At 52.8% G+C, this 140,861-nt stretch overlaps 3 protein-coding genes and 1 non-coding gene across 9 annotated transcripts in view; 2 read left to right on the top strand and 2 right to left on the bottom strand.

Annotated features, from left to right (window-relative positions):
* The first annotated feature begins 10,820 nt into the window (after positions 1-10,820).
* PACSIN1 (protein kinase C and casein kinase substrate in neurons 1) lies at positions 10,821-64,539 on the top strand. 4 transcript variants are annotated; one of them, XM_029944101.1, is made up of 11 exons: positions 47,055-47,270; positions 49,695-49,856; positions 56,355-56,480; positions 57,375-57,531; positions 58,649-58,884; positions 59,204-59,359; positions 59,456-59,631; positions 60,009-60,129; positions 60,228-60,355; positions 60,974-61,161; positions 61,669-64,539. In XM_029944101.1, exons 3-11 carry the CDS (start codon positions 56,418-56,420, stop codon positions 61,776-61,778), a joined length of 1,335 nt encoding a protein of 444 aa, XP_029799961.1. In that variant the 5' UTR covers positions 47,055-47,270; positions 49,695-49,856; positions 56,355-56,417; the 3' UTR covers positions 61,779-64,539. The 4 variants fall into 4 exon arrangements, with proteins under 4 accessions (XP_029799959.1, XP_029799961.1, XP_029799958.1 ...); XM_029944099.1 differs by lacking the exons at positions 47,055-47,270; positions 49,695-49,856 and adding an exon at positions 10,821-11,009; XM_029944098.1 differs by lacking the exon at positions 49,695-49,856.
* Positions 64,540-67,488: 2,949 nt separating this feature from the next.
* Positions 67,489-85,221, bottom strand: SPDEF (SAM pointed domain containing ETS transcription factor). Of its 2 annotated transcripts, XM_029944616.1 has the most exons (7): positions 85,140-85,221; positions 84,845-84,982; positions 73,906-74,364; positions 71,602-71,799; positions 70,662-70,709; positions 70,429-70,575; positions 67,489-68,139 (listed from the first exon to the last, which is right to left on the bottom strand). In XM_029944616.1, the coding sequence occupies exons 3-7, from the start codon at positions 74,339-74,341 to the stop codon at positions 67,961-67,963; spliced, it is 1,008 nt and encodes a 335-aa protein (XP_029800476.1). In that variant the 5' UTR covers positions 74,342-74,364; positions 84,845-84,982; positions 85,140-85,221; the 3' UTR covers positions 67,489-67,960. The 2 variants fall into 2 exon arrangements, with proteins under 2 accessions (XP_029800476.1, XP_029800475.1); XM_029944615.1 differs by lacking the exons at positions 84,845-84,982; positions 85,140-85,221 and adding an exon at positions 82,858-82,946.
* Positions 85,222-111,614: 26,393 nt separating this feature from the next.
* ILRUN (inflammation and lipid regulator with UBA-like and NBR1-like domains) overlaps positions 111,615-140,861 on the bottom strand; it is a 90,700-nt gene continuing 61,453 nt past the window's right edge. For both annotated transcript variants that reach the window (XM_029943362.1, XM_029943361.1), the window contains 2 exons: positions 131,958-132,286; positions 111,615-114,868 (listed from right to left, as the gene is read on the bottom strand). In XM_029943362.1, the coding sequence (XP_029799222.1) occupies positions 114,833-114,868; positions 131,958-132,286 (365 nt within the window). In that variant the 3' untranslated portion in view covers positions 111,615-114,832. The remainder of the gene's footprint in view (positions 114,869-131,957; positions 132,287-140,861) is intronic.
* Positions 137,017-137,123, top strand: LOC115297257. The gene has a single exon (XR_003911360.1). It is a non-coding gene; the product is annotated as a U6 spliceosomal RNA (small nuclear RNA).

Raw genomic sequence — 140,861 nt, forward strand, 5'->3', positions numbered from 1 at the left:
ACGTAACACTAGTGAACTGTACACTTAAAAATAGTTAAGATAGGGGCACCTGGGTGGCTCAGTCGGTTAAGCCTCCGACTTCAGCTCAGGTCAGATCTCACGTTCGTGGGTTCGAGCCCTGCGTCGGGCTCTGTGCTGACAGCTAGCTCAGAGCCTGGAGCCTGCTTCCGGTTCTGTGTCTCCTTCTTTCTCTGCCCCTCCCCCTCTCATGCTCTGTCTCTCTCTGTATCAAACATAAATAAAACATTAAAAAAAAAAGAACACAATTTATAAAAAAAAAAAAATAGTTACGATAAAGGGACATCTGGGGGGCTCAGTTGGTTGAGCGTCCGGCTCTTGATTTTGGCTCAGGTCATGATTTCACAGTTCGTGGGTTTTAAGCCCAGAATCAAGCTCCACACTGACAGAGCAGAGCCTGCTTAGAATTCTCTGTCTCTTCCCCTCCCCTGCTCACGCACTCTCTCTCAAAATAAATAAATAAACTTTATTTTTTTTAATGTTTTTTTAAAATTTATTTTTGAGAGACAGAGACAGCCAGCACAAGCAGGGGAGGGTCAGAGAGAGAGGAAGACACAGAATCCGAAGCAGGCTCCAGGCTCTGAGCTAGCTGTCAGCACAGAGCCTGACATGGGGCTCGAACCCACGAACCATGAGATCATGACCTGAACCGAAGCCAGAAGCCGGATACCTAACCGACTGAGCCACCCAGGTGCCCCAAAATAAATAAATAAACTTTAAAAAAATGTTTAAAAAATAGTTAATGTAGAAAAATATTTTTTTCTGGAAAAATAGTTTTAAGTTTTATTTTTTAAAATTTATTTATTTTGAAAGAGAGAGAAAGCTCAAGTTGGGGAAGGGCAGAGAGAGAGGGAGACAGAATCCCAAGCAGGCTCTGTACTTGTCAGCACAGAGCCTGATGTGGGGCTTGATCCCACGAACTGTGAAATCATGACCCAGCGGAAGCAGAATGCTTAACCAATGAGCCACTCAGGAGCCCCTTGGGAAAAAAAATTAATATTTTATTTTATTTTATGCCTTTATAAAAATATTTATTTTGAGAGAGAGTACATGCAAGTAAATGAGGAAGGGGCAGAGAAAGAGACAGAGAGAGAGAAAGAGAGAGAGAGAGAGAGAGAGAGAGAGAGAGAGAGAGAATCCCAAGCAGGCTCCAGGTTTAGTGCAGAGCCCAATGCAAGGCTTCATCTCAAAACCATAAGATCACGACCTGAGCCGAGATCAAGAGTTGGATGCTTGACTGACTGAGCCACCTAGGCGCCCCAGGACTAATTATTTTTGAGTAAGTTTAAAAAATCCATGTGATTAATTTTTTTAATGTTTATGTATTTATTTTTGAGAGAGAGAGAGAGCTCATGCATGTATGAGCAGGGGAGGGGTAGAAAGAGAGGGAGAGAGAGAATCCCAAGCAGGTTCCATGCTGTCAGCACAGAGCCTGAAGTGGGGCTTGATCTCACGAACCGTGTGATCATGAACTGAGCCAAAATCAGGAATTGGACGCTTACAGACTGAGCCAAGAGGTACCCCTTCCATGTGATTGATTTATTGACTTTTCTGTGGAAGGAAGGTACATTTCAGGCTTTACTGTCTAGAACTCCTTTGATTGTGAATTTTCTTGTGAATTTTCTTTGTGCTCATATTTTTACCAAGTATAATTTCCCTGATCAGATTTTGCAGATGTGAATTTTGTCAAGAAGTCTTGATTCTGGGGCACCTGGGTGGCTGAGTCAGCTAAGCATCTGCCTCTTGATTTCAGCTCAGGTCGTGATCTCACAGTTGAGTTTGAGTCCAAGTCAGGCCCTGCACTGACTGTGCAGAGCCTGCTTAGGATTCTCTCTGTCTCTCTCTCTGTCTCTTTCTCCCTTTCAAAAATAAGTAAATAAAAAGAAAAAAGTTTTTATTCTTTCTCTGAGTCATTTTTATATTGTTTTGGTGATTTCTTGGGAACGTTCATTGATCTTCCTTACAAAGATTATCCCCAGTTACTCTAACCCTCGGCTTCCATCATTCTATATAGCACCATCACTCACCTGACGCGACTGTGTATTTGTTTATCTGCTCATTGTCTCACTTCCCACTGGGCTGTGAGCCCCAGGAGGGTAGGGATTTTGCCGGACTTGTTCATGGCTGTATTCCCAGTGCCCAGAGCAGTGTCCTGGGACACAATAGGCCCTCAATACTTGGAATGAATGAAGAGATGAAACATGGCTTGGCTAGAATACTGCTGGCCTGTATTTGTTCCTTAGTGAGCCCATGAGTAAGAACACGCAGAACCTTATCACAGAGAGAGGCAGAGAGTAAGAGGGAGACAACGCAGGACCGAGAAGGGCCCGGGGCCCAGATGATGGGGCCAAGCCATCCCAGTCCACACTGAGGATGAGCCAAGTTCCAAGGAGCTCCCAGTTTTGCCAGGGAGACAGATAAGCAACAGAGCAGCCTGTGCCCCACTGTGTGATTGAGCAGTGCTAGGAAGTGGTGACACGTGGCTTCAGGGCCGCGGGCACATTGTCAGCACGGTGGGAAGCGGTGCTGCTGGCGCCTCCCAGACCATCTGGGCAAAAGGAGAGACCAAGAGAGACAAGGAGGTGGACCTTGACCACACTCGAGCCGCGATGGCTGTTGTCACTGGGGGCTGTCGCCGAGGAGCCCTCCACGGTCTCCACCTCTGTTCCTCCATTCTGTCGACTGAACACCATGGAGTGACAGCATCCCAGCCCAGAACAGGCTCACCTTAGGGCCTCCATCCTGGTTCTCCATTGCTGGATAACAAGCCATGCCAGGGGGGTTGCCTGGGTGGCTCAGTCGGTTAAGCCTCTGACTTCAGCTCAGGTCATGATCTCACATTTGTGGGTTCAAGCCCTGCATCCAGCTCTGTGCTGACAGCTCAGAGCCTGGAGCCTGCTTCCGGTTCTGTGTTTCCCTCTCTCTGCCCCTCCCTGCTCATGCTCTGTCTCTCTCTGTCTCAAAAATAAATAAAACATTAAAACAAAACAAAACAAACAAACAAGCCATGCCAAGGCTCAGTGGCTTCGATCAAAACCGTGTTATTTTGTCTCCTGATGCTGTGGGTCGACTCAGCTCAGCTGTGTGGTTTTCTCGCTCGCGATCTCTTGTGTGTCTGCAGTCAGCCTGCTGCTGGGGCCGGAGTCTGCTGAAGGCCTGACTGGTCTGGAAGCCGGAGCAGCAACAGGTAGCAAGGGGGCCGAAGATGCAGGTTGGTTCAGGGCTACCCTGGGAACTAACGTAGCCTCACTCCTGCCACATCGTGTTGGTCCAAGCAGTCACTGGGCATCCGGATGGAAGGCTGGTGGGGAAACAGACCCCACTTCCTGAGGAGACGTGCAGAAGCGCATGTGGGTGGGAGTTGCTGTGGGGCCATCTTGGGGAAACGCTCTGTCACAGCTTCGGGATGCATTGCGGACAAGCAGAGGTTTCCCACTTTTCAGGGTGCTGTCAACTCTTAGCTTGCATGCCCACGTCCATCACAGTTCCTGTGGGGGTGTGGACTGGCAGTGTACAGGAGGTCATACCGCAGGGGGCAGCCAGGCCACCTGGGTCTGCATACAAGTGCCACTGCTTCCTTCCTTTCTTCGCCTCTAGAAGCCTCAGTTTCCTCATCTGCAAAATGGGATAATAAGAATGCCTCCCTTGTAGCTTCATTGTGAGAGGAGAGGTATCGGCTGTGTGGCACTTGTGAGCCGTGATTATGATTATTACACCTCCCCCGCTCTATTTATTCCTATCTTTACGGTGTCTGGGTGGCTCACTCCATTAAGCGTCTGACTCTTGGTTTCAGCTCAGGTCATGATTGCACCATTCATGGGTTCGAGCCCTGTGTCAGGCTCAGCCCTGCTGGTTCAGAGCCTATTTGGGATTCCCTCTCTCTCTATCCCTCTTATTTATTCATTTCTCTCTACTTCTCTTATTTATTCATTTCTCTCTACTCCTCTTATTCATTTTGATAGAGCACGAGGGAATCTTGGGATTCTCTATCAAAATGAATAAATAAGCTTTGAAATATGTGATTAAATTTTTTGTATTAAATTAAATGCTTACATAGTTCCCATATCAAAGGGGAATATGAGGGTCCGAGAGCAGCGTCTTCCTGCCCGTCCCTTGCTTTTCTTCCCAGGAGGCAACCCATCTTTCCAGGTCCTGTGTCCTGCTGGAAATACCCTCTGCGTTTACAAGCAAACGCAGGTATATATTTTTCCACCACCACTTAAAAAAAAATATATATATATATACACACACATGATAGTGACTATAGTCACAGCTTTGCACATTTCCCCCTTAAAGTAGATATTTGGTGATCCTTTCGTAACAGAACATCAAGAGCTGCCTTGTTTGATTTTTTTAAGTAATTTGCTTACCCAGCGGGGGGCTCAGACCCACAAGCCTGAGATCAACAGTCACATGAAACATGGACTGACCCAGCCAGGCGCCCCAGCCCCATTCATTTTTTTTTTAATTTGTTATGGTTTTTATTTATTTCTGAGAGATAGAGACAGTGCGATCAAGGGAGGGTCAGAGAGAGAGGGAGACACAGAACCTGAAGCAGACTCCAGGCTCTGAGCTAGCTGTCAGCACAGAGCTGGACGCGGGGCTCAAACCCACAAACCGCGAGACCATGGCCTGAGCCGAAGCTGGACGCTTAACCAACTGAGCCACCCAGGCGCCCCCAGCCCCATTCATTTTTATCAGCTGCTTCATCATGACTCCATTGCTTGAGGGGCGCCGGGCTGGCTCTGTTGGTGGAGCATGCGACTCCCGATCTTGGGGTTGTGACTTCAAGCCCCACATTAGATGTGGAGCTTACCTTAAAAAGGTAAAAAAGGGGGGCGACTAGGTGGCGACTAGGGGTGACTCGGTTAAGCATCCAACTTTGATCTCAGCCCAGGCTGATCTCAGGGTTGTGAGTTCAAGTCACACATTGGGCTCTGCGCTGGCATGAAGCCTGCTTAAAACAAAATAAAATAGCTTTCCTTTAAGAAGGAAAAATACTCCATTGGTTGGCTGTGCCGCTGGGTGTTTCTAGCACATCCCCTGCGGAGGGGCCCTTGGGTTGTGTGCAGTCTACAGCTCTAACACACTATGCTGTGCTCCATACCCATTGTGTTGGTGAGGAAACTGAGGTTTGAGAGGCCACGTGGAGAGTTGGTGGCAGAACCAGGATCAGATTCCAGTCCCCTGGATCTACATCCCATGAGCATATTTTGGCTTGGGCTTCCTGGCTCTGGGCTAGGGGGGACCAGCATGAAAGGGGACAGGTGGCAGGAGGGTGGGGGCTGGCGAGCAGGCTATTCTACCAGTGTCATTTTTTTCTCTTCCTTAGCCTCACACTCGCTGCAGGAAGAAGGAGAACCAGTTGGAAGGAAGACCCCAGACCTCAGAGTGGAAAGCAGCGAAGCAGAGGCCATGGGCTGAAGGGGTGTTTTGCAGTAGTGACGAAGCCTTTGCATAAACCTCGGTTTTCCTTCTGGTTTGCTTTGGAAGCTAGAACACAGTCCAGGCTTGGAAAGGGACTCAGGAGACCCAGGCCTGCCACTGACTCGTGAGACCCTTGGGCAGGTCATCTAACCTCTCCGGGCCTGGAAGGTGGGAGTTGACCCACTGGGGCCTCTCCAATCACAAGACACAGGCTCTGGAGCTACTAGGATTAGGTTGCAATGACAACTTAATCGAGGTTCCCTTGACAAAACTCATTTCCTCATTAAAGATAGTAGAAGTCAAGGGGTGCCTGGGTGGATCAGTCACTATAGCCTCTGACTTCTCTCAGTCATGCATGATCTCACGGTTCATGAGTTCAAGCCCTGCATTGGGCGCTCTGCTGTCAGCACAGAGCCCGCTTCAAAAATTGTCCCCCTCTCTCTCCGCCTCTCCTCCACTCCCTCTCTCCCAAAAATAAATAAACGGTTTAAAAAACAGTAGGAGTCAAAGTAGTACCAGATGTGGTAAGAGTCAAAGGAGATAATGTATACCAAAGCCCTTGGAAAACTGAAAAATCAACACACCATGTAAATTCTTCTCCCCTAGGTATTAATTTAGAGGGTGATATTACACAAGGTGAACCCTTCCCTTTACCACGTCTTCAACGTAAAAGATTATTAGCGAACCACATCTATCTGTTGTTCAGGACACAAATCAAAAACAAAGCCAAAACACAAAATCTTTGTTGAGTGTTGAACTTGATACCCAGCATCCTCTTAGGTAGTCTGCCTGCATTTAAGGTATAATGCCACTAGGTGGCGATGGTGTCCAGGCCACTGTCATGCGTTCCAGAGCAGAAACCCTAAGGACTACGTCAAAGATCTCCTTTTTTATACTTTGAGAGGCCTCTTCAAAGGACCTGGCGAACCCTCAGTTTCCTCATCTGTAAAATGGGGATAATAGTACTAAATGAGATGTGTAAAATCCTCCAGTGCACAGTAAGACCCTCAGTAAGTGTTTGCTCCCTTCTTAGCTAAGTGATTAAGAGCCTGGCTTTTGGAACCAGACTGCATGGGTTTGAATCTCAGCTCTGTTGCTCACGAGCTGTGTGACCTTGGGCAAGTGACCTAACCTCTCTGGGCCTTTATTTCCATGGCTGTAGTAATCGTACCTATCCTCATAGTTAATATGTGTAAAGTGCTTAGAAGGTGCCTGGTCTAAGAAAAGTGCTCTGACTTTGCCATTGTTTGTATATATCCTAAGGCGAGCCCTCTCTCATGCATAGTCTGGGCCCTAACTCTGGGCGCGTCCCAAGAATGAGTGCCTTGTCGAGACAGTAGGTCTTCAGAACATTTTTTACCCCCCTGGCATGAGTCATGGACAGAAAATGCTACAATTCCAAGACTCCTGACACTTTGGTCTCCAGATTCAGGGCACAGCTGGTAACAGCCTCTGTCCACCCGGCAGGTGTTGGAAACCAATTTGCAAGTGTGAAGCCAGCTGGAGGAAAGGTAAGGAGAGGGCAGAAGGAGCTGCGAGGCTGTTTTTAAAGTACTTTTGTCCCTTGGGGGTGTCTTGCTCACCTCTGTGCCTGCCTTTGGAGGCAGCTCAGAAAATAAAACACCATGGGCTCCAGGGCCAATGGCTTTCCCCCTCTGTCTGCCCCACCTCCGTACAGGTTTGTGGGGGAGGTTGAGGAATCTGGTGACGACAGCACCTGACCAAAAGTCAGGAGATCTGTTTTTAGCCCAGCTCTGTCACCAATGCGCTGTGTGACCTTGACGAGTCACTTTTCCTCTCTGGGCTTCAGAGTCCTGCTCTGCCAAAATTGGGACACACTTTCTGCCCTTCCCTTCCAACCAGAGATGTGGTGATTATAGAGAAGCTCTTCAAAACGTCTCTTCCTTGAAGCCTTCCATATCGGATGGAACAAAAGGGAGTCCAAATTTTTCCCTACTCCCCTCCACAGCTCCCAGGCTAACCGTGTGATATTGATCTCTAATCCATTATTCACTCATTGGTTGATGCCACAGGCTTGTTCAGTGCTGGTCTGGACAAATCCTTTTCGTCTCATCTGCATTGGAAACTTATCTGGGGAGGGCTGTGCCTGCCCCCTTGCTCAGGAGGGCACACAGACTGACTGTAGTAGAATAGCCTGACCGATGCATGGCTTGGGGTGCTCAGCGGGGAGAAGGGTCCCATTATTGAATCACAGAAGTATCTGGAACTTAATGGGACTGAGAGAAGTGAATTGTTGGAAGAAACAAGAGTTATGAAAAAATGCCTTGAAGAGTGAAACAGATAAATTCTCTGGATTTGGCACAGAACAATAAGAGGGGGAGATCGAGATGGGGGTGCTCAGCTCTGATGAGCATAAAATCGAGAAGCTACTTCAATTTGAAGAAGCATGGAAATTCTGTGTCAACTTCCAAAATAAAATGTTATTTTATTTACATATGGACAGGGTGTGTGTCTGTGTGTTTTCCACTCTCATTTTCTTTTTCATGGCTTGGGCTGCTAAGGTCTTAATTATAGGCTGGGCACACCGCAACTTCAAAGGGAGTAAGCCCAGCCTGTCCTCATCCTTGCTTCCCTACCTTCTCTCCATCATCTGCCTAATCAGGTCTGCTCCTCTCTTGTCCTTCCCACAACTGCCCTAACTGGTTCCAGCATCTGTCAACCTCCAGCCTCCCAGCCCTTCTTACCCTCTGCATCATGATCCCATCCCCTGGGAATGCCCGTACTCTTCCCACTTGTGCCATCTTCCACCAAATGCCTGGCTGCCAACAGACACCGAGCCTCTTTTATCTGTCAGTGTCTCCTGCTCTGGACTTTACTACCTTTTTAAAAGATACCAGTCTCATGGGGCGCCTGGGTGGCTCAGTTGGTTAAGCGGCTGGCTTCAGCTCAGGTGATGATCTCACAGTTCATGGGTTCCAGCCCCGCATTGGGCTCTGTGCTGACAGCCTGCTTCAGATTCTGTGTCTTCCTCTCTCTGACCCTCCCCTGCTCGCACTGTCTCTCTCTGTCTCTCAAAAATAAAAGACATAAAAAAATTTTTTTTAAAGATACCAGTCTTGGGGTCCATTCCGTCTACTTCCAAGCCCCCTGAGGATGTACTGGTCAGGCTACCTGGGTAGTGGAGAGGCAGGTCTTGCAGTCTATCTATCCCAGATTGCACTTTAAGAGCTCTGGGGGCATTAGCCTCTTCACATTAAGAAAATTCTGTCTAACGGGAACTTCGCAGCACCATGGTAGCCCAAAAGGGGAGAGCTTGGGGGGTATGCGAAGTTAATGATAATAATAGCCACGATTTATTGCACACCTGCTACGTTCCAGGCACTAAGCTAGGTGCCTTACTTCCTTTGTCTAATTCCAACAACCCTGTGAAGCGAATGTAATTATCATGATAATCAAAACAGCAAACTTCTCTGAGTACTTATGGGCTAAGCAATTCATCTTTATTGTCTTGTGTAACGTTCACAGGACCTGTGCGGCAGGTGCTGTTGCCGCGTCCGTTTTCCAAACAAGGGCACCAAGGCATGGGTCAATTAGGTAAGTTGTCACGCAGCTTATTAAGATAAGGAAGTTGAACCTCAGAGGGGTTAAGTAATATGTCCTTTTTTACCCAGGAAACAAGCAACTGAGTGAAGCCCACGATTTCCCCTCTACACGCTCAACACATCCCCTTTCCAGGTTGACGAGAGGACAACTGGGACCAGGAACTGCTAGGGTGTGGGAGATGGTGGGACTTCGTCAGCTCCCGACATGGACATATTCCTTACATGGATGGTGTCCAGGATGCTCTGGGACCCCAGCCCAGCCACCTGCCGATGTCTCCTGGCTTTGCTGGTCTGTCTCAATAATCCTTTGCTGCCTCTTGCTCCATCCAGCTCATCAGAATCCCAGCATGCTCATTGGAATGGACACCTCCTACAAGAAGCCTTTCTGGATGGCCCTAAACCAGAGCCTTTTTGACCTTCTCTGGGACACCATCCACTCATTTGGCTCTTCTCTTCATCCTTGGGGTAGGTACTGTCATCTGGCCTTCCTAACGAACACCTCCAGGCTCACACCTAACAGGAAGTCAGTACGCAGAGAATTCTCATTGAGTGAATACACACTGCACCAGGTCACTGGGGTCACGAACCTCAGGGCCTCTGGTGAGGGAGGATGGGAGAGGGATGGCAGGACAGGTGTGATCAGCCCAGGTAAACACTAGGGAGTGGTGAGGCCTGTGGCAAAGCAGAGTTTGCAGGACCACCTTGAGGGGCTTACAATCAAATTCAGTCACCCCCATTCCCGATAAGTGGCTAGGACCTAATCGCCCTGTGAATCCTCCCATTATCTTCCCCTTTCCCTAGCTTTATTTTCTTACTTTGTACACACAATCTTAAAATATCTCCTTTATACTATATATTTATTATATTCAGCATTTGTTTTCCCTCACAAATACTCTGCCTGAGGGCACAGCCTTGGTCTGTTTTGCACTCTGGGGAGGGGGGGGTCCAGCCCTGGGGGTGCCTGGCACATGATAGGCTCTCCATAGATTGGTGTTGAATAAATCATCAGCCCCTTGCCTCTATCTACAGTGAAGAGAGCTGCCCCAGGCTCCCTGCAGTGTCCATGCTCCCGGACACATTCCTGGTTCAGGGCAAGGGAAGTGAGGGGTCAAGGCAAAGCCGGTGGGGGTTACAACAATCCCCACCCCCCACCCCAGCCCCAATGCGATGGCCTAGGGTCTATCTTGGTGACTGCAGGTCCAACAGGAACTAGGGCACGAGGTTTAATGGCTGCCTCATGGGGTCAATGGGGCACTTCAGGGCGAAGGTGATGTGGGGGCGGGGGAGGAGGGGATGAGGGAGGGGCTGTTCTTCCAGAGCGCGCGCGCGCGCGCGCACACACACACACACACACACACACACACACACACACACACTCACCATACACGCACCCGCTTGTACCAGAAACACGTAGGACTAGGAGAGGCCAGAAACCGACAGACGGACGGACGGTCATGGCCGGAAGAATGTCGCAGAAGGTGTGGAAAGGGCAATGAGGGGGAGCGGCGCGACGCCCCCCCCCCCCCGGCTCCAGAGAGCCCTTGCAGGGGGGCCGGGGGGACGAGGGTCGAGGGGTGCTCTCGGCGCCTGCCCGTCCTCCGAAAAGACCCAGTGCATCAGCCGGGAGCAGCCCCTGGAGGCGGCCGCCCCCCCGCCGCCCGGCGCCAGCTAAGCCGGGAGCTGCCTCCTCAGCAGCCGCGGCGCTTCCACCTGCGCAGGCACCGCGCCGCCCTGCGCCGAGCTGCCATTGGCTCGCTAAAAATGCCTCTCTAATCTGCGCCCATCTGTGCACGCCTCCTCCTTCCTCCCCTCGCCTCCTCGGCTCTGACCTTCCCCTTCCCGCAGCCTCGGCGCGGTCTGGACAGACGCGGCGGCGGCGGCGGCGGCGGCGGCGGCGCAGCCTCCTCTTCCCCCGGGAAGTCGTCCGGGCTTGAGGCCGGCCCCAGACGCCCTGCTCTGCCCGGTGGCGCCGCCGACGGTGCCGGGCGCTCCCGTCCCCAGGTAGGGGGTCTGGCCCTGGGACAGAGGGTGCGGAGGGAGGGAGCCAGTTAGGGATGCGGGTCTGCGGTGGGCGCAGAGGCCAATACCTTGGGGATTGGGCCGTTTCCCTGGAGGGAGGTGGGCGCGCGCCGGGGCTGCTTGGCAGGCACCGGGGCTGGCGGGCATCATCCCGGCAATGCCAGGATGCCCCTGCGCCCGGCCCGTTGGGAAAGGAAGCTGGCAGGAAGGCCTTTACCCTGGGGAAATGGCAGGGGTTAGGTTCCTTGGGAAGCTGGCTCCCGGTCCCGGGGGTTCCGAGTCTCTGGCCTGCGGCGATCTGGTTCCACAGGGCGGGTGGGCTCATGCTGGCTTGGTGCGTAAGCTATTTATGGATCAGAGTGGGCTGGGAGAAACACAGCAGTTGATGCGCCCTATGCTGTGTCTGGTTTACAATGAGAGATATTTTCTTCTCTCTACCCCTTCCCCCATAGCTGGGATGGGGGCGGGGGAGGGGTGGAGAGAAGGAGGTGATGCTAAGTAGCCTGCAAATACAGCTGGAGCCTTGGTCTTTCTGGAACTGCTGCCCTCCCCACGCCCCAGGCCACTTGCTGCCTGTTGGAACCCTCCCCCTCTTATTTTTGCCCTAGGAGGGCATGAAGGATTAAAAGGTCATCAGCGTTTGAGGGACACAGTGGCAAACCCCAGAGCTTGGCCAGACCCAGCTTCAAGCCCTAGCTGCCCCCCTACCCCCCCAGCTCTGCACCCCACGTGCAGTGACACATGTGGCCGCTTTTCTCTGGGCACAACCATAAATAACCCATATTGGCCTGGCTCTGGCACAGGCAGGGTGCAAACAGAACTGTCCGTCAGTGATTTTGAAAGTTCTGTACCTCACCCACCTGACCTTCCCATCACACACAAATCCCCACTCACAACCCACCCCCTCCAGGAAGCTTCCTGATACCCCAGGTGAGCTCCTTGCCTCCCGTCTTGCATTCTTCCACCTAGTCTGCCTTGTGCTTTAGTTATTTATGTCTTGTCTGTGGCCCTCTAGACCAGAAGTGCCTTCAGGGTAGGAATCTGGTTCACTTCTGTCACTGACCCTGAACCTGACCACGGTCTGGCACAAAGTAAGTGCTTGTAGAAGGAGTGAATGAATGAATTTGGACTGTGGGAAATAGCTGGCAACCTGAAGCTGGGGAGTGAGCCTCCTGTCGGGCTTTCTTCCCATCCCCGCAGGACCAAGAGCCACCCAAATCACCAAATCAGACAGTCCCTTTCAGGCCCTTCCTGGTCCAGCAATAGCTGGGTGGCAATGACCTTTGGAGATGAATGTCACAGTCCTAATGGCTTCAGAGGGTCTTTTTGGGCCCCTGGTGTGAGTGCCCTGGCCTAATCTAGGCCTGGTGGAAGGCCTGGTGAAGGTGTGACTTTCCTCAGGCCCCTAGGTTGACATTTTCGCCCTGGGGTGCTCAGCTCAGACCACTCTCAGCCCTTGGGAAAGTCCTGGTCAGCATCAGGGAGTTTGGGAAGTCCCGATCCAGGCCATCTTCAGCTTCTGTGATCTTCCTAGTGAGCTCGGAGCAAATCTCATGACTCCACTGTGTGGAGGAGGAAACCCAGGCCAGAAGAAGAGGCCAAGGGTTTTCGGGTCTATGAGAGATGCAGACATTTGCGGAGGTTTTTTCCTGGCCCTTGTTGCTCCTTTGACAACCAAGCCGTCTGCAAGATGTTCTTGTCCTGGCCTTGCAGAGGGAGAGACTGAGGCCCACAGAAGGTCAGCAGCAGAGCCGGGATGGCACTCAGTTCCTGGCTCCAAGTCCAGTGCTCTCTCCATTGGGCTCCAGGGAACTGGGGTGAGGCCCCAGATGCAGGCCAGAGAGTGATTGTTCTAGAACCCAAAGGTGCCCCCTCCCTGGCTGTCTTGGCCCCTACTAATGGAGAGAGTAAGGGAGCATGGAGGGGTGCTGCAGGAATACGGGGAGGCGAGTGGGGGACGTGTTGGTGTCTGGAAGGGGTTGGCTCCAGTGGGGGGTGTCTCGAGAAGAGGGGTGCAATAATAACAGTAGAAACTGACACCACACAGCCTCCGTCATGTGCCAGGTCCTGTCCCAACTCTTAACTCCTTCAGTCCTCCCCATAGTCCCATGAAATAGGTACGTTATTATCCCCGTTTTACAAAAGGGGAGACTGAGGCACAGAGAAGTGATCTGCCCAAGAGCACCCAGTTTGGAAGTGGAGGAGCTCGGATTTGAATGCTGGCTCCAGGGTCCATGTTCTTAACCCGTATTCCCTACTGCAAGGGCAGGAGGGCTGTGGAGCTGGCTGCTGGGGGCTTGCTGTCTCCATGGAGATGTCGGTTTCAGGTACTTGGTGGCTAAAGTTCACGCCTGGTGGGTGGGAGGCGCATGATCATGATTAAGTGTGACTGTGGGTTGCGGCTGTTGAGAATGCTAAGGAATCTCAAGGAGCAGGAGCAAGAGCAGGAGCGCGCCTTTGTAGGATGCACCGCTGACCCTGCTCCTCATCCTTCAATGGCTCTCCATTGCCCTGAGGACAAAGGGCAGTCTCCTAAAAGTGGCACTGTTCCCCTCCCCAAGCCTGTGTTTCCTCTTTCTCTTCACCCTCCCTCTGCCCTCCAGCTGCTCTGAACTGCTTGCAGTTCCTCAAATAAGTCATGTTTCTCTCACCTGCAGGCCTGTGCTCAGGCTGCTTCCCCCACCAGAACACTCTCCCTCCTCCTCCCTACACATTCCTTCTCACCCTGGGGTGCCTGAGACTTCTGTTCCTCCCAGAAGCTTCTCTCCCTGGGCCTGTTGCTCAGCACCCCCCTCCCCCACAGCACCCTCGGAGCTCTAGGTTGTTGTCCCTCCTTCTCCCACCCCCAAAGGCTATGGGGGGCAGGGTCTGTGTTCTGCTTCCAGTGTCCCCAGTGCCTGCCACCGGGTGGCCCTAGCTCCCTTGTAGAATGAGTGAATGTGGCCCCTCAGGTCACCAACCTCGGGACACATATACAGCATTTTTCCCCCCTCCCCCTCAGGAGTTGAGGAAACCACTTGTAAATTCGTATATAGCCCCCCTCTCCCGCAGCAAGGATAAGCTGGTGGTAGAAGCCTTCATGGGAAAAGTGAAAAGGCCTGTGGGCCTGGGGGGAAAGCGGAGAGAGCATTTGGGGTGGGGGAGTTCACTGATTTGGGGGGAGGCCTCCCGGGGAAACAGGTGGGGAACATGGGGGAGGAGTGGGTGTGCCAGGTGGAGGAGGGGGGGGCTTGGTTTGGTTTCCCATTTTTCTTAAAAAAAAAAAAAAGCTTATTCCCAAGATAATATGTGTTTTGTTGTGGACAGTGTAGAATGTACTGGAAAGCCAAGTAAACTCCATTAGCCAGCACCAGAGCCACCTGATGTAGGCACTTTGGGACTGGTTTCCTGCCAGGGGGCAACGGACTGGGGCAGGGGTGGGAGGAGGTGGGGACTGAGGATGGGTAGGGTAGAAAGTGAGGGGGGTTATGTGGGTGGGGGGAGTCCCTGAGCCCTGGCCATGGACAGCAGGGAAGGAAGCAGGCAGAATGGGGTGAAGGGGGAAGGGGAGCTCCCATGCAGGCCCGACGGATGGACAACCTCAGGGACCACCGTGAGCACAGACAACCTCAGGGACCCTCTGTGAGCTCTGGGGCTGGAGTGTCCCTTTCAAGCAGAACTGGATGGTCAGGCAGCTAGACCTCAGGTGCTGGGGTGTGGGGGGACCCGGAGCTTGCCCTTAGGCAGGGGGCTTTGGCAGCCTCCCCCTCCCCCAAAGCTGGGGCCGGAGTTTACCACCAGAAAGGATGGGTGGGAAGGAACCTGTGTGATGGGCTAGGGGAGACCAGCAGGAACCTGGCTTTGAGGGGACAGAACTCCAATGCCAGGGAGGTTGGTGGGGCTGTCTCCAGGTGGGGGGAGCATGCCTGTGGGCATGGGGAGGGTTGCTTCAGGAGAACTCTTAGCTGTGAGGCCAGCAAGCTACCTGATGGCTGGGAGGCCAGAGGAGGCCTCGGGTCCTATTTAAAAATCACTTGATATTGGGGCGACTAGGGGGCTCCGTTGGTTTGCCACAACTCTTGGGAGATCCAGCCCCCCCCTCCCCTGGTCAGGTCTGTGCTGACAGTGAGGGTCCTACTTGGGATTCCCTCTCTCTCTTCCTCTCCCCTGCTCTCTTGCTCACACACACTCTCTCTCCAAATAAATACATACACATTAAAAAAAATAAATAAAATTAAAAAATCATTTCATAGTAAAATGCTGGGTGGGGGTTGCAGTAGGCTTCCCAGATAAGACCCAGGATGCCCCATTACATTTGACCCTCAGATGAACCCCAACTTAGTTCAGTACCAGCATGTCCTAAATATTGCGGGCAACACACTTGAACTGAGTTTTATTTGTTGTTTATCTGAAAGTCAAATTTAGGTAGGTGTCCTGTATTTTTAGTTGCTACATCTGGCTACCCTACACAGGGAATGGAGAGAGGGAAAGAGAAAGAGAGAAGGAGTGTGGGAGGGTCCTAGTTTTCTCTTCTTTTGTACTGTGGGAGAGGTCAATGGCTACTTGTTTGAAGTTGACAGTTAAAAAAAAAAATGAAAGTGTCTGTTGTTAGAAATCAACGAGATGTTTCAAATTTTGCGTCTGTAAACTGCTTCCTGTCTAGAGAATAACTTCTCATTTGTGGGTTTTGGTTCTCTGGGTTGGCTCAGAAATACTAAAGGATAGGCACTCTCATTGATGCGGGTGGGACAAAAGGAGACTGGATGATCAGGGGCGGAGTCACCTAGTTATGTTAATCCATTCAAGAAATAGACACGTCCTCCTCATAATCAAGCCCCTCTGTGGCAGAGGGTGTGGGAAGCCAGAACTCTCACATCAGCCTGGGAGAATAGGTGGGCAGGGCCTTTCTGGCGATGGTGATCAAAGCTTTGATCTGGCAGTTTCTCCCACAGGTGCCCTCTTGGTGGGGTGCAAAGACAGCTGGGTGGAGATGGCCAGTGGGGCAGAGCCAAATATCCATCAGGAGGGCCGGTGGTGTAATTAGGACCTCTCCAGCCCGGGTGATTTTAGGCAGCTGCTGGGTTCTGTGATTTGGTCAGCGACTCTCCACTGAATGTCTCCTGGGTGCCGGGCACTGTTGTAGGTGCCAGGGGTGCTGACCGGGCAGAACAGATGGTCAGAAGGTAGAGCAAGTGAAGGCAAGTGACTTCGTAGAATAGCCTATTTTGCATGAGCCCATAAAAAAACACGCATACGTATCTCGGTGTTTCTACTGCACAGAAATGTCTGGAAGGCTGCGTACCCGATTAGTAGAGCTTACCTGTGGGGGCAGGTGACAGGAGGCTCCGTGCCAGCAAGATGGGGAACGTTTCCTTTGTATTTCCATGCTGTGCTGTTTGGACTTTCTGACAGCAAATGTCATTACTCATAACAACATAATTAAAATTATGCTTCATAATAGCTGGGATTTTTCTTAGACATCTTAAAAAATGAGCATTTAAATTGCTTTCCTCTCAGTTTGACGGCATTTGAGTCAGATGCTGCCACTTGGGTTTACATTTTTCTTTGTGGCTGGTTTTGAACTGGTCTTCTCATGGGCCCCTCTCTCGTTTCCTTCCTCACGTTCCCGGGTGCGTGAGACCTGGTGGGGTGGGCAAGGGGCTGAGGTAAGTCTGGCTGTCAGGAAGGCAGAAGGGGCATTGCAGAAGCCAAGTCTACATGAAAGTGGTGTTGGGCACCCGCCGTGTGCGTGGTATTGGGATGTCCTGGGGGGAGACGAAGGAGGGAGGCAGACCCTGGACAGCAGTGCCAGGGGCCCAAGGGGGCCTGAGGTCCACTGACATGTGCCAGGCACTGTTTTATTAACCTTATTTATTAACTCATTTAGCTTCCCTTGGTAACCTTATGAGGTTATACCCATTTTACAGATGTGGAAACTGAGGTTAAGTGACTTGCCTGAGGTCACATTGCCAGTAAGCAGCTGAGGCGGGATTTGGCTGAGGCTGGATTTGCACCCACGTGGTCTGGATCCAGAGGCGCTGCCCTTAACCCATATGCCATGGCACCTGTCATTAGGGGGTAAGAAGAGGCATGCTCCCGAAAGCCATGGAAGGTCTTCTGCAGGAGGTAGATCTGGAAGGAAAAGATGGTAGCTTCATAGAGGTGGAGGGTGCCTTCCAGGCAAAGTGATAGCAGGGACAAAGATGCAGAGGCTGGAGAGGTGGGCTGTAGGGGTCTGGGGAGGAGATCAGTGTAGGAACCTGGGGAGGCACTGGGAGATGAGGCTGGTGGGGAATATGCCAAATATTTTATGTTATTTGCCTCATTGGACTTTCAGGGACAAGTGGCCCAGAACCCCTCAGCCCCCTTCTGTCCCACCTGGCCCCTTCCCAGGGCTCATACACCCTGTCCCTGGCCTGCCTGGGACCAGCCTTGACCAACCACTGGAGAAGAAGAGAGACAGTTGAGGCCCAGCAGGAGCATGGGCTGGGGAAGGGGTGGGGCAGGGTGAGGTTCTGGCCCTTATACTGACATATGCAGGGGCCATGGGCCATTCAGCACCTTGCCTGGGACTCAGTTTCTTCTTCTGTTCTTTACTTTTAAACTTTTTATTATGGAGAAATTTAAGCATTTACAAAATTAGAATAGTATCACGAACCACCATGTACCCATTGCTCAGCTACAACTGTTATCAGTTCATGGCCAGTCTTGTTTCATTTCTGCCCCCCATTCCCCCTTTTCCTTAATAATTCAAACACGGTGGGATCACTCCGAGGTATCATTTCATTACAAATACATCAAGATGTATCTCTAAATAGTAAGGACTTTTCCTAACGTAATCACGACACCATTATTGTACCTAAGAGGAAACTTTCCTTTCCTTTGTATCGTGTCACATATCCATTGAGTATTCATGTTCCCAGTTATTGCAGACATGCCTTCCTTTCTTCCTTAGTTTCTTTCTTTCTCTTTCTCTCTCTCTCTTCCTTCCTTCCCTCCTTCTTTCCTTTCATTCTTAAGTTCATTTGACTCAAGATCCACATAATTATTGGTCAATACATGTGTTATTCTTTTTTCCCTTTTTAAAAAATGTTTATTTATTTATTTTTGAGAGAGAGAGCATCAGGGAGGGGCAGAGAAAGAGAATCTCAAGTAGGTTCTGCACTATGAGCACAGAGCCCAATGTGGGGCTTGAACTCACGAACTATGAGATCATGGCATGAGCCAAAATCCAGAGTCATACACTTAGCCGACTGAGCCACCCAGGCACCTCCGTCTCAGTTTCTTTTAATCCACAGTTTCCCATTTCCCTGTCCATCTTTTCCTTCATCTATGGGAACTTATCTATGGGAGAAACCAGGTTATTTGTCCTCTGGAATTTCCCGCTCTCTGGATTATGTTGGTTGCATCCCCATGGTGTAGTTTAACACGTTCCTCTGCCCCCTCTGTAAATTGGGTAGTTGGATTCATCTGCCTTCTGACTCCCCTTCATGCTTTCTTCAGTAAACACTCCTGACTTTCAAGATGCCCAGAATCTGACCATTTCTCACCACGTCGTCTGTTGCTGCCCTCCCTTCTGAACCTCCACTATAACGTTCCTGGATTATTGCAGCAGCCGCTGCCTGGTCTACCTTACCTCCCTCCTTGCCCTAGCTGCTTAAAAGACCCTTTTAAAACCTAAATCCAATCACGTCCCTCCTCTGCTCAAAACTTCAGTGACTCACTCTTATTTGGAATAAAACCCAAAGTCCTAGAAAAAGTCCTGTTAACAGCCAACAAGGCTGATCTGACTGCTCGCTACTGCTGACCTCATCTCATGCTACTCCTTCCTCACTGGGCTCCTGGTCATTTTTTGGATGTATCAGATATCCTTCTGCCTCAGGGCCTTTGCACTGCTGTTGCCTGTGCCTGGCTGCAGAGGTCAGCATGGCTTACGATGCTCACATCTCTGCCCACGTCACCTCCTCAGAGAGATCTTCCCTGAGCATCTCCTTTAAGTAGCTGCCATGGTTCTCTACCCCCTGCCCCTGCTTTAATTTCCCTCATACACCTACCCATCTCTGATGTTTTGATGTTGGTTTCCTGTCTGTCTCCCCTGCCTGCCTGGGAGCTCGTGAGGACATGGCAGCATGGCCCACAGAGCAGACCTCCGCTTCCCCTTACGTGGTTCTTGGTCAGCTCCTCTCTTTACAGCATTTCCTGGAGAATAAAACAGTACTTCAGAGTTTTACAAAATACTTCCTGTCCTAGGTCAGATGGGGAAGCTTAACAGGGATTCCTGGGTGGGTGAGTGATTTTTGCCGGCTCTCACAGAAGGGAGGGAGGGAGCCTGTGGAGCGCTCGAGAGGGGCTCAGCAAGAGCCAGGGATGGGGTCGTCCTGCCTCGAGGCAAGCGAGGGGCCAGGCCTCTGTGTACCTCCTTACCACACAGTCATTGGCTGCTCCCGGGGAGGGCATGACCCCTTGGGCATCTCGGGCGAGGTGGCTCACCCAGAAGCCCCGGGCCACTCCCCAAAGAGAGGCAGCGGTCTAGGGCATCGTGCATACCTCTTCCACTTCCATACACATTTGCCGCTCTGAGCCCAGCCATCAGCTCTGACGGGGGGCGGTATCTATTAGTGACCGTTATTCCTGTTTGATAGGTGAGGAAGTAGAGGTCCTGGGGGCGGGAGGTGGATGACACAGGAAGGGACAGACCTAGGACTGGAGCTCTGATTCTTTCTTGGGACTGATCTGGCTGATCAGTCCTCTTAGTGGCTGCTGGTTCCTGGTCTTCCTCTCACACATTCACTCAGCAAGCGGATGTCCAGGGCCGTGTGCCCTGCTTAACTGGGTGCCAGCCACTCAGTGGTGAGCGATCCCCTCTCGTCCGCACCCTGCTTACCCCCGAGGAACCCCCACCCCCAGCCCCAGCTTCTGCAGTGACCACACGGACAACCCGCGGGGCTCGTTGAGCACTTAGTGTGTGCTGGACACTGAGCTGGGCTCCCCCAGCACCCCACTTCACATGGGCAAGCTGGGGCTGCAGAGGGGCCTAAGGCCTCGGGCCAGGGCCCTAGTGAACGGGTGATAGAGCTAGGATTCCAACGGGGTCTAAACCCGACTCGCTCACTCCCACCTCCCCTCCCTCAGCTCCGCCCACAGCGGGCATCTGGTGTCACCTCTATCAGCAGCTCCATCTGACACCAGGCTGCTACCCTTGCCTGCTACCCAAGTGTTGGGTGACCAGCTGCCGTCTCACCTGCCCCACTTGGCCAGGCCTCAGATGGGGCACGGCTGATGGGAGGTCTCTCGGACCCTACAGGGCCTAGGATTCCTGCATCTGCCTCGCACCGCCTCCCAGCCCCTTTGTCACCCGGCCTGACTTGCTGGGTGGGCCCTTGGGCCAGTTCCCACTGGCCTGGGGGCCCCTCCCCCTCGCACCAGCTGGCCTGGTAAGCTGCAAAGCTGGCTTGGCCTAGGTAGCCCTGGACAGGGCTGGGGGCGGGGCAGCAAATCACAGCCTCACCACCCCCCAAACAGGGTCAAGGGGAGCCCAAGAGGGAGAAACTGAGTCAATGGCTAAGGGATGTAAGGGCGGGGAGAGCCCCCCACGCTGACTTGGTGATGGGGGTCTGTGAGGCAGGAGGATGGGGGTGGGGTGCCCCAACCTGCATCAGCACCAGATCCTTGAGACCCCTGCTCCCCTAAGGACCCTCCTGTACCCTATCCCCAAGATGATTGCTCAGCTGAGCTGGGCACCGGAGGCCAGGCTCTGTCCCAGACCTCAAGCCTTAGGGGCTCCCTCGGGGCCCCTGTGCCCCACCCCCTCCTTGGCAGAGCTCTAGGCATATTTGTGCAAATTCTGAACATGAAATAGCATGGCGAGCACATGCAAATTAGCCTGCCTCCCCAGTTGGTGCAGCCAGCGGCCTGCATGGCTGGGGTGCTACAGTCTGCAGGCAGGTGAGGTCCCCCCACAGCAGCTGGAGGGGCGCAGGGGAGGTGAGTGCCCCAGAGCCGTGGCCGCCCGGTCTTCCCTGCAAGTTAACGTCTGATTTCTATCACATTTTCCTCCTCACCAGATGGTGATTTTCTAATTTGATCATTTTGTTTGCGTTAGCTAGACTTCTGTAAAGAACCTTGTCTCTTCCTTTATTTAGTTCTTCTGAAATATGATATGTACAGTAGGATAAAGGCTTGAGTCTTCCTCTTTATTTATCAGTTATAAAGTCAATGTGTTGGTATTCTAGCAACCTCCTAAGGAGGGAGACCACTGAGTATTTTCCCCATTTTAAAATGTAAAAGTAAATAAAATAGGTTATACATTTTAACAGATCAATACAAAGCCAACATCCAAGTCAGTACCATGCAAGTTAAAAAAAAATTGCTATAGTTCCAAGAGACCCACCCGCTTCTCCCTTCTCCATGGGAGCCCTCTCCCCCACAGTGCCCCTCTCACACACTGGGCCCCTCCCCTGCACTGGGCCCTCTCCCCCACACCACCCCTCTCCCCCACCGGGCCCCTCCCCTGCACACTGGGCCCCTCCCCCAATGGGTCCCTCTCCCAGAGGGAACCACCATTCTAAATGGTGTTATTAGCTGCTTGGTTTTCGGTTTTACTGTGTAAGTATGCATCCAAAACCAAACAGTTGTGTCACTCTTTGAATTTTAATTAATGGAGGCATGCCTGGATGGTTCAGTTTGTTAAGGGTCCAACCCTTGATTTTAGCTCAGGTCATGATCTCATGGATCGTGAGTTCAAGCCCCGCCACGGGCTCTGCTGGGGAGCCCACTTTGAATCTTCTGTCTTCCTTCCTCTCTGCCCCTCCTCCACTTGTATTCTCTCTTATAAATAAATGTTAAAAAAACTAAGAATAAAAAGGAATTTTAATTAATGGAGTTATTATTCTTTCATGGCTGTTTTTTTTTTCAGTTAGCATTTTCTTTTTACCATGCATCTAGAATGTTCTTTGTAGTAGTGATTCTTTCATTTTCATTGTTGTATACTATTCCACTATGTGAACAGACCTAGATTTACTTATCCAGGCTAGCGTTTCCCTGCATCAGGGTTGTTTCTGATTTGTGGCTATGGTGAAAAATGCCACTCGGAACATTCTTTTTTCTTTTTTTAATGTTTATCCACTTTTGAAAGAGAGACGGAGGGCAAGCAGGGAGGGGCAGAGAGAGAGGGAGACACAGAATCCAAAGCAGGTTCCAGGCTCCAAGCTGTCAGCACAGAACCCAACGCAGGGCTTAAACCCACGAACAGTGAGATCATGACCTAAGGAAGTGGAATGCTCAACCGACAGAGCCACCGGGTCCTGCCTCTCCGAACATTCTTGCATAAACACACTCCTGAGCGATACTGCAGGGCTCATACCGAGGAGCAAGGAGAGGAACGGACGGCTTTTCACACTGGGTGATGCTCAGCCATATGCAAAGCGGTGCCAGTGGTCTGCGCGCCCACAGGCAGTGTGTGCGGGGTCCCAGGGCTCGGGGTCCCAGGGCTCTGCGTCCTCGCAGGCATTGGCCATTGGCAGAATTGGAAAGTTTTTTAGATATTGGTTTTCATTATCATTGTGGGTGTTTGCCGATGTGACGAGTGTGAGTCCTTGTGTTTCAGCCTAATGCCTAAGCCGTCCCATCTTTGGACAGTGGGAGCCCCTTCAGGTTGACTCTGGCATCCCTTTCATACAGATACTGGTGTTTGGAAGCCTCCTTGCTTTCTGGAATTAAGCTGTTCTGGGTAACACAGAGCTGCAATCAGCCATTTCTTTGAAGAGTTGTGGGATGTATATATGTGTGTTTGTGTATGTATATATATATTTAATTAAGATATAATTCTGTTAAAAATTTTTTTTAATGTTTATTTTTGAGAGACAGAATGCATGTGGGGGAGAGGCAGAGAGAGAGGGAGACACAGAATCTGAAGCAGGCTCCAGGTTCTGAGCTGTCAGCACAGAGCCCGATGTGGGGCTTGAACCCACCGACTGAGATCACGACCTGAGCCAAAGTTGGACACTTAACTGACTGAGCCACCCAGGCACTTCTGGGATATCATTCTATACCATAATTTTGTTCCTTTTAAAACCTAGAATCCAGTGGCTTTTAGCACACTCACAGGGTTGTGCAGCATCCCCACTATCTAATTCCAGAACGTTTCTGTCATTCCAGAAAGAACCCCACACCCTCGGGCAGTTACTCCCCAGGCTCCTCCCTCAAGCTCCTGGCAACCACCAGTCTCCTCTGTCTCTATAAACTCAGCTTTTCTGGATAATTCTTGTACAGTAAGGGGATTCCTACCGGTCTTTTCTGACTGGCCCCTTTCACGTGGCGGGATGTGGTTAAGGGTCATCCGTGTCGTGCCAGGAGCTGCCTCATTCCGTCTTGTGTCTGAACAGTATTCCATCGTGTGGATGCACACATTTGGTTGATAAATTCTTCCATTAATGGACATTTGAATTGTTTGTACTTTTGGTTGTAATGAGTAATGCTTCTCTGAGCATGTATTGTAAGCTTTTGTGGGGACATATGCTTTCATTTTTCTTGGGTATATACCCAGAGTCACACGGTAAATTGAACTTTTACGTTTTTGAGGAAACCGCCAGGCCGTTTCCCAGACTTACGTGTTCCCACCAGCACGTGTGGGAGTTCCAGTCCCGCCTCGTCCTCACCAGCGCTTGTCCTCAGCGTCTGTTTGGTCGTAGCCATCCTATTGGGGGTGAATCATCTCACTGTGGTTTCGAGGGGCATTTTCCTCGGGATTAAAGATGTTGAGCATCTTTTCATGTGCTTATTGGCCTTTTGTATATCTTCTTTGGAGAGGTGTCTTCATATCCTTTCCCATTTTGAAACTGGTACTTTGTTTTTTTACTGATGAGTTTTTAGTTATTTATATATTCTAGATACTAGATGCTTAGCTGATATATGATTTGCCAACATGGTTTTCCCCCTTTCTGGGAGTAGTCTTTTCTTTGTGGGTCCATTGAATGAGGAGTGGCCATTAGAGACTCAGTTTGGGTGTTAGAGGCTGTATGCTTTTTGAATTCTAGAAATGACCTAAGAACCCATCCAAAGCCTCAGAAACTTTGGGCAGTAGGGCCTTGGCCATAAGGACCAGCCTTGCCCGATCCCTTCATTTCTCAGGGGTGCTGGGAGGCAGAGAGGGGAGGGGCTTGCCCAGGGGCACCAGCTGCTGTGCGGCTGCGGGGGAGGGGGGCACCGGAGTCAGGTCCCTAGTTTAGTTCCCATTACTGCTCTTGGGGTCCTCACCGCTGCCCGGCCCACATCCTCCACCACTACCCCCGACTCATCCATTCCCTTTGTTTCCGTGTGCCCTAGCTCTGCATTATTGCTCTCTGCCTGTCTTCCTTCCAGGAAAAGCTTCTTTGGCTGTCCCAGCCCAGAGGGCTTGTCCTTCTGGGATGAGCTCCTGTGGCCCCAGGAGGTAGGAGGTTGCATTGCCCAATGCATCTGGACACATTGTCAATGGTCAAATTGGGAAAAACCAGGTACACCCAAGGTAAAGAGTCTCCTTTATGCAGGACTCATCAGTGTGTTTAACCTTTAGCCTTAACCTCATCAGTGCCTTTTTAAATGTTTGTTTGTTTATTTATTTATGTCTTTATTTTGAGAGAGAAAGACAGAGAGTGAGCATGGGAGGGACAGAGAGAGAGGGAGACACAGAATCTGAAGTAGGCTCCAGCCTCCAAGCTGTCAGCCACAGACCTGGCACAGGGCTTGAACTCATGAACTGTGAGATCATGACCTGAGCTGAAGCCGGACACTTAACTAACAGCCACCCAGGTGCCCTAACCTACTTTTGTTTATTTTGAATGTCAGTTGTCAAAACTTAGAAGTAACCAGATGTCCTATCATAGGTGAATGTATCAATTAGCTGGTATGCCCAGACAGTGGAATATTAATCAGGACTCAAAAGAAATGAGCCATCAAGCCGTGAGAGACTCGGAGAAACCTTAAAGACATTAATCAGTGAGAGAAGCCAGTCAGAAAAGGCTACATACTTTATGACTCCAACTATATGACCTTCTGGAAAAGGCACAGCTCACAGAGATGATAAAAGGATCTGGTGGCCAAGGCTTTGGGGAAAGAGGGGGAGGGTTAGGGGGTGGAGGGGTGAATGGATAGGTGACTTTCAGGGCAACGAAACGATTCTGTTTGTTGCCATAGTGGTGGACACAGTCATTATACGTTTGTCAAAATCTCTAGAATGTACAACACCAAGAGTGAACGCTCATGGAATCTATGGACTGTGGTTGGTAATGATGTGTCCATGTTGGGCCATTGATTGTAACAAATGTGGCACACCAATGGGATGTTGCTGGTAGGGAAAACGGGAGGGGGGGTAAGTGGGGTATGTGGGAAGCCTCTGTATTTTCTACTCAGTTTTGCTGTGAACCTAAAACTGCTCTAAAAATAAAGCCTGTTAATAAAAAAATAACAACAGGGAGTGATGAATGTTGCAGAGGAAAAAAAATGGAAGTAAGGGGCTGGGGGTGGGGGGCTGGCTGTTTTAGATGGGTTGGGGGTCAGAGACATGATTTAGAGACCTAACAAGGCAGGGAAATGAGCCTCGTGGACACACCAGGGGAGCAGAGCAGGGAGTGGCACACTCAAAGGCCCTGGGGCAGGCAAGAGCCCTGCGTGTGGAGGGATGTGGAAAGGACAAAGTGCCTGGAAGGGAGAAGGGCATGGGGGAGTGCTTGGAGGTGAGGGTAAGCAAACAGCTTGGGGCCGTGCACGTCCCACCTGTAGGCCAGGGAGCCCTTGGGGTCTTTCTCAGCAGGACGGTGAGTTGCTGGAAGGCTTCAGGAAGGGTGTGACGTGTCAAAACTATATTTGTGATTTACAAAGAGGAGCGTCTGGCAAACAGATGGTAGGGAGCAAGGGTGGATGGGAGACTTGTGAGGAGGCCACACGGCCCTCCAGGCATGGAGCCTGCTTGGGATTCTCTCTCTCTTCCCCTCTGCTGCCTCCCCTATTTGTGCATGCTCTCTCTCTCTCTCAAAAAAAAAAAGAGTTCCGTTGGGACAGGTCAACCTGTTAGACATCCAAACAGGATGGATGTTAAGGAGGTGGTTGGATTTATGAGACTGGAGTTCAGTGCCAGAGTTGGGGCTCGAAATATAAGAAGGGGGGGCATTTACAGCCACGGGCCTGGAGGAGATCACTTGGAGAGCAGGTGCACCCGAGGGAGAGAAGACGCCTCAGGGCTGAGCCCTAGGTGTGGGGCACATAGAGGTCGGGGAGCCAAGGAGAGATCGAAGTGGGAGTGTGACGTCAGAAGCAGCACGGCCACAGATGTGAGGACTCATGGGGTGATGGCCCCGTGGCTGTGGGAGGGGCCTGAGGGAGGGGCTAGGGCTTCGGCCTGTGGGAGCCGGTGGTGGCTGTTGAGGGCCGGGGCCGAGTGGAGGGGCTTTGGGAAGGAGTAGGGAAGGGACGTCCGGTCAGCCTTCCCAGGAGCCTCCTCTGTGACCCAAGGGAGCAGGCTCATAGGGTAGGAACTGAGGGTGGTGTGCAGTTCTGGGGGGTCTTTTTTTGGTTTTTTGTTTTATTTTCTATAAATTTCAAAAAATGTTTTATTTATTTTTGAGAGAGAGAGAGCACAAGTGGGGGAGGGACAGAGAGAGGGAGACACAGAATCTGAAGCAGGCTCCAGCCTCTGAGCTGTCAGCACAGAGCCTGATGCAGGGCTTGAGCCCACAAACTATGAGATCATGACCTGAGCCAAAGTCGGATGCTTAACCGACTGAGCCACCCAGGTGCCCCCCTCCTTTTTTTTTAAATGAGAGGAACAGCATCTGTCCCTCCCTTTATGGGAAGGATTGTGTATGGAGGGAAACCCCTGCGACCCCTGCCGAGCCCACGGTAGAGGGGCATCCGTGCAGCTGGGAGCCAGCAGGGCAGGGGCTGGTGGCGGGTGTGAGGGAGGCAGAGCTGGGGTGGGCGGGCACCGAGCACGTGCGGGGGTGCTGCCTGCAGACTGCTCGCTCCCATTTTCTCAGCTGGGGCTGAGGAAGCGGGAGGTGTTAGGAGACATCAGTGTCCGCGGCAGCTCTCAGGGCCGCCGTGCGAAGTAAGTACGGCCCCGCTTTTGCAGAAAATGAGAACTGAGACAATGGGCCCGAGGGTGACTTGCCAGGAAGGGGCAGGACTAAGATTGGAGCAGGGCGGGGTGGATCCCCAGGGCACCCCTCTGGGTGTGGACATCATGATATGTCTGCACCCTGCTCCTCCAGCCTCCCCTTCACCTGCAACGTGGACAGTGGTGCCCACGTGGAGGAGGTGACTACCCCAAGGTCAGACAGGGTGACACAGCAGGAATTCGTTTGTCATCTGGCCCCCAAAGCTCCCCCACCCCCAAACAGGGGGCCATGATAACCGTTTGGGTCCCTGGGACTGATATCAGCTGGACCCTGTATCTGATGGTCCTCGAAATGTCTCGAATAAATGGCTGTGTAAGTCCCTCTGGGAGAGGTTGGTAAAATTAGTACCACATACATTTGTTCTGGGGTTACCCGGGGCCTGGTCTCAACTTCAGTCCCTTGGATCTGAAACCTTGCTCAGGCCTGGAAATTGGGCAGAGGATCACAACTTCTGTTGACCCTAAGGCCTTGGTTTCTTTCTTTCTTTCTTTTTTTTTTTTTTTTGATGTTTTATTTATTTTTGAGAGAGAGAGAGAGAGAGAGAGAGAGAGAGAGACAGCATGGGCAGGGGAGGGGCAGAGAGAGAGGGAGATACAGAATCAGAAGCAGGCTCCAGGCTCTGAGTTGTCAGCACTGGGCCTGACGCGGGGCTCAAACCCATGAACCATGAGATCATGACCAGAGCCGAAGCTGGATGCTCAACCGATTGAGCCACCCAGGCCCCCCTTTGGTTTCTTTTGATTGTACAGAATGGACAGTGTCCTTGTTGGCTGCCGAGTGGCCTGCCCCTGTGGCCACCAGGTTCTACGCACCATTTCCGTGGCTCTGCAGGTCCGGTGGTCCTGGTTGTGGCCACTGCACCCACCTCATTTGTGACGACAGTGCGCTACTCCCCAGCCTCTTATTTGGGGATCCTATCCTCTCATCGCTGTCAGGGCACCTGTTCTGTAACCGCAGCTCCTGGGGTCAGGTCTCCAGGGGACACTCACCCCTGAGCTAGTCAGGCTGCTGGGACCCCTCCCAGCACTGCTTTCCTATGGCTTCTGAGTCCCACTCTTCCTCAAGCCTGACCTTGGTGCCACAGACACGTCGTGGGCTGTGAAGCCAACCTTCTCTGACATTCTGTTCCCTTATAATTAAACTGCATGTCTAGTCCTCAGCTATTCCCTCCCCTCCAGCTGCATAGGAGGATTTATATACAGCTAAGGAGGCCCTTGGCTTTCACACTTGGCCTTGAATTCATGATTACTGGCTCTCAGCCCTTCTTTCTCCGGCGCACGCGAGTGCCCCATTCCGTGGCGCTCCCCCAACCTCTCAGGCTCCAGAGGCACGGCCCCGGCAGCGTGCGCCCTTCCACTGCAGCCCAGGGAGGTGTTAGCGGTTCTCTGCCTGCCCAGCCCTGGTCCTCACTGCTGGCCCCAGGGGGGACGCGGCTCCCTGACCCAGCCTTCAGGGGCTGCTTCCTAGAACCACTCTTGACACCCCCTGGCCAGGTTGGGTTTCTGGGGAAACAGACTCTGAAATGATCTTTGGGTGGTCACTGGGAAATGTTCTCAAGAACACTGCTTGTAAGAAGTGAGGGGAGTGGGACTGGGCAGAGAGGGAGAGGCTGAACTCAGGTCTTCCTTGATCCCGGGGCCGAGGGGCTCTGAGGCTGTGGTGTCACGTCACAGGGGTCCTGCATTAAGGCAAAGGATCCAGGCCTGGTGGGAACCAGTTAGTTATTGGGTGTAAGCTCCCGCTGGGAGGGGTCTGTAAGGTAGAGGGCAGTTCTAGTCTTCCCACTGTGAATGGACATTGGGTGGCTTGGAGGTAATATGAGCACCACTGCTGTGAGCATTCATGTCTGTGTCCGTGGTGGCTGTGGGCTCCGTTACTGTTGGGTATGTACCTAAGAGCAGAAGTGTTGGTCTAGGGCAAGCGTGTGGTGAACTTTGGCAGACACTGCCCATGGTTTCCCAGAGAGGCCCTTTCCCCCGCACTGCCAGCAGCGTTTGCCGGTTCTGGTTGCATCCTCGCCCATACTTGGTATTGTGTGTCTTTTTATTTTAGCCATGGTGGTGGTCCGGACAGCACCGATTCTTTTTTCTTTTCTAAAAATATTTTTTTTAATGTTTGTTTATTTTTTGAGAGAGAGAGAGAGACAGAGCGCAAGCAGGGGAGGGGCAGGGAGAAAGGGAGACACGGAATCCATAGCAGGCTCCAGGCTCTGAGCTGTCAGCACAGAGCCTGACGAGGGGCTCTAACTTGTGAACTGTGAGGCCATGAGCTGAGCCGAAGCCAGACGCTTAACTGACTGAACCCCCAGGTGCCCCGGGACAGCAGTGATTCTTATGTGCAGTCAGGGTGGGAGGCCACTTCTCCCTGGCAGGTGGGCAGGTGTGAGATTTGGGGAACCCGGGACCACCCCTACCTGACTGTCCATGGTATCTATTCCGAAGCATCTTCTTCAAATCCTGGCAGATGCATTAATACGTTGTCAGAAAGTAAATAACACCGTCACGAGACTCTGGTTGGTCTGATCCCTGGTGGCCTGAGATTCCAGCTGCCCCATTTTAGGGCGATGGGAAGGAAAGAGGTGAGCCAGGCTTGTGTGGGGTCCCCCGAGGACGCCAGGACGCAGTGGTGGCGACACACTCTGTTTAGGGTTTCACCATTTCCAAAATGCTTTTTCCTCTGAGCTCCTTTGGGCCTCACCCTGCCCTCCATCTTAGTGGCAAAGTGAGCCTCGCACCCAGCGATGAATCCCAAGTCAAGGGCCCCAACTTAACTTCTTCATCTTATTGGCCTGTGGCCCTCCCCCTTCCTTTAAAAAGCAGCTCAGAGCCAGCTCGTTAGTGGGGTTAAACCCCTTCTGCCTAGTTCCGCATTACCCCTGCTTGTTTTATGAGGTACCCCTGCCCATTGCCCATTACTGTTCTCTTAGAAGCAGGTCATTCCCAAGAGTCTCTGGGGCTAAGTGCTAATAGGATCAGAGCTTCTCTAACCTTGATGGGCTCAGGAGTCTCCTGGGAACTTTGCTAGAAGATTCAGAGTCAGGAAGTCTGGTGGGCCCGTGATTCTGCATTTCTTACAAACTCTCAGGTGATGCCAGTGCTATGGGCCCACAGACCACACTCTGAGCTGAAGTTAGACCCCGCCCCAGCTGTGGGCTGTGTAAGCCTTCATCATGTGTCTGGCGTCCCCCAGGGAGCTCAGGCAGACCCTGGTTACTTCCCTCCTGGACTCCGGCCTAAGTGTCAGTTACTACAAAGCCTGTCTCTGGTTTTCCTATTATGAGACATACCCATCAAGCCATTGGCTCAGTTCAAAGCCTGTTACTCTTGATATCTTTCTTGGGAGCCTCTCTATCCTCCCTCTTCCTACTCTCTTCTCTTTCCTCAACACTCCTAATTCCCATCCTCCTCCTGCCCCAAACGGGCGGAATCTCAGCTAGACATTAGGCAGAAAGCTGGCTGAGTAAACTTATTTATGCTAAAGTGTGGATGACTCACTTCTCTTCCCTTAACTCTTCTAGGGGTTAGTTAGATGTGAAAGAGAGGGAGCTTTTGGTTGTTAGAAAAGTTGACAGTGACAGAAAGAAGAGAAAATCTTCAGGAATTCTTTCCTGCACCCCCTAACATTTCCCAAGCTTGGGATTATTATTGAAATCATATGAGGGAACTTTAAAAAAAAAAGTAAAACCAGACAGGGACACTTGGGTCTTACCCCAAATCCACAGACTCCAGAGTCTCCAGGGTGGGGACCAGTAATGTGCATTTTCTTTGAAAGAGATTTTGTTATCCATCCAAATTTAGAAACGACTTCCCTAAATCATAACCTGGGTGCAACTCGTGATTCTATTTCCCCTCTGTTTCTAGAGGAGAACTACTCAGGGTCCTTCTATCTCACCCAGGAAACTGTTGAGTTGGGGGGGGGGGCGGGGGAATGGGGCCTGGATGATGTGTTCAGGGCTAGTTCCCGCCAGAACTCGGCTGCCTACAGTCCATTCGTCTTCAGGACCAGCCTCTGTCTCCTCATCTCTGCAATGGGGACGAAGCCACTGCCTGCAGCCCACCCCTGTGGCTGGAGCAGGGGAGTGGAGATGCCGTGGGTGATGCCACAGGACAAAAGGCAGCCTGGGAGGCGGGGAGGCGGGTGCCGGAGCGTGCTGGGGGCCCAGCACCCACGCTGAGCCATCGCAGTGTCTCACTGGGAGTGACTGCTGTGGTAATTATGGAGATTGTACAGGCAAATGGGTCCTCCGCTGCGTTCTGCTCCCTCACAAAGGTCATCTGTGATTGCCTGACTTCCTCCCTGGGGCGGCAGGCGGCTGCGGTGGGGGGCCTGTCAGGGGGTCTCTGGGATGCAGGCCCAAGATGAGGGGGAGGGGGCCTGGGAGCCTCCCAGGCAACCTCTGCCAGCCTGGGGTGGGAGGCAGGCCTGTGAGCTCCCAGTGCAGAGCTGCTCTGCCCCCTCCTCCAGGAAGACACCATGGCTCCCTACTGCACTCTTAGCTCTTAGTTGAACTGGCTGCAGTTTGGTCCACTCGGTGCTTACTGACCCATGGGGAGACTGAGGCCAACATGGTGATCTGTCCTGCCCTTCAGTCCATCTGGAAGGCTCAGCCCCAGCACCCCTCAGCCTGACACCAGCCTTCTCTGGCTGTGTATCTCTACAAAGTGAAGGAGACACAATGGCTTTAGGAGGCCCTTTCCAGGTCTGGGTGCTAGGACTCCAGCATTTGTCCCCAGGTTCTATGGAAGATTCATGCACGGCTTTGGAGTCGGACAGAACGGAGTTTCAACCCAGGCTCATTCCTGCTGTGTGCTGTTGGGCCACTGACTTTACCTCTCTGATCTGCAAATCTGAAAATCTCCCCAGTTTAGAGATGTGGAAACAGTGGACAGCACGGGCAGACGGGGCTCCCAGCAGGGGAGCCGCTCCTACAACTATTCTGGCCTCCTCTGGAAGCTTCTCCCGAAAGCCCTCCCCATTTGCGCCAGGTGTGCTCACCCATATGCCTCTCTGGAGCTCCCTCTCCTCTGAACTCCCCTGCTTCTCTGGCCCTCCAAGGCTGTGCCCCAGCCCTGCCCCAGGCAGCCCTCCCTAGCAGCCAGACCTCCCCGACTCTGTGGTGTGGCCAGCTGGGCCCACGCTGTCTGGTGCCCTGGTGCCGTCCGACTCAGTGGTCTCTCCTGAGTCTCCTACCCATGTCTCCCTGGAGCTGACCCAATGGCCAGTTCTCATTTATCTCCTTAGATGCTCCTGGCATGGCGTGGAAGGTGCTGGAGAGCCGCATGCTTGGAAAGTTTCAGGGCTAGAAGCCCCACACCGGACCCCCAAGGCGTGGCATGAACCCCACTGAACACCTCTGTGGGCGACACTGGTGCTCGAAACTGAGCTGAGACCAATACAAGATGACTTGGGACTGAGATTTCAGGACAGTAAGACAGTGGTTCTCGGCCCAGGATGTGTTTGGGGAGCACCTGAGAGTCTTTGTTCTCACTGATGCTTGGGCCTCCCCCATAGAGAGGGGTGCACAGAGAGGGGCGCAGCCTGGCCTGTAGGAATTTTAAAAGTGTCCTAGGAGGGGCACTTGGGTGGCTTAGTAGGTTGAGTGCCGACTGAAGCTCAGGTCACGATCTGATCGTGGATCGTGGGTTCAAGACCCATGTCAGGCTCTGTGCTGACAGCTTGGAGCCTAGAGACTGCTTTGGATTCTGTGTCTCCCTCTCTTTCTGCCCCTCCCCCACTCATGCTCTGTCTCTCTGTCTCTCTCTCTTTCTCAAAAACAAACATTTAAAAAAATTTTTAAAAAGTCCTGGGTAAGAATATTGGATATCCACATGCAAAAGAATGAGGTTCAACCCTTACCTCATATCATATAGGAAAACTCACTCAATCAGGCAATTACCTAAGCCTTAAGAACTAAAACTCCTAGAAGCAAGTGTGAGGTGGGGGGAGTCTTCACTGCAGTGAATTCGGCAAAGATTTCTTGGAAATATACCAAAAGCGCAGGCAACAACAAAAAAATTAAATAAATTGTACTTCATCAAAATTTAAGACTTTTGTGCATCAAAGACACTATCAAGAAGGTGAAAAGAAAACATACAGAATGGGAGAAAACCATTTGCAAATTATATATCTGATATGGGGTTAATATTCAAAATATATAAAGACCTACAACTCGGGTGCCTGGGTGGCTCAGTCAGTTAAGCATCGACTCTTGATTTCAGCTCAGGTCATGATCTCATGATTCATGAGATCCAGCCCCGAATTGGGTTCTGTACTGACAGTGTGGAGCCTGCTTGGGATTCTCAGTCTCGCTCTCTGCCCCTCCCTCATTCGTGCTCTCTTTTTCTCTCAAAATAAGTATTTTTTTTAAGTTAAAAAAAAAGAGAACTCCCATCTCAAAACAAAGAACGAAGAACCTGGTCAAAAAATAAGCAAAGTGAGGGTACGTGGGTGGCTCAGTTAAGCTTCTGACTCTTGCTCTCAGCTCAGGTTTTGATCTCAGGGTTGTGAGTTCAATCCCTGAGTTGAACTCCACTGTGGGCATGGAGCCTACTTAAAAAAATTTAAAAAATTAAAAAATAAATAAGCAAGCAAGCACTTAATATTTCTTCAAAGATAAGATGCAGGTGGCTAATAGGCACTTGACAAGGTGTTCAGTCTCCTTAATCATTAGGGAAATGCAAATCAGAACTACACTGAGATACCCACTTCACACCCATTAGGATGGCTATTATAAAAAAGGCAACCCAGAAAGTAATGAGGGAGGATGTGGAGAGACTGAAACCCCTCTGCGTTGCTGACGGGAACGTGAAATGGTACAGCTGCTGTTGAAACTTGTCACTTCTTCAGAAAAGTTAAACATAGACTATGATAAAGAATTCTACTTCAGGCATCTACCCAAAAGAGGCGAGAGCAGGAAGTCGCCCAGATACTGAAGCATAGCGTTCATAGCAGCATTGTTCTCATGGGCCAAAAGGTGAAAACAATGCCAATGTCCCTTGGTGGGTGAATGGATAAATAAAATGTGGCGTATACATTACAGTGAAATATTATTCAGCTGTGAAAAGGAAGAAAAGTCTGACACGTGCTTCAACGTGGATGAGCCTTGGAAACATGCTGGGTGAAAGAAACCAGACATCGGAAAACATAGATTGGGGCGCCCTGGGTGGCTCTGTAGGTTAAGTGTCTGACTTAAGCTCAGGTCATGATCTCACAGTTCGTGGGTTCGAGCCCCCCTTGGATTCTCTACTGTCAGTGCCGAGTCTGCTTCAGATTGTCTGTCCTCCCGCTTTCTGTCCCTCTCCTGCTCTCTTTGTCTCAAAAATAAGCATTAAAAAAAAGGAACATATATTGTGTGACCCCACTTAAAATGAGGTCCCTAGATTAGGCAAATTCATAGGTCCAGAAAGTAGAATGGTAATCACTGGGGGCTGGTCAAAGAGGGGGCATGGAGAGTTTATTGATGGGGACAGAGTTTCAGTTTGGGATGATGAAAAGGTTCTAGAGATGGAGAGGCGCCTGGGTGGCTCAGTCGATTAAGCATCCGACTCTTGAATTTGGCTCAGGTCATGATCTTGCGGTTCGTGAGTTTGAACCCCACATTGGGCTCTGCACTCACAGTGCAGAGCCTGCTTGGGATTCTTTATCTCCCTATCTCTCCCCCTCCCCCACTTGTGCTTGCCTTCTCTCTCTCTCAAAATAAGTAAGTTAACTTAGAAAAAGAAAGGGGCGTCTGGGTGGCTCAGTCGGTTAAGCGTCCAACTTCAGCTCAGGTCATGATCTCATGGTTCGTGGGTTCGAGCCCTGCATCAGGCTCTGTGCTGACAGCTCAGAGCCTGGAGCCTCCTTCAGATTCTGTGTCTCCCTCTCTCTCTGTCTTTTCCCTGCTCACGCCCTGTCTCTCTTTGTCTCTCAAAATAAATAAACATAAAATTAAAAAAAAGAAAAACCAACTCAAAATGGCTTAAACAATTGCTCCTGAAGTTTTATTGTGTATATAGATCACATACGACCTGTTAAAAGAGACTCTGAATCAGTAGGTCCCAGAGTGGGCCGTGGGGCCCGAGAGTCTCCAATTCTGACAGGCTCTCAGGTAATACTGATGGTTCGTAAGCCACACTTGCAATAGCAAAAGTTTGAAAACGGCTACACATTGAAACACCTGGGGAAACTTTTAAAAAATACCAATTCTTGGGGCACTTGGGTGGCTCAGTCGGTTGAGCATCGGGCTTCAGCTCAGGTCATGATCTTGCGGTTCGTGGGTTTGAGCCCTGCATCATGCTCTGTGCTACAGCTAGCTCAGAGCCTGGAGCCTGTCTTTGGATTCTGTGTCTCCCTCCCTCTCTCTGCCCCTCCCCTGCTTGCGCTGTCTCTCTCTCACTCAAAAATAAATAAAACATTAAAAAATTATGTTTAAATACCGAGTCTTGTACATTCAGGGTTCTGACTTAATTGATGTGGGGTGAATTTTAAGGCTTCTCATGTATGCTATTTTTTAATATATTTTATTTATTTATTATTATTTTAACATTTATTTATTTTTGAGAGACAGAATGTGAGCGGGGGGGGGGGGGGCAGAGAGAAAGGGAGACACAGAATCTGAAGCAGGCCCCAAGCTCCGAGCTGTCAGCCCAGAGCCTGACGCTGGGCTCCAACTCACAAACCGCAAGATCAGTGATCTGAGCTGAAGTCAGACGCGTAACCAACTGAGCCACCCAGGCGCCCCAAGCTTCCCATGTATTCTCATGGGCAGCAAAGTTTGGGAACTACTGGGGCACCTGGCTGGCTCAGTCGATTAGGCGCCTGACTTGGGCTTGGGTGATGATCTCACAGTTCAAGCCCTGCATCGGGCTCTCTGCTGTCAGCACAGAGCCCACTTGGGACCCTCTGTCTCCCTCTCTCTGCCCTTCCTCCTGTGCGTGGGGATGTGTGTACACTTTCTCATTCTCTCTCAAAAATAAAATAAACATTAAATAAAGTTCGGGAACTCCTTTCGTAAACTAAAAGGGAAACTTGCTATATCACCAGGCTCTCCTGAAGACAGCTTCAGCATTAGTTCTGTGACACAACCACCTCCAGGACAGCTTTCCATCCTTAGTGGGCAGGTTTGGCCCTCCAGCTAGCTTCCTCCGGGAGCACAAAATGGCTGCCACAGCTCCGGACTTTCCATGCAGACTCCACACTGTCCAAGAAGACAGGCGACTCTTTCTTTCCAAGTGCTTCATATCGTCCCAACAAGGAATACTTTCCTGAAAGCTCTTTCTCTCTGGGCTGATTAGCCAGGGGAACAAGAGTGCCACAAATGACTTAGACCAGTGGTTCTCAAAGTGGGGTCCCTGGACTAGGAGCATAAGCATCACCTGGACACTCGATAGAAATGCAAGAGGCCTGGCAACCTGTGTTTTAAGTCCTTGAGGTGATCCCGATGAATATTCAAGTTTGAGAACCACTGGCATAGAGTTTATGCCTTCGTCTTGTAGTTCTCGACCTGGGTTGACTTTTGTGCCCCAGGGGACATTTGGCAATGTCCGCAGAGTTTGGGGTTATAACTTGAGTGGGGGTGCTCCTGGCATCTGATGGGTGAAGCCAGGGATGCTGCCGAACTGAATGTTGTGTGATGCCCAGCACAGCCTCCCAGAGAATTACGGGCCCCACAGGTCAGTAGTGCTGAGGTTGAGGAACCCCGCGCGAGCCCATTCAGCCTATCTGCTGAGTCCTTTGTAATGCAGCTGGGACCCCTGTCAGCAAGGGCAACGACGACCAGATGTTGGCTATCAGTCAGACAACCAACAGCGTCTGCTCCTAAGAATTACTTGTACATAAATCAGACGGCCGGCCACCTTTCCCACACCGTCCCTTTGCAAGCAGTCCTTTAGAAACAGACAGCCCCGTGGGGCTTACAGGGTCAAAGAGGTTTCTGTTTGTCAGGATGAGCAAAGGCCCCTGGCTCTGGCCTCTTTGAGGGTGGGGGAGTCCTGGGGGCGGGCCTGGGCGGGGCTCACACTTGCTGGCTTATTCCAGATAGTACCGGTCTTGCAGTTTTACCAGGATGTTAGTTATATTTCTTTAAACATAGTATGTGATTAAAAAACACTGTAAATATGTTTACTTATTTTTGAGAGAGAGAGAGAGAGAGTGACAGTGTGTGAGCGGGGCAGGGGCAGAGAGAGGGAGACACAGAATCGGAAGCAGGCTCCAGGCTCCGAGCTGTTCGTAGGGAGCCCGAAGCCGGACTCGGACCCCTGAACTGTGAGATCACAACCTGAGCTAAAGTTGGATGCTTCACCAGCTGAGCCACGACGCCCCTAAAACAGTACACGATTTTCAAGTTTGGCTACATCCTGGGGCGCCTGGCTGGCCCAGTTGATAGAGCATGGGACTCTTGATCTCAGGGTTGTGAGTTCAAGCCCCACATTGGGTGTAGAGATTTCTTAAAAATAAAATATTTTTCCTCCGTTAAGTGTGATTTTTGCACTGTTTTTTTTGGGGGGGCCCAAGAAATGCAACCCCATCATTTATATGAACAGTGGAGCGTCCAGAATTTGATGTGCAGGAGCTCTCCTTTGGGGCCCCATCAAATGTGTGATGTTGGACATGCTTTTGTATTTTTTTTTTAAGATTTTATTTTCAAGTAATCTCTCCACCCAGTGTGGGGCTCGAACTCACCACCCTGAGGTCGAGAGTGTCATGCTGCACCGACTGAGCCAGCAAGGCGCCCCTGCACCTGAATCATTGTTGATGCCCAACACTGTCGGCTTTGAATTGTCTGCAGTGATGGGAATGTTCAGTATCTACACTGTCTAGTGGCAGCCACTGGTGGCTGTGGAACACACGACATGGGACTGAGGAATTGGGTTTTTTAGTTTTTCAGGAATTGCATTTTCAATTTTATTTAATTCCATTGAACTTAAATTTCTATTTAAAAAACTTTTTAATGTTTATTTTTGAGACAGAGACAGAGCACGAGCGGGGGAGGGGCAGAGAGTTGGAGACACAGAATCCTAAGCAGGCTCCAGGCTCTGAGCTGTCAACACAGAGCCCCATGCAGGGCTCAAACTCATGAGCCACGAGATCATGACCTGAGCTGAAGTCAGATGCTCAATTGACTGAGCCACCCAGGCGCCCCATATTGACCTTACATTTAAATAGTCAAATGGCACTAATGACTTCTGTAATGGGCGGTGCATCCTTAGACACCCTGCATTCTTCCCAGGGTGCTTGGCAGGGTGCTGGCTCACGGTGGGCCTCCAGAGCCACTCAGCACCCGGAGTACTTAAGACTAGATGTGTTCTTACTTGGAGGGTGCCCTGTGCAGTCCGTGTCAGCTAGAGGCCTCCAAGATTCCAGAGGGGAGCTCAGCTCTTTTTGAATATTACCAAAACTGTACCCAAAGTGAGCATTTCCCAAACTGAAGTGGTCCAGTCCATCCAGGACCTCCGAGTGCTTTGCTTCTGGTAGGGATTTGATCAGTTCAGTGTAGAAATGTTGGTAATGCCGTGCTGATCAGAAACTACCTGGTAATTAATTGAGTGAAAAATAATTTGTTGCCTAGTTACAAGAATAAAAAACTTCTGGTGGCATAGTCAGTTGAGTTTAGTTGGCTGACTCTTGATTTCCGCTCAGGTAATGATCACGGGGTTATGGGATCGACCCCTGCATCAGGATCCACGCTGAGTGTGAAGCCTGCTTAAGATTCTCTCTCCCCCTCTGTCTCTCCCCCGCTTGTGCTCTCTCTCAAAACTGAAATGATAACACAAAATAAAATATTTCTTAGCACATACAGTTTGTTTGGTAGACAAAAATCTTTCCAAACGTGGAGTTGAGTGAAGAAATGTGTAAATGGTCCCCAGTGCTGCATAGGGTTAGAGAGAGTTAATCTGGTCCACCCGCCTCACTTTAGGGAAGGCAAACCAACACCTAGAGAGGGAGTGACCTGTGTGGGGCCACCTGGCCGGAATGGGGCTGAGTCAGGACTCAAGGCCAGGGTCTCATGCTTTTTTGGGGAAGCTAATATCTGAACAGTGTTCTTGTGACCCAGTGTGTGTGTGCGTCTGCCCCGGGCTGTCTGCACCCCAGAGACAATGATTGTGTCTGTGACGTTCCCTTTGATCAGTGATGGGAATATGTGCAGGTTTAAAAGCCTCTTTGATGTTGGAGTTCTAGAATCGGTGTAGGAATAGGATTGGACCAGTTCTTGCAAAACAATCGCTGGTCCCCTCACAGTGGGAGCTACCTGGAAAGGTCATGAAAAATGCATGTTTTGGGGCCCCACCGCTGACCTCACTGGGGTGGTCTGGTACACTGGTGCTCCCTGTCATCACTGTGGACCCCACCTCCTGCTATGCACACCCTGGTGCAACGTGCCCGCCCCCACCGTTGACCATTGACTCTGGACTTGGCTATGTGACCTGCTCTGGGCAATGAGACATTGGCCAGCACGGGAGAAGCAGAGATAAGATAACTTGAAAGACAAGCTACACATCGGAATTTGTCCTTTTGGAATGTTTGCTCTTGGAGCCCTGAGTTGCCATGTAAGTAGGTCTAAGGTACCTTGCTGGAGAGACCACAACCTCGGGGGAAAGACAGGGAGAGGGACCAGGAGCGGCAGGCCAGCTCGCCCAGCCACGTCAGCTGAGGGCCAGTCATGTGAGTGGAGACGCTGTCTTAGACGCTATAGTCCCAGCTGAGGCCAGTGTAGAAGAGATGAATCACCCAGGTGACCGCAGCCAACCCCTAGAATTGCCAAATCTAATACATCATTGTTGTTCTAAGTCACTAAAGTCTGGGGAGCTTTGCTATGCAGCAACAGATGACCGAAACCCCCTGCTGCATCAGACTGTCTGTGGGCCGTGGCCAGATGCTCCACTGTATCCGAACCTCCAGATGGTTCTAAAGCCTAAAGCCTGAGAACCCCTGGAAGGGGAGAGGATCTGATTCAGAGCACCACGAACTGTGTGACTTCCTACAAATCCCTTAGCTCCTCTCCTTCTCCTTTTCCTTGTGGGGAAAGTATCGACTCCAGGGATTCGGGGCGGCGGGGTGGGGAGGGATTTCTTTAGCCATTGCTCCGAACACTTTTTCAGCCCCACATCCTTTTTCCCTCTCCTCCTGGGACTCGAACAACATGAAGGTTGGCTCTTCCATTGGGGACCCAAGGGCCCTGCAGCTGTGTTCTTTTTTTTGAGTTTATTTATTTTGGGGGAGAGAGAGTGTGTGCGCGAGTAGGGGAGGTGTAGAGAGAGAGGGAGAGAGAGAATCCCACACGGGTTCCAATCCCAGCATGAAGCCCAATGCAGGGCTTGAGTACACAAACTGTGAGATCATGACCTGAGCTGAAACCAGGAGTCAGATGCTTAACCAACTGAGCCACCCAGGTGTCCTCATTTATTTTTTTTTAAGTTCATTTATTTATTTTGAGAGAGAGAGAGCACACAAGTGGGATAGGGGCAGAGAGAGAAGGAGAGAGAATTCCAAACAGGCTCTGTGCTAATGCCAGGCTTGAGCCCACAAACTGTGAGATCATGACCTGAGCTGACATCAAGAGCCTGATGCTCAGCTGACTGAGCCACCCAGACTCCCCGCCCATTTTTGTCTGCCTATTAAAAAACACCCGAGCCTTTCTCTGTTATGCAGACTGGGTAATTTCTATTGTTTTATCTTCAGGTTCACAAACTCTTTCCTCTGTGTCTTCACTCTGCTGTTGAGCCCATCCAATGACCTTTCTGTCCTAAATTTTCAGTTTGACTCTTTTTTGTATCTTCTATTTCTTTGCCAAGGCTTTCCTTTTTTTTTTTTTTCCGTTTGTTTCCAGGATGTTCCTAATTGCTTGTTGAAGCATTTGTGAGACTGTTGCTTTAACTTCCTTGTCAGATAATTCCAGTATCTGTGCCTATGTTGGTTACCTTTTCTCCTGCAGAGTGAGATTTTTCTGGCTCTCGGTATGACAGATGATTTTTCTGTTGTATCCTGGACATTGGCGTATTGTTACGAGACACTGGCTCTTATTCAAATCTTCTGCCTTAGCAGGTCTCCTCTAAGACTGCTTCTGCTGATGCCAGGTCAGGGTAGAAGTCCAGCGTCTGACTTCAGCTCACATCACAAGCTCATGGTTCGAGTTCAAGCCCTGCGTCAGGCTCTGTGCTGACAGCTCAGGGAGAAGGCTGCTTCCTCACTGCTGGGCTGGGGTGGGAGTTCTGGCTTCCCACCAGACAGACCGCCGCTGATACCTCCCTGCCTGGGAAGGGAGGGGAAGCTCATTACTGCTCTCCATGTGGTCTCCACTGACCTGTTACTGCTAGGAATGGTGACAGTCCTAACTAGGCCTCCTAGGTCCCCACCTGGCATGGAGGGGAGGATACCTTGATACCACTGGGTGGGGATGCAAGTCCCAGCTCCCCACCTGTTCTCAGAACCACCTGGTGGAGGGCATTCACTCCTGGTTACACCCAGGCACAGCTCCCCACTTGGTTTCTGCTCACGCAGAGGGGACGGGGCTGCGGTTTTTTCCATGGTGTTCGGCTAGGGAAGGGCATTTATTGTTTTAAAGATTTTGCCTTGCTAGACTGTACCTTTCCTGGTCCTTCTGATAGGGAGAAGAGGCTTTTCTTGGGGCTCTGTTTCACCATACTCATTGGTGTTTCTAGGTTGCTGACTTCCCAGCTCCAAATCTGAGATATTTTGAGCAAAAAGAAAGCCCAGAGAACTCACTGTTGTGTTGTTCCTTGAGCTCTGAGATCCCCAGTCAGTCCGCCTTCTTCTCTCCCTTTTTAGAGTCTTTGTAGGTTTGTTTTATATATAACTTCCAGAACATTAGCTGTACTTTTCGAGATGAACAGGGAGACGTATATCTATATCTACTCCATCTTGCCCAGGAACCAGCAGTCAAGATTTACCTGTTTTTTCCTTCCTTCCTCCCTCCCTTCCTTCCTCTCTCCCTCCCTCCCTCCCTTCCTTCCTTCTTTCCTAGCAAGCACAAGCAAGGGAGGGGCAGGGAGAGAGAGAAGGTGGGAATATTGAGCAGGGTCCACGCTCAGCATGGAGCCTGACGCAGGGCTTGATCTCACAATGGTGGGATCATGACCTGAGCTGAAATCAAGAGTTGGACGCTTAACCGACTGAGCCACCAGGTGCCCCAACATTTACCTGTTCTTCCACTTAATATAAATAGAACCCACTATGTATGTCCTTTCAAACTTGGCTTTTCTCACCCAACATGATGTCTTGAGGTTATCCATGTGGTTGTGTATAGTCAGTGATTTTTAAAATGTATTTATTATTTATTATTTTTTAAATGTTTATTTATTTTTAAAGAGACTTTATTTTTAAAGAGACGGAGTGTGAGTGGGGGAGGAGCAGAGTGAGAGAGGGAGACACAGAATCTGAAGACAGGCTGACAGCTCAGAGCCTGATGTGGGGCTCGAACCCACAAACTGTGAGATCATGACTTGGGCTGAAGTCGGATGCTTAACCAACTGAGCCACCCAGGTGCCCCGATTTTTCATTGTTATATAAGGCCCGGCTGTGTGAACAAGCCCCAGTGTGGAATTTGCCCAGTGGAATCCTATATAGTCACGGAAAAGCAAACCTACCTCTCCTGTATGCAGTAAACCACATAGGTTTACCGCTACCGCTGCTCACCAGTCTTTCCAGAGATGCCATTTGCTTTGCTTCCAGTTTGGAGCTATTCTGAACAAAGGTAAGCATTTGGAAGGGAATGTGCTGTTAGGAACAAATATTCTCAAACATGTGCTTCAGCGACCATAGCACTCACTTCCGTTGGGAGTAAATATTTCAAAAGCCTCTTAACTGGGCTGCGTCTTCAGCCCTTGCCTCTTTCTACTCATTTTTCCATAGAAAAGTTACAGCGATCTTTTGACAACATAAATTGGATCCCTTCTCCCCCTTGCTCAAAAATACCCATGGCTTTGGGGCATCTGACTGGCACAGTTGGTGGAGCTTGGGACTCTTGACCTTGGGATTGTGGGTTTGAGCCTCATGTTGGGTGTAGAGATTACTTAAAAATAAAATCTTTAAAAAAATACCAAATGGTTTCTATTCATCTTTAGAATAAGGTAGTAGAATCCTTCCCATGCCCTGCAAGGCCCCTGTAGGGTCTAGCTTGCTTCTCCTTTGTTCCCACCTAATTTACTACCTCTTGCTACCTGCCATTCGTCTGTCTACCCACCTGTTCATCCATCCAAACATCCATTCTGTTTTGGGGTGCCTTCGGCCTGCCTCACTTACTCCTGCCTCAGGTAATTTGCCCTTGCTGTTCCCTCTGCCCCAAAACACTGTTCCTGCAAATCATCACCTCCCCTTCCCCCTTTATTTGTCTGTTCAAAAGTCATCTCTTCAAAGAGGGATCCTAAAGTGTCTCCCCACTCATCTGTCTTTACCCCACATTACTCTTCTTGATAGCACTGATCACCCCTCGAACTAGCTGCTATTGTTTCTTTCTTGCGTGTCTCCCGCTTTGGCGTGAAATGTCGACATTGAGGCGTGACATGCCTCAGCTCAGGCACCAGCGTCATCTTCTGGCCGTGTATGGGAGGGCGAGTCCTTCAACCAGTACCTCTCTGACTCTAGTTTCCTGGAATCTGTGACAAGGCAGATTCAGATTCAGGAGGTCTGGGGTGGGACCTGAGATTCTGCATTTTCCTCCTAGCTCCCAAGTGGTCCAGGCTGCTGGTTCTGGGATTCAGGTGTTGAATAGCAAGGCCTTCATAGCTCTGAGCCTCAGTTTCCACATCTATAAAATGGCTCCTTGTGAAAAACAAGTGGGTACGGTGTATAAAGCACCGTGCATCGTGCCTGCACTTAGGAGATGCTTGGAACATACCTACTGCTTTTCCTCTCGCTGCTCTTCTGCGTCTGAGGCTCGAAGTCGTCTCTGTTTTCTCTTTCCCCATCCCTGTATGTTTAGCCCCCTGCATAGACCCTCAGTGGAATTTGGGCAAGGGTTTGGGGAGGCTTCTGGCATTTTGACAGTCATGGGAACATTATGCAAATGAGATGCAAAGCAGCAGCTAATGAACGCTGATTGCATTGGCCCTGGCTCTGGGGAACTGTACTATAAGTGTGCTGGGCTGGGAAGGAGGTAGTGAATGTTTTCTGGGTTGGACGAGGAGGTAGTGACAGAAGGGGTCAGTTTCTCCTGGGTTGCACAAGGGCCCCTCGTCCTATGTTGACTGGTCCTGCCTGCGGGACTGGAATCTGGTTAAGGTCCCGGAGTAGGCTGACGTCAGGCATGGTGTGTGTGTGGTGCAGGGGTGTCCCTGAGCCTATTTGAGACCTGCAGGTGGGAGGTTACAGGGCTGCACACCAGTGGCCAGGGGGCCCTCTCAGTAGCAGAGGAGACTGGATCAGGCTGACAGTGGAGGGTGGGTGCTCTGCAGGCAGGAGGGGGTGACAGAGGGGTCACCTCTTCCCATAGAGTCTGTATGAGCACGGGAAGGAAGAACTCGGGGGTCTGCCAGGCAGGAGGTGGGGCTGGATCAGGCTCATGGAGGGGTGGAGGTGGGGGGCAGCTATGTTTGAAACTCGGCATGGAGCTGGCTCTTTAGGAGAAAGATGATCTGGGGTGGGGGCCTGGCAGGTGGGCAGGGGGCTCTGCTTACAGTGCCTGGGAATTCAATCCCTCCTCGCCCTCAGCTGAGGTCTCCCTACTCTCCATGGGGCCCAGGCTCTCAGGTGCCAGCCGTCCCCACCCTCTGGCCTGGGCCTTGGCTTGACTCTCTGCTGAGGACCTCCAGGCCTGGGGGCAACTGTCAGGCTTCTGGCTTAAGGACAGTCAAGCTGCAAGTCCCCTCTGAGGTCATTTGGGGGCTGTCTTCACGCATGCCCACTTCTTGACTGGCCCTTCAAATGCATATGACCCTGGCCTGCCTTTGATCTAAGGACAAGAAACACACTTGGCTGTGAAACTTCTAGAAAATGGGTCTCTGTTGCCATGTGTCCTAATCAGATCTTAATGGAATTGATGGGGAGCATTGAAAAAGCTTGGCAAAGCAGTGGGTTCGAATCCCAGCCCAGGGATTTACTGGCTCTGTAACCCTGGACAAATTGCTCCGCCTCTAGAGCCTGTTTCTCGTCCCTTCTGCGCCCTCACCTGCAGGGCTGTCGTGACGCCAGAGGCGCTGCAGGAGAACAGGAGTCAGTACATCCACAGGCTCACCACCCTTGGGGGCAGGGACTCTGTTTTGCCCAGGGCTGTGTCCCAGCACCTAGAACAATCCCTGGTGCACAGTGCGTGCCTACTGAGTATCTGCCGGATGAAGGAGGTTCCCTGTTTCATCTATTCCCAGACGGTTTCCCCCTCGCAGTGGACGGCTCTGATACTCCAATGTGCCGCCCAGCTTAGAGCCTTGGTTTAACTGGCATCGGTCTCATCACTGAAGGGATCTTACGTGGGCTGAAGTGTGGAAGAGGCTATTATTTATTATTATTACTATTATTAATAACAGTTTGTTGGTTGATTTTGGGTTGGCTTCTGGGTCTTTCTGATTGCCTCTGCCTTCCCTGGGCTGCGTGAGGTCCCTGAGAAAGGCCCTGGGGCGCTGGGGCTGCATTGACCCTTGTTAGGGTCCTTCTGAGGTGGTGCTGGGCTGGGGACAGTGCATCCTGTGGGCACACTTCGCGTCCTGGGCCCCAGTCCCCACTTGACGTCCTTACTTCCCCTCCTCCAGATGCTGTCCCTCCTGGGGGGGTGGGCAGTGACAGGGTTCTCTGAGCCTGGAATTCCCTCCGAGGAGGAAGAGCCCATTTCCCTGGATCTGTCATAAGTCCCAAGTCCCAGGACCTGGCTGGGGGGATGAGTGAGCATACCTATGAGCCCCCTAGGCAGAGAGGCTTCTAGGTAGGGGACTTCCGGAATGAGGGAGGGGGTTGCGGGAGGGTGGGCCCTATCTCCACCCCCACCCCAGGGCCCTCCTGTAGCAGGCCTGAGACAAGGTGGCAGATTAGTGTCCGATCTCTAGAGGTCAAGTGTAGAGCAGAAAGGTCCTCTCCTAGAAGTGGATTCTGGTTCAGTCTCCCGGTTGGGACACTTGACACTGATCCCTTCCCATGAAGCTAGGGGCTTGTGCAAACACCTGTTGCTTTCGTGTAGAAAGGGTTTGTGTGTCACATATTCTGGGCCCATGCAGATGCGTGTACACGTGTCCCAAAGCTGTGTAAGTGCTGATATTACTGCTACAGTGTCTGTCCTCTGTGCACATTGTAGGCAGATAACCAGACTTGTAGAAATGCACGTGTGCAAATACGCGTAACGGGCGTTCCTATTTATAAGTGTGTTGCTGGGGTGTGTGATAGCCGTGGCATGTGGGGGTTGAAATCACAAGGCCTCACAGCCGGTAACCAGCCCAGGAGCCTTGGATGCTCAGATGAGTTGTTTTACTACTGTGGGCCTCAGTTTCCAGTCTGTAAAATGGGTATGGATCCTCAGGGGATGAGATTGTAGCCCAGCATTCTCATACTCGGCCTGACCCAGAAAAGGCTCAAAATAAAATTGCGAGGAATAACTGAGTGAGAATAAACGATAAGCACACATGTTTATAGAGCAGCAGGCAGTGAAGTTTAAGGGCCTGAGGCAAGTGCAAGGGTGGGGTGCCGCTTACAAGAAGAGATGCTGGGAGGGAGGGTGTTGGGGAGAAAGGACAGAGGCTGGGGCAGGGTCCCCCACAGTCAAGGGTGGCCTTGCGAGCCCCTCGGCTCCCCAGCATCTCCTCGAAGGTGAAGTGTGTGCGCCCCGCTCGAGCTGACGTAGAAGGCGGGCGTCCCCTGGTGTACGGGAGGGAGGGAGGCGGTGCAGCATTGCCTGGTTGCCATAGAAACGAGCAGAAGGAGGTGGGTGGCTGGAGAAGGAGGCGGGTGGGGAGGAGGGAGGGGAGGAGGCAGCTGTGGGGGGCGGGGAGCTGGCTTCCGCAGTTCTGGCGCTGCTGCCTTCCTGAACCCGCGGCGGGAACCCGAGAGGACAGAGCCCCCAGCCCGGGCGCCAGGCCCCCTCCCTGCCCACCACCACGGAGGAGGAGGAGGACAGCCAGCCTCTCCGGCCCTGGCCCGGCCCAGCGGGGGCAGTGAGCTCCTACCTGCCCCTGGCTTGGTGCCCAGACAGGCCCAGGTAGGCATCCCAGTGGGGACAGCTGGAAGAGGCCGTGTGGAGAGTGGCCCCCTCCCTCCCCGAGCTGCCCCTGCCTTCCGACCAGCGCACCTAGCAGGAGGCATACGGGCAGGACCAGTGGACCAAGGGGTGGGGGGAGCAGCCTGGATCATGGGTGGCCCTCTTCAGAATCAGCATCCCCCTGACTAGGAGGACCGTCCCTGCTGCTGCCATCCTCCTCTGCCCCGCTGTCCCTCTCTCCACCACTGCCACAGGTCCTGACTGTAGAAATGCTCCCCCGTCTGGGGGAAGTGGGCTGAAGGGGGCTGGGGCTTCCAGGGACCCACAGTGCTATCCCTACCCAGAGGGGTTGAGCAGGGAGAAGTGAGCATGCTCCCTGCTCCCCACTCTAGGCCCTGGCCGTTGGGGAGCAGCAGACCCACGTCCTGCCCTCCACACCAGCCGCCTCTGTGCTGGCCCAGATAATCTCAGGCATTGGGCTTAGAGCCCCCTGCTCAGGCGGGAGGCATCTTTCTCCTCCCCCAAGCTCAGGCCCTGTCCCTTCCTCGTTCTCCCTGCAGACCTGGAGACCTAGATCTCCCAAGGAACCCTCGTCCTATCCTCGGCAAGCCCAGGGTCTCCATGTTGGGGGATCAAGTGAGGGTGCTTGTGGCTGCCCTTCCCCCCCCTCTGTCCCTCTGCTGCATTGCTCCCGGGGACAGACTCCGTGCTGCCGGGGAGCTCGGGCACTGCGGAGAAGCCGGCTGCTTAGGAGGGGGCGGGGCTGGGCCCTGGGAGGACCTGGGCCGCTGGAGGGCCTACGCTGGTGCAGTGGGTGAGTGGCCCCCGTACAGGTTTGCCCTGGGACAGAGCCAAAGGGCCTTGGCTACCACGGGGAGGAGATCCTAGCCTGAGGAGGGCAGGGGACGCATGCGTGCGACCCTGGGAATTCTTCAGGTGCTCTGGCAGCGAAGGGCCCGCCTCCTTTCCCAGCACACCGCGAGAGCTTGGCTGGGCCCTTTGCTGGGGCCACATTATGGGGCTTCCCGTTTCCCTGGACCCCTGGGGATCAGAGTAGCTGCTGTGGGGGCTGAGAAGGGATCTTTGGGCACGCGACGGGTTGGGGAATGAATACTCACCAAGAAGCTGACGTGGCTCATTCATTTCTGCAAACGTTAGTTGCAGCTGCTGAATGCTAGGCAGAGGGGGCTTCTGCTTTTGGGTGAAGGGCCGGGGAGGAAGAAGGCCAGACAAGGTCTCTCCAGGAGCCGGCAGCCAAGGAACCCGGATGCACTGTCTCAGTCTGCCCCCACCTCCTCTGAACCCCATCACCCTTTCTGCTCATCTCCCTCCTTTGGGGGGAGCTAGAGACACCCCCATCCCCACCAGGGCCTGGGACAGGCATCTGTCCTGCCTCTCCTTCTATAGTCGGGCCTGCCTCCTGGTGAGCACAGGCAGCTGGTGAGCCTGGAAGGTGGAAGGAGCTGGAAGGAGCTGTTCCTTCCCCAGGCTGTCCACACCTGGCCCTGCCCTCCGGGAGGCCACAGGTGCAGAGGGCTTAGGACAGGCCCTCTCAGAGCCGCCAAGTGTGGGGTGACTCCACCCAGAACAGAGTGGACAGGGGCCTGTTTCTCAGCAGCTGCAGCTCCTGCCCCCTCGCCTGTGGGGTTTCAGCTCCGGCTCCCCAAGAAGCTGACCCTGTGATGAGAGATGAGAGAGGCTCATTTGAGAGGTTGTCTTGGGAAATACTGAGAACATGTAGGTGAGCCAGGGGGCCGGTTCCCACTGTGGGTGACTAGGGCTCAATCTGCTTGGCACCTCTGGAGCCACTGGAGGACCCACCCCAGGCTTAGCCCACCGGGAGGCGGGGCTGGTGCGTGTGTACACCATCCCCTCCCCACTTCCAGCCTCACCATCCCTTGAGGCTGCTCCTGCCCGCCCCCCATAACCTGCCTAACTTTTCCCTTAGCTGTTGTTACCACCTAGTGAACAAGGTGATATCTCCGCTCCCTGTGGAGCCTGCAGCATGGCACGGGCACTGAAACAGTCCCAGAGGCTCCCTGGAGACCAATGGACAGGCCCAGGCCAAATGAGATGCTTCCTCCTCTCCGCCTGGAGCGGGGACGGGGTGTTGTGCAGGGTGGGGACTGCCTTTAGGAATGATTTTCCAGAGGAGGGGGTCTGGGGCTGGAGGAAGAAGGAGAGGGTAGGGAGGGTAAAGGCCAAAGGTTGGGGTCTTGGGATGAGGGGAGGAGAGGCCAGCCAGGGTGGCCAAGGTGCAGTTGCTTTAACTATTGGCTTTAAGCATTTTCTGGCTAGAACGAGACCCTTGTCCCCTCTGCCCTGGGTCTCTCTGGGGCCCTCCAGCATCAAGTGAGATGCAGACTCTGTCTCCTCTGGTTTCCCGATGTGTGTTTCCATCCTCTTCTTTCCTCCCTACCTTAGGACTCATTTCTGAAGGAGGGCCCCCTGGGGACTGCCCCACGGGCCTTACCACAGAGGAGATGGAAGTTGGGAGGCCTGGATTTTATACGCAAAGAGAAGGCAAGAGGAAGCCAGGCCTGGGGTCTTCTTTTCACAGGTCACCTGGAGACCCGGGGGTCCCGGGTGAGTCAGGGAAGGGTCACAGAAGGGTGTCTTTGCTCAGGTGGCCATAATAATATCCCATGGACTGGGGGGCTTAAACAATGGGTATCTATTTCTCACAGTTCCAGAGGCTAAAAGTCCAAGGTCAAGGTCCCAACCTATTGGGTTTCTGGTGAGGCCTTTCTTCCTGGTTTGCAGTTGGCTGCCTTCCACTGTGTCCTCCCATGGACCCTCCTCAGTGCGAGCACATGGGGAGAAAGCAGATCTCTCTCTCCTTCTTATAAGGACACCGATCTTATTAGATTGGGACCTCACCCTTATGATATTATTTAACCTTAATTACCTCCTAAAGGCCCTGTCTCCAAATACAGTCATATTGGGGAGAGGGGTAAAATATTAACGTATGGATTTGGTGGGGACACAAGTCAGTCTTCAGCAAAGCTTTATGGGGGTGTTAGCCCAAAGAGAGGAGAAGGGGGCGTGAAGTCATTCAGAGAGCCGAGGGCCCCCTGCTTTGACAGACCCGCTGCTGTGGGGGCGTGGGCAGTAATACCCCTGACAGCAATGCCGGCGGCTTGGAGCCTCCTGCACTCATTTCACAATAGCCCCATGGGGTACTTGGTATCATCACGTCCATTTTGCCTATGGGGAAACTGAGGCACAGAGCGTGTAAACAACTTCTCGAGGTCACACAGCCAGCCAGTGGCAAAGCTGGGACTTGAACTCAGTCGTCCTGTCTGGCCCCACGCGCAGGGCTCTCAACTACTGTGCTAATGCAGCAGGGTTCCCTCTGCTTGTTGGGAGAGAACCAGCAAGCTGTGGTTCATGGCACGGTGCGGCTAAGAGCTGCGCCACAGTGTAGGGGTGAGATAAGTGAGGGCTGGGGTGTTCAGGGAAGGCTTCTTGGGGCGGGAGTACTGAGTGGGCCCTTGAGGGAAGCAGGGTTATTTTGGTTTGGACAGGGATGAGTGATAGGACAGCTGCACCCCAGGGCAGGAGGAAAGGTGTGAGCAAAGCTGCAGAAACGAATGAGGAAGGAAGGGGTGCCCATCACAGGGAGGAGGAAGAGGAGGGCAGCCCGTCACAGCTGACCCTGAGCCTTCCTGCTGCAGCCGAAGCCCCAGGGGAGGCTGGCAGGAGCCACGGCGTGGCCCCAAGTCGGATGCGGTTAGCCCGCCCATCTCGGGCTAACTTGCGGAGCAGGGCTACTGCTGGGAATGTTTGCGGGGCCTGAAACCCCCACTGGGTGAGGGGGAGGCGGCTCTGGCTTCCCATGGCCCTGTGCAGGTTTGAGCTGAGCCGCTCCCTCGGAAGAATGTCTTAGGCCAGGGAGGTCGGGGGAGCACTGGGCAGCTGGGGGGACAAGGGAAGGACTCACCCCAGGTCTGGATCTGACTCTGTGTCCTCCCTGCTGTGAGACCTTGGACAAGTCATTTCACCTCTCTGAGTCTCAGAGACAGCAGGGGAGTCACCCAATTAGTGGGCTGTTGGGAGGACGAGAGACACGGTGTATGAGGAGGCTGGCACATAGCTGGTACTCAATGATGGCATCATAGTTGGTATACAGGGAGAGTGAAGAGAGGGATAAGGGAAGAGCCTCTTCAGTCTGTGTACTGTGGGTCCCTGAGGAGAGACTGCACCACCCTGAGGGCAGAATCGTCCTGGAAGGTCAGGGAGGAAGAGACCCTGGAACTGGACCCTGAAGGTTGGCCCAGAAGACAGGAAGGGGATACCAGGAGAAGCACAGGGCCTGGGAACAGAGGACAAGTGGGATCTGGGAGCCCTCTGGTTGTGAGATTCTGGCTTTTGGTTGTGTCACCACCATTACCAACATATATTAAGCACCTACTGCATGCAGGGAACTATGTTTGGCTCTGAGGCACAGAATTCAGTGTTTCTGCCCATATAATGAATGAATAGAAGGTGCTTGGCATTTATTCATTCATTCAACAGAAAACAAACCGTGCACTTAACTGTGTGTCAGGCACCACTCTGGATGCTGGAAACATGGCAGAGAACCAGACAAAAACCACCGATCTTAGCAAGCTGATGTTACAGTGAGAGAGGAAGACACAAATATGATGAATACTGTAATGTTGGGAGCCTGGCACATGGTAACATGCGCTGTGGAGAAAGAACAATAAAGAGAGAAAAGGGAGACAGGAGAATGCTGGGGGTGGGAAAAGAGTGTCAAGAGGCCATTTGAGCAGACTTGGACATCTATGGGGGGGAGTGTCATTCCTAGCAAGTGCAAAGGCCCTGGGGTTGATGGAGCAGGAGTTGCAGGGCCTCCTGGGAAGGAATTAGACCTTTACTTAGATGCAATGGGGAGTTACAAGAGGATTCCGAGCAGGGCAGTGGTGGGATCTGACCTAGGTGTTGCCAGGGTTCCTCTGGCTGCTGTGGTGGGGACAGACTGGAGTGGGAGCAGAGGTGAGGCACACAAAGTCAGAGATGGAAAGGCCGGCGAAGAGGTCACTGGGGAGAGTGATGGGGCTGGGACCAGGGTGGCTGAGAGCAGAGCCCAGGATCTGCTCATGGGTTGGGTGGCGGTGGGAAGTGAAAAGGGCTGGGGTGACTTCAAGCCCTGTGGCTGTTAGTGGCTCACAGGGTAGGGAACCTCATGCCTCCTTTGTCCACAGCAGGCCTGCCCTCTCTGGGCTTAGGTCTTAATTCCTCTGTCCCTTCTTCAAGCCGGGGGCGACAGAACATGACCAAGGCCCCTGTCCTCCAGGGTCTTGTAGTGGCAGCTGGGGCCTGATGAGGGATGCCTTTCACCCTGGGGCTCCCCCCGCCAAAGGAAAGGTCAAGGCCACCATGAAGACTTCACACTTCCATAACACTCTGTATTTTTCAGTAAGAGTTTACTACCTTTTGATTCCTTGCGTGTCACACGAGACTCGAGTATTGTTTTCCCATCATGTGAGTTAGAAAAACAGACCCTGTGACAAGACTCGCCTGAGATCCCACTGGTAAGTGGTACAGCTGGAGCAGAGCCCACGCTCCCTGTCCAGCATGGCGAGGGCGACACCGTCTTCGTGGGCGAGAAAGACCTGGCCCCTTCCCTGGCTCTACCTCAGCAGCCCCCGTCCCTCGCCAGGGACTGCCGCCCCCACTCCAGCAATGGTGACGAATCAGTAATGAGAGGCGACAGGCTCTTTCAGACACGTCCCAGCCTCTGGGCTCTCTCTGCAATGTGGGGGTGATAGTTGCACCTGCCGAATAGGGTTGCTGGCAGGATCTGATGCGTTAAGACACATGAACGGTCCTTGGCACTGAGTACGTGCTCCGTAAATGGCAGTTATTATTATCAATGATAAAGGGCAGGCAGGGCTGCGATGGCTTTACTGCCGCTGGGGAGGAAAGTCAGATGGGCATTGTGCCCATTTGAGGGGTTCTTCTAAGAGCGTGTCGGGCTTGCTCATGGGTGCCACAGATGCCGGCCACACTGGCTTCTGGACTCTGGGAGATGCAGCGTTTTCAGCTACTGAGCACCATTCAGGAAGGACATGGCATTTGACCAGAACTAGGCCTCCCACTTGCCCCCAGGCCGACTTGCAGGAGGCAGGCGCAGGGTGGAGTGGTGTGTCTGACCAAGCACTGCTGGGGGGCTCACATGCCTCCCCTCGCATCCTCTCCCAGATCCTGCCTACCTGTCTTCCTGAGCCCGCCTCTCTGGACCCTCACCATTTCTTTTTTTTTTTTTTTTTAATTTTAATGTTTTTTCTTTATTTTTGAGAGAGAGAGAGAGAGACAGAGAGAGACAGAGAGAGACATAGATGAGCAGGGGAGGGCCAGCGAGAGAAGGAAACACAGAATCCAAAGACAGCCTCCAGGCTCTGAGCTAGCTGTCAGCACAGAGCCTGACGCGTGGCTCAAACCCATGAACCATGAGAACATGACTTGAGCTGAAGTCGGATGCTCAGCTGACGGAGCCCCCCAGGCGCCCCCGACCCTCACCATTTCGCCACCCTTTGATTTGGGTTGCACCATCCTCATTTCCTAGCAGGGCCCAACGAAGTCACGTGAATTGCCTAAGGACACATAGCAGTTGGGTGACAGAGCAGGGACCCCCAAAGCTAGAGCTATGTCAGCTGGGAGCCAGAGACCCAGGGCTTGCCTGCACTGAGGGAGGGACCCCAGCAAGTCCTCCCCTCCCCTGTGCAGAGATTGGTCTCTGTCATTGTGCATTCCCGTGGAGCCTGACACACCAGGTCTTAGCTGTACTGTCCCCTTGCTCCGTATTTCCAGTGCCCTCTGGGTCCTAGCTCCCAGCTCCCTCAGCTCTCCTTCGACAGGGGCCAGGTTTGAAAAAATGTGCATGTATGCACATAAGGCAAAATTTAAAAGGCATAAAGGACTGACAGCGAAAAATCTCCTTCCCATCATGCCCCCTAGCCACCCCGTTCCCCGAAGGCAGCCACCCTTACCAGCTTTCCGGAAGCATTCCTTGCTTATGTATTTCCTCCTATACAAAGGGAAGCGTCCATGGGTCCACTGTTTGCACCCTGCTCGGTTTGTTGTAGTGCCACAGCATGGGGAGGGTGCCCTGGCACGTCTGCACCATCATATACTTACACAGTCCCCTGGATAAGCATCTGGGATGTGTCCCACCTCTGGCTTTTACAAGTAGGGCCACAGCACATGGAATTAGGCATCATCAGTTTGCCCCTCTGGCTGGAAGGTGAATTCCTGGGAGCGCCATTGCAGGGGTGAAGGAAGTGTGCCTCTGGAGTGGGGAGAGGAAACGCCGTCCCATCCCCTACCCCCAGTCAAGGCTCATCAAGTCACTTCCCCACTACCTGGGGTGGGCTCCACCTTCACTCTCATGCGGCTCTACCGCCCCCTCCGCCCCCTCCTGCCCCCACCGCCAGCCTGCTGACAGCCTTGCGTTATTTGGATCCTGAAGAACACAGTTCTGTAGGACCTCACCGGTTCTAGAAGGGGCTCTGGCCCCAGAGATACTTCCCTAACCAGGCCGAGCATCCTTTGTTAAATATACCTGCCTTTGGCTTTCCCATGTCTCTTCATGAAGGGAGTCCTGCCGTGTAAGTGAGCAGCACCCAGTGCAGAAGGAAAAAAAAACGCAGACAGGTTTCTTGGTCCCTTGGTGAATTCTAGCCACCTTTCTTCCTACCCACCCCCACCGTGCACTAGTTTAGGGGGAAGTTTGAGGTTTTGCTAAGGAACCAAATCTCTTTAGTGCCTAAGGGGAGCAAGGAGGAGGCAGTGCTGGGTTATTCCTGGGAGCAGGGCCCTGGACAGCTAGGGAGACTGAGGCCAGAGAGGGGAGGCCACCTTGACCAATGATCTGCACGTGTTGGTGCCTCCTGCGCTGGGCCTGAAGGTCAGCTGCTATAAGGGTCGGGCATCCCCTGAACGCCAAGGTTGGACTGAATTTTCCAGAGGCTGGGTCCACAGTCCTGAGACCACAGTGCTGAGGCAGGGAGGCATCACCCGGATGTCCCCTGCCTAAGGCTGGCACCTTCTCATGGGGTCAGTCCTGCCCTGCTCTCACTGCCCCTTTGAAGACCAGATGCCTGGCCCTCTGGGTCCTGTCTTGTGACTGCTGAGTTCTTCTTGTGTGGGGTGGCAGCGAGGCCTCGGTGGGGGATGGGAATCGGGCAGCGTCCCCAGCCCTGGGGCAGCACATGGCCTAGATTGGACAGCTGTGATGCCTGCCGACAGATCCAGGCCACACGTAGCCGCTCCGCTATGCACACAGATCACAGTGGTCCGACCTTTAGGGCAGGAAGCCACATGTCTGGGACTCTTAAGGAGACAATGTAAGTGGCTGATGGAGGCTTTAGAGGCTGGGCATCAGGGCAGCCAAAAGGGCAATTTACAAGGGCCCAATCCTACGCCAGAGATGGGAGGGGGCTGTGTTGCCAGCTTCCCAGGGTAGTTAGGCCCAGTCTCTGGGTGGTGGATTTGGGGAGGTTCTAGGGGGCTGAGACTAGGGACTCTGCTGGGTGGGGGGGCCTATTGGGCCTGATGCAAGGGTTCGGGTGGAACAGGGTAGGAGCAGTGCCAATGCGGGGGGCAGCTTGAGAAGCCAGCTGAGGTTTGCTGAGCCTCAGTGGGCCCCACAGGGTGCCGGGCCCTGGGGAGGGGTGTAGGACATGCATAAAGATTAGCCTGATTGTTGGCTTTGACAAGCCGTGTGTGTCTATGAGGCAAACTGCAGGTTTATGTAAAGCAAATATATAATCGTAGGGCTCTTTTAGCCCCAAATCCAGGAGCACAAAAACAGTTGCATGCACGCCTTGGGTCTGGTGGTTGGGGCAGGCTTTTGAGAAGAGGTGCCACACTGGAGCTGGAGGATGGATTAAGGGGAGAGGGACGGCGAGGGTATGGAGTGGAGGACTTGTGGAGGAGAGGTTCGGGGATGCACAGTCCCAGGGCAAGGAGTCCCCATCCCAGTGCAAGGCTCAAGCCTGGGGAGTTGGGGCCCCAGGCCTAGAATGGGCCTGAGGGGCGCTTCACCGCTCTGCAGGGTTCTCTCTCCCGCCCTCCCAGCGCATGAACAGCCCAGCCTGCTGACCACCACTGCACACCCACCTGTCCCCCCTCGGCTACACCATGTCTGGCTCCTACGACGAGGCCTCGCTAGCTCCAGAGGAGACCACGGACAGCTTCTGGGAGGTGAGGCTCCGATGCTCCCCAGATCGTGGGGACAGACAGCCTGGCCTTGTGGCAGCCCAGGCTCCCACCCCACCCACAACCTCAGGCCTTGCTCCCCAGCCCCTCAGTTCCCTCCAAAGCCCTTGGTGTTCAGTGGGCCGGCTGTAGGCATGAAGTGGGGTAAGACTACTCCCCACCAGGCCCAGAGCCCCTCTGCTCCACAACTGCACCCAGAGAGATCCTATCACGCGTGTTTCATGATGTGGCCCGTTGGCTCTGGGGGCCTCGCTCAGAGGCCTGGCCCTTCACAAAGGCAGATACAGAGCTTTACAGCGTACACAGCCTTGTACAGCTGCCCCCTTCCCTGCCCCGCCGTGGCATGAGTTCCCGAAGTCCCCCAACAACAAAGTGGGGGAGACAAAACTAGAGCCAGTATTTCAGGAGCCTCCCAAACTATTTGAGACCAAGAAATAAAGTGTTTCGATGGGCTTCCAAAACCCAAAGTGAAAACTGCCAAACCTAAATTAATAAGTGTTTAATGAGATGTCTACACAACAAAATATTATGTCAAGAAGCTGCAGCTCAACTCAACACTTACATGACTCTATAAATATGATACATTTAGCTCACAAGAACAAAATGAATAATTCATTATAGTCTGGGTCCAAATGATCAAAATCCCGCAGTTCGTGACAGTGAGGAAGTTATGGTGAAAGTGGGTTGAGGGAGTGCCAGATATAATGCAGGGTGCCGAGGCTCCTTAAATATGAGCGGGAGGGGAGCCCCCGCGGGGCGGCAAGGCGGTGACCGTAGGAAAATGCGCGTGGCGGGCGCCCCCTGCAGGACGCGGCGTCCTGGGCGGGCAGGGGGGAGGCGGGGAGCCCGTGGGAGTAGTGCTCGCTCCTCGGCCGCCAGGTGGGGAACTACAAGCGGACGGTGAAGCGCATCGATGACGGACACCGCCTGTGCAACGACCTGATGAACTGCGTGCAGGAGCGCGCCAAGATCGAGAAGGCGTACGCGCAGCAGCTCACCGACTGGGCCAAGCGCTGGCGCCAGCTCATCGAGAAAGGTGCTCCCATGCCCACCCCGTGCGCATCACCCAGGCCCCAACCGGCTCCCCACGGCCTGGGTTCTGGGAGCGCCCAGCCACCTGGATGCGCTTGCAGCCTCCAGCCATGGGCCCTTGGAGGGCACCGTCCCCATTCTGTCCCCACACTGCACTCTGACCCTCCCAAACCAAGTCTGTCCCTGCTCAGCTCGACTTTGTACAATGTCAGGTTGGATTAAACAAAATGGAAACCAAGCCAAAACAACCTTTTTTCTTTCAAAATAATTTTAACTTAGGGAAAAGTTGCAAGAATAGTAGAGTCTTCAACCAGATTCGCCAGTTAACAATTTACTACATTTGTTTTCTCTTTTCCTCTTTCCTCTGTGCATACTTGTTGGGAACCATGTCAGTGGGAGACATGCCACTTTACTCTAAATCTTCATGTATCTCCCAAGAATAAGAACATTTGCTTACATAACCCTAGTTCAACTATCAAATTCAGGACATTTAATATGGCTCATATGCAAATTTGTTTGTGTTGGTCTGGGAGCCAATCCAGAATTGCATACCCCATTTAGCGATCCTGGCTCTCAATTCCTTCAGCCTAGAACAATTTCAGCTTGGGGTTTACATGTATTTGTTAATTTTTTTTTTCTCTTCCACGAGATTAAACCATAGTCCATCCCCAATACACAGGCGAACAAATGACTGGAATGACTGTTCCCAGGGGCCTCCGGGCTTCTGTCACCAGCTGGCTCTTCAGTGGTAACAGTCAACATTCCTGAAGCACCTACTGTGTGCCTGGTGCTGTTGGGTTTGTGAGAACTCACGGGGTAGAGGCTGCCTCCGTGGGGCTCGCAAGCTGACAGAGGAGATAGGGAGTGGGCACAGAGGCAGATGCTATAAGAAGAGTCCCGTGAGGGCTGCAGGCGGAAGCCTGTGAGAATAGAGCAGTCAGAGAAGGCTTCCTGGAGGAAGTACTCGGGCCCTGAAGGATGGACAGAACTATAAAGAGGGCGGAGGAGGGTATTTCTGTACCCACAGCAGGTATGGGGAAAGCATCAGTGAAAGGAGGCGTGGGGGAGGCCTCTGGGGAGGGGGTGATGAGGGCCTCATGACCCCATGACCGTTTCCTCAGGCCCACAGTATGGCAGCCTGGAGCGGGCCTGGGGGGCCATAATGACAGAGGCGGACAAGGTGAGCGAACTGCACCAGGAAGTGAAGAACAACTTGCTGAACGAGGACCTGGAGAAGGTCAAGAACTGGCAGAAGGACGCCTATCACAAGCAGATCATGGGCGGCTTCAAGGAGACCAAGGAGGCTGAGGATGGCTTCCGCAAGGCCCAGAAGCCCTGGGCCAAGAAGATGAAGGAGGTGCCCAGTGGGTGGCTCCGCAGATGGGGCAAGGGTGGGCAGCTGAGCTCAGTGGGGCTGTCTGATTGGAGGGAGAGAGTCTGTGGATGGGGCGGGCCCTGCAGGGGGGTGTCCGTAGGAGCAGCAGGCAGTGCCAGGCAGGGATACACCCACACATGGCTGGGCACAGGTCCCAGATACCTGGAGTGGGGCCTGCACCCCTTCTGCCTCTTAGGGACGTTTGCTCACTGCCCCGGGCAGGTGGGAGGGCTTGATGAGCGATGCATTGGTTCCTGCGTTACAAGCAGGAGCTGTGCCTCCCCCTCCCCCGTCCCCACAGCTAGAGGCAGCAAAGAAGGCTTACCATCTGGCCTGCAAAGAGGAGAAGTTGGCCATGACCCGGGAGATGAATAGCAAGACAGAGCAGTCGGTCACGCCCGAGCAGCAGAAGAAGCTGCAGGACAAAGTGGACAAGTGCAAGCAGGATGTACAGAAGGTGCTAACGGGCTGGGGGCCGAGGGGTGGAGTAGGGGGCAGGTAGCTGGGAGCTGCAGGCCTGGCTCTCACCCTTCCTTTGTGCTGGTGCCTATAGACACAGGAGAAGTATGAGAAGGTGCTGGACGACGTGGGTAAGACCACACCGCAGTACATGGAGAGCATGGAGCAGGTGTTTGAACAGTGCCAGCAGTTTGAGGAGAAGCGGCTGGTCTTCCTCAAAGAGGTGCTGCTAGACATCAAACGTCACCTCAACCTTGCTGAGAACAGCAGGTAGCTGGGCGTGGCAGTGCGGTGGGCATGGGCGCCCACAGTAGAGTGGAGACTAGTGTGCCCAGTATCCTGGGCCCCCTGTTATTGGGACAGACGCGGTGGCTCCAAATACAGTGGCTGCCTGGGTGCAAGCCGACACAGATGAGGCACTAGAGAAAGTGCTTGGGTAGATGGATTTGTGACCAAGGTGACGACAGGGGAGGGTGCTGCTAGCGCTGACCACAGGGAGGCTGCTCCTTGGCAAGCCCACCTGATTCCTAGCTGGGGGGCACGCTAGCACCCTGGTCCCCTGAACAGGCTCCCTCTGGCCCTCACCGAGGATGCGAAGGGGCCATGGTACAGCTTGCCCCCCAACTCCTGACCTCCCCTGTGCACAGCTATGTTCATGTGTATCGGGAGCTGGAGCAGGCCATTCGGGGGGCCGACGCTCAGGATGACCTCAGATGGTTCCGAAGCACCAGCGGCCCCGGCATGCCCATGAACTGGCCCCAGTTTGAGGTGAGGAGGTGTGGGGACGGGGACGGGAAGACAGAGAAGGCTGGAAGGGACCTCAGGGGGCAGCCCCCCTACCTCACTGCTCCCCTGGTGCCCACCAGGAGTGGAACCCAGACCTCCCTCACACCGCCACCAAGAAAGAAAAACAGCCCAAGAAGGCAGAGGGGGTGACGCTGACCAATGCTACTGGAGTGGTGGAGTCCACATCCCAGGCTGGGGACCGTGGCAGGTGAGTGCTCCCAGGGGGCTTCCTGGGGGCCAGAGGGGCCCACAAACTGAGGCACATGAATTTGACCTCAGGAGACCAGAAATGGTCTAAATCACAGCAACCTCGTGGTCCCCTGTGTGCCAGGCACTGTTGTAAGCATGTTCCATATAGTAACCCACGGAAGCCTCCCAACATTCTGTTAAGTGTGTAAAGAATCCCATTTTGCAGCTGGAGAAACTGACACCCAGAGAGATTAAGTGACTTGCCCAAGGTCACAGCTATGTGTCAGCTATAGTTTACTAGCTATAGTTAGTAAACCTCAGAACCAGGATATGATTGCTGTCCAAGAGGTCAAGCTGGTTAACTGCTAGGTGCCCTTCTAAAATGATGGGTCAGATGTTCTCAGGGGTCCCCTTCAGCACCTCCTCACTCAAGGGCTAGGTAATAATGCAAACAGTCCTGCCGCACATTTGTCGAAAGAGCTGTCAGTGAGGGTCACTTGCTTGGGAGCCCCTCTTACAAGGCCCATCCCTGTTCCAGCCTTCGTGAAATTTGGGCCAGGGCTCTGATTGGAGGAGGGGGCAGCCCTAGGGACAGGAGGAGAGGCAGTTCATGCTGGGTCTTCTCGCTGTATTTCAGCGTTAGCAGCTACGACAGGGGCCAGCCTTATGCCACCGAGTGGTCGGACGATGAGAGCGGGAACCCATTTGGGGGCAATGAGGCCAATGGGGGCTCCAACCCCTTCGAGGACGACGCCAAGGGAGTGCGTGTGCGGGCCCTCTATGACTACGACGGCCAGGAGCAGGATGAGCTCAGCTTCAAGGCTGGTATGTTGGATAGGGCTGGGCGGGCAGGGAGGGGCCTGAAGGCAGGGGACGCCAGGATTTGCTGGGAACGCGACTGGGGGCGGGGCCGTGGGCGTGGGCGGGACCAAACCTGGAGTGTGACCCTGGCCGCTGGGCTAAGACTTGAATTAGAGTGCAAGGGCAGGGTCTGAGAGTGGCAACTGGGTGCCAGGGGGCGGCGTGGGGACCTGAGAATAAAGGTGGGGGCGGGGCCTAAGGGCTGGTGCTGCCTGGAGAAGGGACAGGATTAGATAAAAGGAGCCAGAGGTGGAGCCTGGGTTTGGGAGGCAGGATCGAGACCCAGATTAGGTGATCGCTGGGAGCAGCACATGGGTGTGGGGGTGTGGCTAGGGCTGATCTTCAGAGCAAGCTTGGGGCAGTCGTGGGAGGGCCTAGAATAATAGTATTGGGGGCTTCCCTGGCAAAGTGAGACTAGGGGGAGCTCTCTCTGAGCCCCTGTTAATGAGCTCCTCTGTGTCCCCTTCCTAGGAGATGAACTCACCAAGCTGGGCGAGGAGGACGAGCAGGGATGGTGCCGCGGGCGGCTGGATAGTGGGCAGCTGGGCCTCTATCCCGCCAACTATGTGGAGGCCATCTAGCTGCCCTGTTCCCCTCCACACTACCCCTCACTCCTCGCCCACCGCCTTCCCTCCCTTCTCACTCTTGTCCCTCTTCCCTCGCCATAGAGTTCCAGACATATTTTCCGATCAAGCTTTTATTTTTTTAAAAGTCAAAACAGAACAAAACAAAAAAATACAGAGACAGAAGCATTTGTAGGGCCGCCTGGAGGCCAGGGCGGTGGTGGGACTTGGGGTGATGGCCCCAGGGTAGGTGAGGGTCCTAGTACTTAGCCCGACAGAGACGTTACAACATCTGCTCTTCAGATCCCACCAAAGAGTCTCCTGAGCCCTGAGGAATGTCTCCCGGACCCTTCCCTCCTGCCTCCCCCGCCCCAGACTATACCACCCCCACCCCCCAGCCCCACCCCCACCCCAGGCTGCCAGCACCTGTTCCCCCCTTGCCCCCTTTTCTCTGGGCTCAGTTTTCTGACCTCTTTCTTCTGCCTCTCCATGCTCCCCTCCCTCCACCACCCTTTCTCAAAGGCCTCCCGTCCAGACCCCAGAGAAGGGGGGGCCTCCTAGTCTTTAGTCTTCCACTCTGCCCTGGGGAGTGCCCTCCTTCTCCTGGCCTCACCCCTAGTGACTGGTGGGGCTGGAGGAGGAGCAGTCACTGTCTTCTCCCATAGATGTTTCCTGGGATCCCTGGACTCCCCCAGACATGATGAGGGGTGAGCTGCAGCTGGTGACTGTGTCACTGGGGTATAGGAGGGTGAGTGAAGGGGGTGCTAGCCCAGGCTCAGCAGAGGGACAGGGACCCTGCTGGGGCCCTTCTTTGCAGCCAGTAGCAATCTGGGCACAGGCTCTCCCTCAGAGCCATACCTCTGGGTCACTTGGTCACTTGCGGAGACCCTGCTCCCCTTTTGTAAGTCCTCAGGCAGGGAGAGGGGCCTCACAGCCCAGGGCAAAGCCAGCAACAGTAGCAGCCCACTCCCACTTTCTGGGGGGGAGGGCACCTTGCCCACCTGCCTCCCTCCATGCTCATCTGAAGCCCTAGGTTCAGCCAGCCTGCGGGAGACTGAGCCTTGCGGCCTCCCATCCTGCTCTCCCCTTCTCTCACCTGTCTGGGAAGATGCCGGAAGGACCTTCTAGCCTGGCATCAGCAGGGGCACTGCAGCCAATGGGAAAGACAGGGATGTGGCAGGAGGGAGGAACCCAGGACCTCAGGAGCTGCACAGTCTTCTTCCTTGTCCTCTCCCTCCTCAACCGGCCCTTGCCCCTGGAGCGGCATCCCCTCGGCCAGCAGCCCCTCTGTATCTCCAGGCCTCGGAGATACAGTTACAGGACGTTGAAGGGTGGGAGGAGGCAAAGAGCCTGCCCAGAGCCAGAGTGTCTCCTGTGGCTGGTGAAGGAAAGCAGTATTGGCTTACTAAGTACTAGCACCAGCTACTAGCGTCTCCCATATGTGTGGGCCCAGGGCGCTTGGGAAGCAGACCAGGGCAGGACAAAACCTCAAGGTGAGAGGACATGGTTCGAAGACGAGTCTCTTGAGAACCTCAGGGGTAAGGCCCTGGGACTTCTGGTAGCACCAGGAGGGCCCTGCTTCTGGGCTTCAGCGCTACAGACGCCTACCCCTTCCACAGCATCTGGCCCCTTGGCCTCCAGATAAAGACAGCGGAGTACCCCAGCCCTCTGGCATCCCTCAGTCCTCTTCAGCTCCCTGCTTTTTCTCCTGACAACCTACTGTTAGGTCGTGGACTCCAGCTTCCAGGCCCTGACCTTGTTCGCAGTACAGGGGGATCCTGGGAGACTGGCAGGGGCCTGAACGGTGCCAGGCCTCCCTCGGGGTCAGCGGAGTTGGAAGGTGGGGATGATGGCACCCCCAGAGACAAGCAGACTTCCCCCACCCCAGCACCCCATTTCCTGTCACTGTCTGCTCTCTGGGCATCTGCTGCAGCCTGAGATTTGCCCTCGGCCCCTCAGAGCCCGAAGCAAGATTTTGGAAGCTCTCTGTCCTCCCGGCTCCAGACAAAAGCCTCTTCAGTTTCTCCTCCGGGTGGGATTGGGGTTGGAGGCCTCTGACCTTCACCACCATACTCTTGGAAGGCAGGAAGCTGGCACATCTGCGCCTTGGGGCCTGGGCTCCCCCTCTCCGTGCCAGTGGCTTTCTAGCACCTGGGGAGGGTCTGTGGTCCTGGTTGGACCTCAGGCCTGTCCCCTTCAGCACTCCAGCTGCCCACCCTCAGGGGCAGGAACTGGAAATCCCATCCTTCCTGAGCAGCCACCTCTGAGGCCCAGTTTGGGACCACTCTCCCTCGGTCCCCAGGCTCCTCAGGACCCCAGAGTGGGACGGTCTCCCATTTGGCGGTCCCCTGTCCCCCACCCCAAGCTTAAGGGCCCAGTCCCACCTGTCAGTGCTGGTGTCAGGGCACTCACCACAAAGTGTGGGGGCCGTGCCCCCTCGCCGCGCCCACCACCTCCTGTAGCCCCCTACCCGCCCCCTTGATGCTGCACGGGCCCGCGCTGCGGGGCTCGGCGACTAATGTGTTTTGTCCCCAGTTAACTACCGTTCTGCAGCCCAGCTCTGCAAGGGGCCAGGGCTGCCCTGCCGCCCGCCATCTGCTGCCCTAGGCTTTCTGACTCCATTAGTCCGACACTTGTGAACCTCCGAGAAGTGCTGTGGTCTCAGCAATGCACCTGTTTTGTACATGATTGTGTAATTTAAAGGTATATAAATACAAATATATATATATCAGTTGTGATCGTATGACTGTGGATAAAATCCAGAACTGTGTCAACCTGGCTGGGTGTGGTCCTCTTGAGTCTTGTGTGTCTCTCAAAGTCTCTTGAGAGTTCTCTGCCGCAGGGATGTCTGTTGGGGAGGTGGTGCCCAGCATGCTCCGGGCCGTCCTGGACGACCACCTTCCGAGGCCCCGGGTCCTGCTGTGCAGGGAGGGTGACAGATGGTCTCAGAGGCCTCTGAGGCCCTACTGTTCTGCGTGCCTGGTGATGAGCACTGACCAAGAGCACTGGGGCATTTGGGGTCCCAAACTCACAGTTCAAGGGTGACCCCTAAATAGGTTTGAACGTTCTTTTTAAAGTTTTTTATTTTGAGAAAACACGCACAAGTAGGGGAGGGAGACAGAGAGATGGAGAGAGAATTCCAAGTAAAATCTGTGCTATCTGCACAGAGCCTGAAGAGGGGCCCAGTCCCACAAACCCATGAGATCGTGACCAGAGCAGAAACCAAGAGCCAGATGCTTAACCGACTGAGCCACCCAGGCACCCCCAGGTTTTAATTATGTATTTATTTATCATTTTTGAGAGACAGAGTGTAAGCAGGGGAGGGGCAAGGAGAGAGGGAGACACAGACTATGAAGCAGGCTCCAGGCTCCGAGCTGTCAGCACGGAGCCTGATGCAAGGCCCGAACTCACAGACTGCAAGAGCATGACCTGAGCCGGAGTCAGACACTCAACCAACTGAGCCGCCAGGCGCCCCGTTTTTTAAAATCAAAATTGTGAAAATGACTTCTGAGGCCTGTGCTTCCTGGTTGTTCACAGTCCCAGGCTCCCTGTGGTGTGTGATACCAGGGCAGGCTGTTCTTCTGTGTCCTGCCTGTCCTCTGACAGCATTTTCTGGGAGACCCCTGGGGCAGCTCCTCCTGGAGGACTGCTCAAGGGAGTGGGCAGGACCGAGGCTCTGGACCCTCAGCTCTGTCCTGCCAGGCCCATGTCCTGCCCGAGCCCAGCCCCAGCCTCCGCATCCTCAGCTAGGTCTCCTCACCGGCACCCCGGCCTTGGCTTCCCCCAGTCGGGTCAGATGTGTCTCTGAGCCCGCCCCCCACCCCAGCCCTGGCAACCTGGCAGGGCCCTGACACAAACCTATTATTTAAGGCAAATATACTGCAGCCTCTGTCTCCTGCCCCTGCTGCTGTCCTCTGGCCTCCGGACGGGAAGAAAAGGTCAAGGTAGGGGGTGATCTGTTCTCTACCTTATGTCCTTTATCCACCTCCAGAGACAAGCCCCTGGTTTCAGCCAAACAGAAGAGCCTTCAGATAAAGACAAGGGGTTCCCTTGTCTTATTTGTACAGCTTTGTCCATGCAGCTGGGGGAACACTGTAGGCAGAGTCCCGGGGGCAGGGTCAGGAAATACCAGGCTGGACAGAGTGCCAATGGCCAGGTGTGCAGAGGAGGAAGAGGACTCTGAAGTTTGCTGTCAGTATACAAAGTGTCACTGGATAGCTGTGTACCTGCCAAGGGGACATGTCCCTGGTCACACAGCAGGGACCTGCCTCACCCAGCTGCCCACCCCCTACGGCTCTCCTTTCTGGAGTAGCTCCTGCTCCCCACTCCTAGCCCCTAGTTCCCCCTTCCTTCCCTCCCTCCCAGCCCCAGCCTGAGACCCCAAGCCACTCCAGGTTTGGGTCCTGCTGGAGATCTGCAAGCAGAGGTGGCTCCAGGGACTCCGCTGGGGGCAGGGCAGGAAGGCTGGACAAGACCAGTTCAGCAGAGTTGAGCAGAGTTCTGGCCAGCATCCCAGGGGGCCACCTTCCTGGGAGGAGGCAGAGAGCCGAGGCTCAGGCCTGGGGCAGGTCCCCCTCCTCCTGCCCGTCTGAGCTTAACTGACAGAAGCCAAGGTGCTGTTTGCTCAGTGCCAGAAGTAAACTTTCTTCTGGAGACAATAAAATTGCTGAGGGCAGAAGGCAGCAGAATAAGACAGCATTTAACTCTCAGTGGTCTGGGCAGCACTGACCAGCCCCCAGTCCTGTCCCCTGGGAGCCTGTCATCAGAACCTACAGGTTAAGGAGGCTAAGGGTGCCGACCAGTCACAAAGCAGGAGGCGTGGAAGGGCAGAGAGCACGCTGTCCTTGTGGGTTCAGCTCCCAGTTCTGCCACTGATTGACTGTGTGACTCCGAGTAAGTTGCTTCACTGCTCTGAGCCTTAGTTTCATTGTCTGCAGAACAGGGAGGAATGCCCACCTCACAGTTTTGTCGGAGGGTTAATGACAAAAAAAGCAGTAGAAATGCCTAGCACATAGTCGGCCCTTGGGACACGTGAGCACGTGAGGAAGCTGAGACAATTACTGCCCCCAGGAGAGGGGGTGGTAGGTCCCCCTCTCTCCCCGGCACACATACAGACACTGACCCCCACCTGTCCTGCTGCGTGGGGTGTTCTGCAGAGGGCATTACAGAGGTCCGTGACCCTCCAAGAGAGACCCCGCAAACAAGTCCACCTCTCTTTCACACCCTTTGCTGCAGGGCCAGGGTCCCATAATGGGGGCTGACATGCCCACTCTCTCCTGCACCCCTGCTGCTCCTCCCAGAGCAATCCTGGTTGGCCAAGCAGAGACAAGGGCTCTGGGGCTCCCAATAAGAGGGTTAGCACCCTGGCAACTTCAGGCAGAAAGCCCCGATCTACAGCACGTCAAGAGGACACGGAGGATGCCACCTTCTCTCCGTGCCTAAGTGGGTAGACCCTCTTCAGCCCCAGCCCTGAGCTTTCCCACCGGCCCCCATGTGGGTGAGTGGAGATGAGGGCCATTCTAGTCCCTCTTAGACCTTGAGTGCTCACTGCCTCTCTCCCATAGCTTCTACCCATCAATTTTCCCTTTCTTTTTAGACTCAGCTCAATCCCACCTCCCCCAGGAAGCCCCCCATGACTACCCCAGGGCCACTGTGACCAAAACCACTTTGTGCACTGGTGGCCTCGGGGCTGTGCCACTCGCTTGCTGCACAGACACTGGGGCCACGGTGGTTCTCTAGCATCTTTATTATCCATTCCCAGGAGCACCCCAGGCTCCCCAACTTGGGGGTGCAGACGTCTCCTAGCACCACGCCAAGCATGGTGCAGGATGGGCAGCAGGGGGCGCTGGACTGCTAGCAGCCTTGGCTAAGTCACTGTCATTCTGTTGGCTCCACTCTGGAAATTCTGGGGTCAGAGGCTGGGGTGGAGGGACAGCCTTCCTCGGGGAGCCGTGAACACGGGGGACGGCTTGGGCTCCTAACATCCTCCAATGGACTGGGCACATGTCGGTCAGGCTCCAGCAGGAAGTACTCCCACCCTGGGGACCCCTGGGCCCCGGAGAGCTCATTTATTATGCCCCTGGAAGCAGTGGGCCCTCCCCTCCCAGACCTTAGACTCCAATGCCAGGAGACTGCGCTCTCCCTCAGCTCAGGGGCTGCCAGAGGCGGGGTGGGCAGGAGGGAGGCCTGGCCCACAGCCCTCAGACGGGGTGCACAAACTGGTAGACAAGGCGCTGGGAGATGTCCGGCTTCCGGATGATGCCCTTCTTGTAATACTGCCGGATGGAGCGGCTCAGCTTGTCGTAGTTCATGGCCGGCCGGTTCTTGCGGATGCCCCACAGCCGGGCCACCTGAGCGGAGTCCTCAATTTTGAAGATGCCTGGGGGGTCGGGGGGGCCAGAGAGTGCCAGCGGTGTGAGGCGGAGGCATGGCAGGAGGGAGAAAGACCAAAACCAGCAGGGCAGGGTCAGCGGTGGAGGGGGGCTAGTGCAGGCTAGGTGGGGGGCGCGTACTGTCTACTCCCAAGGTTGCAGGGAGGGTTAAAGAAATTTGTGTGGAGTGTGTCCCAGGGCCCAGTAAGTGATAAATGATACTCTAGAGTCACAAACCTCCTGAGTGCAGGGGAGCCTGTGTACTTTATTGGGTTATTTGGGGCCCCGAGGGCCTGGCCCCTGCCAGCCTCTGCTCCCATTATGGGGTTTGCACATCCTGCACAGAAGCCCTGCGGGGCTCTGAGCCGCCCTCGAGGCTCATGTGTCAAGGTTGTCCCCACCTCTGCCCCCACCCCCACCACCTTGACCAGCAGTTCCCAGGCCTGAAAGACCTCTCTTTGCCATCTTCAGATGCTGAAGCCAACACAGCCCTTTCTAGTAGGATTAATTCAGAGCAGGAGGGGGTAAGCGTGGATTTGGAGCCTGTTTCTGCCATATTCTGCCTTTAGAAGTTGTGTGAGGCCCTTCTCCTGGGGGGTGGAGGGGGCTGTAGTGGTAAAAGAAAGTGCTCACAGCGGAGCCTGACAGAAGGGCCCCTTGTGAGGAGCTATGACATCCTTAACCACCCCAGTTCTCATTCTAAATCACTCCTGGCAAAACCCAGGCCAGCACACTCCCTCCAGGAAGCTTCCCCAGACCACCTTGCCCTCCTTGATCTCCTCTCCCTAGAAGTCTATCATGAGGACCAGGCTCACATTAGGTCTCAAATATCCATGAGGGTTGCCGTGTCTTGTGCAGGAACTTCTCTCCACCCCCTCTAGCCCCTGCTCGTCCTTCACACTCAGCCTCTCCCAGGAAGTCCTCCTGAACAAGGCACAGCTGCCCAACCCCCCTTCACCCCCCACCCCCCGCACCCCGTCACAGCCCCGGCAGGCTCTGTACACCAGCTCATCTCACTGCTGGTGCACCTACAAACGGCAGGTCCCTCAAGGACAGGGTGTGTCCTCCCTGCACCAGAGGACACTTACTCTCCGTAAATATTGGCTGGGCAAGTGTGGAACCAGAGGACATATTCAGTGAAGCTTTGTCGGAGGGATGAATCCAGCCCATTTAATAGATAAGAAGACTGAGGTCTCAATATCCATAGGTACTAATGACAGGATGGGGCCTAGAACCCAGGTTTCTTGGCTCTAAGTTTTTTCCAAAACACACACACACACACACACACACACACACACACACACACACACTTTCTAGTCCTGCACTGTCCAGTGAGGTAGCCGCTAGCCATATGTGGCCCTTGAACACTTGAAATGTGGCTAGTCTGAATTGAAATGTACTATAAGTATAAATTACATGCCAGAGTTTGAAGACTTAATAAAAATATCTCATCAGTAATTTTTATATTGATCATGTGTTGAAAATTTAATAATCTATATTAGATTAAATAAAAGCATTATTAAAATTAAATTTACCTTTAAGGGGCACCTGAGTGGCTCAACTGGTTAAGCGTCTGACTCTGGATTTCACCTCAAGTCATGATCTCATGGTTTCGTGAGTTCAATCCCGCATGGGCTCTGTGCCGACAGCACAGAGCCTGCTTGAGATTCTCCCTCTCTCTACCCCCCTCTACTTGCACTCTTTCTGTCTCTCTCAAAATAAATAAACTTTAAGAGAAAAATTCACCTGTTAAGAGTTTTTTGTTTTTTTTTTTTTAACATGGCCTCTTGGAAATCTAATATTGCATATGTGGCCACGTGGTATTTCTGACTGGGCACACCAGGCTCCCTGATGAGGCTATGGTGTTTTGAAGGCAAAGACTATGTCCAGTTCTCAGCAGAGTATTAAGCCCTTAGTGTGTCCCAGGCCCCCGTGTGAAGCCAGGAGCCCTACACAGGACAGAGCTTGGCCTGGTGACACAGGGCACGCAGACCCTGGGCCAGTCCAATGATGGCAGCGAGTCTAACGGTCAGGGCGAAAGTGGGGGCAGTTCCCCTCCTCTGCCTGCCTCCCGCCCCCAGGGTCCCTGTGCCCGGCAGAAGGCCAGCAGGCCCCTTCCCAGCACCCAGCACCTGGCAAAAGGCCAGCAGCCCCCTCCCCTCGCCCTGCACCCAGCAGGAGGCCAGCAGACCTCTCCCTGCACCCAGCACCCAGCAGGAGGCCAGCAGACCCCCTCCCTGCGCCCTGCACCCGGTGGAAGCCAGCAGCTCCCAGCAGCCTCAGTGAGCCCGGCTCACCCTTCTCCTTGTTGAGCCACCGGATGAAGCGGCCGTAGCTGTGCGGCTTCAGCAGCAGCTCCTTGAGGAACTGCCACAGGTGGATGGGCTGCCCTGAGCAGGAGGAGTCTGCCTCGCTGTCGGTCCAGCCGTCCTCGCTGGTGGAGGCTGGGCAGCCGGGGAGGGTGGCTGTGAGCCGGGCGTCCACCCCTCGACCCGCACCCAGGCCCCGCCCCTCCCTGCCGCAGGCTCACCGCAGTAGTGAATCGCCCCGGGAGAAGTCCTCTCTTTCATCCAGGCCGCTGCGGGGCAAGGAGAGAAGGTTGAGACCCAGGGCAGACCCCAAGGGCAGAAGAGGGTGCTTGGGTGAGACTTCGGCCGAGGCCAAGCGATGGGGCAGAAGCTGGGCGCCTCCACCCACATCACCGCCTGGCTCTTTAGCTGGGCCCTCGCTGGCTGGGGGCAGGACCCAGTCTCTGCTGCTCACACACATGAGTGGGTCCCGTGCCTTTACTCATCCCAGGCCCCTAAGGGCAGGGCCCTTCACTCACTGGGCAAGCTGTAGAGACGCCGTCGGGGAGACAGATCCAAGATAAACCAAGAGCAGAACAGTGTGAAACTCTGGCACTATCCAGGTTCCAAACGGGTGAAAACCACACCTGCCCATTTGTTCAGTGTGTGCACAGACTCTCGCCAGCAAGGTACCCAAGAAACCCGTAACCAGGGCTGCCTCTAGGGAGGGGGACTGGAAGGCCAGGGGTCAGGAGCCAGTGGAGAAATTTTTTTCTCAGTACCATTTTCACTATGGTCTTTTTAGAAATCATGCACACGGAGTACCTCATTACTCCTTTAATGAAAAACAACACAGAACAAACCATCGAGGTTTCAAAAGGACCAAGGGGGATGTCGTGGTCCCCACAGTCCCCATCAGCAACCTTGTCCGTTCCCTCACAGCCTGTCTCCTACCTTTTAACCTCCCACGCGCTCTGCTCTGAGTGCTGTGTGTCTGCCCAGGGCTGGTGAGGTGGCCCCAGATCCGGAGGCAGCTGCAGGTGGGGCTGAGACTTAGAGGAGAGCCCAGACTCGGACCGACCCAGCAGAGAGCGGCCCTGGTGGGACTCCCAGCCTAGCCATCCCCCTCAGGGCCCCTGGCTTGGAGCTTGGAGAGCGCCTCTCACCCATGCAGTGTCCCACCTGATTTCCAGATGTCCAGGTGGGCGTGCAGCACCTCCCCACCCAGAGGTGAGCGCTGGCGGAACTGCTCCTCCGACAGGGCGCACAGTTCCTTGCCCCCCAGCTCCTGGAAGGCCTTGCCCACGGGGGGCAGCCGGTACTGGTGCTCCGTCCACAGAAGCCACTTCTGCACGTTGCCAGGGCTCCAGTCCACGGGGTCTGGACAAGAGACACTCCCTCAGTTCCACGGGCTACTTGAGGCCACCGCCCTGAATGTGGCAGGCTCTGCTCTGGTGGGGCGCCCGTGGGACGAAGAAGCTGGTGGCTAGGACCACGTGCTCCTGGGTGAGGACAGGCTGGGCCACACGGGGCCTTGAGGGGCCCCGTGGAGGGGGCACCCAAGAAGAGAGGGGAATGAGGGGCAGGGGCCAGGGCCCTAAAAACAAACTTGGCTCAGGGCAGGGTAGTCTGGGGACTCTGCACCCCCCATGTCGCCCAGACCACAGGCCCTCCCAATCCCTCCAATTTTTCCAAAAAGCCTTTCAGGAAGCCCCCACCCCAGAGGGGACAATGACATCAAACCAGAGATACCTGAGCTTCTCAGCTGCCTCTTGCCTTCCCAAAGCCCTTCAAGGAACCAGGATAAAAAACCCAACCAGGAATTAGTCCTGTGACCTGAACCCTAATCCCCACCATATTTTACAGATGAGGAAACTGAGGCCCAGAGAGTTGTAGCCCCTTGTCCGACACCTAACAAAGGGCAGGGTACATACTAGCTTCTCGGTCACCAGCACTGAATGAAGAAATGGTCATGGTGCAGCTCTCTAGGCCTCAGAGGCTAGGAAGAGAGTCACTGGCTAGGTCCCGGGTGTCCCCTCGCGTAGGGGGGCTGCTCTGGGGCGAGCCTGGCAGGGGCCCTCGGGTGGAGGCAGACACAATGGGACCTCCAAGTGAACATTGTGGTCCGAGCTGGTGCCCTGGCTGGGTGACCTGCAGGCTAGGCTGCCCCCACTTAATAAACCCATTTTCCTTCCCAGGGTCAAAGCGATTTGTTTCTGTCCCAATTGTTCAGAGGGTAGGCCCCTCCCCAGCCTGAGGTGGGCGAGGAGGCAGGATAGGAAAACCTCTAGGGGCCGGCATGGGCGGTGGGCACCTGGGGGACTGGGTAGGGCACCTGCTGGGACAGTTGGGGACTGAGGAGGAGGGGCTGGGCCTGTGGGATGCCTGAGGCTTTTTGTGTGGCAGCAGCACGAGAGCCAAGAGCCGGGTGCTCAAACGCCAGGATCCGGGGGCCTATGGGATGGGGCAGGCGAGCCCAAAGCTGGTGAGATGATGGGGAGCAGGGGGCTGGACACCCAGCAGCCCCTCAACCCAGTGTCAGCCCCACAACCGGACCTTCCAGGCCCTGGCAGACAGACACACGTGTGCCTGGACTCCTAATGCCCCCTCCTCTTCAGAACCCTCTTTACCACCGGACGGGTGACACATTCATCTATTTATCTATGATCCGTTCCCCTCTCTGTGATGTCAACTCCATGAATAAACGGGCTTCGGTGTGGTGCTCACCACCATACTCCCCCAGTGCTAGAACAGAGCCTGCCGCATTCGGAAGTTACTGTTTATTAAGCATCTATTATGTGTGACGTGCCATTCTAGAAACTGGGGAGGTAACAGTGAACCAAACAAATGAAAATCTCTGCCCTTGGGGTGTGTACATTCCAGTGGGGAGACAGACAGCAAATGAAATGGATAAATAAAATACGCAGGGTATCAGACTGTACACGCAATGAGAGAAATAGAGGAGGAATAAGAGATGGCGGTGTGGACAGTGATTTCAATAGCGGGGTCAGGGAAAGCCTCATCAAGACAGTGCCATTCAAGTCAAGATCTGAAGGAGGCAAGGGGTGAGCCAAGGGACTATTTGGGGGAAGAGCGTTTTCGATTGAGAGACCAGGAGGTGCAAAGGTCCTGAGGTGTGAGGGTCATGGGCACAGCAAAGAGCAGGTGTGGAGTGGGAGGGTAAACGAGGAGGGCATGGAGATGAGTCCAAGGGGACGGGGAGGGCCAGATAGTGAAGAGCCTGGTTTCATTGCCTCCAGCAGTTGGGGCACAGAGAGGGTTGGAGCCCTCCCCGGCTCGCAGCTGCTGTGTGCCGCGGGTGGACTGTACATGCGGGATCACCGGCGTGCCTGGGGTTGCGGAGGCCAGGCAAGGGGTGGCCAGTGTACCCTGGCCCTGCCCCCCACGCTCCCCCTGCCACGCGTCTGGTGACCTCAGCCCTGCGTGGGGCCCGCCTTTCGGAGGTGGGCGTGCGGAAAGGCTCACCTGCTGTGATGTTGAGCAGCTTACAGGCCGTCTCGATGTCCTTAAGCACCTCGCCCACCACCATGGTCTGCACCTGCTCCAGCGAGTGCTCCTCCAGGGTCAGCGCCCCCGGCGCCAAGTCCAGGCTGCCCCCGGGCGCTTGGCTGTCGATGACCGGGCACTGCTCAGGCTCATCCGGCGGCTCCTCCCGGCCGCTGGCCCCGGGGCCCTTGGTGGCCCAGCTGCCATCCTCAGGGTACAGCATGTCAAAGTAGGAGAGGTAGAAGGCAGACAGGCCCTGGTCAGGCGTAGCAGGGGGGCTGGGGCTCCAGTCCTGTCTCTCGGGCCCCACGGCCCCCGCGGCCGCCTTCTCCAGGCCCGCCCGCAACACGGTGTCGGGGGGCAGCAGGAGGCGGCTGGGGGCCACGCTGCTCAGGCCTGGGCTGGTGCTGCCCATGCCGCCGTCACGGGGGCTGGTGGCTGCAGAAATAAGAGAGGAAGGCGAATCAGGGTCTGGCTGCTTCCCCATCTCTGTGGGGGCCACTAAGCTGGTTACGGGGATGAGGGGGCCCCCTAGGCCTGGGAGAGAGGTGGGGCTTCCGGGTCATTGGGCAGTTGGGAGGAGGCTGGGAAGATAGGCCTCTGGCTGGGAAAGGAAGGAGGGTGTAAACAGCTCTCCCTCTCCCCAAGGAAGGCGGGTTGGCTGAAAGCAGCAATCTTCACGCATGCGGCGTGCTTACAAAGAGGTTCTCGACCTCATTCAGTCCTCACAATGGAAGGCAGGAGTAGCCCCATTTGGTAGATGAGCAAACTGAGGCCTGAACAAGGAAACTTATTTATTTATTTATTTTAAATGTTCTTATGTTTATTTATTATTGAGATGGAGAGAAACAGAGCACAAGTGGGGGAGGGGCAGAGAGGGAGAGACAGAATCTGAAACAGACTCCAGGCTCTGAGCTGCACAGAGCCCGAGGCGGGACTTGAACCCATGAACTGAACTGAGAGATTATGACCAAAGTCAGACGCTTAACCGACGGAGCCACCCAGGTGCCCCTTGACAAGGAAGCTTGAATGTCCAGGCCTCTGTCCCTGGGCCAGCCCATGCCCAGATCGTCAATCCACTGTCCTGTGGAGGAAGTCCCTTTTGAGAGCTAACCTAAATCTCTCTTGCTGTAGCAAAGCTTGTTTTCTTTTATTCTTCCCCTAAAGCCTGCAGGGAAGGGGGAAGGTCACCGTCACCTGGCAGGTGAGGGATCAAGGAGCAAGTGAGGGCTGTGGGGGGTAATTCCTCTCACAAGTCAGGAAGGCAGGCAGGAACACCACCACCTGGGCTCAGGACTGGGTTCCTGGCACCCACCCACTGCATCCTCCTCAAAGGCACTGACGCCGCCCCTTCCAGGGCGCAGGGCTTTTTCTTTTGCCCTTGCCCTGGAGGACTGCGTGTTGAGGAGGGGCAGACCTCCAGGCCCAGCAGGGGAGGGGCGTGGGAAGCAGGAGAGTAGGTGGTGTGGTGAGAAGGTCCACGCTCTGGGGAATGGCTGCGGCCCCCAGAAACTCAGACACCCACTCGTCCTGCCACCCCAAGGCCCCCCAGGGGGCTACCACTTGGACTAAAAGGAGCTAGAGGCCTCTTTCCGCATGGGCCATGCAACCTCTGCTTTGCAGGGGAGGCCCTTTTCCTCTGTGCCCCATATTGGAGCAGGCGGACTGGGTGAGGCAGGGGCCTCAGGAGAAGCACAACACCAAGACACCAGGATTCTGGGGCTACTTCTGCGGTCCGGGGGCCCGGGACCCCAGCACGAGTCCAGACCGAGGTGGAAGATGAGCAGCAAAGATAAGCTCCTAATGCGAGTCAGCAGAGGGACGAGGAGCAGATAAATCTGTTAAGGGCAAATTGATGTGTGTCCTTGTGTGGTTCACGACATGCACCTGAGGCGGCGGCAGCAGCTGGGAAAGCTTGGTAGAAAGGCCGATTCTCAGGCCAACCTCAGAGCTACTGAATCAGAAGCTCCGGGAAAGGCCAGCAGCGCGTTTCAGCAGGGCTGTTGGGTGATTCTGACACATGACACACGTCCCATGTGAGAATTGCTGCTTTGAAGGCAGCAGGTCAGTAAGAGGGAGAGGCAGTCCTCTAAGGGGGGTACTGGGTCATTTACTGTGCCACACCAGGACAGCGGGGGCCCCCTGGCCCGTCGCGGGTCACCGCGCGGGACTGACCGGGCTGGGCGTGCAGCAGCATTTACCGCTGCAGGGGGCCCGGGGAAAGAACCCAGTGGGGAAGATCCTTCTGGCTCCTCTAGGCCTGCAGCTGGCCCATTCCACACCTTCAAATGTCTCAGAAAACAGTGCTCTTGCTCTCTGGACGCCAGAGTTCAGGGAGTGGAGCCCAGGTGGAACTCCAACTCCCTCTCGCCCCCTCCCTGGAGGGGTGCTCAACCTTCCCAACTTCAGCATGGCAGCCGCACAGTTTCCTGTGGCCGAGAGAACGCCAGCAAGTGAGAAGGGCGTTCCCTTTGATTTCGACTCTCCCTTTCAAGCGCTTCTTTAAGTGACAAGGAAGGAAAGGTCAGGGTGGGGTGGGGTTGTGGAGCACAGAGGGCAGGCCTGGAATCATTTCAAGGCCTTCTGTGCAAACACACATGTGTGCTGTGGGCCCAGCATTATTTACGCAGGCAGTGCCAACAGCCCGCTCTGCTCCTGGGTCCCCACCCCGGCCTCTGCCCACACCCTACCCCCTAGGAGGCCCCACCCTTGGAGAGCCCCTCTCAGCCCCCCACCTCATCACCCCTGCCTGCCTCCCGCCCCATCCACGTCCCCAGAACTCCCGTGCCTGCCACGTTAGGACAGTCTCTGCCAGCACCCTGGGCCATATGCCAGGGAGACGGAAAGCTTTTCCAAGAAGCAGGAGAACTTGATTTCCTCGTAGCCCTCCTGTTTGCGTGGCTGCAGCCACAGGTAGCATGGGAGGCACAGCTGCAGTGTTTCGGGGCGCAGTGGCACGAGGGGCAGTGACCATGAAGGGGTGGGGTGGGAGGCAGTATTTGCTAGGCGGGGATGTGCTGACGCATCCCTGATGCATTGAGTGAGGGCCCCTTGGATCCGTCCTTCCCCAGAGACAGGCAGCCCAGGCCTTACTGTCACTCCCATTTTGTGGATGGGCAAGTGAAGGCGCAGAGATAAGTGACTTGGATCCAGATCTCCAGGCTCCGGGCCCGGGCGAGTCCCCATCTCCTCCCTACCCTGCCTGTCAGCTCCCCCTCACCCTGCTCCTAAATGCCAGGGAACCTGCTCTCAACCAAGGTTGGGTCCCAGCTCCCAACACCTCCCTGGTGAAAAATAAGTTAATAATTAACCGTGTGGTGGGAGGAAAGATCTGACTATCCACAGGTGGGAAGGTGAGGGGGATGCTCTGACCCCGCAGCCCAGATCTGGGGGAGCCTTGGTTTACTGGTCAGGGAGCCCGGGGGGTTTTGTGTCCAGCCAGCAACTCTGGTGTCTGGCTCCAGGGCCGGACTCGGGAGGGAAGAGAGAACTGCTCAGTGAGCACGTCTCTGTGCCCAGAGCGTTCACACTTGTCACACCCTTTACGACCCGCAGTCCCAGGGGACGTGGGTTCCAGATCCCTGTTTTATAGATGGGGGGCACAGAGATCTTAATGCAGCTTGTCAGAAGTCCCCAGCTGGCTGCGTGCACGCTGTGCTCCCTCTGACACATTCCCTCTGAGGCTGGCCATTTCATTTTCCCAGGGTCCTGCCCACCTCCTGATTGGGCAACTTGATCCTCCAAAGTCCATTCCCACCTCCTGACTGCTCCGTCCACCCCTGTGTCAGGCTCATTTCCCTTCAATACCCCTTCATTGGGCACCCCTGTGTACAAGAACCTCTATGGTGCCCCATTTCCACCCTCATGCAATTCCAATGGCTGGTGCCCATGTCTGAGCCCACCTCCTACCCAGCCCAGATGATCAGAGTTGGAAGGGACTATATGTTATGTGAACGTTTTATAGATCGCATTTGGGGAAGGGATTCATTGCTGGTCAGCGGCAGGGTCTGGACCAGAATCGGCGATGGATCGACATGGCGACCCTATCTGGGCTCTAATGACAACGGTGCTTCTCCCCTGGGCCTCGGTGCTGTGGGCACAACACGGCTATTTTCTCTTGGGCTGCCGTCCCCCTGCCCAACATGCCACTTCCTTCTCATCACAGTTCAGCCCAAAGCCCCCTCTTCCCCGAGAAGCCCTCCTCAACAGGCTCCTCCTCTGACTTCCCACCTCTTCCCATCTGTGCCGTGCAATTCAAGCATGATTATGCCCACAAGTGATTGTTCGCCCCTGGAGACACCTGTGCACTGGGAAAAACGGGGCTCAGAGAGTGGTAGGGACGTGTCCATGGCAGAGCAAAGACCAAACCGGGGCCTGCTGACCCTCGGGCTACTGCTCCACAGGCCTAGGGTCCTGGGACAAGCCCCGTGTTTGCCAAGTCCAGGTCCCTGGGAAGGCCGACCCAGCCCTCCCACCGGCCCATGCAGGCTGGGCCCGAGGGCTGCCCGTCTCCCGAGCAATGCCTCCAGCTCCCAAACCTCGAGGTGATCTTTTCTAGATTAAACCACATGTCTGGATTAAGGCTCAGCATGTCCTGGCTCCCTCCCGCCCCAGAGGCTCAGTCTCAGACTCCAGACAAAGAAAATTTGGTAACAGCTGGTGGAGGCCAAGGCCCAGATACAGGGCTGAACCGGTGGGGCCAAGGCTGGAGGGATTAGCCACCTGAGGGGCCCTCCTCTCGGCACCTCCCATTCCCTCAAGAAGGCAGATCAAGTAGAGAGGGCAGAGGGACCCAGAGCTGGAGATTTATAGTAGCCATTTCCTGCCGCTGCCCGGCCTCCCGGGCTCTCTCTGCCACCCTGACCTGGCACCTGGCAAAAGATCACCTGATACCTCCCGAAGCCACAGCCTCAGGGAATCGGAGTTACCAGCAAGGTCTCTACAAAGGCTCTGGGCTCTCATGGGGTTGGAGCCTGTCTTCTGCGTCCTGCTCAGTCCAGGTTCCCAGATCGTAACCCCCGGGGGGATTGTGGGTGGGATGAATGTTCTCGAGCCCCTACCTCAGTCGTGAGACCCAGCCTCAGGCTGCCCAGAGCCCAGGACGCTGGCAGCAGACCCCAGAGAAGAGCATCAAGAGAGAGTGGGTGGGGCGGGGGTGACAGAGCCTGTCACCGAGCTCTGAGTTGGCCTTTCTCCACCAGCTGGGGCAGACCTTCTCTGGCTTCCCCACTGCGGCCCACGGTCCTGGCTGTCAGCCTCTCTCTCCCTCCAAGCGAGGGCTTCCTTCAATGGGTAGGTGTCAGGGGGCCGCGGGGGTGTGACTAGGGCCTGGCCAGGGGCCATTCGGAGTGGGTAGAGGCCACCTAGGCCTGCCCGCCAGTCAGCTGGTCAGCACCTTGGAGAGAAGCTGAGCCTGGCTAGGATGCAGGGAAACTGAGGCCAGTGCCCGACCTTCCCTGCCTCTGAACCCAGCCTCTTCCCCCCACTTTCTCACTCTTCCACTCCTCCTCTTGCCCCCGCACTTCTCCACAGATGCTCCTGCCCTCCATGGAACCCCAGCTCCCTTCAAATGTGCTGGACCCAAGAAAAGGACCAGCCTCCTCCTTACTGACCACCTTTCCCGTCCAGAGCGCCGCCTCTCTCTCTCCACTGGACAGGTTGCCTTCTTACCCAGTAAGGTGACCCAGGCTGGCCGCCTCCAGGCAGCTCTGGGCTCCCTCAGGCACCCCAGTGTGGTTATCCCCAGGTGCCTGCTGCCCCTGGGTTCTCTGAGGGCAGAAGGTAGGGAGGTGGGTCCCTCGGGGTGACCGAGGGAGGACTTGTCTATCTTGGGTTCAGCCTGAGAACAGGTGAGGTAGGTTTCTTCGAGGCCTCCTGGCTTTCTCCCACCTCCTTGGATCCCAGTCCCGGGCAGGCTGGTGGCCTACCTTTCTCAGGAGCCCTGTTCTCTGGGAGGTTCAACCTGAGGAACCAGTCAGTGGGCCCGGGAGGTGTGTGTGGAGACTGGTGGATGGTGGGGGGTGCAGCGAGGCTATAGGAATCAGAGGCTGGGTAGGGAGTTGGGGACGCAGGGCCAGGAGGCAGGAGCAAATAGGGTCAAGGGAGCATCAAGGGGCCTGGGCTAGTCTGCCATTCCCACAGGTGCCTTGGGCAGCCGGAGCCCAAAGACACCTTTGTGGCAGCTCCGTCTCCTGGCTGGTCCGAGGCACCGGGACTGGCGTCCATGCACGCGGCCTCAAGGACACTGCTGGAGACACTGTCCGGGACACGGTGAAGGCCAACTAAATAAGCCACTTCACTGGGCTCTCACAGCCATCCCAGGAGACAGCCGCTGCTGCTGCCACCTGACAGACACAGGCGCCGTGACCGCCAGCAGGCGCGTGTCCGTGGTGACTGAGCAGGGACTGGACCTCAAGACTAACACTCCCCTCGTGTCACAGAGCGCTGGGACCTGGTGCTTCCCAGCCTCCAGGGGCCCCCTGCCGCCCACCCCTTTCACCTTTTCTTAGGTCTCCCGCTGCCCCCGCCCCTAGAAACGCCCCACAGAGGAGCACAGGATGGCACGGATGCCTGCGGCCTCGAGGTGCCGACCCCCACCTCAGCCCTAAGCTCTCCCCTGTATTTGAGTTTGCTCCAGAGGCGGGGGGTGGGGGGCGGGGAGGGGTGGCTTGGGAAGACCCGGAAGCATCTGGAGATGTGGGTCCTCGTCCTATGGTGTTCCCACTGTATATGAGGCCCTGGGCAGCCCCAGGTCCCCTCTGGGCCCCAGGGTCCTTTTCTGTTCCCTGAAGGGATAAGTCACTTCTCAGGGCTTTTCTAACCCAGACACCATCTGGCTTCCATGATCCCATGCCCGCATCTTGCCCCTGAGCCTGATTTGGAAAGAGGGCAGTGGAGAAACAGAGGTGGACACTAGGGGCTCCCCCGGCAAGCAGGAACATAATTCAGGGTGGACATTTGGGCACATAAGGGGTGTGGCTGCGTCTCCTCCCTGGCCGCCCTCCTCTGGAGTAGGTTGGTGTTCAGAGCCTCTGAAAGACCCAGGCCAGCTTTCTGACCAGGCAGGGACCCCACCAGGTTGCCTCTGGCCTCACATATGGCGCATCAGACAGGGGCCCAACTCCCACAGCATCCCCTCCCCACTTGATGCAGGCAGCCAAGACCCCAACCGGGACAAGGGGTGGTCAGGCCACAGCCCCGATTTCCAGCCGCATCAAGTTCAAATCTTGCCCGACTTTCAGGGTTTGGTGGGAACTGCAGGTCACGTCTTCATTCAGCCCTTGTTGACCCAGGCCTGGTCTCAGTACCCACTGGAGCTCCTTTGCCCTCCCTCGGCCACCCAGATTGCACCTTTGTCACACAGCGCCCCCTGGGCTGCCCGCCTCTCTCTGGCACAGTCTCCCCAGGACCCCACAAACCGTCCCCCTTCCCTGCGCTCCTCCAGCACCTTGGCCCTGGAACACCCCTCCCAGCACCTCCTCCAGGATGCCGGCTTCAAAGTTTCATGGGTGTCTTGTTCCCAACTGGACAGCCGGGTCCCTGAGGGTGTGAGAACACACGGCTTCACCTGGATCCTGCCTGTGACACCTTGGACGGTCCCCTTGGCCTCTGCCTCCTCATCAGTGACACAGGGACTCAAAGACAACTGCATCTGTGGGGTTTGGCCAAGCTTTGCAATCTCCCAGAGGTGTGTGCACACATTTGTCACCCCCGTCTCTAGCCTCACGTGTTTCAGGGGCCTCCCCCAGGCCAGGCACAGCACTCGAAAGGCAGCCCCACAAATTGGGGCTGGTGAATCTATAAATTCCTGACGGGGCTGAGGTGGAAAACATGCCTCAAGCCCCAATCACAGGGCCGGGGGACACACCCTGGGGTTTCAGGACTAAGCGAAGGCACTCCAACATTACAGAAAATGACAACTGTCCAGAATGAACTGTCCTGAGAGGCTAAGAACAGAAATTGCTTCAAAAGAAGTTTCGATAGGTGGGGATGGGCTCCTAGGACCCACGTGCCCGTCTGTGAAGTGTTAGCGGAGACACACTGCCCTTCTGTCCTAGAGCCCTGCGGAGGGGGTGTTGGAGTTGGAGGCGGGAAGAGCGCAGGGCCCAAGAGCAAAGACACTTAGGCCCCCACCAGTGTCACTAGTCCCAGGGGTTGGGCAGTCACCCCCAGACCCCCTCCTGACTCCCGAGCTGGAGGGAGAAGGGAGGGCTCCTCAGTTCTGGAGGTGCCCAGAGAGACATTATTGTCCCTCTCTAAGGTCTATCTGATCCCCAGCAGAGTCATGCAGGTCCTTGGCAGGGGAGGAGCGGTCCGGAGGGATGAGGGGGCTCCCCCTCCCAGGTCTGGGGGCCCCACCCAGCTGCCGGGAGAGGAGAATCTGGCAGGGGGCACCTCCTGAGGTGGAAGCATGCAAACCAGGCAGGGGAAGGAGTCCAGCTTTAAATGTCAGGAAGAGCCCAGGGCAACTCGCCCTGTGCAAAGTTTGCTTTGGGAAGAGTTGTTCTACCTGACAGGCTGCTCTTTTGGCTAGGGGTGCGGGGAGGGGTGAAGAATGGGATGGGGGTGGGGATGGGGCAGGGGGAGGGCCCCAGACCAGGTGGGAACCTCACCTCCCTGCTCTCCAGCTCTGGGACTGGGGTAAGTGACTTGGAGACTCAGTGATCTTATCTGTTAAATGGGCTGTCAAGAATATGCCTTAACGGTTATGAAGATTAAGGGAAGGTGGATGGAAATTCCTTGCAAATGAACTGAAATGAGCTGAATCTTCAGGAAGGTGGCACCCAGGAGCAGGTGAGGGGATGGGGCTGGAGAAGAGGGGAGGAAAGAGTAATGGGGTAAGGAATGAGGGGAACAGAGGAAGACGCAGGTGGTGATGGTGGGTGGAGTCTGGGGAAGTTGAGATTGGTGGTGAGGGAGGCTGGGCCTTACCTGAGGTCATTCTGCTCTCTAGTCCCGTCCGGGGTAGCTGCTGGCCTCACTCACCCCTCCCTGGCCTCTAGGAGGAGCCAGAGCCAGAGCCACCTGCCTCTTTTGACCCAAGCCTAGAGGACAAGCCTGAGAGAGCACACATCTTAGAAAGTTGGCAAATCCAGCCTGCTAGCCTGCCTCCACCAACTCCTATACAGCCTGCAAAACCTGACTCCAGATTGTCCCTTCCACAAAGCCTCCTTTAGGAGAGGAGGCTACCTTGCCTAACCTTCTCATTCACAGACAAGGAGCTACAAGCGCAGGGAGGAAAAGTGACTGGCCCAAGGTCACACAGTCGGCCCTAACCCATCCTTTCCTGCCCTCCACCCAAAGTGTCTTTGTCCCCAGGTCAGTCTGAGCTGACTTCCCCAGGTTACACTCAAGTTGCACCAAGCTGTTTAAGCACAAAATGGTGCTGTGATTGTTTCACGCGTATTAGCTTTGTATCTGCAATGACCTCAGTGGTGGAAAGTGGGTTCTCCCATTTTTCCTACTTATTGCCAGCATCCCCCCGAATTCTGATCAATTGAACACCTACTGAGTGTCTGCCCTATTCCCTCAGGTTTGGTGGACAGAGAAGCTCTATGTAATTCAGAGGGTTATTTCGAAAATCAAATGGCATCACATTTTACAGTGGGAGTTTTATAATCGATAACCCCCAACAAACAAGTCTAGGAGAAACTGAGTTCTCGGCTCTGGGACCCCTCATAGTGCCTTTTTCACGTCTCAAAGCATCTCCTCCACACCTCAACCTCCCAGGACCCCTGAGGGTGCTCCCGCTCCCTAAATTCCTGTGAGTTCGGGGGTGGGGGATAAAACTCCAAGCTGTGTGTCTTTGGCTCTGGCCCCACCCCCAGCTGGGCTGGGCCATGGGTGGGGGGCACACCTGTAGGCTGGGGAGTCTCCGGCCCATCCCGTCCGCCACCTCGGGCCTAGGGAAGCCCGATGCCTGTTTGTTCTGTTACTCAGCCGAGCAGCTGGTGCTGGGGAAATGCAGCTTTATTGGGGGGTGCCATGAAGCTGTTTCCTGGGGAGGCGGCCGCAGGAAATGAAGCCGAGTCCCAGACTTGACCAAGGATATTACTGTCATACAGGGAACAGACTGCTTGAGGCCTGTGTGGGCTGGTATGGGCTGCTGGGTGGGCGAGGGCATCAGGGCAGCTCAGCGGGACTGCCCACTCCCGACATGCACACACGCTCATGCACATGCACACACGCACTGGCATGCACACGCACACCTTGTCCAGCCTCAGGGGAGCCCCCAGACATCCAGACCCTTGGGCTTTCTACCCCGCCCTCTCCACCCTCACTTCTCTCTCTCCCCACAGGTGACATCTGGCAAATCTTAGACATGTGCGTGCTCAAGGACATCCCATTTCTCTCCTAGTGTGCCTAGATGGGGGCCCACCGGCCCTCTGCTTCCCAGGAGTTTGCTCTGCGGCTCCCCAGACCCCCTGGGTCCTGTGCCCACCACCGCCCCACCCAACCCCCGGGCTCTGGGCCTGTCCCTCCCACTCCGACCCAGCACAGGGCCCTGGGCCTCCAGGCTTCAGCACGCCCCTGGCCCCTGTGGCTGGGCCCCAGGCAGTCCCCTCCCCTGGCAGACCAGCTGCGTCTCGGAGCAGCAGAAAGGTTGTCTCTTTTGCCAGCCAAGCAGAATTGGCCTTGTCTTGGGGACCAAGGCTCTGCACCTGCAGGGCTGTCCCCCTTCAGATGGAGGCTGTTACAGGCCAGAAGGCTCACCTAGGCTCTGGGGTCAGCCCCGGGGGGCAGATGGGCAGCATGAGGAGGGTCAGGGGATCATGAGGTTGAAGGGCCCAGAGCACAGGCCAGCAAAGCCTGAGTTCATGGACCCGACCTCCAAGTCCTGCCCTCTGTCACCCACCCCTGCACGGCTGGGAGGGGGAAGCCCCCATTGCAAAGCACTTTGTGTCCCCCCCAGACTTACCCGTTGTCTGCCTGGTGCCCAGGGAGCCGTCCACTGCAGTGCCACCCTCGGGGGCCAGGAGAAGGCGTGGGCAGCTTGGGCCACTGCTGGCTCTCAGCCAGGCATCTGGGGGGGCAGTGGGACCAGAGGCCAGCAGGGCTGGGGGCAGAGGGGGTACTCAGGTGAGCCTCTGGGGGCTCGGCCACCCTTGAGGGGTGGCCCTCTGAGATTTCAGGTCAGGGCTGTGTGGAGCCCTCTGCTCCCAGCCCAGGGCCACCTGCTGGCCTGGAGGCAAGGCCTAGCCGGAGGGGCTTACATGGAGGCTCTGGTGGGCTGGGAGTCCGGGTCTGCAGGGCAGTGTGGACACGAGCAGAGTGCAGGAATGTGCAGGGAGGAAGTCAAGCAGCCGTGAGATGAAGAGTTGGCCAGGCCTGATTTCCCATTATAAGTAATCCTTCCTTATTTACCTGAACAAATACGCTCCCTGCTTACCTCAGACCACAGGCGGCTCCTGGTTAACCCTTAAAGGCCTCCCTCTCCTTGATGGGGGATCCATTTTCTGGCAGCTAGAAAACCCATTCCATTCATTCATTCGTTCATTCACTTACGCATTCACTTACTCACTCAGACTCACTAGTTAGTGCATAGCTACAGAGCATATAGTATGTGCAAGGCACAGGGCATACATCTAGAGGGACTTGGGACAGGACACTAAGAGGGAGCAGTCAAGACTGGGGACACAGACAAGCAAGCTCAGTGGAAATTCAGAACCACCCAGGCTCCCCATAGAGGGCTGTGGAAGCACCTAGCAAGGCAAGTCGGAGAGGGCTTCCTGGAGGAGGTGCTGTCTGGCTCTCCGGGCCAGGGATGGAGGGAACTTCAGAGAACCCCGTGGAAGAGGACCTGAGGCTTGTGCACCCTCCCACCACATGTGGGACCCGTGATCTCTGCGCCCCACGGGGCCTGTGTGGGCCCATCACGCAGTGTGCTCGGGAATGACCGGGAGCTCAGTTCCCCAGGCCCGGACTGGGGGCCGGCCAGCAGCAGCTCGCTCTCGAACAGTCCCTGTAGGATGGAGGCGATGAGGTACCCAGGCCTGGCCCCTCTACCCACAGGAGCCCAGGAGGACCACACGGCTGAGCTCACAGACCCCGCCCCATGATGCCAGGTGGGTTGAGGGATGTCGCCGCAGGCCAGGGGCCGGCTCCTCCTCTCTCTGGGTCACCTTGGAAAGGCACCAAGCACCTGCTACCCCCATTCTGTCAGATGCGGGCATTTTAGATAATGTTCATCGTTGTTTTCTAATCACAAAAGGACCTGTGTGACCGCCCACAGGGAGAGGGCTTCGGGAAGACTCCCAGGCCCGAGCTCACTTTAACTGATGCCCAGAATCTCCAACATGTGCTTGGATTTTTCACCCTGGAGAGCCCCGTACTTGGTTGTGATCGTCCCTGGCCCCTTGGTAACGATGAGTTTCTACAGTGATTCCTCGGAAAAAGTGGAAGTCGGATGGGATGGAAGCCGGGGGAGAGAATACAAAGTCCTAAAACGGCGCCCGTCGACCACCCGAGCCCCCAGCAGTCGATGCGTCCCCAGCAGGTCCTCCTCCAGAAAGCCTTTCCATAGCCCCTCCCTTGCTGGGCAGGCAGCCTCCCTCTGCGGTCACAGAATCCGTGCTCTACGTCAGCGCTCTGACACCCCCGCAACGGTGGCCCCTGCTCAGTGAGCACCTACTATGTGACAGGCACTGTTCCACACCCACAAGATAAGGTATCCAACCTAGTACACGTACAAGGAGTGCCCAATACATGCCTATTCGATGGACGGGTGTCAGAGAGACACCCCCCGTGTCTGCTCTCCCCATTTCCTTAGTAAACAAGCCCTTAATTTACTTGGGAATTGGGAACTTGGCTGCCTGGAATTAAGATTATCCAGACTCTGTGACTAAGTAGAAGTGTTCTGTGTCAATTTCTAACAATATTTTTTTCTATTAAAAAAATGGCAATTTCTTTTTTTTTTTAGGCTAATTTATTTATTTTGAGCAGGAGAGTGTGTGAGCAGGGGAGGGGCAGAGAGATAGGGAGAGAGACTCCCAAGCAGGCTCTGTGTGGTCAGCACAGAGACTGGTGCAGAGCGCAATCCCACCAACTGGGAGATCATAAGCTGAGCTGAAATCAAGAGTCAGATGCTGAACCGACTGTGCCACCCAGGCAGCACTAAGAATATTTCTTAAAGGTAAGCTGACATGTACCATTTGGTCCCTTCTTTATCCTTCCTTCATCCTGCTGCCTGGAATGCAACTGTGATGGCTGGAATCCTGGTTGCCATCTTGGACCAAGAGGACAAGACGGTGGCTCAGTGAAGGAGGAAGGAAGCCCAGGTCTCTGAGGACGGCACGAAACCTCCATGCGGCCCTGGACGGCCTGTCTCAGGAATTGGATGAGAGAAACAGACCTTTGGCTTTGGCTAAGTGTAGTCTTTAATATTCAAAGCCTAATCCTAGCTGAGACAGACCAGAAGATAGGCAGAAGAAGACAGTGCACTCTTGCAGCCAGAGGTTTTTATATACACAAAAGACCTTGGCCTTGGGAATGCTGCCCTTGAATGTTGGGAATAGCCTGTCCTTGGTGCCAGAGAGCACTCCATAGGACTCTCCAGGGATGGGCAGACTTGAATGGACTGACCAGGCTAAGCTGTACTCAGTGTGGACAGTGATTCTGTCTGCCCAAGCCTAGAGTAGGTGCTTCTGGAAGGTGGGAAGCTCCAGGAGGGAGAAAGGAAAGAACTTAACATCCACTCAGCTGGGGCTCCCGTGGACTAAGGTGCTGAGAGCTGTTTGGAGTGACATCAGTGGTGGGCTCAGCCAGATGCTCTGTTGCGGTCCAGGGAAAAGGAGGGCCAAGTAGAAACTATCCTACGCATGAAGGGACTCTGGGGGACACGCCCGCCTCAACACCTTGACCCACCTAGTGCAGTTTTACAGCATCAGCTCAGGATTTGACCCAAATACACAACCAAGTTCTGTCACCTTCCAGTTCCAGGACTTCGGCCAAGTGTCTGAAGCCTGCTGAAAGTCCCCCCCTCTCCATCCCCAGAGAGCTCTCAGGGCTGCGGCGAGGAGCGAAGCAATGCTGCTGGAAGTGTTCTGGGAGCCCAGGCACCTGTCCCGATGCCTTGCTGACCACCCACCGCATGCCACCTGTTTGACATGTGTCATCTACCCACAGCAACCTCTCCAGGTAGATATTACCATGCCCATTTTTCAGGTGAAGAAATTGAGGCTGGAAGGTTTAAAACAGTCTTGACCAAGGTGATGGCTGGGAAACAGACGCAGACTCAAATCTGGTGTTTCCTTGATTGCCCTGGGTCTGCTAGGACCCTGTCACTACCCCTTGTCCCCTCAGGGTCAAGTCCAGGTTCCTGGCATGGGTCACCAGGTCCACTAGATCTCCTGTCCACAGCCACCTGCCCTGCCCCCGCCGCCCAAGCTAGTCTCCTCAACCCTCCCCGGGCCGCTCCCACCAGGTCAGATGTGCCCCCTCTATTTCTCCCTGTATCCACACAGCACCCTCCAGACCTGGGGGCACGCCGTCCACGTTGGCCTGACGTCACTTCATCCCAGGACTTCTCTCTGGCCCACTGGGGTGGTATGTTCTCTCTCGCCATGTGGGGTTCTGAGCTCCAGCCCCAGGGACACTGTGCTGTGACGGCCCAGTGAGTCCTTGGTCTCTTGTTCAAATGGATTTGAGTTGACTTCCTTCTACTTGGGATTACGCCCCATCCTTCAAGCCACATCTCAAGAGCTGTGTCCTCCAGAGAGCTCTCTCGTGTCCCCTCCAGCCCTTACAGAACCCCCCTTTCCAGCTCTTTGTGCTTTAATGTCTCCCAGTGGTCCCCCCCACCCCCCAAGTTGCTAACTTGTCGCGGGCAGGGGACCCTGGAGCTGGGGCCACGTGGGAGCCGGCACACGGATTATGAGTTCTGGGGCTGGTGGCCCGCCCCGCCCCGGGGTGCTCCTGCCTGCCGTTCACCCATTGCCCATCCGGAAGTGAGAGAGCTGGATGGGGACGGGGCCCGTGTACTGGTGGGGTGACGGTGAGGCAGCTCGGGCCCCCTCCGGGCCTCCCTCGGCTCGTCTGTGGAATGGACGTAATACTCACCCTGCCGACCTGGGGGAGAGGGCGCTGTGATGAGTGAATATCAACTGACATGGCAGTTGGAGGTACTTTGGAAAGGGCAGCGGGCCTGGCCGGTCAGCCGGTCAGATTGCCCCCTTCTGAGCTTTCTTTCTGTCCTCCTCAACCCCGCTCTGTTCCCTCATGCTCCCACCAGGGTCCTGCAGCCTTGGAGAGTTGGAAGGGACAAGGCTGGGCTCCATGCCAGCCACAGAGAGATGGGGTTGCCCCTGCCCAGGGGCCACAAGGCCCTGCTTTCTGTCCCCAGCTCCAGCTCCAAGAAGGTGGGAACAGCTCGAGGACTTCCCCGCAGAGGTGTGAGTCGCCAGGGGCTGGTCACCCAGATGGGACCGCAGGGGCAGGAAGGCTGGTCTGCAGGACCCCAGGCACCATGCAGCCTTCATGGCACAGAAGACCCTGAGACCAGAGAGATGAGGGGGCAGACCCAAGGGCGCACGGCAGGGCTGGGATATGAATCTGCCCAGCTGCTGCTCCTGTGTGGCCTGCGCTATCTCCTCTAATCTGTTTTTTTTTTTTTAAACAAAGGTTTAGAAGTTCCACAGAAATCCGTTTAGGAGGGTTTCTTTTTTTAATGTTTATTTATTTTTGAGAGAGAGAGAGAGAGAGAGCAGGAGCAGGGGAGGGGCAGAGAGAGGGAGAGAGAGAATTCCAAGCAGGCTCTACGCGGTCAGTGCAGCTCAAACTCATGAACTGTGAGATTATGACCTGAGCTGAAATCAGGAGTCAGACACTTAACCGACTGAGCCACCCAGGCGTCCCATCCTCTAATCTTCATGAGTCCAGCACCTGTGGGGGTCACAGATGAAGAACAGAGTCTTCTTAAACGTTCTCAAAGTCAAGGCTAGAAAGTGGCAGAGGCAGGATTCAGGCGAGGTCTGTTGGGGTCTTTCTAGGACACGATGTCCAGCAGCCAAGTGGTAGACAGGGAGACCAGGAATAGCCTACGGGGGGAGCTGTGTCCTCAGGGACCACATGAATGCCAGCTGGCATTTCTACCAACTGGAGCATGCAAGGTGCCCCTTGGGTCCAGGGGTGGCCCTTGGCACCCTGAGCCGTGACCTGTGGCTCTGTTCAGACCAGCATACATTTCTCGAGCACCTACTTTGTGCCAGCCCCTGTGTGACTGTGGGGGGCAGGATGGGCCAGAAATGGTCACCACAGCCACTCGACGCATGTCTGCCTAGAGGGCACAGATGGCCCCAGCCTCCCTCCCTCCACAGTCTGGCCATCTGTGGGCTTACTCCTTTCACAAACCCCTATTCTACTCAGGAAGCTACGGTGCGTCACCCTCCCTATTCTAGGAGCCGAAGGCCTTCCCAGCTTGAGACTTCGTTTCCCCAGACCCTCCCTTCCTAACTAACACCTTGTCCTGCTTGTTTTCAGACTGACCCTAAACCACTAAGCAGGGAGCTGAGTAGATAGAGAAGTGTTCTCCATGTCGAACGCCTACTTGTACACCAGCCCTTCCCTATAGCTTCCCCCACCCACTCCCCGTCACTGATTCACACCTAGGACACCATCTGAGGAGGCCTCACCCCTGCCCAGGCCCTGAGCACAGTCCTCAGGGGCCCCAGGGGTGCCCTGGGAACTAAGTCAGAATGAGCTCTTGCCAGAGGTGAACTCCAAGCCTGAGGAACAAGCTTGCCAGCCTGTCTGGGGGGCAGACAGGACACACACACACTCACACACCATTTTCCCTACTGTGATGGTACAGCAGGATGTATCCCAAGGTACAATCTTGACTCGGTCTGGTCTCTGCCACATTAATCCGTTTACTCCACAAATATGTGGCCTCCGGGCCCACAGTAGGCTGCGCATGGTTCACTGGGATACGGCAGTGGATTTCCTCAGGTTCACGCTCCAGAGGGGAAAGACAGAGTCAACAGTAAACGTAATAAATGAGTAAATGATATAGTCACCAGAAGGTGACGAATGCCATGAAACACAGGGCCCAGGATGTCAGGAGTGCTGGGCGGGGTGTGGGCAGCAGCGTTAGAGTCAGTGGTCGGGGCAGGTGCCCTTGAGAAGGTGGGATTCGAGCAAAAACACAAAGGAGAGGAAGGCATGCGTGCTGTCGTTATCTGTAAGCATTCCAGGAACCAAAGCTTGAGCAAAGGCCCTGAGGTGGGCTTGTGCCCTGTATGCTCGTGGAACAGGGAGGGGGCCGGTATGGCTGCGGCGGAAAGGGAAGGCGGTGGAGGGCGGTGAGGCCAGGAAGCTGTGTGGACCGAGCTGGACTTCAGGGCCTGGAAGCCCGGAGCCCTTCATCTCCTGGGCCCTCTCTGCCCAGCACGTCACTCACTGGGGTGCACTGTGAGCCAGGGGCCACGCCGATAGCTCTACAGCGCTCATCTATTTCATCGTCTTCACAGCCCTCTGAGGTAGCAACCCTATGATTAGCATGCCCATTCGAACCCCAGGAAACTGAGGCACAGAGAAGGAAGCAGCCTCAAGGCGATGTGTGCGGTCTGGCTCCTAAGCAAAGGGCTCTTAGCCCCTGTGGGGCCCCCTCCCTGTGCTGGTGCAATGCGTCAGTCAGTTCCCCCTCCTGCCGCTCAGGGGTGCCAGGTGCTCCCCCGGCCTGCCGCCGCGGGGGGTGGAGACGGAGGGGCCCCGTCACCGCCCACACCTGTGGCCGCCTTTCCCCCCATTAGCGCAGAGCCAGCAGGGCCTTAGGAAACCGCAGGCTCAGATAAGAGCACAATCGGAAACTGTTCTGCTCTCCGGCGGCCTGTGGGGCTGGGCTGCGGGCTGCGGGGTGCAGGGGGAGGCCGCTGGCAGCACCCCGGCCCTGCTATCAGCAGCCCTGCCCACCCCCTTCCCCATTAGCCCCTTTGAAATTTACCCACCTTATCGGGGCACGAGCTTTCCGAGGGACAACTGTTAGGCCTTTGTGTCCGGCCGCAGAAAGCCGCCTTCCGCTCGGCCTGGCCTCTGCCCAGACACCGCGTGGGGGGACCCGGGCCTCGGACATCGAGGGGGCCTCCTGGTGCACAGGTAGACCGCCTGCCCGGTGGGTGCCTCCCAGGCACTGCCGCCCTCTGCCCTCCCCACACGCCCCTGCACCTGCCTCCCTGACTCAGCGGCCTCATCCCTTCTTGCAGACAGATGTCTCAGCCAGCGGTTCCTACTCGATGCCAGGGGGGCAGGCACACTGCCTCCTCCTCCTCCTCCTCCTCCTCCTCCTCCTGGCCCTGACTGGCTTTCCTCGGCAACCCATGCCTCTAGTCACACCCTCAGCAAATGTTTATTGAGCACCTACTACGGCCAGGCACTGGGGCGCAGCCGTTCAGACTGACCAATGTCACTCTCCTGCGGGGCTGACATTCGCGGGCTGGGGAGAGATGATAAACAGACACAAACAAGTAGGACATGGAGTGTGTCAGAGGCGATCCCTGCTGCCATGGGGCACAAAAAACCAAAGACACAGGTGTGTTGAGGCAGTCTTAGGTGTGTTCATGAGGTGGCTGACAGGTCCAGGGAAGGCCTGCCAGAAAGGGCAGTGCTTGAACCAAGATCCAAAGGAGTTTCCCTGGCTCTCTATCTGTGGGTTTAGAATCATGGACATAGAAGGCAGAGCCAAGGCGGGGGATAGATGTCAACCGGTCCTACAGATTCCTTTTTTACTGTGGTTCAGAGAGGGCAGTGAAGGGCCCACGGCCACACAGCACACTGCAGCAGAGCCCATGTGGAGTTAGAGCCCAGGCAGGACACTCCCCCCCATTCCAGCTGCCCCTCACCTGGGGCACTGCCAGGACAGTATGGCCATTGCTGGACAGCTCTGGGGAGTGGGCTAAGCCTGGAGGACAGATGCTCATGGTCATTTGACTCTGCCCTTTGCAGCCAAGGAGCCAGCTGGATCTTTCCCGAGGTGAGAGTCTTGCCCCCTGCCCAGTGTCATAGTCCTCCCGCTCCCTCACTCACCCCACTTAGTCTCCGTCTTTCTCTGGACGTCCAAGTCTACCACTTGCCTGACCTTAAGGGTGTGTTCTAGGAGAGGCTCCTTTCTGTCCTCTACCTCCTCACTCCCAACACACACTTGTTCTCCTGCCAAGGGGCGAGGGGCCTGGAAGGGAGGAGGGCACAGCGGCTGCCTCTGCAGGCAGCTGGCATGCAGAGTCATGGGGCTGGGAGGGCACACTTGTGCCTGATGGGCTTTGAGGAGACTGGCGGCAGGATGGCAGCTCAAGCTAGCAGGCGGTCGGGTGGGCCTTCTCCTTGGGTCATGGGGTTGGGGCATCAGAGACCCTTGGCACTGTTTCCATTGAGCTGAAGAAGCCCAAGGCAGCTGGGCTGCTGGGAAAGAGCCCTGGGTCTTGAGACCAAGTTCAAATTCCAACTTTGTGGCATTCTGGCTGCATAACCTTGGGCAAATCACTTCCCCTCTCGGCTGGCTTCTCTGCTCAGTAAAAGGGGAACAGGACCCCTTCTTTGAAGGGATGTCATAAAGAGCAAAGGATAGGAGCAAGGGGGAGGCCTATCCCCCGTGGGCTCTCTCCCCTGAGGGGACTTCTGGGTGACTCAACTAGACTATGGCCAGTGTTTAGGGAACAGTCCACATGGGCCAAGTACTTCAGAAACTTTTTATTAGGACTCACGTTAGTCGGATTTACCACAATCCTGGGTTTATGACCCCCCACTCACCGTGCATACATGACCCTCTCTTAATATATTGAATACGGTGAATGCACCGCCAGTTCAGGATCAAGGTTATCACCAGCAATGCTACACATGTTAACTCACTTGTTTCTCACAGTTGGTCCTATAGTTGAGCTCTGAATTGTCCCCATCTGACAGATGAGAAAACTGAGGCACATTTGAGGGTTTAGGGCACCCTCTCCCCTGGGCGATGATGGAGGTGCTTTGGGTATATTCTTCAAGTTGACTTCCCCTTCTGGATTCCAGGAGATTCACCCTGCCCCTGCCAGGTTGGGCGGCTCGGGTGAGGGACTCCAGCACCAGCCAGGGCTCTCCCCCTGCAGGGGCCCATCCTTCAGCTCGGGGGGGCCGTGAGGAGCAGACTGCCTAGTCCAGGGCTCCCTGCCTTATGGGCTTCCTCTGGCCCCGTTTAGCCCCCCAGTGCTCCCCTTAGCCAAGCTCAATGATACAAGAGCTGGGTGCTCCTACACTTTCTTCCATCTTCTTTCTTGGTCGTGCCCAAGAACAGGCAAAAGACATTAAGCATATGAACGAGGAGGGAATGGGGTAAGAAATAGGGAGCATTTCTGAGAGTTAGGGAGGGGAGGGTGAGGAGGGACGCAGGCCCTCTGCCGGCGCCTCCCTCAGGGAGCCCCTATGCCCCTTTGGCTGTGTGGATCTGACCTGCAGATCCAGTGCCCGAGTCCTGCTCCCTGCCCCGTGGTGACTTCCCAGACACAGTAACAGCCACAAGGTTCCCAGAAACCTTCTAGAACTAATACGCCTGAGGTTGCTGCAGGAGCCTGGATGGTGGGCGGGACAGCCCTGCTGGGCAGTGGCACCACCAGCCAGGAAGCCCTTGGTGCCCTCACCCCCTGCCAGGCCAGCCCCTGACATAGGGTTGAGGAGGGTTTGGCAGAGCCAAAGGCTAAGACGGGGAAGTTTGGGGGCCTGAACTTTTTTAGAAGTGTCTAGATGCAACATCAGGGGCAGGACCTTTCCGCCTCACACGTGTGGGTCTTGACCTGTATGGGGAAACAGAACCCACTAAAAGCTGCCAGCCCCCAACCTCTGAACTCTCTCTCCCTCCCTCCCCCTTCCCCGCATACACCAATTCCAGGGGGTCTGGAAACCTCTCCATGAACTCCGGATTAAGAGTCCTTGCCCTGGATCAAGGGTAATTGCTGGCAGGACAGCTCACAGCCAAACATTTGGCACGTAGTAAGTGCTAGATATGTGCTTATTTCCACGAATGCACCGACATCACTTGTTGGATGAAGGGAAGGGGAGCTGCGGGAACACACACTGGATCAGGGGAAGGGAAGGGAAGGGGAGGGGAGGGGAAGGGAAGGGGAGGGAAGAGAAGGGAGGGGAGGGGAGGGAAGGGAAGGGAGGTGCAGTGAGAGCTGTCACTCCGCTGCTTACAATCCTCCCATGGCTCCCCATGGCCCTCAGAGGAATCGGAAGGTGTATGTGGGGCCCGGGAGGCTGGGCTAGACCTGCCCCAGTGGCCCAATATGTTTTCGCCTGCGGCCACACATGCAGGTCCAGCCCTAGGAGCTGCCGGAAGCTCTCCCTAAACATTTGTTCTTTCTCACATTTACTGAGCATCAGTTGCACATCACACTGTTCTAGACACGGGGACCATGTCTAGACACGGGGGATACAGGGTGAGCGAAACAGGCCTCTCGCCCTGTGAGGCTGCTAGGGCCTCCTGCTGCCATCTTGCTCTATGCACGCGTACGTGGTCTTCAGCCTCCCTGAGCATCATCTCCTCTGAGAAGCATTCCCCGATCCTGCCATTCTTGGGAGCCTGGGATGACAGCTCAGCAATCAGTCCCTCTCTTGGTCTGTCTCCTGCACTGGGCTAGGGGTCCACAGAGACAGGGCTTTGGCCTCTAAGTGCAGTGCCTGGCAAACAGCTGGGCATGGAGTAAAGGGATGGATGGACGGATGGATGGATGGATGGACGGATGGACTGGGGCTATCAACCAGGAAGTGGGGGGGAATGGGGGTTGGGCTGAGATAGGCCTGGGGATGTCCTCGGGGAGGACAGAGGGTGTCGGGAGGGTGCAGGGCTGGGTTCCCTCCTCTTGGTTCCCGTGTGAGACCGGATTGCTCCGGACAACAATGGCCACAGGCATGTGGGAAGGAAGGTCAGGGAAGAGGTGACCGAGAGGAGGATTTGTTTCCTTGTCTGGGGTTTCCAGACACTCTCACCCCACCCTCGTCTGGGATTTCCAATCTCCCTCAGCCTTCCCCTGAAGTGACTGCAGCCCTGCCAAGCAGCGCGGGCAGGACCACCTGTGCGGGGCCTCTGAGGGGCAGGACAATGAGCTCACACCTCCCTGGGGGTGACCTCCATGTCGCCGCTCCAGGAAGGGCTGAAACATTGTCGGCCCTGCGCTCAGAACTCAAGACAGCCTCCGAGAGGATAGGAGGGCTGCCCGGGTCCCACGGTGGGCCGGCCTGACGCAGGGCTCTGCTGCCTTCACTGTCAGGCAGCGCCCAGTCAAGGAGGGGCTCCTTTGAGGGTCCCTGCTCCTAACGGAGGGGCGAGCCAGGCCTGCCTCTGAGGGCCCCAACCCAGCTGGAGATGAGCAGGGGCCCGGCCCGGCCCTGGGACCCCAGTGGCAGAAACAGGACAGAGGGTTGGAGGGAAGGACTCAATCGCTCTCCTTCCCACCAGCCCAATGCTGTGGCGCCTCCCCACTTCCTTCACCACCAAGGCTGCCTCTCTCCTTTGGCTGCCATCCTGGAGGAGGGGAAAGGAGAAAGGAAGAGGGAACAGAGGCTGGGGAGGGGTCTTGTCCTCAGGTGGGCAAGGACGGTAAGAAGGGAGAGTGCGTGGGCGCCTGGGGGGCTCAGTCTGTTAAGCGTCCGACCGGCTCAGGTCATGGCCTCACGGTCTGTGGGTTTGGGCCCCACGTCGGGCTCTGCAGTGACAGCTCAGACCCTGGAGCCTGTTTTCAATTCTGTGTCTCCTTCTTTCTCTGCCCCTCCCCCACTCACGCTTTTCTCTCTGTCTCTGAAAAATGAATAACCTTTTAAAAAATTTAAAAAACAAGAAGGGAGAGGGTGTTATGTGAACACAGAACTAACAAGGAGCCTCCAGCTGGGCTAGTCTAATGATTCATTTTACAGGGATGCAGCTGTGTCCCAGAGACAAAAGGGACTTCCTCAAGGTCACACAGCACTCTGACTGTTCAGCTTACGGAGTGTTTGCTCTGGTACTAAACATTCTTCCATGCCCTTTACACACATATTTTTTAAAACGTTTATTTATTTTTGAGGGAGAGAGAGTGACAGAGCATGAGCAGGGGAGGGGCAGAGAGAGAGGGAGACACAGAATCCGAAGCAGGCTCCAGGCTCTGAGCTGTCAGCACAGAGCCAGACGCAGGGCTGGAACCCAGAGTGTGAGATCATGACCTGAGCCAAAGCCTGATGGTCAAATTATTGAGCCACCCAGGCGCCCTGCTCTTTACATATATTAACTCCTGCATCCTTCCAGCACCTTTATGAGGCAGGTGCACTGTTATATCCGCATTTCACAGATGGAGAAACAGAGGAATAGAGAGGTGAAGAAGGTTGCCTGGAGTCAACCGCCTGAGCGGCAGAGCTGGTCTGTGAGCCCAGGCCGCCCCGCCCCAGTGCTATTGCACAGTCCCAGGCTTTGCTGTCTCTCCCTACAGTTGCTAAGTAAGAGTCTCTGGTCTCTCCTTGGCTCTGCCTGCTGTGAGGCTTTAAGTCAGTCTCATGGTCTCTGTGCATTTACACTAATAAATGTAACTCTAGCATTGCTATTTGCACTTCCTGAATGCTTTCAATGATCTGGGCACTGTGAGCAAGTGCTTTTCTACATAATCCCCCTATTCTCACACTAATCCTGTGGGGCAGCTATCATAACCTCCATCTGCAGAGGAGGACACCGAAACCCAGGGAAGCTAACTGACCTGCCAGGACGCACAGCCAGGCTATGGCCACTCTGTCCTGTCTATGCCGGGGCTGGGCCGCACCAGGGGCCACCGTCAGTCCCACGAAGGTCATTCTGACCAGCCCCTCCCTCCACCTTTGGACAGGCCTTGCCATGTGCGCCCGTCACTGGTGGCCCTCCATCTGCCCTACCCCTCGCGGATGACCCTTGCCCCCTTGTGCCTCCTGACGCCACTCCTGCGTCACGTCGGGGAAGCCGGCGTCCCGCGCCCTGTCTGGGACGTGGTTGGCAGCAGCTGCAGGAAGCAGGGCTCACGGCATCTCGGGTGTCACCCAGAAGCCCTCATCCCGCTGTCCGGGCTCACACCCGGCACCTCGCCCCCGGGGGGCTGCAAGCAGCAGCCCTGTGAACAGGAAGGACTCTGGGAGCAGGAAGGGGCTCCTGGGAGGCTGCGGCAGGGGCGAGGCCCTGAGGGGCGGCTGGGACTTGGAGAGGTGCGAGGAAGGGGAGGCACACGCACGTGCTCGAGGCGCGGGAGTGCTGCACTCGGACCTCCTCACCTGTGAGGCTCAAGGAGGCGTGGACAGACGACTTCCACGACCTTCCCCGGGGGCTTGGTGCCGCCCTCGCTAACTCAGATAAAGTGGAGAAGACAAGGTGTAGTAAGTGCTGTCAGGGGGCCCTCGGTCACCACTGGGTCCTCCTAACAACCCTGTGTGGGCTTCTCTTCTGATCTCATTTCAGAGATGAACAAGCTGAGGCAGGGCAGGGGCGAGGTGAGCTGCCTGTAGCAGAGCTGATCAGAGCAAGGGCCTGCCTAACCATGGACCTGAGAGCCTGAGGCAGGGGTGGGTGGGAAGTCTGGGGGCTGGAGGGAGGCTGAGGCTGGAGACTGTCTTCACAGCCCCAAGGCGGGTGGGCCGAGGGCCTGGGCCAGGGAGCTCAAGTCCCAGCTCTGCCTCTGACGTGCTGTGCAACGCCCACAAGCTCCTTTCCCTCTCTGGTCTCTTCTGAAAGCCCAGAGGCCGGATCAGACAGTCTGTCACTCGGCCCACAAAGCCCTATCTCGGTGGGGAGGACTCCCAATCTCCTCCTCACTGAATTGATGCTCCATTGCCACTCCGACACTGTCACATTGACCGGGCAGGCTCTTTACATATGTTGTTTCATTTCATCTCCACACACCCTTGTGAGGAAGCCTTCACCTCCAGTTTACAGATGAAAAACCGAGGCCCAGAGAAGGTAAGGAGGTAAGAACGAGGAGCGTCAATCCCCACGCCCCTGCCTCTCCTTCGCAGGTTAGGTGATTGCCTGGCCTAGTGCAGACGGGGACTGGCTTGTCCTCAGCCCAGCAGGCCTGGGGAGGCAGGCTTCAGCACGGGGGTGCCTCTCAGCCCCCCAGAGGCCGCTCAGGCCTCAGCCGGGACCCTGGAGGCTGCGCCAGCGCCATCGCTCCCGGGCTGGCGGCGTGCATGGTGGGGAGTTGTGATTCCTGCTGCTCTGCATTTCTGCATCTGGGAGCTTCCCCGGTGTCTCCATGGAGCGTGAGCCCTGGCCCGGGGAAGGCCCCATTCTCACAGGTGGACAAGACTAACGACAAGACCAATGACAGACTCTCGAAATTCTCAGCCCTTTACACATTTTAACTGTTAAAGCCACACATCGACCCTAGGAGGTGGGCGCTATTATCAACCCCATTTTACAGATGAGGGAACTGAGGCAGAGGAGAGGTTACACTGCCTCCCAGGGAGCAGCGCTGGCAGATGCGGAGTGAGGACTTAAAACCTGGCCGTGTGGCCGAGAGCCAGCGTGCTCGATCCCCTCCCAACACACGCGACACAAAGGAAAACAATAGTGGACAGGCACTCTGTAATTACTGATTTAACTGTACAGGACAGACTCTCTGTGCCCGAGAGGAGCTGAGCAGGGAGGCAGATCAAAGTTTCCGAGAAGGAAGCCTGAGTCCTGGTGATCGAGGTGTTGGAAGGGGTGGGTTGGGGTGGAGGCGCAGGTCTTCTGGCAAGGGTGTTTGATCTATTCGAGATATGGGGTCCACATCCCATAGGTGCCAGGTCCTTTACCAGCCCACCTCTCCATCCCCACACCCACCTCAACACTTCCATTGCTCAGATGGGAAAACTGAGGCCTGAGCCCTTTCCAGCAGGGCCCCCTGATTCACAGAGGACAGAGGGTAGCAGCTAGAGGGATGAGTTTCTGGGGGCCCCGGGGGTGGGGCTGTGGGCCCTGAACCTCCGTGCTCCAGGCTTCCCTTCCCAGCCCACGTGGGGAATGATCAGCCCCCGCCCCCTTCTCCCTGCCCTCTGCCACATCAGTAGGCCACAGGAGGGGCCTAGGCAGATGGGAGGCCAGCCTCTTTCAGCCCCCACAGCCAGCCCAGGAAGAGGGCCACTTCACAGAGGAAAACATTTAGAGCTCAGTGAGTTGCCCAAGGTCACGACAGCTGATTGGAAGGGGTCAGTTTGCCTCTCTTGAGATGGGGGAGGAAGCGCAGAGAACAGAGAGGAGAGAGGAAGGGAAAGGGGAGAGCGGTCTCAGGTGTCCCGAGTCCAGTTTTCACAGGTCCCTGCCCCGGCCTCAGTCTCCCCAGTTGGCTTTTCTCCCCCTTGGCAGAAAGGACAGACCATAGCCTCGGCCCCAGGCACAAGGCATCCTGGGAAGGAACGTGCGGATGAGGGTTCCGGTGGGGTGTGGGTCCTGGGAGGGGTCGAGGAGGGACTGTTTGTTCCCAGGTGGCCCGCGTTCGGGGCCGGCTTTATGGTGCCATCTGGAAGATGTGGCCTGGGCGGGCCTAGCTGGCATGGGGCACAGTGGGGAGCTGCCCCCCAGCTGTTGCCTGGCCCTGAAAGGAGGGTGGAGTCCCCTGGGAGCATGAGCCCGGCATAGTGTGACGAAGATTCTGTGAAGCAGGACTAGTTCCATTCTGTGGGTGGGGACACTGAGGCCCAGCCGATCGGTGAACTGCCGCAGGTGACACCTGGCCAGGTATGAATGACATTGGAGCTCATGTCCTACCTTTGTACCCACCTCCCCGCAATGCCACAGGGGCATTGGGCACCAACGGCAAGCCTGGAACCAGAGGACCGAGGAACCAGATGCTCTGAAACCTCGGGCAAGGGTGTCTACCTCCGTAGGGCTCAGTTTCCTATACTGTAAAATGGGAGAACATATACCTTCTGGGTTGATCCACAGGAGAAACCGCTGAGAGAGTATTTGTTTGCGCAGCCCCAGGGATGGATGCGGGTGCGTTTTATCGTGGAGGTTTACAGCTGACGGACCCACGGTGCTCACCCTGTCACCAGGGGGGGACGTCTTTACCTGGCATCTGAGACCCTTGACTGCCCTCCCTTCAGTCATTGCTGCCTGGCCTTCTCTGATGCCTCAGTCTTCTGATGGAAGAAGATGGGAGGCTCCAGGAAGCCCCTGTATGGGAAAATGCATCACATAGTCATATAAAGTATTGTCACTAACACTGACTCCTTCCATAGGCAGATCAGTCCTTAGCTCCTCAGGGAGGAGTTTTGATCTTCCTAAGGCCCCAGAGTCATCACGGTGGGAGACAAGGTCTCCGGCAGCAGGACCTGTAGAAGGAGACAATTTGGGGCAGTAGCCCATTCTTCCCTAGCACCCCAAAGCACCTTGCTCAGCGCTTGGGGGTGAAAGTGATGTCTCTCATACGGCTGGTTTGGAGGTAGTGCTGGCTCCCTTCCAGGTCCACTGAGAGGCCAGAAGGGTCTGCCTGGGGATGTGGGATCTGAGGGGAGGGGGGCCCTGTCTCCTTCGTCAGGCGCCCACCATTCAACCCCACGCACGGGACCCAACCCACCAGGGAGGGTGGCCTAGGGGATCGGCAGACCCATCTTGGAGCTTCAGCATTTGCTAGACAGCTCCTCAGAACAGCGGCAGTATAATGCACGACCCCTCCCCATGCCTCCTTGTGGGTTTGCTTTTTGTCGCTTCTCCAGGCTGGGGCCAGCCCCTGGGCTGGGGGCGCTCACACCTGACATCTGACCTGGGCCTTCCATCTGGAGCTGTGTTCTATCACCTGCCTCTCCAGGGTCCACAGCCTTTGGACTCTGGGCGTCTACAGCCACTTTCTTGGGGGCTACACACGTTTATCACACACATTTATTCACACACATTTTTTAAAGTTTATTTATTTATTTTGTGAGAGAAAGCGCAGGCGGGGAGGTAGCAGAGAGGGAGAGACAGAATCCCAAGCAGGCTCCGCTCTGTCAGAGCAGAGCCTGACGGGCTTAAACTCACAAACCGCAAGATTGTGACCCGAGCTGAGATCAAGAGTCAGACCCTCAACCGCGTGAGCCACCCAGGTGCCCCCCCCCCACATTTATTGAGTACCAACTGTGTGCCTGGTTCCTCTTGACCGCCTAGTTAATCACTCTCTACCACCTTTCCCTGGTTTAGCTTCTTGGTATTTGGAGGAGCTGGGAAGACCTTTAGGTCTCGGTCTGTGCGATGCTGTCTCTCCCCATTAGAATGGCAGCTCCGCGGAGGCAGGGACTGGATCAGAGGGACACCGTAGGCTGATGTTCTGTGTTCCTACAAGTAACTCCCCACCTTCACTGGAGCAACCCTGCAGGTTTTCTGTTACTGGACACCCCAACAGGTTGAGAAAATGTGCTGCGGTCTCCTTACCATAGACTAGAAGGGTGGGGGTGAGAACCAGGGCCCCACAGGTGGAGGGAACACCGTGGCTTTATTAAGGCACAGAGATGGAAGAGGGCAGGCATGCGTATGGAAGAGTGCTAGTTGCCTCCCCAGTATCCACTCTCCCCTTCTTTCTTACTAATGGAACCCTAATTTTCCTGGATAAAGGAATGTCAGCATTCCTTGCAGACAGAAGCAATAGTTAATCAAGTTCTATCTAATGGGAGATACATGAAGTTGTTAGGTAGGGATTCTGGGGCAGTTCCTTTAAATAGAGGACTGATTCGGTTAAGTGTCTGGCTTCGGCTCAGGTCATAATCTCACGGTTCGTGGGTTCGAGCCCCGCATCAGGCTCTGTGCTGACAGCTAGTTCAGAGCCTGGGCCTGTCTTCACATCCTGTATCTTCCTCACTCTCTCTCTCTGACCCTCCCCTGCCCACTCGGTCTCTCAAAAAAAAAAAAAAACAACAACATAAAAAAAAAGAGGACTGATTCAGTCTTTCCTTTCTTCCTGGAACTGGGGTGTGATGGCTGGAGCCGTGGTGGCTACATTGTGACCATGAGGAGGCCTTGAAGATGAAAGCCAGCCCTTTAAGTGCCTTCAGACTTTACATATGAAAGAAAATATATCCATATCTTGTTTAAGCCACTGTCTTTCAGGGCTATGTTACTTGCAGCTGAATGTAATTCTTAAGTGACTCAAGAGGGTCTGTCAATATCTTCTTCTTTGCCATCTCCTTTGTCTAGATGGTCTTGAGTGACCATTTCCCTTAAGGAGGCCTTTGAGAAGCAAAGGGGATGAAACCAATTCATTGGATGTGAAACCAATCCTGGGAGGAGATCAGGGGATACCCAGGAGAGTAGAGTCTGAAGGGACTCTAAACTCAGTTCTCATCCACCTGTTCTCCTCACCAATAAGTTTGCAGATAAACATAGGATAGGCAAGGCACATACAAATCTCCAGTAGCACCAGCCATGCTCCCAAATACACAGAGCCAGTATTAGAAAATGCTCTAATATCCAGGAACGACGCCAGGGTCTTCCTTATGGCAGCCCTGCCCACTGTATCCAGAGGGATCAGGACCATGGACTGAGGCTGTGGCCTGCCCAGGGGGGAGGGCGGCCAGGCCAGAGGCGCTGCTGTGGGACTCTGCTAGGCCCAGTGACCAGAGCTGGGGTGACCACAGATGCTCCTCTGCTGGTTAGGACAGGCCTTTGAGGGCAGGGTGCTCAGGTGGGCATTGCAGCTCATTGTCTAAGCCTCGCATCATGTGGGGGGGAAGAGACAGAGCCTAGAGATGGGGTTTGGTTCCATGCAAGTCACACAGGCCTAATGGTGGGGCAAGGTGAAATGCCAGGAGCTCCATTCCACAAAATCCACAACTGGCTTGAAAATACAATGGGCACCTTTTCCACTTTTTTGCTGTTCACCTTTTCTGGAATGCTCTTTTCCCAAACATCATAATGATCACTCCCTCAGCTTCACATCCTTTTTTCACATATCACCTTCTCAGTGGGGGCCTCCCCTGACCCCCTATTTAAAGTTGTACTTCACCGGGGCTCCTGGGCAGCTCAGGCCATGATCTCGTGGTTCATGAGTTCAAGCCCCATGTTGAGCCCTGCGTCGGGCTCTGTGCTGACAGGTGCTTCAGAGTCTGTCTCCCTCTCTCTGCTCATGCTCTCTCTCTCTCAAGAATAAATATTTAGAAAAAAAAGTTGCACTTCACCTTCCCTTTGCTACCCCGTTTCTCCAAATCCCTTCTCATCATCCAATACACCACACACCTCACACATGTTGGCTCCATGATGCAGGGTAGTTTTTTGTCTGCTTCACCACTGCATCCTCAACACCTAGGACAGGGCTGAGCCCAAGGTAGGTAAGGGCTCAGCATTTATTTTTTAACAGAATGAAAAAGAGAAGGATGTCCAGCTTCAGCCACAGCACAGCACTTCCACACTTGGAGGGTGCAAGGAAAACGAAGAAAAACGCTCGAGTGGCCGCAGCTTCCCAGTGGACGTCAGGTGGACTGACGTCGCAGGAGCTGTAGCCCCTGAGGGTACCAGAGCTGGCTGAACTGCGTGAGCCAAGACACGCCCTTTTAAGGGCAGACTGAAAACAAAGCTTAAATTGTCTCTGCTGCTTTCCTCAAGGAAAGAACAAAATAGGTCTTTCCAGATCTTTTGTGACCGTGGCCCTCTATGAACATGAGGGTGTGCACGCATGCGCACACCGCTGGGTATTTACACAGTGTCGTCTGGCCACGTCTTAGCGTCTTAGCATGGGACTGTGGGTCTGAGTCTCAACTTCCTCACCTCTTAAATGGGAATCATACGGGTGCTTACCCTGAGTATCGGTTCTTGTGTGGACCGCTGACTAGGAAGGCCTGTGTGGGAGCCTGCTGGAGCACCGGACACGTTCTAGACTTTGACGTGGGTTATGGTGACGCAGGATGTTGATTGGAAAGGGTTCAGCTTGATGAACGTGCGCTTTGTGCTCTTTATGTATGTATAGTATAGGATAATAGAATTAACAGTGAGGCTGAAATGGAAAAATTTCAAATGCACTTGAATTACAGCAGAAACTAAAAAAACTCCACACTGCCAGCTAGGATTAAGTTTGAATTTGTGCTTGAGGGTGTGAACGTTTTGCGGGCACGTGGTGGTGTGAGACTGCATGACCCTAAGGGTGTGGCAGTGTGTCCGGGCAGGACCTGAGCTAATGAGCACACACCTGTGTCAGCAGGTGGGTGCTCCTGCGTGAGTGGAGCACCGCACCGCATGTGTGTGCTGGTCACACGCTTGTGAACGTGCTCGGGTACATGCGGGTGTGGAGGGCCCTGTCCCTCGGACCCCGAGTGCTGAGCCAGTGGGAACGGGACACAGCTCGCACCACGTAAGGTGGGGGCGGGCTGGCTAACACAGGGCCTGCCCCCCTGTTCTCACCCCACTTAGGGGGTGACGGGAGACTGAAGGCCTGGCCGAGGGCTCCCAGGCCCCATTCTCTTCCCACAGCTGTAACTTTGAGAAGATGCAAATTCCTCTTCACTCCATGCAAAAGAGGGCTGAGAGCCAAGGCTACCTCCCCTCGGGCCCAACCACCACCTCCATTGGGCCCCACCAGACACCTGGCTGCGTGGCTCGGGATCGGAGCCAGCTGGAGCCGGTTCTTGTGTCCCAGCCACTGATTCTCTCTCCCTGGGGGACCGTGGCTCTCCGTGCTGGCTCCGGTGTCTTGGAGAGAGCCAGGGCTGGGAGTGACCCTCATTGGCTGTGGGACTCTGAGGAAGGCAATGCCTTCTCTGGTTTCTAAGGCTCTTCCTGGTCTTGTGTTTGGGTCACTGTCCCCAGCCCCGGAGTGCTGGGGAGATGCCTGGCTGCCCCAGACCCTTCTTCATGGCGTGTTTACTGTGGGCCCCTCCTGGGACAGCCGAGCCAGTGCCCCATTGCTGCTCACTTCTCCCGTCTACTACGTCCTGTCTCCCCACTGGGACGTGTGTCTTCAGCAGCCCTGGATGACCCACATTGGAGGGGCCTGGGAGAGGCGTTATACATACACAACTGCCCTTCTGACCTATCTTGGGAACTGCCCCCAGCCCCAAGCCTACATCCCATGGCTTCCGGTTAAAGTGTGCCCAACTATTGGGAAGCCAGGAGGTGTGGGAGGAGAGAGGTAAGTGACGACGCAGCAGAAGCAAGAGCTGGAGATGTTCAGAGGACTGGCGTGCTCTTTGACACCAGCACCTGCCATGAGGGTGGGGTGCCATCGTGCTGCCCACATGTGGCCTGGCCTCCGTCCCTGGCCCTGGTCCTGCTCTTGGCCCTCGGGGGCAGCTGGAAGCAAACGTGTCAGCTCCGCTGCTCCGCCCTCGGAAGTGGTAAACCACAGTGGCCAAACCAGTTCCCAGACATGGGTTTCAGGCTGTCATTCTCAACCTCAGGTGCACCTGTGCTGCCCCCTCCCTCCAGGAGCCCTACTGCCCTCTGGGGTCTGAGCTGGGCCGGGCAGTGTCTGCCTCCAGGAACCAGGCCAGCCCCCCAAGCCACCTTGCCTAGACATCTGTTTCTCCACTTAGCAAATGTGTGTGGGGAGCCTACTGCCCGCACGACTGACACAGCTCCTTCCCTAGAGAGCCTCCTCTTACAGGGAATTAGAATCTCCTAGACGTCCTTCTATAGTGGTCCTTTCCAGCAACCCCAGACCAAGAAATACCCACAAGGATTTGCTCAAAATAAAGACTGTGGTATAGGGGGATACTCCCAAATGCCCAGTGTCCCAGTCCCCAGTCCTCAGGAGCCTGGGCCTCCCACACCCAGCAGGTCCCATAAATAGAAAAACAGCTCACCTCATATTGGACACTTACCATGTGCCAGGTGTACGGTGCTAAACTTTTATGATGGGTTTTAATTCTCATGAGACCTCTGGAACTGTCCTCATTTACGGAGCCCGACAGTGAGGTTCCGGGCGCACAACCTGACCAGTCACACCACGGAAAAGCAGCAGGGCCTCAATTCAAACTGGAGCTCACCTACCTGGTGCGGAGAGCAGGGGCAACATGCCCTGCAGGGGTGGTGATCTGCAAAACCTACTTGCAGGAGGAGCCAGGCCAGGGCAGGGTCCATCCTTTTGGGACAGGGTCTGGGCCACAGGGTGCCCTCTGCCAGCTTTGGGCCCACCCGGCACCAGCTCTGAGGTGGCTGTGCTCCTGGCACCCCCAAGGGGTGGCTCCTGCTCTCCACACATGCCCCTGAGAAGGCATCCCTCACAGCTCAGCTGTGATCCCTCCCAGGTTCTTGCTGCCCTCCTGCCCTCTAATTCTATGGACAGGGGAGGGTGGATGGCCTTGGGTGCTTAGAGGCCCCAAGCAGTGACAGCCCACTCTTTCAGGGATCTTGGGGGTCCTGGCTGTTTGACCAGGGCTGGGGGACCCCCCTCAGACACAGCCCCCATCTTCTCTCAGGCTTCCCTCTCCCATAGCCCAGCAGGAGGAATTCCTAGAACTTGGCTCCAGGGCCCCTAGACTGGAGACCAGGACCACAGGAACCAAGTTAGAACCTACTGGGGCCCTGGCTTCACTCCTCCAAGCCCGTCACCTGGCTCCCAGGTGGAGCCACTCCTGGCCTAGACAGCCTCTGGCCCTTGTGCACTCTACATCCATCTGCAGGGATGAGCCGTAGAGAGGGTTGAGACAGAAGGGTCTAGGGACAGGACAGGGATTGCCAGGAGAGGTCAATTGCCGTCATCAGAGCTGAGTCCAAGAGAAGAGACGGTCATCACAAGGGAGCCCGGGCAAAGAGCAGGCTTTGAGAGAGTGCACTGACAGAGGTCAGACCTGGGGGCACTCCTTCCATGGGCAGCTCCTCTGGTCCTGAGGACTGAAAATCTGCCCAATGGCTGATGACTCCCACATTGCCCCCTCCCCCTCTCCAGGGCACCGCAGACTTGCATGTCCACCTGGCTGCCCAGCACCTCCCACAGATGCGAGCAGGCATCTCGCACGGAACAGGTCTGGACGGGATTCTCGATCCTACCCAGAAGGATCATGCTGTCCTGTCTGTCCTGGGGAGCAGCAACGCCTCCATCCAGTGGCGAGGTCCCGGCCCGTCAGGCCTCCACCTCACACATTGTCCTCTCCTGGCACTGGATGTCTTACCCATTGACAAATACCAGTGGCTCAACTTTCTTCTTCTTCTTCTTTTTGAATGTTTATTCATTTTTGAGAGGGAGTGTGAACTGGGGAGGGGCAGAGAGAGAGGAAGACAGAGGATCCGAAGCAACTTCTGCACTGACAGCAGCAAGCCGGATGCGGGGCTTGGACTCACGAACCGCGAGATCATGACCTGAGCTGAAGTTGGACACTCAACCGACTGAGTCACTCGGGTGCTCAAAGTATTCTAGAGACCTAGCCCCCTCTCACCATCCCACTGACAGCATCCAGTCAACACTGGGTCTCCCTGCTTCTGCCCTCGTAACCTACAGTGTAGTCTCAACACAGAAGCCAGAGAAATCTTTTAAAGGATGTGAGATGTGTCCCTCCCTGTGCTCACAACCCTTCAGTGGCTCCTGTCTCACCCAGAGTGAAGGCCAAAGCCATTTCAATCACCTCAAGGCCCCACATGACTTGACCACCCTTCCCCCCACCCTCCCAACCCCTGCTCTGACCTCATTTCTCACTACTCTCGTTCACTCTGCAACAGCCCACATTCCCACCCGAGAGCGTTTGCATCTGTTGCTCTGCCTGGAGCCTTTGTACATCACATACCCATAAAGTGCTCTTCAAGAATGTCCGTGAAGGCTCCTCCGGCCATCCTGTGTACAAAAGCAATCCTCTCCCTCACCGGCGCTCCCTATCCTTTGCTTTCTCTCCATAGCACCTGTCACCTCTTGACATGCTACATCTTTGTTACTTGTCTGTCCCCCCTGACCAGAATGTCAGCTCTGTGAGCAGAGATTGTGTCTCTTTTGGTCACTGCTCTATTTCCAGCACCTAGAACGCCGCTTGGCATAGAAGTAATGCTCAACAAAGGAGTGAGTACACGAACTGCGAAGGGGCAAGGGCGGCAGGACTCCCCGGAACGGTAACTGGGAAGGCCGTTCTTCTATGTCTTCCCCCTCCAGATATAATCGAAACAGGACACAGGAGCAGTCCTCGTGGAGGCGCTGACCTTTCCAGTCTCGTACACCAGCCCCTTGCCCACCTTCCTGCAGACGGTTTCCTCCATCCCCTTCCCACCTCTGCAGGTTCAGCTGAAGTGCCCCTTCCTCCCCAAGGTCCCAGGACTAAGGCCGCACGTTTCACAGCACCTGCACTTCCAGGGTCACGAGTTGTGACACTGAGGTCTGTTCACAGACCAAGCACCACACCCTCTTGTGGTTGTGAGGACTGAATGGGGGCAATTCGCGGAAACAGTTGAATAAGGGTTGGTCAACAGCGGTCAGCCAATATAACCATAGTTAGAGCAGGCACCCAGACACTTGTTTCTGACAGGCAGCACTCTAGTTTAAGGTGGAAATCACAGCCTGCGATAAACCCCGGGAAACTGCTCGCATTTTGAATATTACTACTGTTCTAGATACTGAGTATTCCTGTTAGACTCCCTCTAATTCTAGTGGGCTCGGTCTCACAGGCCCAGCAGATGGGGGGCGGGGGGCCTGCAGCCCCTTTAGGCCATCCTCTACTGTCCCCCTGCGAGGTGCAGTCCCCGAACCAACGGCGTCTGCTTGCCTGGGAAGCTTGTCAGACAGGCAGAACCCTGCCCTCTTCCCCAAGATTCATGAAATCAGAAATTGCATTTTAACACATCCAAGTTTGAGAAGTACTGCCCCAGATCAGAGCATTGCTGACTTAGGCTAAAAAGGAGATTCACTCCCCCGCCCCCAAACCCAAGAGTTCCATCTCCGTCCTGGCTTTTAAACACATCCATATGCATTTTATAGAGGCGTCCGAGACCTGTCTAACATGCCAGCCTGTCAGAAATAATTCTCTGGACACCCGGACCCCCAAACTCAAACACACTCTCCCACCTTCAAAGCAGTCTCGCCTGCTCCCTGCTCTACTCCCATGAGTGCCCTGGGTGCCTGTTTTCTTGGCCGCCAGCCAGGGCTGGACACCAGGTGGTGTTGGAGAAAGTGGCAAGGTCACAGCACATAGGTGAGGGAGGGGCCTTCTAGAGAACAGGGTGGGAGGCACCCAGGTAAAACCTGAGCTGGGGCAGGGAAGTGGCCTGTGGATCTGTTTGCTCTGCCAGGAGGGCTGGGCCTTGGCTACTGCAACTGCCTCCTCCATGCCACCCACCCCACCAAGGCAAGAGAGCCCCCTCCCTGTCACCTAGCCCCCGTGGGAATGGCTTGATCCAGGAGCTACCATCAAACCTGCTCCCCTCTCCCAGGGCCTGGTGACTTCTTGACAGGTTACAGCCCCAAAGACAAACAGATTCTGCCAAGCAAATTAAGTGTCCACCGGTAGGGGTGCTGAGGAAGGCCTGGGACAGGTCTGGGCTGCCAGAAGACCCAGGTAACAGGGTGGGAGCACCTCTCCTGTAGAGAATAAACAGCCCAGGGCACCTGGAAGGAAGCAGGATGCTGGCGTGCTGTGATAGCTGGGTGGGGGCCGGGGAAAGGGCGCTCACCACTGGGGTCTCTGGGCCAGTCTCCCACATCCTGGGCTCTTGTTATCAGGCTAAACAGAGAAACCAGAGTCCTGCATTTAGGCCCTTGTGGGAGAGGCCAGTTCTTACGTGGTGCCTCCATTTCTCTCACGAATCTGTGGCCATCCTGTTTCCTCAGTGAGCTGCTGATAGAGAGATGGCCAGGACATCCCCTCCTTGGCTCCCATCCAGGGCCACCATCATTTAGAACACACAGCTTTGCCTGCCAGGGTGAAGGCCCAATTTGGGTCGGCAATGAAGTGACATTAACGCCCACATCTGGGAACTGAACCCATGGGTCTGAGCCTGTACCACTCAAGCCAACTCCCTTCCTCTCTGATCTTTCTCTTAAACACAGGGATGATCATGTGACTTGAGTTCTGAGCTCTTAAAAAGTGTTTTAGACACCAGATGGATCCAGCAAACCCACCATTTGCCATGATGCCAACTAAGGATTTTTCATGCTATATGACCACCATGTAACCTGCCTCCCCATCTCCTGGCCAAGGTCACAAGGTCACAAGCTTATGTCACAGAAATACATGGGATAGTTTCCAATTTGTTTATCAATTGCCCAGAATATGGTCCTTACCTGACCCTCAGATTCCCAGGCCAGTCAACAAAAACTGACCTAATCTATTACATACCAGAAGAAGCGCCTGGAGCATCCAAGAACTATACCCAACGACCACAGGAAACATGTAAGGGAAGATGTATTCCCTCTTCTGTCTACATCCAGAATGCCAGAGGCCTCCCCAACTCGGCTCTTTCTTCCCAGGAGGAAAGATGCCTGTGATGCCGTGCCTTCTCCCTGTGCTGCTCCTATACCCGTGCTCTGGACCTGCACACAGTAAATGCCCAAACAGTGCCCGCTGGCTGATCGACGTGAACTTGGCTGGCTCTTCCTATGTGCTGGGGATAGCAACGTGCTCAACAGATGTGTAGTACTTTGGACCTAAGGGCCACCAAAAACGGTTTCCTCACCTTTTTGATCATTGAGCCAGTAAGGGCAGCAGATCGAATCATAACCTCAGGACTAATTTCCCAAACACAATGAACCTCAGGGTCTCAGTTTTCCCATTTGCAAAAGGAAGACCCAGAAACCAGAAAGTACACATCAGAGTCAGTGTGGGGGCAAGCTGGCGCACAGGGTGCCTAAAGGTACAATAAAACTCACTGACACACGTGAAAATAGTATTTTTTTTTTTTTGGTGTGTGTGTTAATTTAATCATACAAATATTCATTTATACAGTAAGGAAAAGCCTCCCCATCTTCGTCTCCTCCCAGGCACCATGAGGCCCGACCACAAACACCCACCAGCTTGCTTGCTCCACACCACCGTCCAGGGGGAGAGGCAGCCGCTGCTGCTCCAGCACTCACCCAAGGAAATGAAGGAAAGGCAAGGCAGGGCGGGGTGGGGAATCAGCCTGCACTTCTGAGCCCTGGCCACCCAACCGTCCTCTCCCACTGGGGCTCTGATTGAATTTGGGGATCCCATCCTGGCCACCCTCAAGCCACACTAGCTGTCTTGGTGAGGTTCTAGGATGAGCTTAAGGTTACAGCCAATCCTAACTGGGGGAGAGAAGGCTGTTTCTTGTAGAAAAATACCCCAAATTCAACTGTCCCCATGGCAAAAAGAAAAAAAAGGCATGCACGCGAACACACATCCACACACACCTCACTCCATGCACACAACAGGTTCTTCCAGGCCTGAGCCCTCTGCCTCCCTTGCTGGGCTCAGGCCCCTAAGGATGCTGTCTGCCTCATCTCATGGGTGCCAGACACCGGGGGTCCTGCCTTTTGCAGAAGAGTCCCAGAGGAGCAGAACCTACTGGGGCTGAGAGGGGCACCCCTACCACCACTCTAGGCAGGGGGGAGAGGGGGACTCGAGACACTGCTCAGAACTCAAACCAGTGAGAGGGGGCAGAATGAATGGGACTCCTTCGACCCCTACTCCATGGCTTGTGCTTGCTCTGGCCCTCTGTAAAGAGCTCACCTCCAAGGATGTGTACAGAGATGGTTTGTTCTTGGGAGGGAAGTCAACGTGCTGGGGAAAGTCACATTGCTACAAGCAAGAGGAGGAGCAGACGCCTCTGCAGGGCCAGACCCACTAATGGTGACGTGTTAAAACTCCTGCTGAATAAAGGCAGGTACTTCCTCCTGGGAATCAGGGAGGGGGGCCCTGGCACAGGGCAGATGAGAAAGCCAGGAAGCCAGGTGACATAAAGCCTCCACAATACTGCCCAGAGCAGCTGGAGGTGTGCTGTTTTGAGGGCTCTCAAACCAGCAGAATGGCTGGGCACATGTGGGATCCAGAGCGGCAGTGTCCCAGGGGGTGGGCACCAACAGTAGTGGCGATCTGGGCCTAACAGGCCCCTCAGACAAAAAGGCATCATAGGTCCCTGGCTTGGGCCAGTGATGGCCTGAGCACCCAGCAGGGACCCCCCCCACCCCCTGGCTCTGCTCACGTGCACTGCAAACGGGTGCTCCAGCATGAGCCCTATCAGTTCAGCCCCAGACCTGGATGCACAGCCCTTCTCACTGGGCTGGCTCCACCCTCCCCCAGTGCTTTCCCAGTGGACCAAAGTTTATCCTGCCTTTTACTTTTTGGGAGGTAGGGAGGTGAAGGGGGAAATTTCATACAAGCTTTTCTCTCACAATCAAGCTTTAAAAAACAACAGTTTCAGAAGAGGATGAGGAGGAACAAACAACACACATTTTTGGAACTGAGACATCCAGACAGAGACAGACGGGCAGGCAGACCCTCACCCACACCCAGGCTATATGACCCCTTGCAGCCACTCATCACCTGGTCTCCCTGTTTGTCTCACACCCCCAGTGCGGGTGGGGGTGGTGGTAACAGGCAGGTGACCCTACAATCACACCCGAGATCCATATCCCCGGCTATCAAATCAACCAAGACTCAAGGGAAGGAGGGGGTGAGAAGAAAAGAGAAGAGGGACGTTGCATATTCTTGTATCTTTGGCAGACAGCTGTTCTAGCCTGGTTCAAGCTTCCCACGGAGAGATCCACATCTCAACCGGCTTGGAATCCATAGGATGCTGGTGGGGCCACACGCCCATGTGGGTAGCCAGCCAATGAACCTCTGCTCTGGCTAGGCTGCCCCTCACCCACCACTTCCCAATAACCAAGCACCCAGCTCGGGGAGGGGTGCTCTCCTTACATCAAAATGTGGTCTCTACAATCACATAGTTAACTGTGGCCCTTCCCCGTGGCCAATTCCCCACTCGGGGCTGTATTTTCATACCTTAACAGCTCAGCCTCCACTAACAGGCTATGAAAATACCACAAAGGACAATGGGAGGGAAACACAGGGAAGGGAGTTGTGTGACAAAAGAGAAGCCTGGACGCCTTTCCACCCGCCTGCTGCACACCTGCTGGTGAGTGGCACCAACACCCAGTGTGTGTGTGTGTGTGTGTGTGTGTGTGTGTGCACATGCACGTGGCACACACATACACAGCACAGAGGCACTGTTCCCAGAATGAATGGGGAGCCACTGTGTACGAAGAATCCAAAAGAGCATTAAGTGTGATGGCAATCCTCTGCATCAAGAGAAACATGGAAGAAAAGCAATTTGAACTGTTAAGTGTGCGCAGAGGGGCACCTTTCGGGCCCAGGGAACTCCCATGTCACCCAAGATCTGTCCTCAAGGCTTTCTCTGCTGGCCACACAGGGAAGTTTGGTCTTCAGAGAGGTTCTGATGGTAACAAGCCACAGGGGTTGATGAATACTAATGTTAAAGGTGTAAATCAACAGAAGATTAACGAGAAAAGAAGAGAAAGAGGATGAGAACTCACTGGCTGATGCCATTAAAAACAAATGGGATCAGAAGCCGGAGGAGTCATGAGGCCCAGGAGATGTCCTCCTGTGGCACCGACCCAGAGTCCCCACATATGCCACACCAGCTATGAACCTGAATCGGTTCCAGAGCAAGCAGCTAATCTATAAAGGGCATGTTGTCCCTTCTCTGAAAACAAAAGTGGGGCAAGAGGGCAAAAAATTAACATGTGCTCAAAACTACAACCTGTCTGTAGGCAAAATAATTTTTGTTTAAAAAGATGGCTTTTTTTCCCCCATTAAAATTTGTTTTCCTTCCCAAGTGACCTAATGACTTGTTAGACTGACGCCTATTAAACAAAACCCAAGGTGGCTGCATGGATTTCTTCTTAGTAGCCTCAACACCATTCCCGCGGTTCAGCACTCACACATGCGCACTGAGTTTACTCAAAACTAGTCTGTTCTGCTTCTTCCTCTTCTTCCAGGATCGGGGGGTCGAGCCAGGGGTCCATGCGATGTGGTCTGCAATCCTGAGGAACCCCTTGCCCTCCCCCCCACCCAAAGTCAGGCCTTCTGTCTTTTGTTAATTTTTCTTCTTGCCGACACCCGTTTAAGACTGGCCGAAGGGGTAAGGCCCGTGGAGCCCCTGGAAGAGAGTGAACATAGTCAGTGATGGTAAACAAAGCAGGTACAATTTGACAATCAAACCAAGTGAAAAAATTTCTGATTCCCAGAGAGCCAGAAGCAAAGCCCAAGGCATAAAGCTCGTGGGGTGTCCCTTGCCACCCAAACCTCGAGAGGCCAACCATCAGCATTCCAAGTTGTGAAGTATTCTCACTCCAGCACAGCATCCAAAGAGAGGGGAGGCTACGGCGGTAAGCCTCATCTTCCAGCTTCTAGATCAATCAGTGCCAACGTTCCTCCACCCAGTTCACAAAGCTTTCTCCCTTCTGGACAACAATGTCTTAACCTCTCTGCTAAAGATCCCTGTACACCATTTTCTGCACCTTAACTGCAGATGTAGGCTCCTTCTGGCTAATGACCCTTACACCAACAACAATACTGGAGCAGAAACAGCAACTGTCCACCGAGCACCTAGGTAACAGGCATGGTACAGGATCCTTGCATACGTTGTCTCTAAGCCTCACCCCGCAAGCCCGTGAGTATCAGTATGCTCATTTAACTCGTGCCCACTTGACTGCAGAGACTAAAAGACCTGTTCCAAGTCACAGGGGTAGTAAAAGGCAGGGCCAAGGTTCTAACCCAAGTTGAATTTCTGTTCTCCCCACGTTGCCTCTCCCATTTGCCATATGATAAGGTTCCTTCTCAGTTCCCAAAGGTATTTTCTGTGCTGCTTGACTGGGTGGAAAAGGCTTCATAGTCTCATTTTCCCCTCATATTAAGAATGAAACACCAAGATATGCCAACACCAAAGCAAACTGGCATGAACTTGTCAGAGGATACCTGTGCCTCCCTCCTCCCAGAGGGTGCTCCCTGGCAAGACCAGTCAATGCCAAGACTGAGGAGGACAAAAGTTAACTGGTGACCAGCTTTACTGAGTTCCTACTCCCCAAAGTGGCCTAGAAGCAGCAGGGCCATTGGACCAAAGGGACCAAATGGGTACCAAGAGCAGATGCCTCAGCCATAACCATGACAAATGACCAGGGGGTATTTCCTATTGACAACTATGTTAAGAATCCTGAAACTTAGGCACAATTTGAGGTGGGAAGGCATAAAAATGACAAATATCAAATTTTCTATTAATTGGTGGGCCATGGGTAGTCAGAATTTGTCTTTTTAAAAAATGACATTTAAAAAATATTTTAAAACATTTATTTTGACAGAGAGAGAGTGAGCGAGCATACATGAGCAGGGCAGGGGCAGAGAGAGAGATTCCCAAGCAGGCTCAATACCGTCAGGGTGGAGCCTGAGGTAGGGCTGGAACTCACAAAATGGGAGATCATGACCTGAGTCGAAGTCAGGAGTTGGATGCCTAACTGACTGTGCCACCCAGGTGCTGCCCCCACCCCCGCCCCATGACACATTTCTTTGTGGAGGGAAAACAGTGCTTGATTGCAGGGTTGCCAGTTATTAGAATTCTTTTCAGTGTGACTTTGTTTTATTTGATTCCACCTCCTCAGCCCAACGGGTCCCCATTAAGCACTTGGTGACTTAATAACTAAAGGAGGACAGGTATTTCCCAGATTATTGCCTGGAGTGTAGGACACCCCTAAGTCACAGGAGTATTGGCTCTTCCAAAACCTGGTTTTATTTTTTAATGTATTTTATTTAACTTTTTAAATGTTTATTTCAGGGCGGGGGGGGGGGTAGACAGAGAGAGAAAGAGAGTTACTTAGTTCATGAGTGAGGGAGGGGCAGAAAGAGAGGGAGGCATAGAATACAAAGCAGGCTCCAGGCTGTGAGGTGTCAGCACAGAGCCCAACGCAGAGCGTGAACTCACAGATCAAGAGATCATGACTTGAGCTGAAGTTGGATGCTTAACCAACTGAACCACCCAGGTGCCTCCCCCAAAACCAGGTCTTAAAACAGCTGCTTAGGTCTGAGGACACACGTGTCTGGGTCATGCCATCCATGTGGTCACAGCCTCCTAGGTCCCAGGTCCTAGGAGAGGCTGGGCTCTCTGGAGGTGATTAGGCTACAGATATAAGACCCTCCCTGTTTCTACTGCAGTGAGATGTAGGTCGTGCAGAACTGAGAGAAGGGGATCTGGGTTCTATTCCCAGCTTTGCACCAGTTCACCAACTGACCTTGGGTAAGGTCCCTTCCCCTCACAGGATCTCAGGTTCCTCTCTAAATCTTCCTAGAACTTAAAGTTCTAGGAGTCAACACAGTGCCTGGCTCAGGAGGCTGAAAAACAGGACTCCATGAAAGAATAGGAAGAATGCCCTTTGGTCATGCTTAGGCCAGAGGTCAAAGCTGCCAAGAACCCGGAACATGAGACTGAACATGAGGGTGTTCTCAGTGGAAGGTACTGATATTGCTTTTGCTTTTTCCCCTCCTCTACACAAAGCCTCAAAAGACCAGAAGTGTGTATCTAGCCGCTTGGTGGCTGGCATCACTGAACCAAAAATCCCAATGGGGTGATTTGGAGGTGGGCGGGCCAACACGGATTGAGCATCAACCCCAGGTCAGGTGCCACTGTGCCACTAGAACATATTCTTGGTAATTCTCCCAAAGAGCCACCAAGACAAGCCAGATGCAGAGAGAGAACCGAATCAAGGGCACAGAACTGGTTAAAGCAGTAGTATTTGAAATGGCCACATGTCGGGGTGCCTGGGTGGCTCAGTTGGTTAAGCATCAACTTCAGCTCGAGTCTTGATCTCACAGTTCGTGAGATCTGAGCCCGTTAGGGACTCTGCTGACAGCTAGAAGCCTGGAGCCTGCGGTGTTTCCCTCTCTCCCTGCCCCTCCCCCACTCACGGTCTATCTGTCTGTCTCTCTCTCGCTCGCTCAAAAATAAACATTTTTTGTTTTTTAGAAAACGATTTTAAAATGGCCCAAGTCTGCCAGCCCTCAAGAAAACCACACCTCCAGCAGCAAGTCGAGGCCGCAACCATCTCAGCGGCCATGCTACTGCCCGATTGACAAGGGTGGGCTGGGGGAGCCAAGGGCTCTCAGACTCCACTCTACAGGGCCTGGTCAGAGGTCACACACACACCAGACGTAGAAAGTATGGAAGCTTAAAAGAAGTTGTGCTCAGTACTTCCCAGCATTCATCTGGAACAATCTAAAGAAAGGAATAAAAGCCCAGGTCCCCACAAGATGTAGAATACACAGGTCTCTGTGCAGGAAAAAATGCCCAGGGAAAAGAAAACCTGGAAAACGAACAGCATTTGTTGTCTATGAACTGTTTTTCCCTAAATATAACTGTCTTCCAGACCAGAGCTCCACACACTTCACATGGGCCTTTCTAAAGCAAGTATTAGCCTTGTGACTTGTGTGGAGTGCGATAGGAAGGGAGTTTGTGCCTTTGCCAAGGAGCTGCATCACACTCCCAATTTACAGGTAAATAAATGGGTCCTGTGTACCTGGCAGAGAGAGGAACAAAGACATAATGGGCATCTTCAGAGTTCTACCAGAGTGTCCTGGGCCTTGGACATTCGGTGTGGTATGTAACTGGCTTAGATCATGGACCTCTACTTAATAGCTAAGGTTCCGTGCCCCTTTTTGGGGGGGAAAAAAAGCTATCCAATTCCCTTTCACCCAGAGAATGGCACACTGGAAGTTGTTGATGTTTTAATTGGTGCAGAACGGTGGCCTGAGGAACAAAAGAATAGAGTTTTCTATTCTCACCCACCCCACACCTTGCCAAATGAACTACCATCACTTCGAGGAAGGGAGAGGAAAGCCAATTCTATTTCAAAACCACTTTATCATCTAGACTCCCCACATGCAGGATTATAGGTGTCACAAATGGATCAGAGAATGGTCACAAATGGATCAGAGAACGCAGGCAATGCAACGCCAGTTGTGGAGGAAAAGCCTGGCAGAGATGTCAAGAACAGCTTGTCCAGGGCACCCAATGGCAGGGGGCCAAACAGGAAATGTCTTTCCTAACAGTGGGATGGAAGTATATTAGAAACGGGAGGCCCATCCACATTTCAGGTTGCACTAGAGTTCCAAGACCCAGTGTAACAGGTTCTGGTAGCTAATGTCTCCTACCCCAGCCTACAAGCAGGGTTTGGCAACAGAGATAATGTTCATTCTCCTCTGGGGCCTAGCAACTCTTCAACCTCTATCCATTGGAAAAGCAAATGCCAATATTTTAACTAACGTGGCATCAACGGACACCTCTCCTAGAACAGCTGCGCCTCTACTAATAAGGAAAACAGGGATAGACACATCAGATGGTAACTACCATGGAGCCCTGGAATTAAAGGACATAAGCGAAAAGTGAGGCTATCGGCAAGATTACAAAACTCAGGAGTCTGATGCAGAAGGCTACCCTTCTCTCTCACCATAAAGGGACTGGTAGCAAGGCTGGATTTATCCATGCTAACAGAGGCTACGAATAATCAAATCCTGAAGAGAAGTCCTGCATCTGACTCCAGGTCTAAAGGCCAGCTCCCCGGGGCCCACCTAGCTTGCATAGTTTTCAAGGCTTTCAAAGGCTATGTCTGCTAGGGGACAAGAAAGTGGTCCCGGCAAAGGAGAGACGGCCCTTAGGTCCATAAGGATTGAGGCGTTGCCTGTGTGCTTCAGCCTTCCCTCAGTTTTTCACCAAACAGCTGCAGCAGCTCCGAGGCCCGGGACCCAAGCTCTACTTGGCTACCGGGCAGGCGGGCCCTCTCAAAGCACAGCAGGGGCCTCCCTGTCAGCTGAGACAGAGGGGCCTCTCTGTTGGTGTCTGGGAGAAGACCTCGACCTCAAGACAGCTAAATCATCATAGTAGTTGGGCTGGGTCCGGAACTGCATTTCCATGATGGGAAAACTACAGAGAGCCATGATTTGGCTAATTTTCTAACATATCTTAAAATATTTTCAAAAGACATTTACAGACGTGAAACATAAGCTCAGTCCCATTCACCACAATCTCCTGAAAAGACAATTAAGATCCAGTACTTGTGATCCTGTTCTCAAGCAAACCTAAAAGTACTATCCATCTGATTTGTTCTTCACAATAGTTTATCGTGGCCTCCGTGGAAGAGCAGTCACTCCCAGCCGGTGACCTGGTTATCACTGATCCTATGTGGGTGTGCACCCACAAAAGTTCTCCTAAAATCAGAGAGAAATCAAAATAACTTCTCCAAAAACAAGTACTAAAAACTGTCACTAAGGGAAAACATTAATTGTGTGTCAGAGCACCAGAAAGACAGGATACTCATTCTGTTTCAGATAGAATATTTTTAAAAAGTTTCTTCATCAATTTTCAACAGTAGGAAGTAGAGGGATATCAGAAGAGCAAGATGCTCTTGAAGAGGGTGGAAACTGTTTCTGCCAATTTTTTATGCCTTACATATGGTAAAACTCAAATATCTCAATTCTTTGGCTGATTCTCAGCCAATGACCACAGAACCACTCTGCACTGGCGAGTCATCTGTTTTTAACACTCCAGGGGGGAAAACAGGGAGCTGCACTGTCTAATGAAACAAGGATGTCTTATACGGGCTATCTGGGTTACGCTTTTGCTGTTTGAAAGCTAGCTGTTTAGATAAAGCACCACAACATGGAGACTTTCACATACCTGTCTTCATTTTGCTTTTTTCTTTTAAATGTTTTTACTTTATTTTATTTTTTAATTTTGAGAGAGAGAGAGAGAGAGAGAGACAGTGAGAGCAGGGGAGGGTCAGAGAGAGAGAGAGAGAGAGAGAGAGAGATACAGAATCCGAAGCAGGCTCCAGGCTCTGAACTGTCAGCACAGAGCCTGACGCACGGCCTGAACCCACGAACCGTGAGATCATGACCTGAGCCAAAGCCGGAAGCTGAACGCTTAACTGACTGAGCCACCCAGGTGCCCCCATTTTGCTTTTTTAATCTGATTTAAATAAATAAAAAGGCTCACACAGGTTAATAAAAAAGACGTATGCTGCAGGGCTGTGAATAACATGCTCTCCCGGCGTATACTGACGGCAGCATCAGATACACTGCGAGGGCCCTCCTCCTCATTTCCTGGGCTAATTCTGGTCAGCGCTGCGTCCACCTAGTACTCCTCTTGTATCACTAAGTACACTGAATGCAAACACAGAAGAATAAAGGGTTTAGTACTAAGTCCTGTCCTGATCCTGTATTGCAAACATGGTGTGCTGAGGTCCTGCACACAGGACTGGCTTGGCTGGTAAGGGCCAGAGGCTGAGTAAGCCCTGATTAAACCTGTTCGTCTCTTTATTAATTAGAAATAAAATAAAGTTGGGGTGCATCCGGCTCTTGATCTCAGCTCAGGTGTCATGATCTCATGATTGTGAGACTGAGCCCCACGTTGGGCTCTGTGCTAAGCATAGAGCCTGCCTGGGATCCCCCCCCCTGCCTCAGATAAGTAAATAAATAATAAACAAACAAACAAACATTAAAAGAAATAGTCTCTATTGGAGGAATGGGCGAGCAACAAGGGCTGTCTCCATCCAGAGTATTCAAACCAGGACCCTTCCCTCAATGGCCAATGGCTCAAGGAGGCTCCCTAGTGGTAGAGGAGGGCGTGACAGGGACTTCTGCAGATGGTCTGACACTGGTGTTCAAGCCCCTTTCATGTGACAGTCCTCAAAATTTCCAAGGTATATTTGATGGACTGGGTGAGCACAAGTTGGAGAATCAGCCAAAGAAAAGCAAATAAACCAGGGCGTGGCTCAGTCAGTTAAGTGTCCAACTCTTGATTTCAGCTCAGGTCATGATCTCAGGTTCGTGAGATTAAGCCCCAAATTGGGCTCCACCTCAGCGTGGAGCCTGCTTGGGATTCTCTCTCCTTCTGCCCCTCCCTGCTTATACACTGTGTTTCTCAAATAAACAAACTTTAAAAAGAAAAGAAACCTATATTTATGCACGAGGGCTGATGATGGGGAAGGCTCAGTTCATAGTCTTCTTGTTGTGCCAAAATTGTTCCAAAGCTTGACTCAGTTCTAAGTGTGATGAATTTATTTTTTAAAAAAGCCCTGTAAAACCATTTTTATACTTACCTCTGTGGCAGTTTTTCTGCTGCTCTTGACTGACTTTTGCAGTCATGCTGGGACCTCATCTATCCATCCATCCCCCTCCTCCCCATCTATCCAATCCATCATGCAGCCTTCATTCTTCCTCCCTTCATCATCCGTCTTTCCACCCTCCTCCCATTCTTCCTCCCCCATCCATCCAAAGCTCCCCATGGCCAAAGGCAACTCCCAGAGCCTTCACCTACCCTGTGGCAAATGAAGAAAATCACCATAAAGAATAAAACTCAAATATAATTGTGAATGACAACATATTATTTAAAGTTCTACAGGAGATGCAGGATCCTGACTGGGTTTGACCTCCCCTTTCAGTAGATTTCAGAAAAAGCTACTGGAATTTGGAATTTTAGCTCTCAAATCCCACGTAAGAGCAAGTGTGCTAGGTGATAAGCTGGCAGACAGAGCTCTTTTGTGAACATCTCCTAGGGTAGAGGAGATTCCTAAAAAGGAAGAAAGAACTGATAAGGGTCTCACTGGGGAGGATACCCAAAAGGAGAAAAGATTATCCAAGTTCCCAGCCCTGTCACCACTGGGCTGCCTGCACTGTCAGGTTCTGAAGCACTGGGTGAGGCTGTTGGTCCCATTTCCTCTCAGAATTTCCATCCAAACTCCTGTAACCTTTTGTCAATTACCCTTTCCTTACAAGCTACTGTATTCTCCCATCTCTCTTACAATTAATTCGCAGCATCACCCCCTGTCCTCCAATGTCTGGCTAATTGAGGAAGGAGAATAAATGGTCTCTCCTTGGTCTCGTTCAGCTATATTTGCTTTTATCTTTTCATAACAGAGTACTGCTGTCACTCTGCTTCCTTTCACATTAAACAGTGACTCTCCTTTGCTTGGCTTTCAAAGGTCTTCCTCCAAAACTCGCCCCACCCTCTTTAAGCACACCTCACTCCACAGTCAGGCTGGCCAGTGTCCTGTGAGCACACCCTGCGTGTCTGTGGATGCCTCTGGGCCTTCCTGCATGTGGCTCCTCTTCCCTCCAATTCAGACTGAGCCTATCATCTACCAAGATACCAATTTCCTGGCTGCTCTAAACCTCACTGCTTTCTCCTTCCTCCAAATACATTTGGACATTTACTTAAAAGTTAACTGGAACTCAATACCCTCTTTACTGGCTCTTGTTTCCTATGAGGGAGTCACATGTATCAGACAGTAAAGTTTTTGAAGATAAGGATTAGCACCTAGAAGGCCTCATTTATTAACTACATAATATCAAAACTATCTCTGTGTAAGGCAAACAGTTTTAACTGGCCATTGGGTAATGAAATCACAGCAAAAAGCCCAAGACCCTCAGGTCATGAAAGTGAACATCCACGGTTTTGTAAGAGGTCTCGCTTCCAGTTGAGCTCTAAGGAAACACATTTCCCCCCCAAGGCCCAGCAGCTCTTCACCTCCCACTCAAAGCCTGTCCTGCTAGAACACAGTTACGGTGGACTTACGTGAGGACCAGTCATCCGAAACCCACGCATCTGTACCAGGAGACAGACTCTCACACTGTGAATTTCACTTCTCTGTCTGAGTCTGTAATTTCACTAGTCCTACTTTGAGAACTTCCATCAGAAATTAAAATGCTAAATTCAGAATATAGGAAAGAAATGCACCCTTACAACCAAAATAAAATATTCTGGCAATCCTGGGAACACTAGATGTGTTTCAGCTACAGGACTGCCCAGCATCAGACCAGTCTAAAACAATGCTCAGAGCCCCACAGCAAATAAAATGGGGCTGAACAGCTTTGAAGCTGCTGAGGTACAAAAGGGAGAGTTCTTGGAGATACTTTTTATTCTCAGTCGGGTAGTAATGTTACAAATAACAAAAGACATTTTCTAAGGCTCATGGTGTTTGCTTAATTTATTTTTAAAACGCACACATGACCCATGCCAATGCAAACACCAGCAAGACTAGGAGGACTTTCCTGGCTCCTCTGGGTTTTCAAAAGAGAGTCATGGTAATATCATTAAACCAGAGTTTCCTGACAATCCCCTTCTGGTACAGAATGTACTAAACGGCCAGCCAGCAAGGACAGGTTCCTCTGTTCTGCAGTGCTTCCTCCCTGGTCAAATTCTTCTGGAGCTCCAAAAGATGAATGAAGTACAACCTGACACCAAGGGTATACACTACCTTCAGAGAGGGGCGCCTGGGTGGCTCAGTCGGTTAAGTGTCTGACTTCAGCTTAGGTCATGATCTCAGTTCGTGGGTTCAAGCCCCATGTCGGGCTCTGTGCTGAGCGCTCTGAGCCTGGAGCCTGCTTCAGATTCTGTGTCTCCCTTTCTCTCTGCCCTCCCCTGCTAACACTCTCTGACTCCCTCTCTCTCAAAAATAAACAAACATTAGGGGTGCCTGGGTGGCTCAGTAGGTTAAGCCTCTGACTTCGGCTCAGGTCAGATCTCACGTTTGTGGGTTTGAGCCCCGCCTCGGGCTCTGTGCTGACAGCTAGCTCAGAGCCTGGAGCCTGCTTCTGGTTCTGTGTCTCCTTCTCTCTCTGCCCCTCCCCTTCTCATGCTCTGTCTCTCTCTCTGTATCAGAAATAAATAAAACATTAAAAAAAAAAACTTAAAAAAAAAACATTAAAAAAAAAAAACGACCTCAGAGAATAACCAACAGACTTTGCTTCTGCCGGCAAAACCTTATCACAATGTGATCTGGAAGAATATTAGACTCAAACTGGGTCCCTGGGTTCCAGCCCATGGCCCACCCCCAAGTTTCTATATGAATGTCAGCAAATCACTTACAACTTCTTTATTATTTTGTCAAATGAAGAGTATAACTACAGAAGTCACAAGCCTGTTATGAATTATGAATTATGAATACATGCAGCAAATGTGCTTTGGAAAACACAAAGCTTATTTACCTGTTAGATGGACAGTATTAAGTGCAGTTCAGTCTGTGAACCTCTTCTCTATCTATACCAGTGGTTCACAAGTAGGGCGATTTTGTCATCTCTCCATTCAGAGGACGGCTGACAATGTCTGGATATACTTTTATCAAACGTGGGGATGGGGAGGCACTTGTACTGGGTAAAGGCCAGGAATGCTGCTAGACATCCCCTATCTCCACCTCAAGACTCATCTGGCCTGAAATGTCAATAGTATTAGTACTTTGGCTGAGAAGCCCTGCTCTACACTCACTGCTTCGTGGACTGCAGCCAGTCTCAGAGCATTCTGTCACAACTCCCAAATTTGCATCTCCACCCAGACGTCTCTACTACACTCTAGATGCAACCTGGATATACAACAGCCCACCTGACATTTCTGTTTGGATATCGAAAGAAATTGCCAGTGTGCCGAAAATGGAACTCCTGACCTCTTCCCATCTCTACCAGTCTTTCCCTTCTTCCTCGATGGCAATTCCATCCATTTGGTGGCCAAAAAACCTTGGTTTTTTACTCTTTACATCTTTACTCCATTCTCTCTTTTATCCACTTTCCAAAGCAGGGGTTTTATTTATCACCTTTAATGGTTTCCTTTGTCCCTCAGAGGAAAAAGCCCGAAGTTTTACAGAGGTCCTACAAAGCCCTCCATGATCTAGTTTCCATCCTCTGATTTCACCTTTCTCTACTCTCCTCCTCCTTCACTCTGTTCCTTAAACAACAAAGGTAAACTTCAACCTCAGGGTTTGTAATGGCTGTCCCTTTGCCTAAAATATTCTTTCTCTAGATAGCTTTTGAAGAAATAAAATCTGCCTTTAAAGGGAATAAGATGGCCCCTAAGTATGTTCTAGGTCTAAAATACTAAACATGTTCAAAGGGAGATTTTAAATTCATTCCAGAAAAGTAAAACTTCAGAGACTGTATCTTTTGGCCATAATAAAGGAATACAGATGTGTTTTGTGACTTCAAGGGGTATAGATGCTACTGTTACAAGAGTGACTGAATGGAAATTTCAATGTCAACAAAAATCTAAACCCATGTAACTATGGAGGTTCTAGGGAATCTTTTCCCGTGGGAGGCTAGAGGAAAAGGCTGGTCTCTGTAGTTTATGAAGGGAGATGGTTTAGTAGTAGAGAAGTCACATAATATTAGACAGTAATTGGCTTGATCCTCATTTGAAAGGCAGCAATGTGTTAGAGAAAGCACTCTCTCCCGAGCACACAGCTGTTAGCTCAGCTAATAATACGTGCTCGAACACTACATGTGACTGGGAATCAATGTAGTACACTGTTAAGAGAGCAGGCTCAGCACTAAATGACAATTGCTTTTCTTCACATCCTAGTTTTACCATTTCCTATCATGGAATCTGTGTACCTCAAGTCTCAGCCACTGTAAAGGAAGGAAAAAGGCAGTGCCTGCACCGTGGTACTGCTGTGTGCACCCAAGGAAACAATGCACACTGAACGCTGAGCATGCTGCCTCTGAGGAACAAATACTGGGGGGACGGGAGGTGACTGGGGTTTTGTAGTAAGCTCTGTAGAATTACCTGGCTCCTTAAACTATGTACACACTGATTATTTTCACAATAAAAATTAACAAAGTTCTCAGCACAGTGCCTGGCACAAAATAAGTACTCAATAAATGGTAGTTTCATAGCTCTAATTACTCCATTCTGATCAGCCTCTGGCTGACTGTTGTGGGTGTTTGCTACCTGTCCCTTGCCAGAGGAAAACATACCAAGTGACGCAAGTTTTCCTTCTAGCTTTGCTTTGAACCATCTTTAAACCTTTCATGAAAGGGTCTGTGTCTGAGAACGGAAACTCAAGTTTCATGGCAGTGGGAGGGCTACACTGCCTGCTATCACCTCACACCAATTAGCACACCTGTGGACACCACCTACCTGCCTTCTGGTCAAATTCAGTGCCCTCTGAACTGGGCAAATGCTGAACCCAATTCCATTTTGTCACCCCAAACCCATCCCTTATTATTATGCAAAACTCACTGGCTACTTCAAATAGATAATAAGTTCCATCAGCCATTATATCTTCAGGCTCACAGAGCAAAAAATTTGCCTTTTCCAAACTTCCCCCGGGAACCTGTACTAGGATTCCTGAACTCTCCCCTAAATAGAGAGAAAATAATTCCTCTGTGCCTTCGTCAACACAGAGAGCAGCAGGTTAGGAGAGAGTGGACTTCTGATGTAATAAAAGCAGATTGACTTCTGCTCCAGCTCCAGATCCAAAACGACTGAAGGGCGGCTGTCAGAGAGACAGGAAGGGAAGCAGGCGGGCATGTGGGCAGGCAGGGCAGATGGCACTCGGCAGTGGCTGACGCTGGAGAGCAAGAAGAACCTCCCCACAAAGATAATAACTAGTTTCTCCTTCTGAACCAGCATTTGGCGGAAGTAATAACAGTGGCTCAGACTGTAATCCAGTTTAAAGGAGGAGTATTTGACATATACCAGCTCCAAACATTTTTTTTAAAGTAAGAACAAACACAAAATAAAAGCCATAGGCCATGTAACAAAATAAATCTGGGATTATTTTCAGCTCCCCCAGTGTAAATTATTACTTTTTTTTTTTTTTTTAACAGAGGGGAAGTGAAGCATTTGGCCTTTCTCACGAACAGCAGCCCCTTGGTTTCTGACAGCCGCACTCTTATTGCCATCTGTCCTGAATCAGATTGTTGGGCTGGTGTCTTTTTTCCCTCTGTCAGGCCTTCTTAGAAAACATTTAGACAATAAAAAAAAAAAAAATTCCTGGCAGATAAGAAAAAGAAACATCTAATTTTAACAGGACGTATCTTCTTTCACATCTCTATAAATTGTTTACTATTCTCACACTGTCCAAATAGAAGCTCTCCTGGTCCCCAGAGAGGAGTCAGAGAGCTAGAATTCATGGTGAAATGAGCCTGGAGTCAATGAAGTGAGCACCTATTCTAAGGTGACTCTGTTCTCAGAGGCTCTGAGCTAATCACATAGAAAGGTTCGTTAAAATTGCTCCTACCCTTCACCAATATTCAGTCTGACTGTTCACATGGGACAGGTCAACCACAGCCGAGCTGACAATGAGGCCAGCCAATTTCTAACAAAAGCAAGGAGTCAGATTTATGACTTTGGAGCAGGTCAGCATATACTTACTTTCCTAACTCCCTCTGACAGCTCTCACGCAGGGGGGGCCAGGCCCTCTGAGTTGTGGGATGGAGCCAGAGCAGGCATTCCCACCCAGAGTTTCCCCTGAGACACGGGGCGCTGAGTCCAAAGAGCTTATGGCTATTCAAGTGCAGCTGGGGAAGGGCTCCAGAGGTGTCCAGTTCCTGGCACTGACATCCATGCCATTATGTTGACATATCCACGCAGCCCTCATGGAGCAGGTGCATGAAGCAATCTTTTCATTTCATCCTAACAACCTTAGCAAGTTAAACTGTAACTATGGAAGCAGCAGGAAATTGTATCTGACTACTATAACCATGGTCATGGCCTTCCAAGAGCACCGTGCTCTTTCTCAGCCTTAATGGCAGGCAGGGAATTTCTTCAGAGAAAGACAAATCTATTGCCAACTCTGATCCTGGACACCAGGGTATAAGTTACTCCTCCTACCCATTCAATAAAGATGGCACCCTGGGGTGAACTGAAATCACATGCCCCAACTCTAGAGCCCCAAGGGTCTCTTTCATCCTTTCAACTCATTTATAAATAAAAGGGTGCTAATTATCATAAACACTACAAAGTTTATGTACCCCAAGAGTTATAAAAATAGTTCTTATTTTTATCAGCCAGGAAAAGAAGTCACTACTTTAAAGATTCAACAAACAATGGAACTCTTCAAACAGGCAATCTTCAGTTTACATTAGAGCCACGTATTTCAACTCTGCTTTTTTACTCGATGATACTGATCATCAATTCAGCAAATGCTTTCACTCAACACAGCCTCCAGCCCAAAAGGAGGATCCAGGGAAAGCCCAGTTTCACTTACTAATAATAAGTTTTAGTAATGTGGCACCTTGGGTTTGAATCCCAGTTCTGCCTCTCAATAGCTATGTAATATAGGGCAAGTAACTAAGTCCCTTTGAGCTTTTGTTTTCTTGTCAAAAAATGAGATGATACAGGGAAAGTACCTGACAACGCGTCTGGCACATAGGAACGGCTAAAAAAAAGTAACTCTTGGTATATGCCTGATCTCATTACTGTGTCCAGAATACCCTTCAAGTGTATCCTCGAGCATACCTGAGCATGCCTGCCTTTAAAAATAAATAAAGCCAGGGTATCTCAGTGGCTCAGTCAAGTGTCTGAATTCAGCTCAGGTCATGATCTCACGGTTTATGAGTCTGAGCCCCACACTGAGTTCTGGGCTGACAGCTCAGAGCCTGGAGTCTGTTTTGAACTCTGTGTCTCCTCCTCTCTGCTCCTCCCCCGCTTGTGCACATGTACTCTTTCTCAAAAATAAAAACAAGTTAAAGAATTTTTAAATTTTATAATAAATAAATCTACATTCTCAAGCCAAACACAAATATTTAGAATTATGAATAAGCTCTGCTTAAAGATATCCATTTTAAGTACAGTCCCAAATCTTTTCAAAGGCATTTGTTATGATTTCATCGACTGCTCCTCATATGAAAGCACTACAAGCGACTGAACCCTTCTCTCATTGTCCATCATCCACATCTCTTGACCGCACATCTCTTACTTATTCTGCCTTCAGCACTTAAAACTGTTCCTCCAACTGTCCTTCCTGTCTGTCCTTTCGAATCTATCCTTCGAAAAGCCTTTTCCATCAAACCCATCTCTCCTTCCTCTCTGCCCTAACTCAATCCACAGCCATACACACAAATTACAACACACATTTTGACTGTTGTTCTCAATCCATACTTCACCCTGACTGGACTGTTCTCTAACTGCTGTGTGCATGTTTCACCTCCCCTACTGTGCTGTAAGCTACTAGTTGGTAGGGGCAACTTCATTTATTCAAGTCTCCTACTGAACAATGTACACTGATCTACACAGTACCCAGATGTGTTAATAAATACTTACAGATGACTGTCTATACCTTCTTTCTTACCCTGTTCCTAAGAGGCCTTAAAAGGTGGAGCTGACTCTTACTTAGCCAGAAGTGCTTTTAGAAAACTTGTTGGATGTTCACCTAAGTGCATTCTGAATAAGATTGTGCTTAAATTAAGAAGCAAGGGAGGGGGTTCCAATTTCTCTTTGGGACCTAAGTGCCATATGCTCAATATATTATAGCCAATAGTCTCCTTGAATATCATCTCCAATGAGAACCTTCCTCTGAGGTTCTTGCAAATCCTACCCCTAAATGATCCTACAGAGTTCATGACAAAAATTAAAAATTAACATACCATAAATTCATCAATCTCAGGAAATCTCAACAGCCTCACCTAGCTCAGCCCTTCCAAAAAAAAAAAAAAAAAAGTAACACAGTAGACCTCAATTAAGGCTCCCAGGTAATCCACTCTGACCCCCCGCCCCGCCCCGCCCCACCATCAACCTCTCCCCAGCGTCCACCTCCTAGGCCAGGGCAATTATCACAGGATTGGCCAAAAGGCATCAATCCCTAAAGGGGCTCCCTACAGGAGCTGTGAACAACTGACAGACTCAGAACTTGGGGAGATGAGTGAAGCGCCCTGGCCAAGAACATCGGCCTCTCCTAAGACCACAGTGACTGCAGAGCCAGGCAGCTCACAGCTGGGTGAGGGGTTTCCATTATACAAAGTACTGGAGCAACTGGTTTTGCCTCCTCCAACCCTCATCTTCCTATTAAACTCAATTGCAAGTTCCAGTTCTAACAGGATATGCTTACCCTAGGGCTTGGCTCACCCACCTTGAACAGTCATACTCCAGATGAAAAAATTTAAGGAAGAAATTTCTGAAAAAATAGGAGCTTGAAGGAAAACCTTTTATTATAGTGTTTTGACATGAAGTCTTTCCTCAAAAACAGGCAATTGACTGTCTTGCCAGTTAACTTCTCTTATATCCTGTACAACTACCATCATTGCACAGAATCTTTTAGAACCATCCAATCAAAAAAATCAATCCTTTGTTACACTGCTATTGAGTGAAGTCTCTTCCTAGACTGAGTGCAGAAAAAGAATTCACATCACTAGGTTTCTTTTCTTAATTTGCCTCTTGATCTGGACCATACATAAAGCATTAGAAAAATACCATTCCTACAACAGACAAGCAATTTGACCCTCAAATAAACATCAGTTTTATTTTTTGAAATTTGAGGGTAAATGCCAACATGAAGTAAGGGCAGTTATATGATCAAACAGGTGGACGCTGGGCCTACTACCCAGCATTATTAATCAGAGAAGAATGCACAGGAACACTCACAGGCCCTGCCACACCAAACACCTACAACAGGGAGCTCTCAGCATCAGGGCTTTAGTCAACCAACCAAAACCAACAACCAAGAACCATCATCACCTCAGCAGAGTATGGAAGACAAGATTTAATTAGCTAGAATGGAGAGAAACAGACCAAGAAACCAAACACCCAGAAAAGTGTTTCAGAACAATCAGAATATTTAACATCATGGTGAACTCAAGAACCAATGCTCTCACTGCCCCACACATAAAAAGTCAAAATATCACTTGGACCACTCTTGGTTGTAAATGAGGAGGTAGATGGGCCATAAGTGATTGAAAATACATTGATAAGACGACATACAAACAAGGTAAATGAAGAGAAAGCCCAACCACAATATTTAGGATAAATAATTGAGTTTGTCTTTTTTCCTTGGAAAAACAAAAGCCCCACCTCAAACAAACAAATAAACAAAAACAAAAAACCAAAAAACCCCAAAACAACAAAGTAGGAGGAAATTCCAAAGGTATGTTGTTGCTCTAGGCTTAGCATACATTTATAGTGGAAGGACGGCTGGTGATATTTTGACTTTCTTTTTTTTCTAATACTAAAGGTAAAAAAAACTTGTGTTCTTTCAACACCCAAACCAGAGCAGAGAGACAGTAGTAAATCATAAATGTGGATAAAGTAACATCCACAGGACATGAAGATGGTGGGGGGAGGGGGGGGAGGGGAGAAGGGGTAGGTTTTTGTATTCTTGCTGTTGGCAGGAAAGCTAAGCAGTCTTAAAGAACATTCTAGGCTTCTAGGTTTGCCATGAAGGGGTATCACAAATCCCAAGGCCCACCACCTACCCCTTCTCCTCTTCTCCGAGGGCACCTACCTTACTGTAAGTCACTACTGATAAGTTGTTTGCGGGACTGCTGGGGGACAGATTTACAGAGTTCTGTGAGAGTCTATTCTCATCTTGCTCGGTTTGGTCAGGAGCAGGAGCCCATGTGTTTTTGCTGATCGAGTCGAACCCGGAACCCCCAGGGTCTTTTAAGTTGTTTTCATCTGATTGTCGGTTCTTTTGGGGAGAGGCAAACGGGTTGAAGTTTCCTTCTACCTTGCGATGCGGCTGTGTGTTGAACTCCGTTTCAAAAGATGACAGCTGCTGCGTTACTCCCAAAAGTCCACCCACCTCCACACTGAGAATCACCCAGATGACATCTGAAACAGAAAGGCAACTCACGTCAATGACAGGCATACCCGTAAGACCCAAGCAGCCACCACCAAAAACCGCAAATACCACCCAAACCATAGAAAGAAATGTTCTTCTTTATGCTAATTTTAAAAGCTTGCTGACAAAGCAGCCCAGTGCATTAGCACCGCGTGGATTTCTACATTTTTGGTACTGTCAAGTTCAAGCTCCAGTACATTCAGTAGAGGTCTATCATAAGACCCATGAGATGATTTGTAAAGAGATTACCAGCTGATTCTGTTGCACAGCCACACTTGGAAATCACTGCTCCAGAGAACAATGATCTGTAGGTACACACCCAAAGCTACTTTCCCAGAACTGTAAGCTCTTTGTGGTTTTTGCTTTATTTTGAATGTATGTAACTTAGAAAACTCAGGGCAGGCATAATTCTTGAGCCAAAAAAAGCTTATAATTACTAAAATAAGCAACATATCAACTGTCCCCCCACCTCTAGAATTTAGAGTGACTACATATTGTCTAAACTAGGACAACTGAGAGTAAAGCGGGGAGCTATTAATAATGACACTAGGACACAAGTGTAAACCAGCACTAACCCTGCCTATTAAGACAAATATCACCTAGGGTGTTTTTTCCATAACAATCTATGTGATCAAAGGATACCAAAAATGTAGTATGTCCCAGATTTTCTAAAATAATCCAATTTAACACCAACTTTGCCTTTGTCATAGAAGGAAACCACACCATCTACAGTGAAACCGTAAGAGATTTGTTTTAGAAGATGCACCACAGGACTTTTGGTCATAATTCAGTTATTTCCTCAACTGCCAAATCTAAGGGTTCAAACAGAAGAATAAAGAAAGAGGCTGTCTCCTTTGATGTTTGGCACCTCAATTTAGAGAACAGTGACATCAGCCTTCTTGCTGGAAGGCTTTTATAAAGCAAGTTGCAGAAAGGCCAAGAAGCTTTTAAGTGGGAACCCAGCTGAAACAAAGATAAGTTGTCCAAGGCTCTTAAATAACTGCTGAATGATTGATAAGAAAAGGCTAATAAAATTCATTAGTTACCCAAACAGAAATACAGATAATAGTAAGCCTAAGGGAAAAACACTAAAAAAGTATAGTGAAGGAAACTGAGGAAAACCCTCTTGGGCTGTGCTTATTCTCAATTTTCAGTTTGGGTTCTGTATCTGAGGAAGGCCATAAATACTCAATTTGTGTTCAGTGGTTTGAGAGCGCTATTAAAAACTTGGTTCCAAGAGACAGCTAGGAGCCAGAACCCTAGTAAGTGGAGGTGCAGTGACACCTGCTGTTCGCTTCTGGCACTAGCAATTCTTCGCAGCCACCAGCTGTGCTAGCATGACCCTTAGGAATGGGAATCCATGCCAGACACACTATTCGTTAAGGCAAAGGTGAATCCTCACGTAAACTAGTACCATAAAAGTTCAACCTGTTAATTAACACGGTAAGCCAGGATATGCAGGATGCCACTAATCTGGGCCAGTGCCAGAATAGTGGGTCAGAGGACTTTCAAAGCTCAAAGTCAATCTCATAAACCAACGTGACATAGGCCTTAAAGAACAATTCAATGGCAGGCACTTTGAGGGAGATTCATTCCATGCTTTCCTATCCTAGCTTTCTAACCAAAGGCAACATTTCTTCACTCTATTGTTTGTTTTCCCCAAACAGATATGCCCTGTCCCATAGCATATTAATTCTTATTTCTTCTCTTTCAGCCCTCTGTTTTCCAAAATCCTTTTGTAAGTACATGATATGTTTCACATACTCAGCTACAGGTCATGTGTTTCTTCTACTATGCTTATGAGAGAGGACAGTCTTCTAAAGACTGTTATCAGTATATGAGACTAATGAAATTTTTCTCCTTGGCTTTAAGAACTAAAGCTTTTTGGGGCGCCTGGGTGGCTCAGTCGGTTAAGTGTTCAGCTTCGGCTCAGGTCATGATCTCACAGTTCGTGGGTGGGTTCGAGCCCCCAATCGGGCTCTGTGCTGACAGCTAGCTCAGAGCCTGGAGCCTGCTTCAGATTCTGTGTCTCCCTCTCTCTCTGACCCTTCCCTGCTCGCACTCTCTCTGTCTCTCAAAAATAAATAAAAAACATTAAAAACAAAAAGAACTAAAGCTTCTTTCCTACAACTCATAGAGCCATATCACACGTAAGCCACTGCACTTTTCACCTGAGCCATTCTTTTGTACTGTTCACAGATTTTACACAGTAGCTGTAAAGAGAAGGTCATTTAAGAAATCACTGGTGTATAAATGCCAACGATGAACACTCCAGCTCTGATCCTCCAAAGTTATTACCATGATGGGTCATTACCAACAGCAAAATACGCCTTCCACATGGCGTCAATCTTGGCCACGTAGGTACTACTGATAGCCGTCACGTTTCAGAATGTGTTCATCCCATACATGGTGTGTGTGAGTATGTGTTAATCAAATAAAAGAGTGACAGAAATGGACCCAATAAGCTTGTTTCAGAGAGGCTGACCATTTCCAGTTCTTGCCAGATGCCTTAATTATTGAGATAAGAACTGCCAGCCATGTATTTTACTACTTGTGATGATAAAATCATAGCTGTATGGAATCTTAGGGGTCATCTAATGGAATGGCTGCACTTTCTTGATGAAGGATCTGAGGTCGGGAGGTAGAAGTGATGGGGTCAAGATCAGACTTCAAGTTAAAAGCCAACTTACATGGTGACTGAGAACGCTCAACTCTCAGAATAGCTTGTACAGCTCCTATTTGTTTTTCTTCAACAGGAACTTGGGAACCCAAGAATCCAGGGAACTAAAGCTATAGTTAAGTCAGTCCCATTTCCCAGGCCAAAGTATCTTTATCCACAAACAAATATGATCTTAGGCACCAATAATAAGAATGGGTCAACAGGATGTCCTAGAAAAGTAGCCAATAAAGTAGAACCAAGTGCCAAGTCTACACATTCAGGGCTCAGTAAGCAAATGGAGAAACTGACTTTAGAATGTCTTGCCTTAAGGTGGTTTTCAAAAAGCACCTAAACCAGGGCTTTGGAGCTAGATGGTACTATACATAGTGTTTCATTACCTTTAGTAAGTATATAACTTTAATAATAAGTATAAACTTCCTTTCGTAGAAATTATGATAAATTACTAAAGAGAGAACATCAACTTTTTTTTCTTATTAGACTGTTAGAAATGCAGAGTAAAACGGAAATATTTTACTTGAAGCCCAACTCCATAATCTTATGAACCATCCAGACATACAAAGACATCTCAGATTATGGTAGGAGTGTTGAAAACATTGCATATATCTAAAAGCTAGGATCACAGATCAAATCACATTATAATTAACATAAATAAGCATCTACAACTTGTCCACTAAAATAGAATTGCTAAAAATCAGTACAATATTCAAACTGGTAAATCTGTTTCTTGTGGGCATGTAGGTTATAATACAGACACAGCATGGGTACATGTGTACTGGGGATGGACAGTGAAATGGCGAGAGCAAGGTTCCTTATTGTTGAAGAAGGATATTATAGATGAGCAAGAAAGGAAGACATTCTAAAAGGAACTCTGTAGTACTGAAGTCAGAGACATCATATGAACTCATGTTTATCTTGATACATATGCAGCTGAAGAAACATGGACACAACGACAGATCTGTCTCCAGAGGTCTATATGTATATGCTTGCTACCCAGCTCTGTCTGCCGGGAAGGCCTGGAAAGTAATGACTCCCCAGCAGCACTAAACACACCCAGTGGCCAGTGGTTTCTGAATACCACTCTCCAATAAAAAGAACAAGAGGTCTTCAGAAAAGTGGCTGATTCTAGGGCTAAGTCATAGAAAATATAAGAAGAGCCTGGAATATCTTTGTAGTATCAGAAAGTTTCCAGGAAAGGTTCAAAAAAACTCCCAAAGGATAAGAGTATGTCAAAGGGATGCAGGAGCCACCTGAAAGACCTCCCTCTGGCCAAAGCTGGAATAATTTGGGCAACAAAATAAGTAATGTAGTACTGGACTATAACTCAAAAGTATAAAACAGATACACATGAATCCTTAGTGATATAAATAAATGACTAAATAAACTGGTGAGAAGAGACAAATTTGCTTACATAAGAACTCTAAATAAGGGGCGCCTGGCTCAGCTGATCGACAGTCCAACTCCTGATCTCAGCTCAGGTCTTGATCTCAGGATCCTGAGTTCAAGCCCCGTGTTGGGCTTTGTGCAGGATGTAAAGCCTTTTTAAAGAACTCCAAATAATACATGCAGATACTCCTCCTCCTGAGAGATGGAGCTTAATTCTATATATCTCCCAACCCATTTTGAGTGTGGGCTAGACAAATGATTTGCTTCCAAAGAACAGAGTAGGGAATGAGAAAAACAGTAACTTTTACAATGGATAAACTGGCAACCAAACAACTTAATCAAGTGACCAATATTAATCACTAGTGGTGTTATGGAAACATCAGGTGCCCCCTGACAGGGCACCTCACCTCTGCAGTATTCTTCCCCAAACCTGTAACATCGGTCTAAATTGAGGAAAGCATCAAAAAGGTCCCAACTAGGGGAGATTATAAAGGGTACTTGCCAGTATTCCTCTAAACTATCATGGGTCATGAAAAATATGGAAAAGACTGAGAAACTGTCACATCAGAAGGGACTGAAAGACCACTACATGTAATGTGGTATCCTAGGCTGGATTCTGGAAGTCATGAGTGGAAGAACTGATACAAACTAAAGTCTGTGCTCACTTCAGCAGTACATGTATGAAAACTGGAACAATACATAGAAGATTAATATGGCTCCTGTGCAAGGATGACATGCAAATTTGTGAAGCGTTCCATATTTTTAAAAAAAATCTAAATAAAGTCTAGAATTTCGGAATAGTAATGTGCCAATGTTGAGGTCTTCCTCCGAATGAGCTGTCCTTTGAGCTAGACACGAGTTTACTCTCACCTGCAGTGTGATGGTTTTTTCTGTGCAACCCCTTTTAAGTACAGCAGTAAGGACCAGTTAATAGTCTTCAAACAGAGGGAAGACCAACAACCATACAAATGAGCCATCATCTTGATATGCATCTTGGGCCGAAGCTGCCCAATGACATCCAGAGCTTGCCTCTGGCCTGCACAAGATGCAGACAGAAGTTACCTAGAGAAAGCAATAATCTGCCACATCAATATGTTCCACTTGGTCTGGGCATCCCCAGGGAAAAGGCCAGGGGACTTGAGAAAGCACAACTTTTACAAATTCAGTTTACAAAGACACCTCAAAATGGTTCAAACTGTGGCTAGGACTGAGATCTTGTAGGCGACTGATCCCTAGAGCAAATGCCTTGTACTTGTTCCCAGGTGTCATGAAACAAGAATGCCACAACACCAGGAGACACAGCCTGGCTTTAGTCAGTGTGTGCGTGGAAGACTACAATGGAGGTCACATCTAGGTTTGAGTGCTGTGGACTCAAATCCTAAAGCTCAATACGTCTTCAAAGTGCAAAAGGAATGTCACATTTCCCCTGAGGATTAAAAAACAACTTGGATCTGGAGAAGTAAAAAGGCTCTAGACAAACTGCTGGGCTAAAGCAATGGGTTCACATGTCATCTCCGTAAGAGGGCTGAATATGTGCTGCCTAGCTTCCATGACAGAGGCCTGAAAGGAGAGAGTTTGAGCCCTGGTAGTCTATGGACTGAAACATTCCTACACAGTAAGCAGTTCAATGGTCGGTGTTATGAGCAAGTCTCAACATCCTTCTGTCTGTCTCTGGGAAACTGCCAAGGCAGCAGTGTCTGTGTACCACTGTGAGGAGGAACTTCCAGTGTCCTTACACTCGTCTGCCCAGTCTCAACTTGCGATCTACATTTCCACATTATTTACCCCACACAGAGCCTTGCTCCCATGACACATGCCCATACACTTTCGCTATGTCTACCAAAACACCGCTACAGCAGCGTCTCAGGGAGAAGAGGGCTGACCAGGCTCCAGTTCATAGCTGCTCAGAGTGACTGCTGAAGGACGGGCCTCTACTCAAAGCCTGTCCCCTACCCATCCTTACTCCCCACCCCATCTTGCCACAAAAGCACTAGAACCTCGTCCTAGAATGCTTGTTTCAGCATTATTCTCAGGAATTTCCTTGTAAAATGCAAATACCACTCAAAGGAATACATTAAGCTACCTTAACCTCATTATCAAATCAACCAACAGGCACAAGTTCACAAAGAGGGGGAGAAAAGGGCCTAAGAAAGAGCAGCAAAAGCCTGGAAGAGATGAGATGAGAAGGGTCCCTGGGGCCCATAACAGGGAAAGGGGCTCAGAAAGAAAAGCTGAAATGGCAACAACAAAGAAACTATTCCTACACTTCACAATTTCCCCCAAATCATGCCCTGTTTACAAGTTATGAGATTTATTTTAATTTTTAATTTTTTTACATTTGTTTATTATCAAGAGACAGAGAGACAGAGCACGAATGGGGGAGGGGCAGAGAGAAGGAGACAGAATCCAAAGCAGGCTCCAGGCTCTGAGTAAGCTATCAGCACAGAGCCCGACGCGGGGCCCGAACTCACCAACTGTGAGATCATGACCTGAGCCAAAGTTGGATGTTCAACCTGACTGAACCACCCAGGTGCCCCAAATTATGAGCTTTTTAATTTGGGGATGGAGTGGGAGGCTACAGTGATCATTTACTTGCTTTAGTCGTAGGAAACAAGAATCTATACTTCCCAAATCCAGTAAATCAGTGCCACGGAACTGAAAGAGTAAAAATATACCTGAGATAAAAAATGGAAATCAGCTCAGAATGAAAAAGGAAAAAAATGACCCTACCATGAAATGGGCTGGAAGTACAGACATTTACTTATAGACAACGCAGGTGCAAAGTTAACAGAAAACATTATTTCTTCCGACGTCATACAGCAGCTATAAAATACTGTAACAACGCCATGAGTGACTGCTGCTTTCTTACCAATGATGCCCCCAGACCCATTTTTTTATAGCATCTATTACTGAGGATACCCAAGCATTAAACTGCCCCTGCCTTAAGATAGCACTCAAACCCTAATTAATCCCCCTTCTAATCCTGTCTCAGAAATAGCTGCCAATCCAAAATTGACCCCTATTTCCTTCAGAGCTTTCTCAGAATCTGTGAGCAAGAACCCAAACCTTACAAAGGCGGCTTCCCTCCTCCCTCTTGCTGTGTGGCATTCCACAGTTCCCCTGGAGTGTCTGTCCTCACTGTTTTAACATCAATAAATCTGGTTGTGTCAGACTCCAGTCTTGTTTCAGGTGACCTTTGAAACCAGAAGCCTTCCTCTCTTCCCACTCTTGGCTTCGACTACTAGATGCAGAGACTCCAGCCCTTCCTATTTCCCTCTGGTGCAGACAGCCCTCCTCTGAAGTGGGCCCAGCTGGCCCAGCCACCAGCTGACGCCACAGGGAAGAGGAATGCATTCATTCAATGATAGGAGGGTGAGAATAAAGAGAGAAGGGACAGCCTCAAGAATAAAGAAAATACAGGTATGCTTGGGTGGCTCAGTCAGTTGAGTGTCCATCAGGTCATGGTCTTACAGGGTGACTTCAAGCCCCACATTGGGCTCCCTGCTGTCAGCATGGAGCCAACTTCAATCCTCTGTCTGCCTGTCACTCCGCCCCTCCCTCAATGTGCTCTCTCAAAACAGTAAACATTAAAAAAAAAAAAAAAGAACTGAAGCAGTCACTTTCAAATGTCCCCTCTATTAAATGGACTTTCCTACTATTCTTCCTTTCTTACTAAAAAAAAAACAAAAAAGAAAAAAGACAACACAGAAGTATGTGGTGTTCTAGAGGCCTAGTCACAAGTGTTTCAAGGAGGACAGAGTCATCAATGGGATCCAGTGCAAGTTGAGACGTGAGGACAAAACAAGGGATATAGCATCATGCAGGTCACTGGTGCTTTGGAAAGTGGGGTTTCAGTGGAGTGGTGAGGACACAAGCCTGATGGAAAGAATTCATGAGTCTGGCAATCGGGAGACAGAGATAGCCGTTACTGATAGATACAAAATTTTCCAAGGAATGTTACTATGAAGTAGTGAAATGGGGAAGAAACTGGAGGAGGAAAATAACAGCATTATATGTAACAGCAAGCATTTTTTAAAAAATTGAATGTCCGTCGACAGTGAATGGCTGGAAAAATGATAACACTCTACCAGAGGGGATACTTCACAGCCTTAAAAAGAAATGAGGATTTCTACAGTGATTTCTAGAATATATTAGGTGGGGAGAAGAAAGTAAGATGCAAATCAAGATCTTAAGTTATGATACTTTTGTGTAAGAAAAGGGTCAAATTTATATATGTTGGCTAGTATTTGCAAAACAAGCTGAACAGATAAACCATAAATTAAAATAAAACAGCAAAACGTTGAACAGATAAACCATAAATTAAAATAAAAATGAGTACTGATAGGGGAGGAAGGGACTGACTGAAGGAGGCAGCAAAGGGAGACTTCTCAACCAAACAACAACAAAAAGAAAACAAAAACAACCAACCTAGGTCAAAGGGAGACACACAGTAAAGACTGGAGATCAATTTTGTAGGATGGTGATTGGCATAGGGCAGGTGC

Source organism: Suricata suricatta, chromosome 7 (genome assembly GCF_006229205.1).
Source record: "Suricata suricatta isolate VVHF042 chromosome 7, meerkat_22Aug2017_6uvM2_HiC, whole genome shotgun sequence".
NCBI classification, from domain to species: Eukaryota; Metazoa; Chordata; class Mammalia; order Carnivora; family Herpestidae; genus Suricata; species Suricata suricatta.

Excerpts from the sequence above, each read along its gene's own strand:
- PACSIN1 (XM_029944099.1), top strand. The coding sequence starts at position 56,418 with ATGTCTGGCTCCTACGACGAGGCCTCGCTAGCTCCAGAGGAGACCACG. Across the intron at positions 56,481-57,374 it reads CCACGGACAGCTTCTGGGAG|GTGGGGAACTACAAGCGGAC; the intron begins GTGAGGCTCCGA and ends CTCGGCCGCCAG. Across the intron at positions 57,532-58,648 it reads GCGCCAGCTCATCGAGAAAG|GCCCACAGTATGGCAGCCTG; the intron begins GTGCTCCCATGC and ends CCGTTTCCTCAG.
- SPDEF (XM_029944615.1), bottom strand. Across the intron at positions 70,576-70,661 it reads CGGGGCGATTCACTACTGCG|CCTCCACCAGCGAGGACGGC; the intron begins GTGAGCCTGCGG and ends CCGGCTGCCCAG. Across the intron at positions 68,140-70,428 it reads GTGGCTCAACAAGGAGAAGG|GCATCTTCAAAATTGAGGAC; the intron begins GTGAGCCGGGCT and ends CCGACCCCCCAG.